Source organism: Polypterus senegalus, chromosome 3 (assembly GCF_016835505.1).
Source record: "Polypterus senegalus isolate Bchr_013 chromosome 3, ASM1683550v1, whole genome shotgun sequence".
Taxonomy (NCBI): domain Eukaryota; kingdom Metazoa; phylum Chordata; class Cladistia; order Polypteriformes; family Polypteridae; genus Polypterus; species Polypterus senegalus.
In genome coordinates, this window is record NC_053156.1 from 250,756,432 (window position 1) to 250,900,610 (window position 144,179).

Here is a 144,179-nt window from a genome sequence, read left to right on the forward strand (position 1 = left end):
TCAGAAAAATAAAATGGAATTTGTGAACTAAAAAAAAAAACAAACAGATTTCATATATCCCTGCATCAGATATGATTCTGCCCAGTGATGCTCTGATGAATCAACAGCTGAATCATATCACCGCGAATGTTTGGTGGATTTTTTATTTATTTATTTTTTATCATCTGCTTTTTTACAGCAAACATTTCAGTTTTACAGATATGTATTTGCAGTGCTTCTTCACACAAGGTAATACAGTAATCCCTCCTCGATCGCGGGGGTTGCGCTCCAGAACCCCCCGCGATAGATGAAAATCCGCGAAGTAGAAATCATATGTTTGTATGGTTATTTTTATATATTTTAAGCCCTTATAAAGTCTCCCACACTGTTAACATTATTAGAGCCCTCTAGACATGAAATAACACCCTTTAGTCAAAAGTTTAAACTGTGCTCCATGACAAGACAGAGATGGCAGTTCTTTCTCACAATTAAAAGAATGCAAACATATCTTCTCTTCAAAGGAGCGCCGTCAGGAGCAGAGAATGTCAGAGAGAGAGAGCGAGATAAAAGAAAACAATCAAAAAATCAATACATGCTTTTAAGTATGCCGAAGCACCGCGATAAAGCGGCATTTTGTAGAGGAGCCTCCGTATCCTCTTGGAAAACAGCCCCTCTGCTCACACCCCCTCCGTCAGGCAGAGAGAGTGAGAGAGATAGAGAGAAGCAAACAATCAAGCACCGCACGGGATGCATATCTTATAGCATTGAGGAGTTTCAGTTAATATATAATACATGCTCTGAATGGGTAGCTTCTAAGCCATCCGCCAATAGCGTCCCTTGTATGAAATCAACTGGGCAAACAAACTGAGGAAGCAGGTACCATAAATGAAAAGACACATTGTCCGCAGAAATCTGCGAACCAGCGAAAAATCCATGACATATATTTAGATATGCTTACATTTAAAATCCGCGATGGAGTGAAGCCGCGAAAGTCGAATCGCGATATAGTGAGGGATTACTGTACACAATTCTGCCTCATCGTTCTGTATCTGCTCATGAGGTCAATTGATACTTTATGATGTCAAATCCTCAACATCAAGGTGCTTTGATAGTCAGCAACTGAATTTATAACCATTTATTACCAAAGAAAACAGGTACTGATACAAACTTACCTGGGGCAGACTCTGCAACAGCCCTTTTTGTTTGTGAGATTTCATCGGTGATTGTGACTTTTTCTTGACAAAGAGTATTAGGAAAAACATACAAGAGTTTCAGAGATGTAAAGGGTACAAAAAACATTGCAAGATATCTGAATTTCAGCATATTGACTGATGAGCCAGCATATTGATTGTGTCATTAAGTGAAGTCTTCCATGAAGGCAAAATGAGTGCGAAACATCCAAATGTTTCACACAAGCCAGCCTAGGATCTTCATTACCCTGCCCAGATGAGGCATACCTTAACCCTGCCTCTCCTCAAAGGCTACTTGCTGGCATCAGCTGGAGCAGGCTCCAAAAATAAGAAGTCAAAATGTTCATAATATTAACAAATGTCCCACAAGAGAAGGGGGTACAGTAAATATTTGGCTTATATTAAAAAGGGTAAATAAGGAATTTTAATAAATGAAACATGTATTAATACAAACTGCAAAATACAGGGAAATAAGTAAAAACAATCCACAGAAAACAAGTCCAATCCACAAACCAGAAGAATAAACCAATTACAGAGGACAAAAAAATAAAATAAAAAAGTAGCAAATCCAAATACTGTAGCAAATAATTCATACAAACTCTAACATAAGTCTTCTCAGCTCACTTAAATAGCTAGAGGGAGGGCTAAAGAGTGGTGGTGTCAGGGCAGCCCCACCTCCTGGTACATGAATAAAAAATAATAAACAAAATTGACAGAAATAGCATACAATTATGATAAATAATTATACAAAGAGAATAAAAATAACAATAAAACATAAGATATACATGAATTTGCACTGATACACAACTGATTGATTTAATAAACATATTCGGGAAAATGTTGGTGTTGTTGTCTATTTTGCAGCAATTCAATTCCAAAGGTACTGGGGGGAAAAAAAGTAGAATCGGAACTCCTGTGTAACAAAGCATCTAGTTGGCATTACTGACAACTTTATCACAGAATATTTCATGTGTTATACTTTGAACTACATTTATAAGATTAATATTATTGTATCTATATGTTTTTGTTCAATTCTTTGCTTTCTTCATTGGTATCTATGGCACCCCTTAACAAAGGATGAAGACCAATGACAGATTAAATCTCACTGCGTGTGTAACTGTCACAAATATGTTCTTAAATGCAAAAACTGAAATGGCAAATCAAGCCGTCTTTGCTGTGTACAGTTTTCTTACTAATGACAAAAGCTGGCAATTGAGTTACACAGCAGGTGTAGTCACTGCTGCTATCTGGGTCAAAGTTAATTTCTCACCATGTGGAGCCAGGGGGTTATGGGTGATGTGCTGACTCCAGCGCAATGCTATTAATAGCTACCAACTAGTTATTTTGTAATGAATATTTTTCACATCTTTGCATTCTGCTCCTCAAAGTGAATTGTTTGCTATTCTCTGCATTCTATAAACATGATACCCACTGTGGAAATCCTTGAAATGATTCCACACTACTCCTTGTTAAATATTTCAATTCATATTTTCTTTGTTCAAATAAAATAGACACATAAAATATGATTTTGATTACCTTTCTTTGTTTAAATAGACATCCATCCATCCATTATCCAACCCGTTATATCCTAACTACAGGGTCAGGGGGGTCTGCTGGAGCCAATCCCAGCCAACACAGGGCGCACAGAAGGAAACAAACCCCGGGCAGGGCGCCAGCCCACCGCAGTAAATAGGACATTATTTTTCTTTTCCAGAACATAACTGATTTAGAGTAGCAGAGGCCAGAAGAGTTCCTTCTTTAAAGGCAAAACAAGTGCATACACAGTAACAGCTACTTGATCATTCACCAAAATCTTTATAACAATGCCAAAGTCAAAGCTGTAAAGAAATAAAAGTCAAATCATAATCTCTTCCTAAATTAGTTTGTCAGTCTTACTGTAGTTGTGATGAGTAAATATCTGGGAACAGCCGTAAGACATTTGTAATGTACAGAGGCGAAATCCTGAGCTGCAAAGGCTACTCCCACAGGGCTTCTTCCTAAAACAGCCCCCCAATAACTCCTGTCTATGAAATTTAAATTGCTGCCTGCTGGAATTTCAGGAAGACAACAAAAAGAAATGAACAAAAGACTTGATGCTGAGAAAAAAATAAAAATCTAAAATTACTGTTATCAATTCAGGAGCTCAGAAGAACAAGGAAATTGAAACTTAATTCATTTGTACATTGTAATCAGCACTGTGCCAGAGGAGACAGACGGACACACACACAGACTAGCGCAGCTACTTGGCTCTGCATTTGAGAAATATTGTATTTCTGTCTGCCACAATATCTTTCTGTCATTTTGACTATTACATATGTACCTATAAGGCATAACAACAGCAAGTAGAGTTGAAATAAGCATTGTGGCCTGTGTACACGTCATGTGTTTAAATGCCAAAGCTATATTCTGGCATGGCATGTTTGAATTTCCAATTAATGTAATGTTAACTTACTTTAGTTACTCATTTAGATGTAAAATCAGAAGATGGATGCTGTGCAGCCTTGTCTGTGCTTTACTGCTTCTGTCAGGCAGATTTGTTGATTTAGATGTTTTGAGTACTGAAATCTGCATCTCCTGTGGCTCTTTGTTATCAGCTCTCCTAATGTGCGAGTGTGGCACATCATTTACTTCAAATGCATATTTTGTTGTTCATATTTTCCTGAATATACTGTATAGTACCTGCCAATTCTTTTAATCTCCATTAACTCCTACAATATTGTTGCTGACACTTTAATACAAGTGGCTGTTATGAATACCTTGGACGCATGTTACCCACTGAATTTGAAATTCTGTTAGCATATATTGAGGACACAAAAGTATTAATTGCAGTAAGTAATAAAAAATATTCAATACTATATACTGTATTTTCAAAAATCTATATATATAATTCACTAAGGCAAGACAACCATGAAAAGCACGCCGGAAGGGGCGTGGATTCACTAAGCCGCCGACCTATGGCGCACACAGGAAGGAGCCACGCCCACCAACTCCAAGACCATTGGATACGATGACAACTCGCAGGGCCACGGCCACCAACTCGGACGCGACAACACAGAAAAAATGGCGTCATTTATGTTCGTCTGTCGTAGAGGCCACATGCAGTGCAGGTCAGGTTAATGTCATGTACCTCCGAGCTACGTTGACTGTTCATAGAGGCATGTTTCTTGCGGAGGTGAATCGCCATATGCAGCGTGTGAAACGGTTTGCGAGGGGTATCCCATGGGATCCTTAAAACAATCCTTTAAAACTAAAGTTAAAGCACAATGAAGGAATCAGTCTTTAAAAACCAATAAGCCCTGTGCCTCTGTTTCATTACCATCTCACCTGCTTCACCAATGCAGGCCCTGCAACAGTCGAGATGCTCTGTCAGCAGCTGACCTTCTCTGTGCCTGACCGGTTCACACAGAGGCAGCGCAAGAGAAAGCGCCAGAGACAGACAGAGGCACACACACAGGCAGCTGGTGGGCGGCTCTCCGTGAGTTTCTCTTGCGAGCGGACACATGACCAGGCGGTGTGTATGCTTCGAGTACGAGGCTGGACGCAGCTTGTGACCGGGCACATGAGCAGGCAGTGTGTATGCTTCGAGTGCGAGGGTGGACGCGACAGGACCATCTAGGAAAAATCATGTCGCAGATGTGATTCGCTGTATGCAGTGTGTAAAAGTTTGTTTGTCGCAGATGTGAATCGCTGTATGCGGCGTGTAGAACAGTTTGCGAGGGGTGTCCCTGTGTCTTTCCAGAAGTGTTCAACCATCAATAAATAATTATGCGGCGTTTGCTGCGGGTTCACTATTGTGTTGTATTTTGCTCTCTCCAGAGTTCCATCTTTTCATTCACTTACTGTTGTATTCTCACACTAACCTGTTTTAGACAACCGTGTCTTTCCAGAAGTGTTTACCATTCAATAAATAATTATGCATGAGATTGAGTGTGTGTCTAGGCGTAGGTAAGCCATTGAACCCCATTCGTGCTGCAAACCGTGGAATTACCACTAAGTGCAACTCATACGCTCCCACTGTTTTCGTCCCTACCCTTTGTACACACCCCCCTCCCACATGTTGACTGTTAACAGAGGCATGTTTCTTGGAGGTGAATCGCCATATGCAGCGTGTAAAACTGTTTGCGAGGGTTATCCCATGGGATCATTAAAACATTCCTTTACAACTGAGGTTAAAACACAATGAAGTGAGCAGTCTTTAAAAAACGAGTTTTCGTTTACGACACATGACCGCGTGCAGCACAGCAAAGTGTTGTTCTACATACAGCAATTCGCATCCGTGACAAACATGCGTCTTCTTAGATGCTCCTGCACTTTGTACACACCCCTCTCCCACCTCGCTACGCCGCACGGACAATTGTGTGTTGGTTTGTTCCGTGCATTGTTACAATGTTGCTTTTCTTGCTGATTTATTACATTACCGATTTTGCAAATGTTAAATTTTCTCCCTGTGCTTAAAAATCATTAAAAAACCGGCCTGATTATGCGGCGTATGGTACGCCACGGGTTGGCTAGTATACAATACTAGGCCATGGCCTTCCCTACCCTATCTACAAAAGACCCTAGGCCACCTAACCCCAAACCCAAATGGCAGGCTTCTGGCTTCATAGGCCCAAAAAGGACATCAGAGTTCAAAAGCACAAAATATCATTAATATTATAAATAATTACAAAAAATAAACAAAACTGACACACAAAAGAAGAGGAATTGTGAAAGCTTTTTGGAGACCATTCCTACATGAAATGTTTAAAAATGCTGGTATTTGTTAGAAACAAATGAAAAACAAAAATGGATAAAAGCACATAGAAAGAGGCAATAAGGATTTGTCAAATGGCAAAAGCCAAAACAAAATAACAGAAGAAAAGAAAAAAAAATACAGTAATGCATTTTTCTAAAACATCAGTCGAAACACTGAAGGATTTGCTCCCAGCTTCAAAATACATAAAGTAGGCCTAGAGCAGTCCTTCAGTCAAGACATCAGTGTCGCCCCACCTCAAGGTATACAGGAGAGCATGTAATACACAGACAGTAAAAAATGAACAAGCAGAACAAAGGCTTCAAAAATACATAAACATAATAAACACATGAAAACAATACTTTACAATGAACAAACTAAACACAGAAATCGAAATTAAAGATAAGCCAATCAGGTTTTACACTTTTTCCTCTGAACTAAATCATGTCAGCAGAGGTGGCATGGCACGGCCTTGGCAATACACAAGAAACTCAGCCATTTTCTAGGTCTGGTGTTGCCTACAGCACTAGTATTTTAGCAGAATTTTGCTTCAACTAGTTAAACCAGTAACAAAAGTAAAACTGTGGGGTATTATTCTTTAATGGTAAAATATTTTGTCCTCCTTCTCTACTTATTGTAAGGTGGATGTTTCAGGGATAACATCAGGGTACAAAGAAAAATAAATTGATTTAGAATTGAACTACTTTATAAAATACAGTAACCTTCATTTAATAGCTTACTGATCCAGTTATACCAATGAAAAGCAAAACTATCATGCAGTTATTAACTCATATAATCAATTGCATCATATTAAGGTGACTTTAGAATCTCTATCACATTCATTTAAATAAAAATGTTTAAAGAATAGGGTCACACAGTAGTTTTGTGCCTCAGTGGTAACTGTTAAGAATGTTTTATTGTGTTATGTTTGAATAGTAATTAGGTACAGATTCAGATATGTTCATTAAATTTCTCTTTGCCTTATAATCTATATATCCACCCATCCATCCTGCTATATCCTAACTACAGAGTCACGGGGATCTGCTGGAGCCAATCCCAGCCAACACAGGGCACAAGGCAGGAAATAAACCGCGGGCAGGGCGCCAGCCCACCGCAGTGCACACACACTCACACACCAAGGACAATTTAGAATCACCAACGCACCTAACCTGCATGTCTTTGGACTGTGAGAGGAAACCCACGCAAACACGGGGAGAACATGCAAACTCCACGCAGGGAGGACCTGGGAAGCGAACCCGGGTCTCTTAACTGCAAGGCAGCAGCGCTACCCACCGTGCCACCCCTATTTTTTAATATGATATACTTTATTAATATCGTAAGCTGTCTTCTTGCATGACCTTTTTTTGGAGGTCAGAGTGGAAGATCAGCCATTGTACAGTGCCCCTGGAGCAGTTTTCAGGTTAAGGGCCTGTTCAAGGGCCTATCAGGGTGCTTAAACTGGCAAGCTTCCAATTGTCAGCGCAGATCCTTAGTCTCAAAGCCACCACTCCACCTTATTCTGATATTATCCTGAAAATTCTAGTATTAACAAAAGCTTCTAGTTTAGGAGGAGAGCCTGACTGCTCCCTTCCAAAATGTAAAGTTTTATTTTTAAACTGTCTTTTTTGGTGTCTTTTCACTTGGCTTACTGTCCTGCAGGCTTACGTGTTAGCTACTGTACTTACAGTATATCATTATTCTTAGAGATCTGAATCTAAATTCCTGTGTGACTTCCATTATTGCTTTAAAAAGCCTAACTAGGCAAACATAGCTGCATACAATTTATTTCTTGATATCACCAGTGACATGCACAGATCATTTGGTGAGCAGTGACTCAAAAACAGAGGGGGGAGAAACGTTCCAAGACAGGATTTGTTACATTTAAAACTGGACAAAAATTAGTGCCCAATCATTGGACATTTCTGGATAATTTTAGGGCCTTTATAATATTGGGGTGATTAATACAATATTAGAAATTACCCCAGGGGCCCCGACACCTCAGAGCTTTTTAACTACCTCGGCAACCTCAGCCCCTGATATGGACTGGCCCCCCCCGGAGTCTTCCAGCTCTGCTTCCTCTAAGGAAGACATGCTGGTGGGATTGAGAAGATGTATTCCTTCCACTGGTCAATAACGTCTGCAGTTGAAGCCAGCAGGGCCCCATCTCCGCTGTACACAGTGTTGGTGGAGCACCGATATCCCCTCCTGAGGCGCTTGACGGTTTGCCACGAGTTTTTGCCTCTGCAACAGCCGATGCCACCACACGCTTGGCCCGCCGGTACCCCTCACCTGCCTCTCGAGTCCCACTGGTCAACCAGACCCGATAGGACTCTTTCTTCAACTTGATGGCCTCTCGAACCTTAAGTTCATGGATTCCCGCCACATGAGGCACCGACAACCTTGCAGCCACAGCTCCATTCTGCTGCTTCGACAATGGAGGTTCGGAACATGGCCCATTCAGACTCGATGTCCTTCACCTTCCTCGGAATGAGGTTGAAGTTCTGCCGGAGGTGGCAGTTAAAGATCTTTCTGACCAGTTCCTCTGCCAGATGTTCCCAGCAGACCCTCTTTATAAGTTTGGGTCTGCCTGGTCTGTCCGGCCAGGTGGCGATCAGTTGACAGCTCAGCCACTTTCTTCACCCGAGACATAAGGTCACAGATCCGATGACACGATTACAAAGTCGATCATCGATCCTGGCACCAAGTGCACTTATGGACACCCTTATGCTCGAACATGGTGTTTGTTATGGACAATACATGGCCAGCACAGAAGTCCAATAACTGAAAACCACTCAAGTTTAGATCGGGTAGGCCATTCCTCACAATCACGCCTCTCCAGGTTTCACTGTTGTTGCCGACATGAGTGTTTAAGTCTCCCAGCAGGACAATAGAGTCCCCAGGAACTGCGCCTCGCAGTGTTTCTTCCAGGGAGTCCAAGAAGGCTGGGTACTCTGAACTGTCATTCAGCGCATAAGTGCAAACAACAGCCAGAGTCCTTCCTCCAACTCAAAAGCGCAGGGAAGCAACCCTGTCGTCCAACGGGGAGAACCCCAACATGCAGGCCTCAAGCCGGGGGGCCATAAGCAAGTCTACCCCTGCCCGATGCCTTTCACCCACAGCAACTCCAGAGTGGAACAAAGTCCAGCCTCTCTCAAGCGGAATGGTTCCAGAGCCCAGACCATGCATAGAGGTGAGCCCGACTATATCTAGCCGGTACCTCTCAACCTATCGCACCAGTTTGGGCTCCTTCCTCGCCAGAGAGGTAACATTTCATGTCCCAAAAGCCAGTTTCAGCAACTGAGGGTTGGAACGCCAGAGTTCCCGCCTTCGGCCACTACCCATATCACATTGCACCCAACCCCTATGGTCTGTCTTGCAGGTGGTGGGCCCACAAGAGAGTGGAACCATGTTGCTCCTTTGGGCTGAGCCCAGCTGGGCCCCGTGGTCAAAGGTCCAGCCACCAGGGCCTGGCTCGAAGGTGGGGCTCCAGGTACCCTTTCCTGGGCAAGAGAAACGATGATCCTTGATTTAAATCCATGTGGGGTCTCAGGATCTTAGTTAGTCTGGATCTTCACCTCAGACCTATTTGCATTGGGAAGCCCTACCAGGAGCATGTAGCTCCCAACAACATAGCTCTTAGGATCACTAGACCACGCAAGCCCTTTTGCCACGGCAAGGCCTTGATCCAAGAAGGGCACCGCAACATTTACCCTTTCAAAGTAAAAGGAGCGCTAAACCACAGTCACGCCGACCTGGCATTAGGAGACGAGCGCCTCTCTCGTGGTGTCGCGAGAAGTGAACTTCATTGCTTGAGTTTAAACGGGATAGCTGGCCATCTTACAATGTAGCATGTTTTCTTTGAAAAATTAATACAATTATATTTTCCACCTTTCTGTTTTTTTTAGTTTCTCCACTTTTACCGAGGATTTAAGGGAATACTTTCACTCACGTTCGTGGAAGCTGATAGGCTTCAATTACTGTGCACTGTTGAATTACTTATTTTGGTAAGTCTCTAGTAGAGTGGGTGCAAACCGTAACTAGCCAACCAAAAAGCCGTTGGTATAAGCAAAGTGAATATTTGCAGTGTGCAGAGACATTATAAGTCATGACGTCATACAAAAACAGCACAACCTTGGGGGGATTTATACAATATTAGCAATTACCATATGCCGTTTTTTATTTCCATATTGTATAGAAAACGGGGGCGGCACACTGGAGCAGTTGGTAGCGCTGCTGCCTCGCAGTTAGGAGACCTGGGTTTGCTTCACAGGTCCTTCCTGCATGGAGTTTGCTTGTTCTCCCCGTGTCTACGTGGGTTTCCTCCGGGTACTCCAGAGTATTGGCGATTCTAAATTGTCTCTAGTGTGTGCTTGGTGTTTGGTGTGTGTGTGCGTGTAAGCTGGCGCCCTGCCTGGGGTTTGTTTCCTGCCTAGCACCCTGTGTTGGCTGGGATTGGCTCCAGCAGACCCCCATAACCCTGTAGTTAGGATATTGCGGGTTGGATAATGGATGGATGGATGGATGGATGGATGGATGGATGGATGGATGGATAGTAAACAGTAACCTATGCTCATCGTTGCTTTCCCTCCATTCCACAGAATGAATAGGGGGATTGTTATTGTGCTTAACCTGTGCTGCCACTGTAACTTTTAAGAAAAACCCAGACCATGTAATCAAATAAACATATACATGTTTAATAATGTATACAAGGAATTTTCTAATTAAATACAACAGCAGCACATGTCTGCCAAATGAATCTTAAGTGTCAAAAAAACTATATCATATTCCTGATAAGAAGGAAATGTCAAATTCAAGCTTGAGAGCAGAACATTAAACAGGACTCGTCCTTGCTCAAATCAACAATTTGCAATTTTTCTGTTTGTACTTTTTCAGTTTCTCACAACATCATTTATTGGACTGTACTTCTTTAAAGTCCTTGATGACAGATTTTGGTGACTTCCAAGTGTAGCAGTTAATATTTAATGACCTCTTTTGCTATCAGCACATGACCGACTGACATTAAGGCTTATGCACTATGCAAGATGTGACGTCAAGGCACATGTCACAATCGCAATCCCCAAGTTAATTTGGTTATACACAGACAAGTTATTACATTTTAGAGATTCGCAGAGTTGATACGTTTTTGTTAAGCTGTACGAAACAATAAATTTATGTAAGAAACTGTAGTTCAAGAATTATGCTACAAGAAATACATGATTGTGATGAAAAAACATAGACTCAGGAGACAGAAACACAGAAATATAGAAAGATACAGAAAAATGTAGATCTAGGTGTAGAATCATAGGGGTGGTAACACTGTGCTTAACTCCCAACAGGAGAAAATAAACATGTGCCATTGAGGGGAAATGGGCAGGGGCTTGAGCCACTGCAGCCACCCTTTTGAGCACATCTGTGCATATCGCAGCTCAAATTCCTAAGTACTATAGGGTTAAAAGACCTATTTTTTAACAGAAATGTCAATGTCCATTCTAGCATTAGGAATCAGTCTGAAGATCCAAGTGTTCTCATTCATTTAATTAATAACTGTCCCCCAACCCCTTCTGTTCAGTGTGACAGTAATGACACTACTGGACAAACTTTTTAAAGCATTACCATAAACTAATCAATAGATGATCCACTGTGGCAACCCCTAACGGGAGCAGCCAAAAGAAGAAGAAGAAGAAGACCATAAACTAATCAATGTATTGCCTGATCTTTGATTGATGTTTCCTTCTTTCTTTGTAGTTTGATATTTACCTGTTTTTATTAAAATGTCTTGTGAGGATAACATGACCCTAAAATGTGATTGTCAGGTACATTTCCAGAGATGAGCTTCTTAGTGGCACTTGTGGATGCCACTGCTGCCACGTGTCTTGAGTACACTAGGTCAGCTAAGCTATGGCCCCACTAAATAATCTGATCTGCTCCCCCCACTAATATAAACCTGCACTGGGATCTTGGTTACTGCTAAAAGTAGTAACATGGCATGATTTCAGAAACTATACACCTCTTAATCAAAGCATATGCTTAATGAATGTCTGTTCCAATGTTCTGTGACATTTATAGGCTATGAGTTCTCAACCATTTTCTTCACGTAACGTCTCTAGGAATTGAAATGTTTTAAAGTACCACCATTTATTTGGCCTTAAATAGTTAAGTACTTAACTCGTAATACGTGCAAAGTAAGAACACTAAAATTAGTTTCATTTTTCTCTTTGGTTGCAGGAGTTGAAAACTAAGGATTGTTACGCTGGCGATACAATGTGTAGAAAGTAGCAACAAGGAAGCTGAACACACCATAGTTTTCAGTCCTTCACAAAGCACTGCAATGAATAAATTCTGACAGGATTTATCTTGGCTTCATTTTTTATTATACAAAATCTGCAATTTTAGCAGGGGTGTGCAGACTTTTTATACCCACTGTGGATGTTCTCTCTCTACTTCACAAAGATATATGCATTTTAGTTTAATTGTTGACTCTCAACTTCCCTAGGTTCAGTGAGTTTGTGACTCTATATGCAAGATTTATTTGTACTTGGGGCTCAGTGCTGCTAAGATAGGCTTCATCTTTCTGGAATACTGTATTTGATATGATAGGCTCATTAAATGCATGGATGAATAAACTCTGGTAACTAGAAGCTTGTCTTGACTGCAGCAGCCACAAGGCAGAGACCAACCCTGACTGCGACAGTAGGTGCACAGCTTCACTCAAGGCCAAATTAAACTCTCCAATCAATGTACCCTCAATACTTTTTTCTTATAATAAGCTGTACAAAAGGAAAGAAGATTTTAGCCTTTAGTATAGTTTATTTTAGTATAGTAACATTTAGTATAGTTTGGTATAGTTTACTTAAAAAAAGCTGCATAAAAAGCAAAGGTTTCGAAGTTTAAGGTGCAATTGCATCCACATTTCTATAAAAACATCCATCCATCGTCCAACCTGCTGAATCCGAACACAGGATCACGGGGGTCTGCTGGAGCCAATCCCAGCCAACACAGGGCACAAGGCAGGAACCAATCCTGGGCAGTGTGCCAACCCACCGCAGGACACACACGCAAACACACCCACCACACACTAGGGCCAATTTAGAATCGCCAATCCACCTAACCTGCATGTCTTTGGACTGTGGGAGATAACCCACGCAGACACAGGGAGAACATGCAAACTCCACGCAGGGAGGACCCGGGAAACAAACCCGGGTCTCCTAACTGAAGCAGCAGCGCTACCACTGCGCCACTGTGCCGCCCTCTATAAAAACAACTATTTCTAAAAAAAAAAGTACCCAAGCAATGCGAATTTTTTAGATATTTTTTAAATGATGTGTTTTACAAGATCTCAAAGGCCAAGACAGGATTTTCAACATAGACAAAGGGTGCTCCAGTTCAGTCCTGGATGACCGTACTGAGTGCAGGTTTTTGCCCCTAGCCAATTTGTTAATTTGAAGCTAATATTTGCTACTGAAGCATTTATTGTTCAAGCAACATTTTTGTGCTTCATTTTGGTTAACTTGCTTGTTAAGATTCTTTACCTGTAATTGCTTCTTTTAGTTATTCACTATTTTCAGTTGCTTCTTGTTTTCTTAACCTACTGTTAATCAGAAAATTGAATGTGAAAGATTAATCCACCAGTATAATGTACCATGTATCTTGTTCCCATCTACAGTACACATCATGAAGTATAAGGTTTTATAAAACATTTGGAAAGAAACAGAAGATAATATGTGAAGGGCTGGGTATTACTAATCTGGTTTGGGTCCCAGATCATGTGACTTATATCCTTGTTAAAATCTAGAGTGTAAGGATAACCTGACACAGCAGAATGAAAACTTTAACAAGCCCTAAAACTAAATAAATTCTGTTATCAGCAGAGGATTGGCTCCTAATTAGATAGATAGATAGATAGATAGATACTTTATTAATCCCAAGGGGAAATTCACATACTCCAGCAGCAGCATACTGATAAAAAACAATATATTAATTAAAGAGTGATATAAACGCAGGTATAACAGACAATAACTTTGTATAAAGTTAAAGTTTACCCCCCCGGTGGAATTGAAGAGTTGAATAGTCTAGGGGAGGAACAATCTCCTCAGTATGTCAGTGGAGGAGGACAGTGACAGCAGTCTGTCGCTGAAGCTGCTCCTCTGTCTGGAGATGATACTGTTCAGTGGATGCTGTGGATTTTCCATGATTGACAGGAGCCTACTCAGCGCCCGTTACTCTGCCATGGATGGTAAACTGTCCAGCCTCATTCCTACAATAGAGCCTGCCTTCCGCACCAGTTTGTCCAGGCGTGAGACGTCCTTCTTCTTTATGCTGTCTCCCCAGCACACCACCGCATAGAAGAGGGCGCTCGCCACAACCATCTGATAGAACATCTGCAGCATCTTTTTGCAGATGTTGAAGGACGCCAGCCTTCTAAGGAAGTATAGTCGGCTCTGTCCGAGCATCAGTATTGGCAGTCCAGTCCAATTTGTCATCCAGCTGCACTCCCAGGTATTTATAGGTCTGCACCCTCTACACACAGTCACCTCTGATGATCACAGGGTCCATGAGGGGCCTGGTCCTCCTAAAATCCACCACCAGCTCCTTGGTTTTGCTGGTGTTCAGGTATAAGTGGTTTGAGTCGCACCATTTAACAAAGTCCTTGATTAGGTTTCTATACTCCTGCTCCTGCCCACTCCTGATGCAGCCCACAATAGCAGTGTCGTCAGCGAACTTTTGCATATGGCAGGACTCCAAGTTGTATTGGAAGTCCGTTGTATATAGGCTAAACAGGACCAGAGAAAGTACAGTCCTGTGTTGCTGACCACAATGTCAGACCTGAAGTTCCTGAGACACACATACTGAGGTCTGTCTGTAAGATAGTCCACGATCCATGCCACCAGGTATGAATCTACTCCAATCTCTATCAGCTTGTCCCTAAGGAGCAGAGGTTGGATGGTGTTGAAGGCACTAGAGAAGTCCAGAAACATAATTCTTACAGCACCACTGCCTCTGTCCAAGTGGGACAGGGATCGGTGTAGCATATATATGATGGCATCCTCCGCTCCCACCTTTTCCTGGTATGCGAATTGCAGAGGATTGAGCAGACCTGCAGCGTTGCAGACCTGTGGCCGCAGGTGGTGAAGCAGCAGCTCCATGGTCTTCATCACATGTGACGTCAGAGCGACAGCCCAGAAGTCATTCAGCTCACTAGGACGTGATACCTTTGGGACTGGGGTGTTGCAAGATGTTTTCCAAAGTCTCGGGACTGATCCCCTGTTCCAGGCTCAGGTTGAAGATGCGCTGTAGAGGACTCCCCAGCTCCAGCACACAGGCCTTCAGCAGTAGTGGCGATACTCCATCTGGACCCACTGCTTTGCTGGCATGAAGTCTCCTCAGCTCTCTCCTTACCTGCGCTGCTGTAATTATGGGTGGGGGGAAACTCTCTCCTATGCTGGTATCAGCAATTAACACATGAGTTAGAAGAAAAACCTGTAGTCAATTCAACCCAACAGGACCAAACATAGGAAACATTGCTTTACAGCTGTAATTTTAATAGACATACGTGAATCTTTTATTTACTGTATATCTGTAAAACAAGAAGTAATAATACAAGTATACAGCAACATTCTGAAACCTGCTTAATTCCATTCAGAGATGCAGAGGTCCTCTGCTTATTCCAGCAGTACTGGACACAAGTCAGGGAACAGCTCCCAACAGTGTGCCAGGCTACAACTGGGCCCATTTACATACAAGCCCTTGTTTACACAAACACAAAGCCAATTTAGGGTTGCTATTTAACCTAACATGCATGTTTTTTGGAATGTGGGGCATGAGGCAGGAGCATAATCTGCTGCACCATCCTAATATAAAGGCAATAGTAGTACAAATAAAAATCAAAAAATTATTTTTCTTATTTCCATTTGCCATCGATTCCCATGGTAAATTGATAAAAGATACAAATGTTTCATGGCAAAATAACATAACAGCCATTTCTTCCATAATAGAAGCCAACACTGGGACTGAATACCAATCCAGCACAAGCCACATTCACAGTTATACCCATTTTTACTTGCTTCACACTGAACACATAAACTAAGTTGAATGTCTCAATCTGAGCTTAGATCCCTGGATGTGTGAGACAGTGTATTGCTCTGCCACCTGTCATCTTTGAAATACTATGTATAAAATGTTTTTTTTTTTTATTTCTGTAGAAGTTGATTTTAAACATTTGCTGATATTATTTACTCAGTGCTGTGCCCTTTAATATGTAGCTTGTGACTCCAGTTAGATGCCTCAGAAGTCAGCAGGAAGAAATGAAGTAAAGATTCTTGCTAGTCTCATGTTTCTACTTGGATCGTCCTTCCAAGAACAGTGTGCATAAAATTAGTAAGGAAAACAGGGGCATCCATTAAGGACTATATGCAGCTAGGCTGCAGTCTGTCTACTACCTGAAAATTGTTGATTAAACGGTCATGCTTTTGGGAATCTAAAGCATGTCAAAAAAAGATATGGAATCATGATATCGGAGGAACAGCTTAAGGCATTTGAAAATGAGGAAAACATTGCGGAGACAACCTGGTCTTGGGTAAATGAAGTGCATTTTTCTTTCTTCATACAATAGTTGCAGTATATATTTGAATTTGCATCTGGTATGAACCATACATTTGTGAATGGAACAAATCTTAAGATGGCTGCTATTAGCATTGAACATTTCAAAAGAAAGCATCTTTACATGGATAAACGAAAGTACGAAGCAAGCAGTCTGAAAAAGGCAGTTCTGATCATGAGAGAACTGGATTTGGCAGTAATGTGTGATATAAACATTAAGGTCTGATAGGTTAGTAAGAGATTGTATCAGTAGTAGGTTTTTATAAGATTTACATCGTACAGTTAAATGGCTTTGTTGCATTTTAGCAAAAGATGTGGCTTACGTACATCTCAGTATTAATTAGCTGTTGACACCATTTCATCCATATTGCTATTGCCTAGAGTACTGGATGTGTTTCCTTTTTGAGTTAAGTTGTTGCTTTATTGCTAAATCTTCAACCTAAAACCTGAAGAATAAATCAAGAGAGTGTTTTTTTCATATTGTTTGTGAGTTTCCATTAGTAGTGTTAATCCTGCAACCTTATTTTCTAATTTGATTCATCTTGAATGACTTAGTATCTCGGCGACACAGTGGCGTAATGGGTAGCGCTGCTGCCTCGCAGTTAGGTGACCCGGGTTCACTTTCCGGTCCTCCCTGCATGAAGTCTGCATGTTCTCCCTGTGTCTGCGTGGGTTTCCTCCCACAGTCCAAAGACATGCAGGTTAGGTGGATTGGTGATTTTAAACTGGCCCTAGTGTGTGCCCTGCGGTGGGCTGGCACCCTGCCCAGGGTTTGTTCCTGCCTGGCGCCCTGTGCTGGCTGGGATTGGCTCCAGCAGACCCCTGTAGTTCGGATATAGTGGGTTGGATGGATGGACTTACTGTCTCAACACCTATTGCCATCGTATCTGCTCCAAATTAGCATTCACATCATCCAACTTGTGTACACGTCACGTTATTTCTTATAGCTTGGTCATGTATGCAAAACTCCTATATTTAATATTTCAGATTTATAATGTATTCTTGTTTTCTTTATAGACTGCTTTGTGATGGTGCCCATTATAATTGGCACTATATAAGATACAAATTGACTGACAAATTCCCAATTCTGTTTGGGAAGTTTTATGGTAGAAAGGTACCAACTTTCTTGTCCTTTTTCTGAAAGTTCTATTATAATCTGTTTATAGAATAGTAGGTAAGTGTTCCTGAAAACCTATAAAGCAACATTTATTTGATATCAATTTGAACATGAAATGTAATGCAATATTAATCTGCAAACTTGTATGAGTTTCATTTCAATATTATTTCAGTATTTGTAAATAAAACAGCATTTTCAAACTCACTAAATCCAGTTAAGAGTCACATAGGGCTGGAAGCTATTTTTTCAGCACCAGGAGAAAGGCAGGAACCAACTGTGGATGGGGATCCAGTCCATTAAAAACTCTCTTCATGTAAACACTCACTCTTGGCTACTTTAGAATTGGGAATTAACAAAGCACATATCATGGAGACAATGTCCGGGCACATGATTCAAAACGGTAATGCTGGATTTGTGAATTTGTGGATTCCTGGAATGACAGAATATACAATCCACCTTTCAAAAAGAAGCACTAACAAGATGAATTCTAATTTTCCCATAATCAAAATCCAATAGGAACTCAGTTCAAGTCATTTTCATACACAAATTTTCACTCAATTGTTGGAATGACTTGTGTAGGTAATTATAATGAAAAGGTGGCACACATTTATTTTGTGGCAACTGTAAACTTTAATGGTTGTCAAGTCAGATTAGATTTAACAAATGTTCTACATCTGACTAAGAATATCAAACTTTGGCATGCCGGTAGTGTAGTGAAACAGGCTATCATTCTTTGACATGAACAATCCAGTTTACAGGAGGGCCAGGAACCTGTCAAGCAGCACTGGACATAAAGCACATATCACACTTGAACTGGGCACCAGTCCATTGCATTGACCACTCAAACACACACTCACTCTCACACACACGACCAACTCAGAATCACCCGTTAACCTAAGCAAAACATCTTGGTACAATATCTGAGTAAGTCAGAAGATGGGTAGAAAACAAAAGGATGAATATATGAATGAGAATCTTCTTTTTATACAGCAGAAATGTTTAATTTCAGATTGGATATTTATATGTTCATAATAATCACTCATTTTAATCATGCACGCTCCTTTGTCTGTGTGAAAAACTGCACTGAACCATTCAAACCCACCAAGAGATATTTTCCTCACCTAGTGTATAAATGATATTTTCCTGTTTAATCAGGCTTAATTATTTGGATTTCATCCTTGCTTTTATTAAGGTATTATACTACCAGTATTTGTGTTCATGTAATAAACAATTAGGTTATTCTAAGGAGCAAAGTGATATATATACTGTACAAAGCCAAGTTTTATCTTTTTTTAAAATATACATTAATGGCAACTGCAGTATTTTTAGTTTGAAATAAAAGGCACAAATGAATGGAAACAATTATAAAAGAATGTATACAACAACCATGTGCTCAGTTTAAGTGTATTAGGAGAAAGGCATCATGGATATTGAAGAAAATGTTGTGTTTACCAATATCCTAAATTTTAATGCATAAGGAGTAACAGCAAGTGATTATAACAGAGCACATGATGTTACATACTGTAACTTGTCTTTCACAAAGCTTTGCATAAGATAATTTTCAGGGTGGTTAACCAAAAATCAAAAGGAGATGGGGATTTAGGCAGCCATATGCAGATAGGTGCAGTGGCTTTAATACAAAGATAAAAGTTATTAGATGAAGCACTCCTTCAGCAATCCAGGAGAAGAGTTGAGGGGTTTCTGCAGTATTCAGTGCTGGGATCAGTTTTCATTTTTCAAAACTATAATCAATTTCAGAAGACACAAATCTAGGTGGATTTTCAGATATTTTGTAGTATTTGAGCAAATAAGCTAAATGCAAAAATGAATAATACCAAAAAAAAAGTTTTATACACAGAGTAAAACATTACATACTGTATGCTATAATTACTTAATGGAGAGACTAGCACTAGAAAAAGCATTAGTATAGTTAGACCAGGTTGTCTTTGAGGTGGGTTCAAACCCCAAGTTATCATGTCGCGGACCCCACCATCTCACACTGTTAAGTGTACCAGAACCTGTATTGATTTTTGTAAATTTATCAGACCACAAGCACAATTTATTAACAATGGGCTTGAATGTAGTGCTAGTTTGTAAAAGATGCAAAAAACAAGATGGAAAGCATTAATTTATTGTGAGGAATCAACATAATCATTGTAAAACAGACAGAGGTCTGAATCAATCGTAAACCGTAATAAAAATTAAATCCAAAAATGTGTGTCCAGAGTCTAACCAACGTTATTATCAAACTGTATATGATTTACTGTTTTTATTTTTGTTTGGTTTAGCACTGAGCTAATGCAGGTGTTTACTTTGTTGATTCAGATTTCACATGTTAGCTTGGCTTGTGTACATCGCCATCATTTTATAAAGTCAACAACATGGCAGTGTTTGCGAACATATTGCCAATAAAGGTGATGTTCACTGAAAAAAACATTAAACAAAGTAGCAATGGCATTATGACAATAATGATAAAAATGAATAACTACAAAAATAAAAGTAGCAATAGTGAAATCTTAGGTGCTCAAGTAATCTCATCCTCCTCAACCACCAGACACTGATTACGGTTAAGAAAATATTGAGTTACATAACATGGTATGTCAGCTAATAGTAAAGTAAGGTTATATTAAAGCTGTGAGGCCATATGTGGAATGCTGCATGCAGCTATTGAGCTCCATATAAGAGAAATGATATAACATTGATAGAAAAAGAGCAGAGAATAAGTGTTAGACAAATTCCTAGGCGTTATGATACAAACGCAGAAGAAAATATTGAAGGAGTTAAATCTCTTCATTTTAAGTGAAGAGTAGTAAGGTGGATGCCAGCAGATTGTTTAACATTACTTCTTTAGCTAGAACATACATAAATGGATAAATGCTGGTTAAGAGTAAATTTCTCTTAAACTTAACATATTTCTTTACACAGAGAACAAGAGATACAGTTACATGAGAAAATGAGTAATAATGTAGTGTGAAAGTGTACTTTGTTTCTCACACATTTAAGAAATTAAGAGCACCTTAACTAATAAAAAGCAACTTTATCCATTAAGGTATACTTTTCAACCTTTCACAGACAGGAAAATAAACCCATACAGCTTATACTCTATGTATAGGGTTGAGGGAATACTAGGTTTGTAAAAGAAAACTATTTACAAAATGGATTTAGAGTTGTCAGACTGCAACTACTGTGTGTGCATCCTGTTCCTGAAATACTGCACGGAGATGAGCATTTGTACAGCTATATAAATAGAATAAATGTGTTTGTACAGCAACTTTTGTAAAGTAAACCTTCAGATATTAATAACTACCATAGGGCTGCATAGTGGTACAGAAGTTCACTCTGTAACCTCACAGCTTTAAAGTCCTGGATTGCAATCCTGGCCTGAAGTTTGCACATTCTCACTGTATTTGCGTCACTTTACCTTGATACATTTCTTCCCCGTACTAAAGACATGAATTTTGGTTTAATTAACAACTATAAATTGGCTCCATGTGAGTGTGTCCTGCCATGGACTGGAACCCAGTTCAGCAATGGTTGCTGCCTTATGCCCAGTGCTACTGAGATGGGGGCCACAAGTTCCCCAGACTCCAAGCTGGGTTAGTAAGTTACAAAATGAAATGATAGCCACCGTAATATGTCATTAGATACAGTATTTCCATTTACATATGAAGTAAGATTGATCGATTAGACCTAAATTAGGTATTATCAAGTAATTTTAAGTAGAGTACAAAGAAAACCAAACCTCACGATCATTCTTACAATTACTTGAATATCATTGAATTATTTGTGGGCAGTAAAGGTGGTGCAGTGAGTAGCTTGGCTAGTGTACGGTAAGTAACGTGTTTCTGGAGTTTATATAATCTCCCAGTGCCCACATTTGATGTTCTTCTTAAGACTGTTAAGGACACATTAGTAAAGTGATAATGCTCTGAAAAGAACAGAGTGAGAAAGATGTCAGGCCTTGCGTAGAATTCACACTAAAATATGGTGTATGGACAAAACTAGAAATGTGCGTACTCACAAAAATTGCAATAAATAACACTGTGTATAAGCAAAGTTCTACCCAGTTTCCCATTTATAAATCCCAATCAGCATGAATTTTAACGCACATATATTTGCCTACGGCTCCACCCTAACTCCTCCCAGGATTTCACCTATTGAATATGCAAATCAATGTAAATAGCCCCTTCCATTCAATGTTTTGTTAAAAGAGAATGGCAAAAGCATGTGTAAAAAATAATTTTAGCATATGTAAAATGGAGGTCCTGCTCTGTGAAGTGGAGGCAACAAAAAACATATTACTTGGTGGATTGAGAAGTGGTAGAAGTAACAAAAGGCACAACAAATGGAAAATGGAGTGGAACAGCGTGGTGGAGACGTTCAAAAGTTCAAGTTCAGAAACTCACACTGTGCCCGGAATAAAAAAAAGAAGTGGTCAGTGTGACGATGTGGGTTCTGGCTCCACACTCCCATCTGATTTTTGGAAGCACTTGAACCCAACACCGTCGATAACGTAACCGAGTGAGCTAGTCAGTGAAGGCAATAAACATCTAAGCAAGGGGATGGTTGAAAGTGCAACAGTGCTTTTATTTAAAACTGTCCATCAAAACAGGTGTTCACATAAATAAAGTGCAGTTCATTCAAAAAGAGTCAATAAATAAATAATCCAATAAAACATGTGGAGGTTAAAAATATAGAAAAAAACAATCCTTTAAAACGAGAGGTAAAATGTTTAAGGAAGCAGTCTTTAAAAACAACAACAACAAACCCAGTGCCTTCTTTTAAAACTAGCGTCCCTCTTGCTTCACCCATCAGGGCCACGCAACAAGGGAGACGCTCACTCTGCAGCCGACCTTCTCTATGCCTCTGCTACTGCCAGTCGCCTTCCCGATCCTTGGCTCCGGTCGGCTCCCACCTGACAGTGACTTGGGAATCCCATAATGGCCAAGGCGCTCACATTCGGGACACTGCGTCCCAAGTCCCGACTCCCGCTACCGACTGCGGAGAGTCCTGCACCTTCCCGGTCACTCCCGCCCTGCAACAAACTTCTGCGGGCGTGACCACAACCACTTCTCCCAGGTGTTGGCCAAACACCCAGGCAGCCTTCGATTATTTATTTAAAAATGGCCTTTACTCAGTGAGCTGTGGACCCGCTATACCACAGTCAGATATCAAAGTTAACATGAAAAAGCGAATTGTAACTCACCGTCTCAGTGTCAACACCAATAGAGCAGGTGGCCGAATTCCGTGGCTCACACCATTTGACCAGCGAGCTGGAGAGACATTTACAAATCTCAACACAACATTAATGAGACACATTTTCAAATCACAGATAATTTTCACATTAATAGAGTGAAAATGCTTTCAATTTACATAAGCAAATTCCTTCTCTGAAGGTGCCTTTATAGCAATGTTCATGCATTCGATCACTCCGATTACATTTGGAAAACCGGACATTGCTGCAAATTGTGCTTTAACATTTGCCTGTTCAACCACACTATAAGGAAATCTTGTATATCTCAATAGCAAGCGGATAATACCATCCCATACAGCTGACATGGCATGAATAAATGATTACTAAAAAATACCCAATCGGTCAGCCAGGTCATGTTGAAAAGCTTCTGTGGCTAAAAACCCGAGCAGGTAGAGCAGTTCAGAGCAGTTCAGCACACAGCTCCAAGAGGATCGCTCTTGGAAATCTAAATAGACTTAGAAGCCTGTCATTATCATGGGACAAGAAATCGTTGTGATATCTAAATACACACACTCTTCTAATTCTTCCATTTGCAATGCCTTCTAACAATGCTAAAGTCATGGTAGTTAGAATAGTTTGACAATTGCATGCACCATTATATTGTTACAAATTAATTATAAGTGCAGACTTTAGTCCTACTAAACCCTCTAGTTAACACAAGTGATTTCAGAAAATCAGTGCATGGGCATTTTTTTTTTCAAAAATATACTTTCAAGAAAAAAAAAAACTACTTTTTTCTTTACATACTCTTGTTTATTGCCTGAACCAAAATTAGACATTAACACACAAGGGCCTGCTGTGAGCTGCGTGCCTCAAAGGGCATGGCAAGGAAATATGAGGAGCAATGGCAAATGGTTTCTCTTGTAATCATGCAACTAAACTAGGTCACCAGATGGATTCTGTCAGTGTCAGTTAGAAAAGTGAAGCTTTCTTGTTCTGCTCAGCCAACCCACTACTGGCAAAGAACTCCTGATCTATCTCTGATTGTATTTTGTCCAATTTATTCACTAAAATCAATACAGAAGTTTTTAGATATATAGGTCTAATTTTAACCTGCTAGTATACTGTGTGGATTATTCTGTTTGCCCTGTCATTGTCTATATGGGGTTCTTTGTTCTGTTTTTCTCCAAACTTTCTAAAAATATACAAGTTAAATTTACTTGCAGTTTTATTTTTTGAATGAGTGTTGGATATTCTCTATGAAGGACTTGCATCCCCTTTATGGCTGGTTTCTGCCTTGCTCCCTAAAACACTATCTCCTCCCTGCTATGTAATGGAAAAAGCAATTGGATAGGTAACGTGTCTGGATCTTCATTAATTGCATATTTATTCAAACCAAGCCATGTCTCATATACAGGATGTGCCTTGTCGATCACAAGTGTTTAGGGAACATCTACAGGGCTACATTAAGATAAGCAATACTTCTCAGAGAGAGGGGTGCTGTCGGTAAAATCTTCTTTTTCATCTTTAGTTCAGAGGCCTGCTGGCCTGATGATGAGTGACCTGATTACCACTTCCACTTAACTGCAGGTGAGAAAGGAGAAATTGTTATCAAAAGCGATCCTTCTCTGCTCTAGGTGTTATTGCTTATCTTAGTGCAATGTGAAGATGTCCCCTAATTGCTCGTGCTTGAGAGTCTTCCACATATTTTGTAGAACATACCATCAAGTTAACAAGACATTTACAGATGAGATATTTGTTACAACTGTTTACATATTTTTGTTTAACAACCATAGTCCATTTCAGACGGCAGCCTTGTGGTATGAAGTTCAACGTCTTAGTCATTGCCTCATATTGTTTAATATGACCAGTGAAAAATATTTCAAATTATAGAGGGTGTAGAGATATCAAACCAATAAAGTTCTCATTTATGCCATCCATCCATCCATTATCCAACCCGCTATATCCCAACTACAGGGTCACGGGAGTCTGCTGGAGCCAATACCAGCCAACACAGGGCACAAGGCAGGAAACAAACCCCGGGCAGGGCGCCAGCCCACTGCAGGGCCACTTATGCCATCACTTAGATTTTGCCCTCTTGGCAAAGTGTGAGTGTCTTACGTATATAAAATGAACGTCTTGAGTATTTAGCTTCAACACTTTAGCTTCAAAAATTACTTTGCATGCATGAATAGTATATGTCTCTAAAAATGCATATAGAATGACATTACTATAACTTTTAATTCAAATTAATTCAAATATTTAGCTCTGACAACTGAGATCTGTAATTGTGCTATTATTTTTATGGAACATATTTTAGAAAATATTTCTTAAACCCAAAAACATTGACATTCAAGTTTTCTAAAAAGTTGGTTTGATAATGGATGGCTGGATATATTGTAGAGATCATTTGTATCCTGAAAAGGGCTCACAGAGGGGAGAGGGAAGTAGAATGTAAGAGTGGCATAACCCTAATGTACTCTGAATTTAAGAGTGGCATAACCCTAATGTACTCTGAATTTAAGAGTGGCATAACCCTAACCCTAAAGAAATAAATAATATATCTCATCAAAGGCTGATCCCCATCCTGTGCTCCCCACAGCTTCCTGCAACCTGGTATGAGAATAGAGGGTTCAGAAACTGGATCAATATAGAGAACTTTTAGTCAAAAGACAGTGCCTTTCACTTAGATCACCATTTTAATGTGAAAACATGTTTCAAAATTGGATAAATTGCACTTTTTCAATGCTACATTTTTTTTTAAATTTTAAATTAAAGCTGTTGGCTTACAGCCCAAGCATGTCAGTCACTGCATATTCACATATATAGGCAATTCATGTTTCTCCTTGAGGGCAAGGCTGGAAAAATCATAACTGAATATTTTGCTAAGCAGGCATTAGATGGCTGTGGTGAGCTGGCGCCCTGCCCGGGGTTTGTTTCCTGCCTTGCGCCCCGTGCTGCCTGGGATTGGCTCCAGCAGACCCCCGTGACCCTGTGTTATGATATAGCGGGCTGGATAATGGATGGATGGATGGATGGGTATTCGATAGTGGCTTTGACATTACCATTATTTTATTCTTCCACCAGAAGTATTTGACTGTTAACTTCATATTTTAACAGCTTGAGCCAGACATTTTTTTTAACAGTTACTGTATTTCACTTTACTTGGCTGTGCATAATGAAGTGTAAAATTCTTTTACCAGTGTTCAGTTTTATTTACAAGCTTGCAGCTAGAGCTGGACCATTGCCTTGCAATGTAGCATCAAATGTTCATGCTGTTTACCGTATTTTTAAATCCAGCTTTGTTGGTTGAATAGACTTTTTGGCACATAGAATACCACAAGCCAGAAGAAGCCATGTGCATGGCAGGCCAAGATTACAAGCTCTAATGCATATTCTTTTCTCACTCACATCCTCCTTCCCCATGGAATTATTTTTCCTCAAAGCTGAACAGCCTTTACAGTGCAAAGAGCTTCCTTTTACATGTTGCAGAAAACATTACTGAGATTCACAAGATGTGTAAGAGAGAAAGAGAAAAATAGAGAGACAGAGAAAAAGGGAGTGCGTTGAATTTAAAAAGCTACCTGCTTCGGCAAAGACGGCCCTTTATTTTTAACTTTTTGCATTTAAAACCAAGCCATATTAAAAATTACCACAAAGCTGCAAGCTTGTCGCTTTTTGAGCTCACTGACACGTATAATGTTGCTATGTCTCTTCCCTTCTTTTTTGAGTTGTGTAGTAATATTACAGTATTGCCAGTGAGCATTTTACAATAAATACATTTGCAATTCATATAATACCATTTGTTGGGTTGTGTGGTGCAATTGTAAAATCCAACTGGAAACTCCTTGGTTTGGGACATCTTTCTGTTTGCGCTTTGAATGCAGCTCTTTACCTCTCGCTTTTATTCTGTGGTGATAACAGATTTAACTGTGTTTAGGTAGGAACGTTTTATAAATGGCAAAAGATAAAAATATATATAACAATACAATAGTCTGCCTGTGCACTAAAAAACATTATTTGATTCCTGTAACGGACCATCTGTTCAGTTTATTTTCTCTACCAGCATTTTCCATTTTATGGAAGGACAGTCTGTCTTAGCATGGCATTATATAGACAGAAACCTGCCGTATGTCAGACATGTACTACTTTGAAACACTCACAGACATGAGATGCTATTTGTTTTTAAAATTTAGGATTGTTAAAGGGGTGGCATGGTGGTGCAGTGGGTAGTGCTGCCTCGCAGTTAGGAGACCCAGGTTCGCTTCCCGGGTCCTCCCTGCGTGGAGTTTGCATGTTCTCCCCGTGTCTGTGTGGGTTTCCTCCCACAGTCCAAAGACATGCAGGTTAGGTGCATTGGCGATCCTAAATTGTCCCTAGTGTGTGTTTGTTTCCTGCCTTGTGCCCTGTGTTGGCTGGGATTGGCTCCAGCAGACCCCCTGTACTTAGGCTATAGCGAGTTGGATGATGGATGGATGGATTGTTAAAAGCTTTTGGAAAAGGTTGGGATGTTTAATGCTCAACAGTATTAATGTTGCACAGCAACAGACCCTGATAGTAGGGCCCAGGACAAACCGCAGGAAAAAGTAGTCAGTGGGATGATCCTCTGGCAAAATCTACCAGTGTGCTAGAGAGGACATTCTTGAACTTACTAGTTTACTTAATGTGGGTGCAATCAATAGCAATATGGGTGCAGGGAAAATATCCAAAAAAATCAAAACCAGGAACTTAGAGCTAAGAGGGAGTAAAACTACAGTATTTTTCAAAAATATACTAAAACTACACTATATTTCGGAAGGCCACTATAATTTATAATGAATCAAACATTACAGACACTTCAAATAACCAGTTCTAGGCACCAAAGCAATTATTTTTCAATAGGAGCCCCTGTTATACACCTTGAGAAGCGTGCATGGCATTCACTTTTTGAGCAGTGCAGTTCAAAGAGTATACAGAGGATGTGGTTGGTGTCTGCTAGAAAGTCTGTGCATAGTATTTGCCTAACACATCACAGAGGAGTTAGAAAATGAAACTATTGACAAAGGATTATCCTTACACTGTTAAACTTTGCAGAGATTTCCCTTTATGCAGATTGTTATTTAGCATGCATATATTCACTAAACATTTCAGCCTCAAATATTCCATGTATAGCTAGTTGGTAAAGTCAGCTGTCCATCAGTTACTTTGAGCTCTTCCAATCCATGCCTAGAGCTGTCAGTCCATTGCAGGGTGCACAGTCACTCACATTGTATAACTTATTGCTATTTCCTGTTTTTTCTTTCTTTTTAACTCATAGCCTTACTTTCCCACAGACCCACTCTAAGAAGGAAATGCATAAATACAAGACATAATGTGAGCCAGAAAGTGAACTCAGAGTGTAAGCAGTGTAAAAACCATTTGTTTAAAACATAAGTCAATTTTCTAATAAAGAGCTATAGTGTCCACTATGTGAAAGGAAATGAGCCACCATCTCTTTGAGACACTGCAGCTCCTTTTAGCAAACTTTCCAGATACCCACATCGTAGGTTGAGGCCTAATCTGCATGTCAGCATTTGGCCACTGTCCAGACGTATTTCATTTTCAGTTTTTGGATTTGTTCTTTTTCAGAAAGTTAGGAACCTTCCATCTCACTGAATTTAATATCCGTTACAATGGGAAGCTTGAAACTTTGTGTCATCCATAACTACTGCATAATTGTGGAGCCTTACTATTTTATAATTTTGCACTTCTAATAATTCAAACATACCATTAATGTAATCTGTCAGAAAACCTCACTGTGCTACAGCATTGAATTTCTTCAAACACTGAAAAATCAGCAAAAATGTATTAAAAAGTTGTTTAGTTCTGCCAGGTTAAATTTTGTGAAAGTGAGAAAAATATATTTTAAATACTGCAATGTATTCTAAGCACCAGTACATTTTTATAAAGTTCAGTTTTGCTGACAGATTTACCCGATCCTTGCATCAGGACTCAGAAAGTAGGAACTGTTCTCAGCAGACTTTAGTTGTACACATAATTTAGATGAAATTAACATTCACTTCAGGAATCAAATCACGAAGGATAAAACAATCACTTGGTTATTCATGCACTTTATAAAATAGAGACTAGTCTCTATACCGTTTTGCCTTTATTTTATTTAAATTCCAACCACTTTCATAATTAGTAACAGTTGCTGCCAGTGGAACATGCATGCAGGGTGCTCCAGAAGTAATAATGCAATTTTCACTATGCTATAATTTATTAAGTTTATTACTCCAAGCCTGTATCCAACAGAATGCAGGACAAGTGGAACATTACATGGAAAATCAGTGAATTAACTCAATATAAGTCAATTTTAATTTATTACAAGATATTTTGAACAATTCTTTTGTCTTTAAATGTTTTCCTGCATTGCATTAAAAGTTGCATAATTAGATCTGGACCACCCTATACTTTGCCCTAATTTCAGTTCACTTGCTTTTTAAGAGTCGTAAACATTACTTAATTTACAAAAGAAAAAGTCTGAGAAATATTGATCTTCACTCCTCAAAACATTTGACTGTGCTCACACAAAGAAGAAAATTTGGAGATGTCTCATGTAACAGAATGAGAGCACTTTAGAGGCCATGGTTTTAAATAATGCGCTTCATTAACAGCAGGAATTGGCTTCCAGTTAAGAAATTATGGCTAAGTTGAGTGGCCCTTCAGAAACAGAGTTTGAAAGCCCCGAGCTATCTGGTCACTCATTGGATTACTTTCAAATCTTATTATTGTTTTGTGCAGCAGGTTAAGGAAAGAGAAAACAATTAAGGGGTCTGGCACTTAAAATGCAAGCCATTTAAAATAAAGGCAAAATATATCCATTCTGTTAGCAGAAGCAATCGGTTATTAAATAAAAAAAAGTGGTTTGTTAATGAAAACCTGCAGTCACAGCAGCCCTCCAAGAGTCTGACAAACCTGATTTGCAGTTTGAATGGCTGATAATGTGCCCCTTATCAGTGGCCTAGAATATCTTTCTTTCAGTATCTTTAGCTGCGGTTGTAATTAATTAGTTTGATTAATGAAAATGAGTGTTATTAGTATGTTACTTATACAAGTGTTTCAAGAGTTGTGTTACTGTTTTGTATTTCTAAAATTAAGTAAGTGCTTGGATATTCTCTTATTAGCAGAGAAGAGTAAGAAAAAAATACAATTTAAGTGAATTCAATAGTGAAAACATTTGAAAAGCAAATCGAAAGAAACATCATCAGCACCTTATTGCAAACCCATTTTTAATTGTGCCTAATACCATACAGCCAATACCAAATAACTCTGGACTTAGGACAGAAGTCAATGAATAGCATCTGCCAACAGATCTCACATACAATCAGTTGATATGTGACTACCAAATACAACTTTTGAATTCACAAGATTGCTAAAAATTTGAATCATTTATATATACTCAGCAAAAAAAGAAACGTCCCTTTTTCAGGACTGTGTATTTCAACAATAATGTTTTAAAAATCCAAATAACTTTACAGATCTTCATTGTAAAGGGTTTAAACAATGTTTTCCATGCATGTTCAATTAACCATAATCAATTAATTAACATGCACCTGTGGAATGGTCGTTAAGACCTTAACAGTTTACAGAAAGTAGGCATTTAAGGTCACAGTTCTAAAAACGCAGGACACTAAAGAGACTTGTCTACCAAATGTGAAAAACACCCAAAGAAAGATGCCCAGGGTCCCTGCTCATCTGCGTGAACGTGCATTAGGCATGCTGTAGGGAGGCATGAGGACTGCTGATGTGGCTAGGGCAATAAATTGCCATGTCCGCACTGTGAGACGCCTAAGACAGCGCTACAGGGAGACAGGAAGGACAGCTGATCATCCTCGCAGTGGAAGAGCCCGGATCTCAATCCCATTGAGCACGTCTGGGACCTGTTGGATCGCAGGGTAAGGGCTAGGGCCATTCCCCCCAGAAATGTCCAGGAACTTGCAGGTGCCTTGGTGGAAGAGTGTGGTAACATCTCACAGCAAGAACTGACAAATCTGGTCCAGTCCACGAGGAGGAGATGCACTGCAGTACTTCAAGCAGCTGGTGGCCACACCAGATACTGACTGGTACTTTTGATTTTGAGCCTCCCTTCATTCAGGGACACATTGTGAAACATTTTTAGTTTATGTCTTATGGTGTTGACTCTTTTAGTGTTCATACAAATATTTACACATTAAGTTTACTGAAAGTAAAAACAGTTGAAAGTCAGGGGACGTTTCTTTTTTTGCTGAGTATATAAAAGCAGAAGAAGAAAGTGTGTAGCATAACAAGGAATTAATCAATTTAATACAATTCCGTAATATACTGTAGTTGTACATGTTATACTTTACGTAGACAGATAAATGGGTTTTCCTCAGTTTATGAAATAGATGAATTTAGAAACAGAAGTCCCTCATGTTCACTTTTAAAATGATGACCATAACATCCATCTATCCATCCATTCATCACGCTAATTAATGTCAGGGTTACAAGGCAGCTGGAGTCTATCCCAGGAATCACTGGGCATAAAGCTAGAGCAATGCTTGGACAGGGCAACAGTCCATCACAGGGTGAGCACACACACTCACTCTATCAGTGTCAGTTTATTGCTTATGTATCGAGTGTCAGTCATCTCCCTGTTCTTCACTAAAGCAATCAGTGGAGAAAAGCTGTAAATCAGAGAGAGATTTCATAAGCAATAAACTTGGCTGTTATGTCCTATATAAAGTGAACCTATCACATCTCCTTGATGTCTGAGTTGATGGTACTAATGGTGTTGAAAAGGCAGTATTGATTTAGCAGTGTAATAATGTAGCTTTTAAAATGAAAAGATAAAATTGGAATTTTCAGAAGATAATTAATATCTGCATTAATAGAATGATAGATTGATATAAAAACATTATTGATAGATCGATAGATAGATAGATTCCAGGCTTTATTCACAGTGCATACTCCATCCTGTTTTATGCCTTATGAAAAAATTGTTTAAGAGTATTGAATAAATATGCATCATTGTGGGAAAATGTATACATAAATAGAAACTATGCCATACATATAAGGTCCTTCAAGCTAGTATTTATTTACTAAGGTCCTATGTAAAATGCTTCAATGTTTTATATGCTTATGATCTAAACCTGAGTGATACCACAGAATCATTCACTTACTAACATTTTTTAAGTTTAGTTTTAACTGATCTAACTGCTAATAAAGAAGCTTATCAGATGGCAGTTGACAATTTAACAGCTTCAAAACTCATAGTCTACAGAATGTTCCTTGGCATATGTAAAGCGTGTTTTGCCTGAGATGTTTTGTGCTTTCCTAAAATAACAATAAGAACACGTGAAGTACATTTTTGCAGTGGCTTGTTATTCATATAGGGGCCCAGCACAAGGGTTGGTTGACATGTGACTCAAATACTGTTGTCTTTTTGCACACTTTTAATTGGCTAAAAGAGCCCATCCCACTCAACTCCCCTTCTCAGTCTAAAGTTCAGGCATATGCCACTTGCTTTTCCATAAGAAATGCTCAGTTTAAGATGTTAGCAGTGGTTTTAAATACAATCTTGTTAATAATCACAATGCAGAAAATTCTCTTTACTAATGTTGTTACACTGACACATAAAATTGCTCATGGCTTGTACTAAATAATTTGAACAAAGGAGCAATCAATATTTGAAAATAAATGCATTTTCTGTTTTTTATTACTGTGTATTTTACAGAATTACACATAAAATGCAAATAATGTAGAGAATGGTGGCATTTAGGCACCTGGGCTAAATTCCCAACCTGTGTGAAATTTGTACAATGTGTACATGTGTTTTCACCTAGGTGCCCTAAACAGATTAAAAAAATGTTAAGTTGATTAACAGCAATAAATTAGCCCAGAGTGAGTGGCTATGATTATGTGTGTAAATGTACTTTTCAATGGACTGACATCCAGTTCAGGACTGGTGCCTGTCATCCTCTTGCTACATCTGGAACACTTAACAAAAACAATTTTAATAAATCACATGAAAGAAGGTAGAAATAATATCAAGAAAAAAAGTGATATTTTAAAGGAGAAGAAACACAATTAGAACATTAGAACAATCTAGACGAGAACAGGCCATTCAGCCCAACAAAGCTCGCCAGTCCTATCCACTTGTTTCCTCCAAGAAAACATCAAGTCGAGTGTCACTGTTTTCCAATTTCTTATAATAGAAAAAAAGTCATTTAATATGAACTGTGTCCATCCATTATAAAACCCACATAATACAGTCCTGTCATTGAAATTGGAGGCCATTCCAGCAGCATTTTTCAAAAGGCCACAACCAAATCTGGGTGGGGTATGTGAGGAAACTGGAGGATGATGGGGAGCTGGATTAAAATCTGACATCAGAGGGCACATTTGAGGAAATAACCCTGAACAGCATGCCAGTCCATTGTAGAAAACAAATGCATTTTTCAGAAAACAATGCATAAGCATGATTCATATAAAATCTTCAGTGCCATGTACAGAAATGTGTACCAGTATCTTGAGGACTTGTAGTATATACAGCTCATATCCAGTGAAGGAATGCACTCCTAAAAATCTCCATTTTGCCCAGAGGGGACTGGGCGGTCTCATGGCCTGGAATCCCTGCAGATTTTATTTTTTTCTCCGGCCGTCTGGAGTTTTTTTTTTGTTTTTTCTGTCCCCCCTGGCCATTGGACCTTACTCTTATTCTATGTTAATTAATGTTGACTTGTTTTATTTTCTTACTGTGTCTCTTATTTTTCTGTTCTTCATTATGTAAAGCACTTTGAGCTATATTCTTTTGTATGAAAATGTACTATATAAATAAATGGTGATGTTGTTGTTGCTATTTTCTAAAGCTAAACACAGAGTCAAATACGGCAACCCATCTGGTTTCTGAACCTTTTCAGACTCATGGGAATCTGGAACCATGACAAATCAAAATAACATTTATAGATATCTCAAAATATAGCTTAAAATGAAATAAAGATATCTTATAATACATTTGTTTCAGGATATTTTGAATTCATTTCCAGATACTTCCAATATATTTCATGTTATCTTAAAATTTCTTCCTGATCCCTTTAACAATGGAAACTACTTGAAATGTACTGTGTTTATGGCAATCTCGAAACCTCTGGTGCATTTTCAGATATTTTAAACACATTTAAATGACTGTATTTGAAAATGCAATTCAAGATATCTCAAAATAAGTTCTGTAAAATTTCTTTTCAGTAATAATTCTTGTAATTTTAACATATCTTGAAATGTATTTGACATGTATTGAATTACATGGAAAAATAATTTAAGATATTTCAAAATGCATTTAAGGTATCTAAAAATGCACAGGAAGATATTTTAAGATATCTGGATGTTATTACAAGATACCCTAAAATTCATTTCAAATATCTTTATGTTGACATAATCTGAAATATCTAAAAAAAAACACTTTTATTTTAAATTCCTGATATTTTAAAATGTGTTTCTGCAATCAGAGGAGTAATAGCTAAAGTGCATAAAGCTCAACGCTCAGTCATGAGTTAGAGTTATAAACCCTCATGCTTCAAATGTCACAAGTATTATATGTCAGCTAATGTCTTGTGTACTGAGCTCTATGGCATCATCAAAAAACAAAAATTACAGTGCATAAATGCAACCAACTTTGGTTTTGTTATTATGCAAGGAAAATGTCATAATACTGTCTACATGATATGGGCTTGCAACAAAAACCTATGAAATCAAGATTGGCAGGTTAAGGTTCTAGTAAATAGATCATATGCTAGTGTGAAAAACATTTTAGAATAGAATACAGGTAATGATTAAATAATAATAAACTATAACTATGTTATGAAAATGTACTATATAAATAAATGTTGCTGTTGTTGTAAACAAATGTATAAAGGAATGTTGCAGAGCAGATAGATCACTACAGCATCGGGTGGCAGAGCGGACTGAGCAAATGGATAGTTTTATTACTACAGCAGAGAGGGGTTCAGCAACTTGGGCATCACCTAATGCTGTTCCTTAAGGATAAGGGGGCCATTGTGTAGAATTTGCAAGTTCTTGCATTTTGGGTCTTCTTCTGTTTCTGGGTTTGCTTTGGAGTTTCTGTCAACATTCTGTCTTACAACAGCTAATGCCCATATAGCCCATGGCTTTTTTAGACTCAGACTTAGATAAAGCAGGAATGTACATTATCTTAGAGGTAAATAATGACAAATGACAAAACTTTACATATATGTATGTTAATCTTCATGGGACACATACCTTTGCCCTTTGCTGATTGTTGAGCATCTGCCATTCAAAATAGTTTAGTGTCATCAGGAAAGAGTTAGTTTTTCATTTAGATCAATTTTACATAATAAAATAACAGCTCCAACACAGATCTTTGAAGGACAACACTTTTGACATGAGTCAACTTGAAAAAAAAGTCCACATCACAATTGTTTCCTTTCAATATGTGAGACAATTTTGCACCCACCCAATTACACACTGCACTTTGAACTCACACTTCTTTAATTTAACCATTAGCCTTTTAATGTGTGGTGCCATATTTATTGCATTTTGAAAATCAAATTTTCATTTAAAATTTTCATCATCTATATGCTACACCGATCCCTCTCCCACCGGACAGAGGCAGTGGTGCTGTAAGAATTATGTTTTTGGGCTTCTCTAGCGCCTTCAACACCATCCAACCTCTGCTCCTTAGAGACAAGCTGACTGAGATGGGAGTAGACTCACACCTGGTGGCATGGATTGTGGACTATCTTACAGACAGACCTCAATATGTGCGTCTTGGGAACTGCAGGTCTGACATTGTGTTCAGCAGCACAGGGGCGCCACAGGGGACTGTACTTTCTCCGGTCCTGTTTAATCTATATACATCAGACTTCCAATATGACTCGGAGTCCTGCCACGTGCAAAAGTTCACTGATGACACTGCTATTGTGGGCTGCATCAGGTGTGGGCAGGAGGAGGAGTACAGAAAGTTAATCAAAGACTTTGTTAAATGGTGCGACTCAAACCACTTAAATCTTAACACCAGCAAAACCAAGGAGCTGGTGGTGGATTTTAGGAGGCCTAGGCCCCTCATGGACCCTGTGATCATCAGAGGTGACTGTGTGCAGAGGGTGCAGACCTATAAATATCTGGGAGTGCAGCTGGATAACAAATTGGACTGGACTGCCAATACTGATGCTCTATGTAAGTAAGGTCAGAGCAGACTATACTTTCTGAGAAGGTTGGCATCCTTCAACATCTGCAGTAAGATGCTGCAGATGTTCTACCAGACGGTTGTGGCGAGTGCCCTCTTCTACGCGGTGGTGTGCTGGGGTGGCAGCATAAAGATGAAAGACGCCTCACGCCTGGACAAACTTGTTAAGAAGGCAGGCTCTATTGTAGGAGTAAAGTTGGACAGTTTAACATCTGTGGCAGAGCAACGGGCATTAAGCAAACTCCTGTCAATCATGAATAATCCACTGCATCCACTGAACAGTGTCATCTCCAGGCAGAGGAGCAGCTTCAGCGAGAGACTACTGTCACTGTACTGCTCCACTGACAGACTGAGGAGATCATTCCTCCCCCACACTATGCGACTCTTCAATTCCACCCGGGGGAGTAAATGTTACCATTACTCAAAGTTATTGTCTGCTTTTTTTTTTTTCATTTTTATTACTATTTAATTTAATATTGTTTCTTTGTATCAGTATACTGCTGCTGGATTATGTGAATTTCCCCTTGGGATTAATAAAGTATCTATCTATCTATCTATCTATCTATCTATCTATCTATCTATCTATCTATCTATCTATCTATCTATCTAATATTATGAACACTACTCTAACCAAATAGTTTTTGTCATTTCCTCATAGAATTATATCATGTTGGTGATATAATATCTCCCTGTGTAAATCCATTCTTAATGTATCTAAAAACACTTATATTTAACATATATAATATTGCTCATTAAGTTGACTGGTCTATAATTAGTATAATTTGTGCAGTACCACCATGTTTTGTCCCAAGAAAGGAGAAAGGGTGCTGTTGAAGCCAACTTACCTCTTAAACATTAGTAAACTAAAGAAAAGCCTGCAAAAGTTTAATACACCTCAGCCCTGGTAACAAGGAGATGTTCATTAGCTAGATGTATGATGCTTGTTGACCCAGGGAGTCTGGAAGCTACAAGGCTGACTACCCATCTCGAAACCAGGCCACCAACATTTGAACATGGAATATGATGACAATGTATGAAACAGAAAAAAACCTGCAAAAATAACAACAGAGATGAAAAAACTATAATGTTAGGATCACTTAGACCATTCTGGACAGAAAAGACTAATCTCAGGAGAGGATACTGCTGTACACAGGGCTTGAGAAGAGGAAATGATTCATACACCCAAGGAAAGCAGTTGTATTAATATGTTGTATAAATAACACTTTGTATAATAATACATAATTACAGTTAAAGGTATAGCCAAATATTTAAATGAAGTGAAAAAAAAATCTCATGTTGGAAATCTAAATATGTTTTATATTGAGTCCATACTCACTGAGAACTTTAGATCTAACGATTTTAGCTAATCCAGACTATTTGAAACTAGCTCTGTATTTTGCAAAACTAACATTGTCAGTTATAATATATTCTTTATAGTATGTTTTAAGAATACTATGTAAGCCTCTGTACTGTACAGTATATACAGGTACATACATACAGTACCTTCTCAGACTTGCTTAATCCAACTCAGGGTGGCTGGGAGAGCCAAAGCAAACGTCTCCAACACTAGGTATAAGACACACTCTTAATTCTCATGACCCTGACCAGGATAAAGTCAGTATAGTTGATGAACATATTTTGTGAGTATTGGTAGGTGTTTGAGTGTTTGACTAGCATTCAAACTCAGTCCTTGAAGCTATGAAATAGCTATCCATTACACATGTCTGCCAATTAATGCATAATATCCATCCACCTATGCATTCATTCATATTCAGGGTAAAGAAGAGAGAAGAGCTGGAGCTCATCCAAGCAGCAATGGATATATTATTTGAACCAAACCTGAACAGTGAGTTGTTACAATATTTTTTGTGCTCCTTGAGAACATATTTGAGTGTGATTGTAAATGGTTGCAAAACTCCATCAAGATACATTTTATGGTTTTGTCATCTTGGTTTCTGACATGCTAGCTAGAGATATGAAAACCTTTCTGCCACAGTGGTTTGCACAACTTGCAGCATGTTTACAAAATCTCTTTGAAGTTATTACAAGAAGAAATTTTAAAGACAGTGTAACAAAACTGAACCTGCAATGACTTTAAAGTTTAAATAGGTAGAAGGTTAAATAGAAATGTAACCATATTATTACATATTTTGGCTTGTTTATGCTAATTATGTTATCAAAACATCCAAATGGAAGGCAATAGAGCATGTTATCATTTTAGACTGACACCTTTATCCAAGGCCGCTTACAATTTTTGGGAGACTCAATTGGTTAAATGTTCTTTTTGCTTTTTCTTTCTAATGGGAGTACAGACAGGTGTAGTGACTTGCTCATGGTCATACAGTGTCAGCAGCAGGATTTGAACACATAAATTCATGGTTTGAAGCCTTAAAGTCTTAACCACTACACCACACTACCTTCATACTTTGTATAAGGAAACATGGGGCAGCGCTTTCTGCATAGCGTCCATAAATCCCAGGCAATAACAATGGCTTTGCTTTTTGAAAGTTCAGAATTTACATTATGAGTGTAGGGAAAGTGAAATGAATGAGTGCTTACCTACCACCAGTCTGTGTTGTGTCCTTGTTTCCAAGCTCATCTTGGTACATCACTATCACCAGTCCCAGGTTCAAGTAGCATGTCAGCTGCAGCCAACTCAGACTGTCACACAGCCAACACCTGTACAAAAAAATTTTAAATGTATCACAGTAGCTAAACATTGAAAATATCACCAAAATAAGACACAATTAATCAATTTACAACACAATGATTTACCCAACATGGATTTACACTGTTGTATTCTGGTAGTTCAATGGTCAGTTCTGCTTCCTTGCAGCAGTGGAAGACTACATTTGAATCCTCGTCCTAGTCACTGTTGCTTTGTGAATTTCTGAAGATATCTTCGATCATCCCAAAGATGTACTGTACAGTATACTAAGCTGATTGGAAGCTGTATGTTGTGCTGTTGTTAGAGTTGTATATGAGTGCTCTATAATGGTGCAGCTCAACAGCATGGGAAAATTGCCCAAGTTCATAGTGCAGACAAGGAAAAAGAAAAATAGTATGTGATCCTTAAAAGACCCTAACAGTAAAGCTTGGGTTACTTTTGAAAGAGGTGTTGAGGCCATCAAGAAGTACCCTGGGGTGTGTGTGTGGATCCCAGTGCCTCAAGGTCCTAACTCTCTGTTGTGATTAAAGATCCCTGAGCATTTTTCAAAAAGAGTAGGGTTTATCCTGATGTCCTCGCCAACTTGCCCACCAAGCCCTCATCCATTTTGGCCCCTTAATCATTCCCTGTCTCTAACTGGCTATCTCTCTCACCCCTTCACCACCTTACAGCTAATTTGTGGTGAACACAATGGCACTGTTATTTCTACAGTCACGTTCTCCAGGTGAATTCTGCACATTGGTGGTAGTTAAAGTGGCTCCCTACTCTTAGAATTAGAATTAGAATTAGAACAATCTAGACGAGAACAGGCCATTCAGCCCAACAAAGCTCGCCAGTCCTATCCACTTGCTTCCTCCAAGAAAACATCAAGTCGAGTTTTGAAAGTCCCTAACGTCTTACTGTCTACCACACTACTTGGTAACTTATTCCAAGTGTCTATCGTTCTTTGTGTAAAGAAAAACTTCCTAATGTTTGTGCGAAATTTACCCTTAACAAGTTTCCAACTGTGTCCCCGTGTTCTTGATGAGCTCATTTTAAAATACAAGTCTCGATCCACTGTACTAATTCCCTTCATAATTTTAAACACTTCAATCATGTCACCTCTTAATCTTCTTTTGCTTAAACTGTAAAGGCCCAGCTCTTTTAATCTTTCCTCATAATTCAACCCCTGTAGACCTGGAATCAGCCTAGTCGCTCTTCTCTGGACCTTTTCTAGTGCTGCTATGTCCTTTTTGTAGCCTGGAGACCAAAACTGCACACAGTACTCAAGATGAGGCCTCACCAGTGCATTATAAAGGTTGAGCATAACCTCCTTGGACTTGTACTCCACAGATCGTGCTATATAACCTAACATTCTGTTAGCCTTCTTAATGGCTTCTGAACACTGTTTGGAAGTTGATAGCTTGGAGTCCACTATGACTCCTAAATCCTTCTCATAAGGTGTACTCTCGATTTTTCGACCGCCCATTGTGTATTCAAACCTAATATTTTTACTTCCTATGTGTAATACTTTACATTTACTGACATTAAATTTCATCTGCCACAAATCTGCCCAAGCCTGTATGCTATCCAAGTCCTTCTGTAATGATATAACGGATTCCAAATTATCTGCTAATCCACCTATCTTGGTATCATCTGCAAACTTAACCAGCTTGTTACTTATATTCCTATCTAAATCATTTATATATATTAAAAATAGCAGCGCCCTAGCACTGACCCCTGTGGAACACCACTCTTAACATCGCCAGTTCTGATGAGGTTCCTCGCACCATCACCCTCTGCTTCCTGTGTCTGAGCCAATTCTGCACCCATCTAAAAACATCACCCTGAATTCCCACTTCTTTTAACTTGATGCCCAACCTCTCATGTGGCACCTTATCAAATGCTTTCTGAAAGTCCAGATAAATAATATCATAAGCTCCACTTTGATCGTATCCTTTTGTTGCCTCCTCATAGAATTCCAACATGTTAGTAAAACACGACCTCCCCCTCTGAACCCATGCTGACTGTTCAGAATAACTCCTGTCCTTGTCATGTGTTGCTCAATCTTATCCTTAATAATTCCTTCCATTAATTTTCCTGTGATGCTTGTTAAGCTTACTGGCCTATAGTTGCTTGGATCTGCCCTGTCACCCTTTTTATATAATGGGATGATATTTGCCATTTTCCAGTCCTTTGGAATCTCTCCAGTGCACAGTGACTTCCTAAAAATGTGTCAAGGGTTTATATATGTACTCACTAGCCTCCTTAAGAACACGAGGATAAATATTATCTGGGCCTGGTGATTTGTTTGATTTCATCTTATTTAATCTGAGCAGCACTTCTCCCTCTACAATTTCCAAATCCCTCAGTACCTCCTTAGTAGTTGTTTACCTCTGGCAGGTTATCCACTTGCTCACTTGTAAACACCTCAGAAAAATGTAAGTTTAGGGCATCTGCTATTTCATTGTCTGTATCTTTTAATTCCCCTTTACTATTCCTGATGAACTTGACCTCCTCCTTAACTGTTCTTTTACTACTAAAATACTGAAAGAATCTCTTGGGGTCTTCTTTCGCCTTATCTGCTATATTCCTCTCCAACTGTCTTTTAGCCTCTCTGATATCCTTCTTAATGGTTGCCCTCATTTTCTCATACGCTACGGTTCTCTTTGCAGTCATTAGTCTTATATGCCTTATACAGCAGTTTTTCCTTTGCAACTTCTTTTTAAATCTTTATTAATCCATCGTGGAGTTTTTTTTAGTTTCCTATTACTTCCAAATTTAGGTATGTATCTGTCCTGCATTACATGTAAAACATTTTTAAACCTGTTCCACTGCTCCTCGACTGTCTCCACATTTAAAAGCTTATCCCAGTCTATCCTACTTAGACTTTGTCGCATCTGCTCAAAATTAGCCCTACTAAAGTTCAACTTAACAATTTTAGTCTTTGCATCTGTACTCTTACAAAATACTGAGAATTGTATTACATTATGGTCACTTGACCCTAGTGGTTCAATCACCTCTACACCCTCAATTCTATCCTGATTATTACAGAATACTAAATCCAGATAGGCTTCACCCCTTGTTGGTGCTTTAACATGCTGTGTTAAAAACAGTCGCGATTACTTCTAAAACTCCTGCTCTTGTGCTCCTCCATCTGTAAGGTTATCCCAGTTAATATTTGGATAATTAAAGTCCCCATGACTATAATATCCCCTGTAAACTTGCCTTTTGATATTACTAAAAGATGTGTGTTGAAATTACTGTCTGAATTGGGTGGTCTATAACACACTCCTAAAATGAGACCTTTTTCCCTAATATTTTCCAGGCGAAGCCACATGTCCTCACTAAGATGGGGCTCATCATCCAACTGAAGATGACTTACATTTAATTCCTGTTTGGCATAAACAGCAACCCCACCTCCTTTTCTGTTCTGTCTATCCTTCCTAAAAAATGTGTATCCCTCTATGTTACACTCATCCCCATCTTTGTTATTTAGCCAGGTTTCCGTTATTGCTATAATATCATAATTGTGCTCTGCTACATACAACTCCAACTCACTTACCTTATTTTTGATACTTCTAGCATTAAGGCAAGCTATTTTTAATGTGTTAATCCTTCTATCTTTACGTGTTTGCTTAAAATTTACATTACTATGCATTTTTATTTCTACACCATTGTTTGTTCTTCCATGTATAGATCTAAATCTGGCCTGTCCTAAACTCCCTGCCCCCCCATTCCCTAGTTTAAACAATCCTCGACTAGCCTACACATACGCCTCCCCAATACATTGGTGCCCCTCCGGTTCAGATGTAACCCGTCACGGCGGAACAGGTCCCATCTGTTCCAAAAGGAGTCCCAATGCCCCATAAACCTATACCCTTCTACCCTGCACCAAGATTTGAGCCACGCGTTAAGCCTTCTAATCTCCTCAATCTTACCTGGACTGGCGCGTGGCACAGGCAGAACTGGAGAAGACTACCTTGTCAGTTCTGCTCCTCAGCTTGGTACCTAACTCTTTGAATTTGGATCGCAGAACTGACAGACTACCCTTATGTATGTCATTTGTTCCAACGTGGACAATGACAACTGGATCCACCCCCGCTCTGGCCAAGAGCCTATCCACCCTTCCAGGGAGGTCTCCCACCTGTGCTCCCGGAAGGCAACACACCGTCTGAGACTCTCTCTCTGGAGCACACCTGCGCTTCAATCCCCCTAATGATTGAGTCCCCAACTATCACTACCTCTCTCTTTTTGGGAACTGGTTTTGAGGTGGCCCGTTGGGGCTCCTCAACCCTGCCTACCACCTCAGAATTATCAGAGTCACCGTCCAGCTCCGCCAGGACATGATAACGGTTAGACACTTCTAATTCTGGGGTTGATGCCCCCGGACATCTTGATGTAAAACACTTTGAGAAAAGAGAAAAGTGCCATCCATCCATTATCCAACCCACCATATCCTAACTACAGGGTCACGGGGGTCTGCTGGAACCAGTCCCAGCCAACACAGGGTGCAAGGCAGGAAACAACCCTAGGCAGGGTGCCACCCCACCGCAGGGCACACACACACACACACACCAAGGACAATTTAGAATCATCAATGCACCTAACCTGCATGTCTTTGGACTGTGGGAGGACACTGGAGTACCCGGAGGAAACCCACACAGACACGGGGAGAACATGCAAACTCCACACAGGGAGGACCCGGGAAGCAAACCCGGGTCTCCTAACTGCGAGGCAGCAGTGCTACCCACTGCACCACAGTGCCACCTGAGAAAAGTGCCATATAAATGTAATTGATTTATTATTATTATTTACTATTCTACAAGGACATTTTTCACTTAGCTCTCTTCTATAAGGATGGTACTGAGTGCTTACTTAAGTAAAGCCAGGTTCTAAATATCACACAGAAGTTCCACACAATTGGAAAATTAAGGTGTCATTTTAAAATAAGAATCACACTCAGGAGCAATGTGTTCTGGTCACATAACATTCCATTGCCCATCTATATCAATCATGAACAAATTCTGGTTGTAGACAGTAACAAGTCTAATATGACCTCTATATTTTTCTCATATGATGTTTTTTCAAATATCCCACCCCGATTTTATAATCATATCTAATATTTTTACTTCCTAACTGTAATACTTTTTATTTATGTTAAGCTTCATCCCCTGAATACCTGTAGAATTTTTCATCAGACATAAATCTGAATTCTGTCCAGGTCCATTAAAGGTATCTGCCATTCAATTTAGTTTACTGTCATCAGCAAATCTGTTAGTTACTTTTTTATTGTGATCAAATTTATATATTGAAAGAGAAGTTCCACCCCGATCCTTGAGGGACTACACCTTTAACACCACTAAACTTAAAAAAGGTTCCTCACACCACTGCTGTTTCTTTGAGTCAATACTGCACTTATCTAAATGCTGACCTTGATCTCACCCTTATTTAATTTGATCATGTGGTACCTTATTAAATGCTTTCTGAAAAGCACAGTTAATAATCTTACGTACAGTACACTACTCTGAGCAAATGTTTTTTGCTGTTTCCTCACAGAATTCTAACATGTTAGGTAAACAAGCTCTCCCCATCCAAACTATTTTAGTTGCTTCTTAATACACTTCTGCCTGACATACCTAGAATATTGCTCAATCTTATCTTTGATGCTTGTGATTACTTCCATTACCTTTTATAAAATATATGTTGAGTTAATTGGCTTATAGTGATTTTAGTACCATCATGGCTAGCTGAGCATGAGGTTGGCTACTTCACCTCAAAAAAAATAGTAGGCTACAGAAATGCTTGCAATAGTTTAACAAACCCCAGCCCTGATAAGGTCTTCATTAATATAATGTCTGAAGCTTTGTGGTAAAAGCTGGAAGTCTCCGGAAGCTACATAGATGACTACCCTTTTTGCAGTCAGGTCCATCAGCATTATAATATGGAATCTGACGACAATGTATGAAAATGAAAAAACTGCACAAACAGCAGGGAAGATGAAATACGTGCTGTGCTTTTAATCAGTAAGACCAGTGCCCTAAGAAAAATCTAATCTCGGGAGAGAGATGCTGCTGCATTTAGGGCATTAGGATGAAAATGCCCCACCACCCAGGTGTTCGAAACGATGTTCTCTGAAACAGCACAAAGAGCACTCATTTGATGGAAAACACATTGGCTAAAAATCACCTAGCATCCTTCTGCATTAAGATCAAGAAGATAACTGCACATGTTATTCAGTGATATACAGCAACAAATGACAACCAAGAGGACACCAGTGACCAGTTCTACAATAGACAACAGGCTGTCTGAGATACCTGCACAGAGAAAGATATTACTATCCTGGTGGTCAACTATAACACCAAGACTGGAAGTGATAGCATTGAGTATGAAGAAGTAATGGGAAAGCATGAACTTCTCACATGAATGAAAATATAGAAAGATTTGCAGACATGTGTTTCCTACATAGCCTGGTCGTTGGCAGTGGTGTGTTTTCCCACAAGACCACTTGCCAGAGAACCAGACAGATCACATGGATTAGTAAGATGCTCTAAAGATCCCTACAACCTTTTCAACACTGCACTTTCTGCTTATCATCTGCAGAACAGTTGACAAAATAAAATTCTTATTTACAGCATATATCTTCTTTAACAACTAAGACAAGGCAATGTACTCTGTGGACGGGAAGATGCCTTGGAAACGTCTATGACATTAATGTATGGTAATCAAACTTGTTAGCATTATCAGAAACTCAGATCAGAGACTACCCTGCAGTGTCATCCATGAAGAGTAACCCATGACGCATTTGAAGAAAAGACTGGAGTCAGGCAAGGATGCTTAGTGTCTCCTTTTCTGTTCCATGCATATGTTCAACTTGATTATAACGTTCTGCAGCACAGAAGAGAAATGGATTTCAGTGGGCACTTTGGACATAACTTGAAAATCTGGATATTGCAGCTGATATAGCACTACAGTCCAACACACACCTGCAGTTGTAGGAGAAGATAAACCACATGGTAGACATCTCTGCTCAAACTAGACTCTGCATCAACAGAAGGTAAACTAAAATCTTTAAAATCAATACCAGTAAAACTTCACTTACCTTGGCAGGATCATCATCCTACAGGAAGGCACAGATGCAAATATAAGGACCAGAACTGTCAACGTGTGAAATGCATTCTATACCTTTAGGAATGTGACATTAAAAAACAATGTCCAGACCTTTAACACTAATGTAAAATTAGTCCTACTTTTTGGAGCACAAATATGGAGAATAATGGATATGACCCTCGAGAAAATATAGCCATGTATTGGCCAGATATGTTAGTCCAAAACCATCAGCAACAACGGCGATGGAAAAACAAGCCAAATGTCTGCAGATGCTAAAATTATGGAAAGGCATTGTAGATGGATTGGCTACACTCTCCTCAAGCCCAAACACTACCATTGAGGCCTTGATATGGAATCCACAAAGAAAAAAGGAGGATGGCCAAGTAAAAACTGGTGTAGTGACTTTGAGGCAGATACCAGAAATATGATTCACCTGGAGTTAACAAAAAATAAAAGTTCAGGACTATTGTAGATTCCTGGAGATCTGTTGTTGGTGGCCTATGCTCCAGAAAGTGTATTATTTATATATATATAATATATGTGTGTGTGTGTGTAGTGTAGCACTTAGTAGTGTTAGCTTGTCCATCTTTCTCTAATTTTTTTTTTATTATCCTCATTTTATTAGTAACTTACCAAGTGTTTGTATAAAGTTTTCACATTCATTTAGCTTGGTGATGCTTCACATTACAAATCACAGTGGTTTCCATATGTATAGCAACATGAACAAATCAAATATTGACCCAACAGGTTCACTTAGTCTTCATGGTCTATTGCTAAGATTTAACTTGCAGTGCATTGTTTAATAAACACTCAGTGGCACTTAATTAGGTACATCTGCTTGCCAGCACATACAGCCTTCTCCTGCACACAGTCATTCACTTGGCTGCAACTCAGCACATAAAGAATGTAGACATGGTGAAGAGATTTAACTGTTCCTTGGTTATATATTAGAACAGTCTGGATGTGAGAGACATCAGAGTAGAATGGCCAGACTCGTCTGAGCTACAATAAAGGCCACAAATATTTAAATAAGAACTGGAAGACATACAAAACAGCAGAAGGCCAATGGGGTCCTATTCCTGTCAGCTAGGAATGCAAAAATGAATCTACTGGTAGGTACATGATCACCAAAGCTGGGTAACCAAAAATTTGAAAAATTTTGCCCCATTTGACAAATCTAAATTTCTCTAGTGACATGCAGAAGGTAGGCCACAATTATAAGTAACAAGCATTAATCTATGGATTTATCCTGGGTTATGTCAGTGGTACATGCTGGTGGTGGTCAGGGGCGACTTAACACATGGGCACGCTGGGCAGTTGCCCGGGGGCCTCATGAGCATAGGGGCCCCATGCTAATCTATGTATGTTGTGACTTGCTGAGTGGTTGTGTAGTTAGGGGCCCCAATGTACTGCTTTGCCTGGGAGCCTAATGCTGTGGTGCTACAATAATGGTGTGGGTAATGTTTTAATGGCACATTTAACTTTTAAGAGCAAATAAGCAGCATTGAAGTACCACTGTTGCTGACATTGTATGCCCCTTCATAGCCATGACCTATGCTTTTCCAAGGGGATATGTCCAGTGGAATAATTAGCATGCATCATTTCAAGCTGGTGTTATGAACATGACAGTGATTTCATTTTACTCTGGTGGCATGCCAGTACCAAGTTCTCAGTCCTATAGAGCAATTTGAGAATGATGTTGTCTGCATAAATTCATGATGCATCATGGTGATACTGAGTAATAATTGACAAAAACCTTTAAGGAGTGCATCCAGAAAACTGCTGAATTCATGCTTTGACTAATTCAGGATGTTTTGGAGACAAGTGGGAATCCTAACTGGTCCCAAATTAGGGTATCGAATAAATTGGCCACTGAGCAGCCTCAAAAAATAATAAATTGAAAGAATTTACTCATGGGAAGGAGAAGCCATGCTCTCATCATCAAAAATCCAACCTGGTATTTATGTGTAAAATCAGCTGTAACTAACTGGCCCAAGGGGAACATAAAGCTTTACAGCAAGGATGCAGCCTTTCATTGGTTGATTATATTCTGTGTTTTGTGAAACAATGTTTCACGTCCTAATAATTCGAAAACTTTTCTTGACCACGGTGTATTAAAAAAATCAATATAAAAACACGTAATACAATTTTAACAGTCTTTTTTACAGCTTCCCAAATAGCTTATTTTTAAATTCCCACTGGTGGGTTTCACAGACGTTGGACAAAGAAGTACTGTTTTTAAGTTATGACATATATTTCACATTGCAGCGGTTAGCATAAAGGAAGTGCATTTCATTACCACGATGCCTACACTGCTGTGGCGAAAGTGATGAGGACAGAAGAGGGAAGGCGTCAGCATTAAATTACTCTGCAGACTTCTTATGACAGGCAATGGAGAAAGGTGATTGGCTAATAGGATCACCTCAGCGCTCCACCACCCTTTGCGTGTTAAAATGTGCAGACGATTGCACTCACCGTCTGCCTGCATAAACGTAAGAAGTCTTTTTGGCCCTCTGCGCATAATATTCTGTGAAGTCAGAGTGACAAAAGAATTGAAACGATGTATTTCTGATGCAGCCTCTTAAAGAGGAATAAGACAGTAGACATGAATATCCTCGCAATGCCCCCTCCCTAGAGGACTCTCATTTGTTCTTTGTGTAAGGATTTTTGTTTAGTTTTGAACTTCAGTTCAAAAGTTATAATTCAAACCTCTTTCGAAAATCCGTTACAGACAGGATTGTGAAATAAAACAGTCAAGTACAAGTCTCCAAGTACATGTAAGTCTTTAGACGCTGGTTTCTATTTTGTTTTCCTCCTATTGGCTACCTGGCTCCGCTTAAGACGAAGCCTGTTATTCAATTGGTTAGGGTAAACAAGAGGCGGGACTAGACGGGCACTTGAATAGCTCTGAGGAAAACATCAGCATACGGTTGACTTCAGCTAATAGACATCGAAACTCTGGCCTTTTTAACGATTGAATTGTGCTTCGGACCCTAAATGACTAGAGAGGTGCATTTCTATTCAGATGTGAAGAGCCTCCCTTTTGCCAGTGAACAAAACCACTAGTCATGTCTGGCTGGTGAGTTCTGTCACCGTGCTAGCTTTAACAGCTATTCTGCTTATGAGAAGTCTGCGCGTGTTGGTGGCACGTCCTGAAAGCCCCTTTGAGGTCAGTGATCTCCTCACCTGGGCGGAGGTGCTGGAGCTCATACTTTGCATTTAAGCACTTGTCAAGGTGAGTAAATGTCGTAAGATTGTCTATTATTAAAATACAGTAAACCAACATTAGTTTGTGTTACAGACAAAATCAAAGCGAAACAAAAGACGCGCATTTGAAGTATAATTGCATATATTCGGTTGAATAATTTCAGGGTTGCTGGCTCCAGTTCCTCTTACATAAAAAAACAGACGACAAACCTACAACTAATGTTTATATAATTTCTGTGAAACCAATTAATAATGTTTGTATCATGTATAATGACTAGTCTGTTGTTGAAATGTTGTTTTTTGTAGTGTCCATCTCCAAAACATTTTGAAGACTTTGATTATTAGCTAAACATTACATTTGACGTCCATATTTATCGTTTAAACCTTAAACGTGATATTTATTAATACATTGTACGTTATACTAAAAACATTAACTTAATTCATAATGCATTATAATGAGTGAATACAATATTTTCTGATAGCATTCTCAGTGTTCAACATTGGATTTACATTCTAATGTGTTTTATTTTTATTTTAAGCATGTATACATAATAAAATTCATGTAATTTATCACTCTTGAGTCAATTACTTTTAAAGGTGAGCAACATTAGCACTGGTATCTGTTTTTTATCGTAATGTACAGTAGGTATACTCAATGAAACAAATATATCAATGTTGTCTTAATATAATATCTGTAATGAGAATTTGACATTAGCTTAGTTTTGTACTTATTTTTATAGTGACTGAAAACAGGAAGAATATATACCGTATATATATATATATATATATATATATATATATATATATATATATATATAATATTAATATATATCCATCTATCCATCCATTATCCAACCGGCTATATCCTAACTACAGGGTCATGGGGGGTCTGCTGGAGCCAATCCCAGCCAACACAGGGCGCAAGGCAGGAAACAAACCCCGGGCAGGGTGCCAGCCAACCGCAGTCTATATATATCTATATACACCAAAAAAAAAAAAAATAATAATATATATATATATATATATATATAAATACACAAATAATGGCAAAACACATGTTGTGTACCCTTTGCACTATGGGGCAGGTACTATGTAACACACACACACACACACATATATACTGTATATAGTTGTGTGTAGTATACAGTGTATATAAATTTACTTCAGTCACTGCCCATGTATTGTCAATCAATTGAAATTGCTATCTTCAGCCCTCTGCTGAATCCACTTTACGTAGTTTACTTTAATATTTCATGGTAGTGCTTTGAGAGGTCAGCCTGTGTCAGTCACTAAAAAGGTGTCCAGATATTACTCTGACATTTTAAAAATGTCCTCCACCAAGGTAAATGATGTTCCCTGAACTTTTAAAATTATGTTTTATCCCCAGTTATCTTCCACCTGAGCCATTGTAGATTCTAAAATGCTGGAACAGAAATCCTTCGTTTTTTTATTTTCTGGCAAACAAGGCAGTTTGTTTTTATAGGTTTATTCTCTGTTTATAAATTAGTTCCCAAAGGCATGCACTTCTTTCTAGAAATCAAGAATATAAAGCGGTTAAGATCAGAGGCAATGGCACATTTGCTGACAGGTAGTGTTAGTATATTAATTACAATGTACTGTAGCATTGTCTCATTATGCACACCTATTGTTGTGCACTGTGCAAATTGTCTCTAATGGTACTGTTAATTTCAAGTACTATATATCTGTCAGTAAATCTAATTCTGTCCTAAGGTTTAAACTGCAAACACACTTTCCTTTACATTATAAAAGCTTACATTTTTCCCTTTCTGATTGTATTTTGGCCTTTCAGCCAATTGTCATGGAAGATAGTAAACCCTGTACTTGAGTTTTAGAAAAAACATTAAATAAACCTAATTTTCTCTTTCACTCTGTGGTTAAGTAAAGTATCACATAACTTAGCTTCATATGTTTTAATTTGACAATGTATCTTTGTCAGGTAATATCTAGCTTGGCCTATAAATATATTTATCTCATAACCTATTGTTACTTTTATTGACATTTTAAATGTTATTTCTTAGGTTGTTTGTGCTAAAGTGCATATTGCAAATAAATTGAGATGTAAATATCACTAGAGTAGCACAATGGGTAGAGCTGATGCCTCACATATGTGTCATCCATGCTTTCCCACATCTGCATGGGCTTTTCTCTGAAAACTACATATTTCATCCTACATCTCAAAGACATGTGTATGTTACTGATTTGCAGTTCTGAACTGGCCCTGTGTGGCTGTGAGCACAAGTGTGCCTTGTGGTAGAGTGGGCTCTTGTCCAGGGTTGGTGCCTTATGTCTTTTGATGCTAATCATTGACTCTGTCCTCCACAACCCCTAAAAGGAGGTATGAAATTAGATATGATTTAGACTAGATACATCATTTGTACTTGTACATTATATGATTGACAATGCTTAGATTATTTATGTAAAGCTATGCTTGCTTTAGAAATAATTTAGGGGATAAGAAGAGTGTTCACGTGTGATATATAATCTTCGGCTCAATTAAAACAGCAAAGGGGGTTAAAGAAATGTTTACTAGTTTTGTAAGTAGTAAATAAAAAAATGAACAATTTGAAAATGAAGAAATCATTAATATTATATAATTTCTGAACATTTCTTCATTGGCATTTATTAAAATTGTTACATGAGTTTTTTATTGCATTTTTGTTTTGTAATATACATACATACTTCAAACAACCCTGAATTGGATTATGTGGGTTTTTATTTAGTTATGTTGCTTTCATTTACAAAATGCCATTTAGGTGTTTCCAGCTGCATTATGTTTTTAAATTTAATTACATTTTTGTTTTTACTTAAAAAATAAACCAAGATATGTTAGCTATAGCTATTTCTAGCAGATTGGCATGAAGCCATATTTATGTGTTAACAGAAGCAAGAGTTTTAGCTGGGGCCAAGAAAGGGACTCATTGCAAGGATTGCCTGCATTGCTTGGCTAGAAATGGAGTTCTGTTCTTGGCAATCATTTTAGAATAGCCTAAGGAAATAGTCCAAGTACTCCATGCATAAAATATATTTGTCTTTTCTTTCAGAACGTAATACTGAAGGCAGTACTGGTTGTTATGTTACAAATAAAAACTGGTTCATCCAGTAAAATGAAATAGTTCAGATGTAAAATGCTATACACACTGCCTTGTTGAAAACACCTTGTACAGCAGTCATTATAATTTACAGTTTTTTAAAGAAATATACAGTATGTCTCCCTTTAGGTATGTAATAAATAATATTGTGTAATCACATGTTAAATCATTACAGCAAAGGCATTTTGTTTATTTAATTCTTCAAATATATGAAAGTCCCCAATAGTTGTATTAGTTTAGCTTTGTTAGAAAATATTCACATGATTTGATTTAACAAATTAGCTTTAGGAGGCTAAATTAAATGTAAAAACTTACATAACAAAACATGAAGTACAGTATTATCAGAAATTACATACCTAGGATAAATACAAGTATTTACATAGCCAGGTGGACCTTTTCTAAGTGAACTTAATTTCTGTCTTTTTAAGTAGGTAAGGAGTATTAGTATATATAATACACTAGACATGGTACAAATCTGTAGAAGTAAAAATGCAAACTAACTGTGAAAGTAATTATCTAATGTGGCCAGTACACACTTACAGTAATACGTAAAGAAATATTGGGAAGGTGGATACAATTGAAATAGACATCATACACTCACCCGCTCTGTCCATACATCTCCAGTTGGAATGTGAGAAGCAAATAAATGCCAGATCTTTTGTTTTATTAACAAAGAGAACTGTAGTAAGTTGATGGTCATACAAGTGTCAGATGAAAGTGAGTGAATGTAATTGTGAAACCACAGTACTATTTACTAAAGTCCCTCAATTAATGGTAGGGAAAGAAAAATGCACCATTGTTATTTAGGAATAAAGCAAGTTGTAATTATTTTTGCTGGTAAAATCTTTTATCCTTAAAATATAAGTGTGAGGGTTTACTTTGTGTTAGTTCTAAGCAATGAATGTAATAAGCATAATTTGAACATTGATTTTTACAAAAAAAAATCTCTAATAAGAAAAAAATTCCTAAATATGTCTTCTTTTTTTTTTAATGTAGTCTCAAACCATGAATTACGTGGGGCAGCTTGCAGGACAGATGTTTGTCCAGGTGAAAGAGCTATACAAAGGACTTAATCCAGCAACATTGTCAGGATGCATTGATGTGATTGTTGTGAGGCAGCCTGATGGTAGCTTCCAGTGTTCTCCATTCCATGTTCGCTTTGGGAAAATGGGAGTGCTGAGATCAAGAGAAAAAGTGGTAAGAATAATTAAGTATGTATATAAATGGTACCCAAAATAATAATAATAATAGCAATTCTTTACATTTATACATTTATATATAGCGCTTTTCTCACTATTCAAAGTGCTTTGCAAACTCCACATGTAAAGGACCTGAGACGCAAACCCATGTTCTCCTTGCTGCGAGGCAGCAGCGCTACCACTGTGCACACTGTATGTTTATATAAATAATAAAAGTTAAAAAAAGGACAATTGCATATTTTGAGGTTCCTGCTGGCCAAAATTTTGCAAAATTATAACCTCACTAAACTGTATAATTAACTGTGGCTTTGCCCTTGAAATAACATTATTAATTATTTTTGATCAGATAAATTACACAGCATAATCAGCTTCTGGTTATAGAGGAATAGGGAAAATGCCCCAGACATATAAAAAATCTTCTGTGAGGTTCTTAAGGGTTACATTTGTTAAGTCAAAGTACATTTTTTACTATCATATTATACATTTGCCAAAGGAAATTATATTCATAAGTGATACATTTTGTATAAATTTAAAAATGTGCTTGAAGTTTAAAATGGATTCCAAAGGGCAGGAGTTCAAATGTAAAACAAAAGCTGTAAAACTTGCAGAATACGTACACTTGGAAATGCCTTCCTTGTTTTTGATGTGTGTTTATAGCAATAAAAAAATATTGAAAATAATAATTTTATCATAGATTGGCACTATTGTTTCTTAGGTAAGTATACTCTCTATTTACTTGTCTGTCAAAAGCAACTGCTGTGGGTGTAGTTTTCATGTAAATAGGGAAGTAAAAAAGCATGTGTCAAGCTGCTTATTGTGACATTGCCTTTCACATTAAAAATGTGTGTATCCAGGCATTGTATTTTTTAAAATGTTTTTAAAAATGCTTTTCTTTAGTACACATTGTCCAAAGGTACATTAATGGATACCATGATTGTGAAAAAAAAAAACTTGAAACAGCTTGAACAATACTGAATTTATCCTTTCAGGGGTCAGATGTACAGCCCAGTGGATGGGTGAAGCATATGACAGACTATTAAATAAGAGTGCCAGAGTTATCAGGGAGGAGTATATGTAATAGTTTACTACTGTACTAGGCATTACTCTAAATAATTTGCAAAAACTGACAAGAAAAATAATTACTCTATTACAGCCTGCTAATTAGAAGTAATATGAATATTCCCGTAAAAAGTATTAAATATCAACAGAAATTTTCACCAGTATTATTTCCTTCTAAGACCTATTTAAGTACTTTGAAATGTTCAGTGCCACACAATCACAGAGTTGCATTCCATCAAACAAACTCTTAGTTACAGTACAGTATGTTCTCTGGCTATACAGCCCTGCTAGAAGATGCATAGTGCCAGTCACTGTTGGCTTTATTTCAGGTCCTTGTATCAGAATTGTGCCTTCACTGATGACACATAACTAATTTTTTCATAGGATGTGTTTGCTTTATAAATAACACCCTCAATTTTCTAAAAAAAGGTACATAATTTAGATTAATATATCTGAAAGGGATATATGCCAAAAATTCTCAATTTTACATTACATTTTTTGCATTTGTTACCGTTTTTAAATCGAATATTTTATAGTAGCTTGAATCATCACAATAAATACTTTATATTTATATCAGTTCAGTTTCCAATTTCCTCTGGATTAGTGGCTAGAAATGAGTAATTAAAATTTATTATGTGCAGTACATACTGAGATTTGATTCTTTTTTTACCATATGTGTTTCTCCGTCTTTGATTAGGTGGATATTGAAATAAATGGAGAGCCCATTAACTTGCATATGAAACTTGGGCAAAATGGGGAAGCCTTCTTTGTTCAAGAGACAGAAGATGATAAGGTAGGCTAGTACCATACTCGTATTTACTTTGAAGAGTTTTTCGGTTTTGTGATGTTAGGTTTTCAACTCTACTAAATTATTACTGGCAAATTTATTAAATATGAACAAATTATCAATATTTATTCAACCATTTCCCAACTCTGCCATTTCAAATAAATGGTCCTGGAGAGTGAGAGCTTATTTTGGCAGAATTAGGCTGAAACTATTCATCAACCTGCAGTCTGTATATCTTGAGGGATTTTGCATCCAAATTTACATAAAGTGAATTTAAAGAGCTAATTAACCTAACAGGCATGACTTTATGTTGTGTTAAGGAACCAAAGATAAACAAAAATGCGTGCAGGAGGAAATTGTTGAAGACAATGGTTGCACTTTGAATAGAAACTAGGTCCCTGGACCTGTGAGGAAGCAGTGCTATGCTGTGTCATTGCAGTGCAATACACTTTTAAAACACAGATTTTTTTGTGTAGAAGCTGACATGCTAAAGTTAATCTATAATTCAGTTTTTTTCTGTTTCTCTTTTGTTAATGTGATATTGAATAATTAATTTAAGAAATAATTTTATTGCTATTATTTGCAATTTATATGTGTGTTCACAGTTATTGAATGTCCATTTTTTCCTCCTGTTTTCCTCCCCATTTCTGACAGTTTTGGCTTCTTTATTTTTGTAAAGAATTAATACTTGCAGACAGCAGAAGATGTTATAGGATATGTATTTTCTTAGTGTTGCAGAACAAATGTCTTCAGTAATTTAGCAATAGTTCATTGGAATAATTGAAATGACTATGGCCTGAGAAACAGGATAAGAATTGCATTTGACCTTGACCGAAATATGCTGTGCATTTCAATAAGAAAATTGAGCTAAATAAACAAGCCAAATAGGACACAAGGAGGCACGTACACCACTGCTCTTGATGTGCAACTTAATTTTTCCTGAGATGAACAAGGCTTCAAGTTACATGTACTTTTTTAAAGGCTGCAAATTGCGTCAGGCTAGAGCTTAACATTCAGCAAAAGAACTGATTGTGAATGCCACTTATATTGAGCTGCATTATCCTGGTATTTGACTGTAATTAACACCATTGTCTACCCCCAAATGAGAGAGTTATATTTATTGCAGAGAGAAGGAATGTTATTTGAACTTTTTTGAATTTTAAATTGGTAAATGCTAAATATTACTATGTGGAAATTATGGATCTAGATTTGGAACGTTAGAACAATCTTTGACTTTTTTTAAATTTAATATTCAATGATTTGTCCAATTTGGTATTTGCTTCAGATTGTTACTTGCGTCACATGCTTATACATGTAAAGCAGCATAAAAAATATCTAAATTTTCCTTGATTCTTAATTTTACTTCAAGGAGTCTAAATACATTTAATTGCCTGCAATTACAATGATCATTTTACATATCAATTTAAGCAATTCAGTGCGGGACATTTAAAAATAACTCACACCAGCCATAAAGAAATCAACTGACTGTGTTGGGCAGTCTTGTGTATGTGAAACTAACATGCAGGTTTGAGGCTGTAAGATTATAATTATCCACCAAACCATTGGTCTGTATCATGTACGTACTAATTTGTGCTAGACTGAACTTCTATATTATTTGATGGCTTTGTGTTTAGTTACCTGTAAACTACTTTTTTTTAGGATGTTATTGATTTTATTAAAATCAAATAACATTCCATACAAGCAGTTCAAGTTTAACAAAACTAGGTTCGAAACAAATCAACCCCCACCCATGAGAAAGAGAGCTAGACCAGCAGAGTAAAACTTTAAACTAGTAAAAATAAGTAAAAAGATAAATTAATTAATGAATAAAAATAAATAGAATAAAAAAAGAATTTGTATCCTCAATTTAAATGCTTATTCTAAAATGTTATTGATTAGATCCTGCCAGGTTTTGAAAAAGTTTTGTATAGATCTTCTAAGTGAGAATTAGATTTTTTTTAAATTTCAAATAGTATATAACATCAGTTACCCACTGACTTAAAAGAGGTGAGTTAGGATTCTTCTAGTTGAGCGAGATAAGTCTACTTGCCAATAGTGTAGTAAAGGCAATCACAGTTTGTTTGTCCTTCTCCCATCTGGAAGTACACAAAACACAGCTGTTAATGGAATAGGAGGGATTGTGATACCAAGGCTGTCTGAAAGGCATTTAAAGATTTTGGTCCAAAATTATGTTAATTTGGAGCACGCCCAAAGCATATGGCCCAATGAGGCTGGAACTTGATTGCAATGTTCGCAGGTTGGATCTTGCCCTGGAAACATTTTGGACAATTTTAAACAAGACAGATGTGCTCAATATATAATTTTAAGTTGAATAATTGTATGCTTTGTGCATATGGAGCTAGAGTGAATTCTGTGCATTGCTACCTTACACTCCTTTTCTGAAATGTTGAATGAGAGATCTTTTTTCCACTATACTCTGGGATCTTTCAAAGGGAGGGACTGTAAAATGTTTTTATATATTACGGAGATGCTGTCTGAGTCCTCAAGACTGATCAATATTTTTTCCGGCATAGAGGTAGGTGGGAGGTGAGGAAAATTGGGCAGGTTTTATTTAACAAAGTTTCTAATTTGAAGGTAGTGAAAGAAATATGCTGCTGGAAAAATAAATTTGGAGTGTAATTGTTCGTAGGATGCAAAGACGTTTTCTATGTACAGATCTCTGTGATTTAATCCCAAATGTTTTCCTGACATTAAAAACAGTGTACGTTTTAGAGGGTGGGAAAAGGTGGTTCTCTTGCAGAGGTGCCACAGATAAAAGCTTCTCTATCTTAAAATACTTCCTACATTGGTTCCATATTCTCAGTGTTTGAAGCACAGTTGGGTTGTTAGTATATTTGGGTACAAAGCAAAAAATATAAAGAAGTACTACAGGATTTTATTTCTATTGTGGACCAAGCCTGTGTATGTTCATCTATTTGTGTCAATATCCATGTTTTTATAGCTTGTATATTCGCCGCCCAGTAATAAAATTGAAAGTTAGATAGAGCCATGCCACCTTCTGCCTTAGTTCATTGTAGGGTTGCCCTTATGATAGGTGGATGTTTTGAACTCCATATTAATGAGATTTGGTTGAATCTAATTTCTTTTAAATATCTGTATATTGGAATGTTTTGAAATAGAAAAAGAAGCTTAGGAAAGATATTAATCTTGACAATGTTAATTCTTCGAGCTAAAGTGAGATGAAGGGTAGACCATCTATGCAAGTCTGGCTTAATTTTTTTTCATACAAAAGGCAAACTTTTGTTGATAAAGAGCTTTATGTTTACTTGTGATGTTTACCTCTAGGTATTTAAACTGATCTGGGATGATAAAAGGTAAGGTGTCCAATCTAATATTTTGTAATTGAGAATTCGCTGGAATGAGCACACTTTTATTCAAATTAATTCTGAGAACAGAAATATTTTGAAATTCTGTAAGTGGTATTAGGACTGTAGGCACAGTATTTTGTGGATCTGATATATACAGTACCATATCATCTGCATATAGAGAAATTTTCTGTTCATGCCCTTTTCTGATAATCCCCTCATAAGCATTTCAACAGTGAACTGCCAGTGGCTCAATGGCGATTGCAAAAAACAGTGATTACAAGGGGCATCCTTGTCTAGTACCACATTCTAGTTTGAAGTAATCTGAATTAATGTTGTTAATACAAACTGAACCTTCTGGATTGGTATTTTGGTAGTTTGATCCATGCACAAATGTTCGGGCCAAATCCAAATTTCTCTAAGGTAATGAACAGGTAGTTCCATTCAATCTTATCAAATGCTTTTTCTGCATCCAACGATAATAACTCCAGGGTGTTTGACTTTGCTGGTGAATATATTACATCAAACAGGCATCGAAGATTGGAAGCTAAGTGTCTGCCTTTAATAAATCCAGTTTGGTCTTGTCATATTATATTAAGGAAGTACTTTCTCAATCCTAAACTACTTTTTCTAATCAACAGAATTCAATGCATTCTACACACAGACAGGTGCTGTGAGGCAGCATTGTCGCCCACTGTGTCACAGTTCAGCTTTTGAGGAGCAACATTTAAAATTAAATTCTTGTTGCTGTCTGTGAATCCTTTTTCCATGCATGTGTTCAGAATTTCTAAACAAATTAAGACGTTGAGACAAGAGTTTTTGTCTAATAAGAAAAGACCATTTAAATATCTTCATGACTAGGCATAAGAAATTATTGAAGCAAGGTCTGGCTTAATTGTTTGCATTCAGGTAAAGAGAAGAGCATCTAAAGTGAAAGGTTTTCTATGGTGTGTAACAAATGTAAAAATAAAAAAATATCTCTGATATATCTTGTATGCATAGTGATCAGATTATAGTTGGAGTTGGTCAGAAAAGGGTAGTGACGATATTTAAAACAAATCTAAATACAAATACATTTTCTAATCATAAACAGCAGAAAGCAATCAAGTAAGCAGAAAAAAAAGAGAGGAATTGAACTGGGCAGTGGCAGTTGACAGGTAAGCCGTTCGAAGGAGGCTAGAATTGAGAGTGATAAAGCTTCAGAACGCGAATGGTGTGGTGACTATGACATGAATGAAAAAGTGTTACCATTCTCTTTCACAAGTCATGTCACATCATTGGGGTCATGCAAAACGCTAATGTTTTCTATGGCAGTGTAGCAGGTCATCTTCGTTTAACATTTTCATATTGGGTCATTACAAGTAGCCTGTTTCCATTTTAACGCCAGAGTGGTAGGTGCTGTGTTCTGCGCTGACCTGATAAACACAGGGGACTAGCAAACTCCAAAGCATACACAAAAAAGTGATGATTGTGTTTAGAAACCTCTTCTTCTGCTCTCCATCCAAACACTGCAGATACATATGTCAAGTAAATGTGATTTGGCTTAATTGTATATGGTTACATTAGATATGATAACCATGTAATTACAGATGTAAATTATAAAGAAGGAGTGGTACACAAAAGACTGACATTTTGATTTTGATTGAATATAATTACAGGAAGTGACTTAAGAAAACTCTCAGTAAAAGTGAATTATTGTTCTATAGTATTTGTATTTTCATCTATCTAATAATATAAAATAATGTTATAATGACCATGTTTAGCACTGTTGCAGTTAGCAATTCACATTTTAGTAACATATTTTGACTTATAGTACTGATTACACCGTCATAGTTCACAACTCACATGCAGACCAGAACAGAATGCTCCTTATTGCAAGGACCTTGAAGAATCTGGCCAAACCAAAGAACGCTAGTGTGGTTTTGGAGCCCTTTCCCAAAGAAACAATTGAAGAAGTAAAGATTGTGACACAGTTTGACAGTAGGTAGGTATACTGCAATGTCCCTGCAGTGACCATATCTTCACAAGTTGTTTACATCCCTGCAATCTGCTCTTGTCACACCATAAACATGATTTTATAGAGAGGATTGGATGAGAGGTTATGGTGAAACACAAGCAGTACCACAGTACCAACAGCAACAAAACAACCCTAAGAAGAACAAAACAAATATTCTTTTTCATGTGGTTAGCCAAAGTCAAAATATGAAATGCTAGGTCTTTTGTTCCTTTTTTTTAATTGAACTGATCTCTCCATGATTTATAGCACTCTTCTAATGTCTTTAAAACACATGGAGCAGAGGGGCAGAAAAAGTCCAGAATGTAGTATAAGGATTTTTCAAATAATTAGTTCTTTAAGGGACAACTGAAAGCAATTAAGAAGAGAATTGGCGTGAAAGGCCAGTAGAAAAGGAAAATGCTTGGTTAATGGCCCTAAGGTCACCTGGGTTGATTCTGACACTTGGATCTCAAACAGAGGCCTGCCATACCTCATGTACACCCATACTTTCTGATAAATACATATACTGCTCAGTTTAAATGTTCTCCATTTATTAAGATCACGGCAAGGAAAAGGAAATTATTTGGAAAGGGTTTAAGTTGTTCAGTTTTTAGGTGGCAGAAGAGAAGAGGTGGGAGATGAAAAAGGAGAAATAGAAAAAAGAGAGTTAAGTTTGTATAATTTGTTAAAATCTCAATTAATTGTTCTCTTGTGATTCCCCATTGTGTTCTGTTGAGTCTGATTTGAAAATTATCAGAAGAATCTGTATTAACTTTCAGGAAGTATAATATATAAGTAAAAAATGAGAATTACACACAGGTGGTGGTGTTATTTGAATCTAGTATGCATGTATGTATGTAAATAATTTCAATGTGGCTGTTGAAATATTATTTTATTTTTAATTTATCTGTGTCATACTGTGAGAGGTGAAGCAAAATTACACCTTTTATTGGCTGACTGAACAGAATACAATATGCAAGCCTTCCAGGAAGCTCAGGCCACTTCTTCGGGAAAGTTGTACTGTAATCTGTTCAGTTAGCCAATAAAAGGTGTCATGTTGTTTTACTTCTCATTGCATCCATAATGGATAAAATGGGACCAAAACCTACTACTGCTTTATGCTAAATATGCATCTATATTTGCTATACAGGGTGGTCCAGAACTAATTATGCAGATCCAGATCGTCTGGATGACTTTGATTTATGCAGGACAATTCCAGTTCGGCGCAAAGACAATTCTTCATGTCGTCAGTTTGCACACTTCTCGATGGTCCGGGATTTTTTGAGTGATTTTCTATGTAATAAACTTAATAAGTTATAGTGTAATGAAAATTGCATAATTAGATCTGGACCACCCTATATGTACCTGTGTGGTTTGTAGTATTAAAGTGTTAATACATTTTATCACCATATTATTAAGCAAAAAGTATTTCTATAGTATAGAAAGTTGTCATTTAAAAGAAGTGAATCCCACAGATATTGTGAATAAAAAAATCCCTCAAATCAGATTTTAATCTATACTTAATGGCTTTATATGGTAAACAATGAAACATTCATTTTGGTGGGAAGAAAATTTCAGTATTTTAGGCAGGAATAAAAATACTAAATTGTTATTTGGTCTGTACCAAGTATTTATGACTGGCCCCTGTACTTGTCCTATGTATGAGTCCCAGCCACACCTCCACAGAGAATATACTGTACAGTAGATTTTGGAAGAGGAATAACAGCACTCAGAGGCTAGGCATTTGTCAGTCTCTGGATTTTAATACCATCATTTATATGAGGTACTGTATCATTATCAAAAACTGTAGGATGTACTTCATATTTTTTAGATGTAATTTTTTTTAAGAAGTACCAGATTAAAAAGTTAACATCTATGAAGTCTCAAACTAAAATTGTTGGCGTCAATGGATCATGATTGATAGGTCATTGTGACACTTTTCTGAAAACTTATAGTGTTAGATAAAAGTTGTATTATTATAATATGCAGATAATGCAATCATTAAGTTATTTTTAGTGTATTGCATTTAATCAGTATTTTTATTCACTGTATGAATAGTAGCTAACAGCTCCTCCCCTCTTGAGTTATATTCTAAATATTTGAAGTTAAGTGACTGCTTTCCTTACTTGTTTGTTTTCTTTTACTTTTGTGGTTACAAAAATCATTAAGCTTACCTGGTACCACTTGAAGCAGCAGAAGAATTTAGCTGCTTTTGCAAAGGCTCACTTAAGCCAGTAATGTGAATGTGTGTCATGAGTGACCATGCTGGCATTTAAATAACTTCATCTAGATACAGTATCTCAACGAAAATTGAACTTTTCTGACAATTTCTTTGAAGAATGAGTGTACTAAAATTTAATTTCACTCTGTCATTGATGATGTTTTGTTTCTAATCCTCCCAGAGTTCTCATTGTAAAGCCAGGAGTGTTAATTGATATAAGTAGTTGTGATATCAGATGCTACTATGATACACCAAAATGAGGAAATACCATGGTTTATTTTTTACCTTTTGTTATTAAAAATATTTTTTAAAAAGTCTGGAAATTTAAAAGCTATAGTCTGATGTCTTTGAATTAAGCGTCATCACTGTGGTCATACTATAAGTGCCATTCAATAAAATACCTTTTTTTCTAGATTTAACGATGAATAATTTTCATTCATCCACTATAGTTTGTTTATTTGGGTAATTAAAAATGTGGCTAAAGTAGTATCATTTGGTTCTCATGGCATGTACAGCTAAGTTCACGGCAAGGAAAAGGAAATTAACATACTGTAGTTATAATTGTAAGTGATATCTTCAAAAATAAATGTATTTAAGTTAGTGTTCTGGTGCATTACATGTTTAAAGTTGTGGATTTTGAAAACAAGCCACACCACTTTTTTTTTTTTTAAACTAAGGTTTTCAGATATTTTAGCAATATTTGTTGAATGTTTTACAGTCTGTTTTGCAAGGCTCTTTGCCTTTCCCCTGTTTTAATTTCTTTTTTTATCCACTGGCCCTTTTCTTCACCAGCTGTAGCCTGTCATTTATTTTCCATCTTGGCAGAGCGCAAATATTAAAAAGAATTTGATAAGTATGAGTTCAGTCAAAAGCAATGTCTTACAGCCCAACTAAATACTCAGACCTCTGTGCTAGAATGATATGGTCAGTAGAATTTAAAGTTACCTTATAATCCAAACGAACAAGATGGTAGCATTTTCTGCATTGTAGGATAGTAGTATATAATGTCCTTTACATGATATTACTGGTCCAGTATGTGACTGAACATCAGGCTGAAATTCCTAATTTATAAATGTGGTAAGAGCTGCGTTGTGAGATTAAAATATTCTCTAAAACTTGTGAAAGATGAAAAACATTTCAAATATATCTAAAATATTTTTCATTTGTATCTGAAAATCATTTCATCAACAAAAATCTGACAATGGTGATATTGAAAAATATTTTTATTGAGACTACCACTTTCCACATCTCTGTGAATATAATTTTACCACGAAAGATTATTTTACTTTTAAATTAATTTAATATCACCTACAACTTATTATCTAATTTATAATTAATGTCATACCAAACCTTGGAGACAAAATTGGATTAATGTATGCATTTGTTATTTCTATTTTGATTTAGTGTCTTGTGGTTTGTCCTAAATATATAAGAAATATGCTCAAGGTTTAATAGTTCTCAGGCCAATTCTAACCATATAATCTGTATGAAATTGTTGTATTCATGTAAGAGCATCCAAAGTTAGCAGTATGTTTAACACAGATTGAAATTTATAAAAATCAGGTATAACCTCATGTGATATAAAAGCAATAACTCCTACTGGGTTAACACACACTTCATACTGAATCACTTTATTAGTCCTGGATTGTCTGTTTTACAAATTTTTTCAATTTCATTTTTTGATATTGCGTACTTTGGCAATACCATACACAACTATATGCATAGAACATATAATTGAACTACGCAGTTTAAATCACTTTAATAAAAATAGCAAAAAACCTATATTTAAACAGATTATAGGAATGCAGGTTTTAGTTTACTGTATATTAATAATGGAATCTTGTCAAGCTCCTTGTCATTTCAAATTTCAGTTTTCAAGGCTGTATACTATTTAATTGGCATATGCTGTTTGACTACACTAGACTTCTGTTGCAGTTTGCTTTTTGATCATTAATGAAGTTCTGATATGTAAATAAGACATTTCTGATATGCAAATTTGTGTTAATATTGCTAAATCATTTGCAAATAAATAATATTTTTTAGTTGGAGCTGTTAGTTAGTGCCGAGGCCTCTCATTTAGACCAAATTAAAATACCTGTCTGGTTACTTTGTGTGGAGGGAATGCACTTTCTCTCCCTGTCGGTATGTTTTTCTCTGAGCACTCAGGTTTTTCTGCCTTTAGTATGATACTGTTGGGACAGTAGCCAGTGCCCTGAGCACTGAAATATAAATTAGACAGTTAAAGTAAATGGACAATAGAATTTACAGAATGTCCATTGATTAAAATAGAGTTGATTACTTGATTTTGCTTTTGAATGTATTGTCGTTTGCTCTAGAGTTGCTTTGAAATACAATATTAAAAAAATAATTGAAGAGATCATTGTTATCTAGTATAGTATAGTATAGTATAGTATAGTATAGTATAGTATAGTATAGTATAACTGCCTACCAATGGAATTTAGATTCAGTGTTCCTAAAGACCTTTATGTAGATTAAATGTGTAAAATTAATACTTAATACAGTTTATTGAATGGAATACAGAATTGCTCAAACAACAGTATTTTACGATGAGAAACTGGTTTACTGTCTTTTGGATTTAAATCAGTATGTTTATACCACTGTAATACTGCCATATTCCTGTTTTGTAAAATCACTCATTTTCTAACCGATTGAGTCCTGATTAGGGTTTCAAGGATCTGCTGGAGCCTATCCCAGATAAGATAGTGTGCAAGGCAGGAACAAACCTTGGACAGGGAGCCAGTTCATCACAAGACAAATACACAAACCCCCAGCCACCCCAACCACACACTAGGGCCAATTTAGTATCACCAATTCACTTAGCCTGCATGTCTTTGGACCCATGCAGACACAGAGAGGACATGCAAACTCCATGTGGGGAGGACCCGGGACATGAACCCTGGTCTACTTACTACGAGTCAGCAGTGCTACCACTGCACCACCATCTCTTCTGAGTTATACATTTAACCAGATTATTACCAAGGAGAGTGGTAGTGAATTACAGGTACCCAGGGATGCAAAAATATTTTAAAATGGCTAAAATGCTGACTTATAAATGACTTAAAATGCTAAACAATAACGTGAAAGTCATTAATGACAATAATAAACATTTGCTAACAGTTTAAGAAAATTTTAAGTGATTACCATTTTATTTTTTTTTCTTTCTGGCATATTCATGGTTTAATTATTTTCATTTTACTGGCATATATTTGTACAGAGTATCAAAAGAGTTTAATCTAATGTTTGTAAATAGTGCCCTCTGCAGGATTTACTTTGAATTGCCTTATGCTTTGTGATACTGCAGAAGGCCAGAAAAAGAAGAACCTGTATATTTCTTGTTTACATAGCTAAGAGGATTAATAAGCTATACATCCTGACAAATAATAATAATTGTCTATATGAAATTAAGTTTTTTTCTATTTTAACATCTTTTATTTATTCATGCTTTATTTTTATTGAAACACCACTTACCGAAAAGTAAAACTATTTCCAAATATGTTGAAATTTTTAATCACAACAGATTATTGCACATTTTAATTTGCTATGATTTATGACAGTTATGGCATGAAAACTTGGCCTAATGCCTAAGGAGATGAGCTTGAAGCTGCAAAAAAGCAGGTCAACATCCAGTATCTAGTAGTCACCTAAGCACATACACTGCTGTGTTCTAAATTATCAGAACATAAAATATTTTGGGTACTGTCCAAATAGAAATTCACAAGAAGTATAATACAGCGTATCTTATTGTAAACAGCAAAGCTAACAGCATTTGAAAACAAATGGGTGTAATTACAAAGTAACAAACTGTTCAGAGTAATATTTAATTTAACTATGTGATGACATGCATATGCCTCATATTTTTTTTGTTCTGTAATATTTTGACAGTGCCCTTCTTGAAGGGTCAAGGAATAACCCCAGTAGTAATTAAATGCAAATACCTATAATTAAGAAGTATTTTTTATCTGAGCAAAAACATTGTGTAGTAACTCCAGCTATAGTAAAAATCCATAGAAATGGTGCATTTGCAAATTCATCACCCCCTTCTATTCATTTTGTCTTTCTCATATGATAGGAGATTGTCCCTTCACACCTTGCTACCTCACCAATTATCACTGAAGGGGCTGCCTTAATGGAAGCTCAAATGATGAACATTTCTCTCAAACCCTCCAACTCCAGTGCTGCTTTTTACACTGCTAACTTAGGAATTGACTGCGGAGTAATCAGCAGTTCAGCTAAAAAGAGAAGAAAAAAGCGGCGCAAGTCAAAGATGGACACTTTGAAAAGAGAGGATAATGGAGAATACTCTGAAGGTGAAGACATGTTCCCTCTTGAAATGAGCTCTGATGACACAGAGCTAACAGATACCTTAAGGTTGGTTTTAGATTATCACTACATATATTTTGTGTACATATTAAATAACACCATATTTGAAACTAATATTTGGGATACAAAGTATTAATGCTTTATTCTGCACATTTTACGTACATGTTTACATTCAGTATTGTTTATAAGTTCAACTTTATTTTTGTGTTGTTCCAGGTCTTCTATACAAGGCACTGATAATGAAGTAAAAGCAAATAGAAATGTTGAATTTATTGGCAGGATGAGTAATAGTTATTGTGATGCAGAATTGTTACCATTTCAGAGGTAAGCTCAACAGAACATTCATTCATTGAATCAGATTTCTTATTTAAATAAACATTTGAAAAATGCTCTTTTTTGTATCTAAATATTTGCTGGGGAGGAAATATGTGTAGAATAAAACATTTTAAATGCCAATGAATATGTTTTTTTTCATTTAAAATCAGACTATATAAATTTTTTAACACAACTACTAAATATCCATTGTATTTTTCTTTTCTATATTCATCAACATTTTGATTCTTTCAAGCGTTCATTTTGAGTTTACAGGACAGTATTGTTGTATTAGATTAGCTTCCATGACTAAGTTAAAAAATCTAATCTGATATGCGTAGTTCATCCATATAAGGTTGTATGGATGTTAGTACACATGATAACACTATGAACTTTGAATTGATTTACAGTACTAGGTATTTTTACCTTTGTCATATTTTCACCAACCCTTGAAATTGTTGTTTCTTGTCTAAAGATATCTGTGGACTAAAGAAATGTGTTTTTTTCAGTCCACTTACTTTTTTTGAGTTGGATTTTACTTTTTACCATAGATAGATTCAGTTAATAGAGCACAAAATCACCATCCACATTGTTCAAAACTGTAAACCTATGTAAAGTTGTTCATATCCAAAATAACAAAGTGTTTTATTTTCAGTATTTATTATTTGTAAATATTCTTTTCATCTCCAGTTGATGCAATTTTGTGTCTAAAATTGTTTGAATGCTGTTGGTTTCCTCTAAAGGAACTTTCATGATGTTGTAGAAGGTGTGGTTTCACTATAATTTCGGTGTTTATATATTGTATGTAAACAAAGCAACATTGGATTATGAGTAGGTTAATTATTCTGTGCTAGGCAGAACCATTGTGTCTGAAGAAAGATTTGGATGCAAAAATAATACAATCACCACAACTGTATGAGGTCTGAAATATTTATACGAAGCTGCCCTTTACAACTCAACCCACATTGTAATTGACATTGTATTGCTTGAAACTATCAATGGTGAATAAAGAAAAACAAGGAGGATGTGCAGAGCTGTAGTAACTACAGGGGGATAAAATTGATGAGCCACAGCATGAAGTTATGGGAAAGGGTAGTGGAAGCTAGATTAAGAAGGGAGGTGATGATTAATGAGCAGCAGTATGGTTTCATGCCAGGAAAGAGCATCACAGATGCGATCTTTTCTCTGAGGATGTTGATGGAGAAGTATAGAGAAGCCCAGAAGGAGTTGCATTGCATCTTTCTGGACCTGGAGAAAGCATATGACAGGGTGCCTCGACAGGAGTTGGGGTATTGTACAAGGATGTTGGGAGTGGCAGAGAAGTACAGTATGTAAGAGTTGTACAGGATATGTATGAAGGAAGTGTAACAGTGGTGAGGTCTGTGATAGGAGTGGAGGAGGGATTACATCAGGGATTGGCTCTGAGCTCTTTCTTATTTGCAATGGTCATGGACAGGTTGACAAACGAGATTAGACAGGAGCCCTCATGGGTTATGATGTTTGCTGATTACATTGTGATCTGTAGCAAGAGTAGGAAGCAGGTTGAGGAGACCCTGGAGAGGTGGAGATATGCTCTAGAAAGCAGAAGAATGAAGGTCAGTAGGATCAAGACAGAATACATGTGTATAAATGAGAGGGAGGACAGTGGGATGGTGAAGATGCAGGGAGTAGAGCTGGCAAAGGTGGATGAGTTTAAATACTTGGGATCAACAGTACAGAGTAATGGGGATTGTGGAAGAGGGGTGAAAAAGAGAGTGCAGGCAGGGTGGAATGGGTGGAGAAGAGTGTCAGGAGTAATTTGTGACAGACAGGTACCAGCAAGAGTGAAAGGCAAGGTCTACAGGATGGCAATGAGACCAGCTGTGTTATATAGGTTGGAGATGGTGGCACTGACCAAAAAACAGGAGACAGTGCTGGCGGTGGCATAGTTAAAGATGCTAAGATTTGCATTGGGTGTGATGAGGATGGACAGGATTTGGAACAAGTACATTACAGGGTCAGGTCTAAGTCAGAGAGGCAAGATTACGTTGGTTTGGAAATGTGCAGAGGAGAGATGCTGGGTATATTGGGAAAAGGATGTTAAGGATAGAGCTGCCAGGCAAGAGGAAACAAGGAAGGCCTAAGAGAAAGTTTATGGATGTGGTGAGAGAGGTCACGCAGGTGATGGGTGTAACAGAGCAAGATGCAGAGGAGAGGAATGTAACGAAAAAGATCCGCTGTGGCAACCCGTGATGGGTGCAGCCGAAAGAACAAGAAGTTGATGCTGTTTTACTATAGGTGTGCTCAAGAACTAAAATGTAGTTAATCCACATAAAAATTAAGCACCTGTTTTGCAAACTGATTTTACTGGGTACTAAATGTTAGATGTTATGGGAAACATGTGGTAAGAATTAAAGAAACGTATACAGTATTTCGTTTTGTTTTGGTATGTATTTGACAGTCCTCTTACGGTAATTTCATATTAAGAATATTTTTTTTATTTTGAAAAAGATAAACAAACATAATGATAAACATTGATAAACCATGCATGCATTTCCTATTTGTTTGACATGTATGTGAATATGATTTATTGAATATGATTCATTCTAAGGCACTTCTAGATACACACCAACCCTAAATGCATTTCTTCATTGATTAAGCCATGATTTTGAGAATATTTGTTTTAGTTTAAATGTTCTAGCTTTGTGTAATTTTGACACCATCAAAGAAAGAAACCATTAATGCATAGGCTGCAAATCCATAAAAATGCACGTTCTTACATACACACACATATTTCACACACTCTGGGCCAAATTATAGCAGGCATGTTATGTAAAAACATTCTGTAATAGTATAGGAGTGAAAGATTTCCCCAGAGCAACCTATAATAGCACGAAAACACAGAACATTCAAATACAGTTCACGTCAGCAAGCTTCGGATCAGGTCTCAAGCACTTGAATATTACAGGAAGCAAAACTTTCCAAATTCATGAAGTAGTAATTTCTGCTTCCATGTCATCATAACTTCTGAAACAACACCATGTGTGCTTTCTGAGGGCTGCTAATAATTACTTCAAAACTACTAAGTAAATCTCCTCTTCCATGTGAGCCAAACATTAATATATATTTTTTAGTGTAATTTGTAGTGTTAAATATATTATTAACCATTATACCTTTTGTGGGTTTATAATGCTAAATTGTACTTTTAACAGTGTCCAATTATTTACAAGTATTGACTATCATTATAAATACCTTGGTAAATGTAAAACACCTGATGGTAGAGTGGAAACTTCTCTTGAACATATACATTTATAAAAACTACCTGTGTAATGTTGAAATATAAGTGAGGTAATCTTTTAAAGGCTCAGTTTTGACCAATACACTCTGGATTTCTGTTTTTGGAAAATGTTCAGAAATTAACTAGCAAATTCAAATTGAGCTGGAATTATTTTTTTTATTTTAATAAGAGCATGTAAGAGGTTATAAAAACCCTGGTAAGTAAGTGTTTGTGAAATACCTATACTGTACATAAAGTAAAATATCAAATAAAACAATTATTACCAAAAGCCTTATCTTTGATATTGAGAATGATTTATGAAAAAAAAAGAAATTACACAACATGTAGCACACTTGTAATTTATATTCTTACAGAATAACAAAATACGTGCACATCATCAATAGCATTTGTTATAGAGACTCATATTTGTTTAAGTAATAGCGAAAAAACCTTAACAGCAGACATTCTGTGCTCTGATTTATTATAAATTGGTTTATGTTTGGTTTTTTTTATTTTCTGCCGTTTTACAGTAAGTTGGCTAAGTCATATTATAATCATATAAAAAATACAGTAAATTGTATGGTTCTGTTTAATTAGTAGATGTTGCCTTTCAAGCAGCTAATCCTACAACAATAGATCATTTTTTTGTTCTTGAAGTATTTGTGTACATACAGTAACTCTTGTATTCTTATTTCTTCTCTTGACTGTCACTTAATCACACAATGAAGATTTGAAACCAAGTGTTTTAACATACAACTTTTGTGTTTTTTATGTGCTGTATTATAGCAGTAAGGACATAGATGGCAAAGGCACTTCCCATTTTATTTCGGTTCTTGGCAATGAAGGATTGTCTGTTTCTTGCCCACAAGAATCTTCATTCTTTAAGTCGTCAAACAGGTATACTATTTACATTATATGTGCAATGACCAACATCGAACCTAAAGTCATATTTTGTATTACAGGCTATCTACTAAATACTGGGTATCATGATATACTAAATATTTGGGTTTAGACATACAGTTCAATTTAGAAGTCAAAAATGTTTGTTGTTAAATGACTGTTTGTGCTAAGAAAGAACAAAATATATCGATTTAATAATTAATGAAAACATTTTTATTGTGAGCATAATGATCCTTTTCGTACTTTTCCATATTATAATTGGAAATCAGTCATTATTCAAGCCTCTATATCCTAACACAGGGTCACGGGGTGTCTGCTGGAACCACTCCCAGCCAGCACAGGTCGCAAAGCAGGAACAAGTCCCAGGGTAGGGCGCCAGAACACCGCAGATATTATAATTATTATTCTGATAATAAAGAATTGTATTAAAAGATGATTTTAAGAATACTGTGTTTTGACATTATCAATATGTTCATTTTAAATGCATTATATTTTTATTAAGAATAAATGAGTCATTGGTAGTGTAATCTGGAAATACTCTAACATGTGGCACATCTTTTAATTGTATTAATACCTGTCTTACTTTTTGAGCTTACAAGTGTCATCTAAATATCTGCTCTTATTATGTTTGTTACAACTCATTACTTTAGTGAGGTTTGTTTTACCACTATAATAAAATATTTATGTCACACTACATACCTTCTTTCACATATTTTGTTTTAGTACTTCTGGTTTTGAGACAAACAATTGTTATGCTTTTGCATTGTCTTTATGCCCAATATCTATATCATATAAAAACATTGTAACACCAGAGCTGTGCTGCATTTAGTTAGATAATGTCCCAGAATTACGTACTCTATGACTATTTTTAAACTTGCCTTGTAATGGCAATTGAGCTTGGGTATTTTTTTTATTTTTGATGTTTTTTAAAGATTGGATGTCTCATAATTTTTTTTCTAAATGCCCAAATGATTGAATAGAAGTCTGTACTGTTACATCATCTACATTTTCTTACATGTTTGTTTAAATTTGGATAATAACTTTGCCATTCAATATCTCTTCAAGAGTATGAACATAAGTAAAATATGTTTAACAAGGAAATGCTAACAGATTTGAATATAATGTTCTCGTTGTAAAGTTTTTTTAAAAATCTTTGCGTATATTTTTTTGTCTGTTTATATTTTCAGTTGTGGTGCATCCCGTCCCTCAACTCCAAAAAGTGACTCTGAGCTTGTTACTAAATCTGCAGAAAAACTAAATCAAGACATACCCAATATGCAGTGGGCCTGGGGGGAACTTCCACAAGAGGAAAAGGTAACTAATCTCACACTTTCATTTTCTGTTGGGAGTGATTGTTTCTTGCAAAATACATTTGGGTTTTGTTAATTTATGTAAGAATTTGACACGTACAGATTGTTACTATAGCTAAAAAAGCATGACTTTTTTGTAGTCATTAAATTCTTTTTTTACAATCAGTATCAATCTCTTTTTTTTGTTTTTGAAAATAAATCATTTCACAAAATTATGTGGTAGGTAATATTTACAGCCACTTTGGCAAAACTATACAAAACCGAGTCCCTTTGTAAGGCTTGTGACTTTCTGTGCCTAAAGATGTGATTTTTAGAAATAAAATATTCCAGGTCAATGTGCAGAAAAATGCAAAATCACCTCTTGTAGAGGAAAATCTTCTTGTGCAATTATGTTCAAAATCTACAATTTTATAAATTTTGCAACTGTGCGAAGTTACATTTGGATTGAGTGATTCATTTTATTTGACCTACCCCACATGCTAGTGTTCCAAAAAAATTAAACATAATAAGCGCATAGTGTTTGCAAAATACCCTTTACATATTATTACATGTTATTAAAAGATACACAATATACAAATTAAATACATAAATGAAAACTGCTACACATACATGCTGAAAAAGGTATACCCAGCAAGAATCAGGTGCTTTACCCATGATGGTCCCTTATGGAGCAACCAGTAGCTTTTCAAAATGGGGTGAGAGGAGCAAGAAAAAAAGAAACAATTGTCCCAGAACAGAACAGCTATTCCAAAAATCAAGAACACAAGGTAGGGCGTTCAACTAGTCTTTTCATATTCTGCAATACGTTATTACTGTAGCTATAAAGTCCTCTAATTAGCCAGCTCAATTGGGTTGCCTTTATTTGAGGAGTGTATTATTTAACATCTGCTAATATTTTGTTAGTTTAAATAAGAGCTTGCCACTATTGTGACTGTGAGTTGATAAAATTTGGTTGTGTGTCCCTCACAGTTCAGAAGAAACATTGAAATACTAGAATGAGGTATATTAAATTAGGCTGGCAATCACAATTGTCAGAAGTGTATGGAACTCAATTTGTACCAGAATGAGATACATGAAAAGGCAATTATGAAATACATAATTACATAAAAAGAGCATATATATATATATATATATATATATATATATATATATATATATATATATATATATATATATATATATATAAATAAACCATTACATTTTGAAAAATCACAACAGGGTATAAAAGAGATTGATTGATTGATTGATAGGTGACAAAAACAGCTTAATAGAGGCCTTTTTAATAAATAATAGGCACTTTTGAAATGTGTCCCTCTGAAAAGATCAACTATCAAATGCAAACAGCCATAACAATAAGGTAATTATTAAATAAAACCTGCAAAAGTCAAATGAAGAATTACATTATTTAAACTGAACAAAATGCAATTGTGGCATTTCTGATAGCTAGTATTAGTGTTTAGTATTATCAAATATTGCATTCTATTTTATAGTTACTGAATTTAACAAGATTTTATTAATGTAGTTCATTTGCAAACAAAACAATTTTGCTTTGAAATGAACACTAATTTAATACTGTTTTAAAAATTAGAATGAGAGACAAAGCTGTTCTATTAATAATAATGTCAGGTTTCAAAAATGGTATCTTGTATCTGTGTTTATTTCAACCTTTCAACAAGAAATTCTTAGGCCAGGGAGATATACAGTATAACATCTACTGAAAATAAACAAAATAGTAAGCTAATTAAAAAAATCCATCTTTTTGGAAAAATGACCCACCACACCTGGGAGGCTGGCTACTCCCCTGCATGCACAACATGATCTTGAAAATGTGGATAACGGCTCTAATGAATCAGAGAACTATAGGCCAGTGTATTATCGAGGGATGAGTGAGACTTACCAGGTTTGTTACTGGGTTGGTCTGCTCTCGTAACTTAAGATTAACACACACAAATACTGCATACACATAATGATCCTATTCACGCAACTACAATATGTATGAATGATGTCTAACTGCCAGTCACTCTGTAGTATTTCATATAGGACCTCCCCACCCCACACAAACAGCTTCTACAATATTCACAAATTTCTGTAATATTTGACATAGGATACCATCCATATACGCACATAAAAGTGATGCCAAAGTACTCCACATAAGTGGTCAGTATCACAAGCATAAACAAACATAATGTGTGTACCTGAGACACATGAAGACTTGTACATCTTTTGGTCATATGCAACATACCAACTAAAGATTTCTTACTTCTACCGCACTTGCTCTTCCTCTTTAGGTGGGGCCTCTCAACCATGATGAACCATTCAGCAATGAGCAAAAAGCAGTCTTCCCTGCACCAGAATGTATCTTATTACATCAATCACTGTAGATATAAAGACAGAATATACAAATATGAAAGCAACGTGGTATTTTTTAAAGTATAATAGTACCAACAAAAGAAAGTACAGTATAATAGAAAATAAAAATGATAACAAAGTTTGGATATATTTAGTCGTGGAAGACATTTACTGAAAATCAGCAATATCAAGCTATCAATTGAGCAATCAATGTGATCCAATGATCCAACATTCAGATGAGATGGTCACTCTTTCTCTCTTTATGATGTGTCTTGGTCTCTGACACCCCTTCATATGTCATTTCTCTCCATTCCTTCAGACAGGCCATTGTTTATGTTGAAATCCCAAGTGAGGCTCCACACCATCTGACATTAAACACATGTGATCGGCTAACTATCCTTGTGATTGATGACTCTGCTCAAAAGCTTTGATCTTTTGAGTATCCTTAATGCTTTCAGTTTCTTTTTAATATTACATTATAACCAAAAGTGTTAAATTACTGGTATAGTACAGGAATAATGTATAACAGGGGATGTTTTCAATGTAATTGGCCCCTGTAGTTAAATTGCCTTAAGGGTCCTGTAAATGTCTTTGTAAATTAGTTCCTTTATAGTTTATCCTGGTTCATTTGAGCAAAATAAAACTTAATTTAAAAAATTGGTAGTTTAAAAAAAATCCAGATTTTATTCTCCATCAGTTTCATACTTACAGAATAAAGCTTAATTATCATTAAATTACTCTTAGAAAAAAAGAAATACATGAAAGTTAACTCCTAACTGAAAAAAGTGAAGTTTAGAAACATGTCTTGGATGTTGAGCCTTCACCAGGGTTTGATTAGATATAGTATTATGATGCTTGCTTTCTTTTATGGATTGTTATGGTATTATATCAAAAAATGTACAATTTTGTACATTTCTTGATATAATAGGCATGTTGTGTTACTTGTTCAGGGTGACCCAGTAAGCCCAAGTCAGTGACAGAAATAGCAGCATTCTGGTTTAAAAGCTGGTCATTTCACTGCTTGAATGCTCCACCTATGAAAATCAGAAGTGCAAACTACAGATGTATTTATATTTCTGCAGTTTAACCTTTGTAAGGTTACATAATGGGCTGTAGTTTAAACAGTACATCTTTGCAGGGAATTGAACTGAAAGTCTTGCAGTGTATAATTTTATGATACCTTATTACCATGTCATTCCATTTTAGCCTCTTCGCATTAAGCTGTTGAATAATTACAAACATTAATTCAGTGTCTATATTTCTCTTGATGCATACTTCAACATAAAGTTACAAGATATTGAAATTTGAAGAAATTACATTTGCTTTTTTTTTTCTTCAGCCTTTAATTTTGCCAAAAGCTGAGCAATCCAGTGTGGTTAATATACCTGTTTCAGAAAATACACACTTCCGTGTTATTTCCAGCTGTTCAGCTTCTGAATATGTAAAGGGATCAACATCTTCCCCATCAGTTTTTGAAACAGTAGCATCAATGAGGGTGCCAGAGGTATACCCAGGAAGCACATTTCGGACTGATTTAGAGGTGCCTATGTCACCTGAGCTGCCAGAGGAGGTAGAGCAACTTCAATATGAAACTCAACCACGGCCAGGCAGTAAAATGGAGTCTCCTTCAAAGAAGAAAGGTACCAATTAAATATTCTCATATTATTGCATTTTGAGAAAGAAAAAAAAAATACTATGTTGAACTGCTCAACTTATGAAAAGAATACAATTCAGAGTGTGTGCAAAATATGCCATTCCATAATTAGCTTGAGATGCTAGAAAATTGCTAAAAGTAAATGTTTACAGACAGAGTTGTATGTTAATATGTTACAAATTGAAATGGGCCTATCTGACAATATTTGTGCTGTTGAAGCACAAGATAAACCACACCCCAAACTGTTGGAATTTTAAGTAGAAACCCTGTTTAATTGCAGGGGGTAAGAAAAATGTTTGCTATTGCAACTGCATTTTGAAATTTAATGCTTCTTATTGTGAGGGATTCTGTAATGAGGAGACCAAAAAACTGAAAACCCACTTCTGATCCATGTTGTTCTTTTACCCAGAAGGGGTGGGACTAGGGGTCAGGAGCATATGACATCAGTTGTTGCCTATCATATTCTCAGTCAGTCCAAAAATAAAACCCTGTTGTTTAAAAATAAAACCCTGTTGTTGTAACCCTACTGTTACCCTTTCCAAATCTGAGATTTTGGACCTTTTCCATAAAAGTGTGGCTTGCATTCTGCAGTTAAAGGGTAAGCAGGGAAGTAGTTTGAGTAACCTGAGGTCTTGTTCACAGGTAAAGTTAGAGGTGGTCATGAAACTAAACAAAACTGGCACAACATTATCTTAGGATGGCACTTAGGATTTAAATGTCAGCCCACATTCTTAAAGTCAGTTATGCTATGGTAAATGAAAGAGTGAGATTGTGAATACATGTGATCAAGGTGAGGTTCCTTGCTGGGCTTGCAGTCTGTGGTAATAATGTGTAGCTCAGCAATAACGGATGAATTTGGAGTAGAACTTTTTTGGATTAAGAAGAGCCAGTTTAGATGGTTTAAGCATATAGTTGGGTACCTCCAGGCCTTAGGAGTTTCACCAAACACAGTCCCCTGGGAGAAGATCTAGGAATAGATCCCAGATGCACTGGAGGGATTATATTTTCTTTCTGGTCTGAAAGTGTCTGGGAACTTTCCTGTAGAAGGTGAAGTTTATTCATTAAGGATAAAGTGGCCTGATGTTTGTCTAGAACAGCCTTGACCATCACCAGTAAAAGTAGAAGTGAAAATTGATTATTTTTTCGTCCATTAAGATGGAAGGATAAATTAAAAAATATATTTATTTTATTTTAGAACCACATGGGCAAGGTCACATTGTGATTGACTCAGATGAGTGTGTGAATATTTATTTTCTACCAAAACATTTAGTGTTTAATTTTTGGCCTGTTACACTGCCCTCCCACAGTCTGTGTAAAGTCTAGACATTCTTTAGATATAAATGGATATTTTCCTTGTGAACTTGAATGTCCTTCCTCATTCCAAACACTTCTGTGATAAATAGACAGTATCTCTAAACTGGCCCAGTTTGAGTGAGTGAGTGTAATCAAAGGTATGTGCTATGGTGGACTGAAGTCAGGGTTGTTTACTATTTTAGGCCCAGTGCTTCTTGGATGAGCTATGCATCCTTAGATCCTTGTTTTGAACTAAAATGAATGAAAGGATTGTTAATGTGACTTTATTTTCATTACATAGTATTGATTTGTTCCTTCAAATAAATGAAGTGGAAATTATCATTACTTAACCTTTTTACAAATATTATACTACAGTTAATGGAGGTCTGCAGTTTAAGGCAATTTCACAATCATAGTCCATTTGGTTTGTTCCAAATCCAAGATTATTTTATTACTTTGTTTCAATTTCCATTTAGTTGAGTTGTGCTTCATATTGTAAACTTTTAAGTTAACTAAACATATCAAACATCCCATGGGCTTGTTGTCTTATACTGTATATGCTTGCTCTGTTATGCATGTGCAGGAAACCTACACCTTTACCCAGGAAGTTCTTCATTTTGGTCTTACTGTCCTGCTTCCTTGTATGTTACACCTTCTGAAACAAGGGTTATAAGAGACCCTTGTACCAGAAATACTAAAGTAATAGTTTACATCCTCAATTTTTATAGAATGTTGGAAAATGCATATTTAGCCTTCTTATACTGGACATGCATTGCACTTGTAAAACCACTTAAATAATGTTTATTATAATTCTTTTAGATAAAAGAAGTCGTCATCTAGGAGCTGATGGAGTATACTTGGATGATATTACTGAAATGGAGCCTGAAGTTGCAGCATTGTATTTCCCAAAAAGGTTTGCATATTTTTGTAATACAGATGCTTTATATTATAACTGAGAGGAAAGGTACCGCCGCAATAAATTTTACCTTAATATATCAGTTTCTGAAATCCTTGTTGTTGTCAGTGAAAATCAGTTTAGCCATTGATCAGTTCAGAATGATTCCAAGAAATACCTAAAATACACAGGTGCATTGCTCACTAGCTCAACAGAGTGCAGCTGCAGGCTGCAATACCTATGTCGTCAGTCACGGAATGCCCAAACATCACGGAACGCCCACAACGTCAGTCACAGAAAGCCCACAACATTAATCTGCCCAAGCAATAACACCATCATTAAAATGTCCTTTTCAAGTATTTCCGAGCATTCAAGCTTCACTCGTTGTGAAAAAGAATTGACAGGCTTATTGTAAAGTAGTCTGACATTCAGTTTTGTTTTATTGCATTTTTGGAATTTTTAAACATTTCTTTTTTTTTGTTATTCATTTATTCTAGTGTTATTACAGAAACATCATTGTAGTACCATTTTGTTTTTTCTTATGGTGGCCACAGTTTTGTATGTTGTTTTGTGGGTGATATTATGTTTTGTTATTAATGACCCTGTTGCTAGTCACGTGGTTGTAGACCTTGTGATGCCATCTTACTGCCACTCTTTTAAGATGACACCATGAAGCAGTTTGTATCCTAATTTTGAATATCATTTGTAATCAAAATATTGTGGGACAGTCATTAATGGTAAAGAAACTCAAGTTATTATTTTTATTTTTAGTTAGGATTTCTGGATTTTCTTTTTTTTTTGTTATGATGTCATTTTTGCACTTTGGTTATTGGTTTCTCTTTGTGGGTATCCTCTCTAGTATTAGAACTTAGGCTTGTTTTTCACCTATAAATTTTCCGCTCCTTGTAAACAGTGACTGTTCTCTTTTGTTTAATTTTCCTGAATTGGAATTAATCTAGGGGTGGCACGGTGGTGCAGTGGTAGCGCTGCTGCCTCGCAGTAAGGAGACCTGGGTTCACTTCCCAGGTCCTCCCTGCGTGGAGTTTGCATGTTCTCCCCATGTCTGATCCTGTTTCCTCCCACAGTCCAGAGACATGCAGGTTGGGTGCATTGGCGATCCTAAATTGTCCCTAGTGTGTGTGTGTTAGGCACCCTGCCCAGGGTTTGTTTCTGCCTTGCGCCTTGTGTTGGCTGGGATTGGCTCCAGCAGATCCCCGTGACCCTGTGTTAGGATATAGCGGGTTGGACAATGACTGACTGACTGACTGGAATTAATCGCTGAATACCTCCTCCCACCCAGGTGTTGATTACACCTGAAAGAAAACACTGTCCCACTTCTTCTACTCAGTCACTGTATTTTGCAATCTGATGAGCTTAAAAGGGTATTATAATACCTATTCTCCTGAGATGGATCTGTGTCAGCCCCAATGTACTGTACTGTATTCACATGCTAAACATTGGTGATCTGTCCCTATTTCTATAAGAAGAGTCAGGCACTCAAGGTTCCTACCAGGTCACCTTCTCTGTTGTCTTCTTGGAGGAGAATGTATGTTTTATTCCTAGGTGGCTATTTTCTCTTTCCTGGATAAAATAATTGCTGTGGTTAAGTGCAACCAGTATACTTAACCAGCTTTGCCACCATGATGAGTAAATCTCTAAAATCTTATGACTTCCCTAAGTTCTGTTTCTATCCTTTGCTGCCTTTTCAATTCAAGATCTGTAAACTATTTCTTTTGTGACATCTGTGTTCCTTGCAAATAACAAAAGGCTGTATAACAGTTTTCTCCATTGTCATGTTAAACTTAGTTCTCACTCCCATTTGACAACTTTTACAAATGCATTGAATTTCTTTGTGCTTTATTAAAAAAGTAAATCAACTTTTGCTCAGTGGATTTTGTTAAAATAAAAATGACACATTTGTCAACTTAAATATTGCTGTTGTGTTTAATAGATGGATTCTAAATTTCCATTTTGTTGCTAGGGTTTAGTTTGAGCTTTTAAAATGTGTTGCCATACTACAGATGTTTTTTAATTTGTCATTAGTGTTTAACAATACATAACACCTTCCTGTCTTAGTTGCTAATATTGGTGTAACAGTCTTGTCTAGCCTTGAATTATAATGAGGCAGTTTAGTCCACAGTCTAATTTTTCACTCTTAAATATGAGGTTTGCTTGTTCAACCCTTGCCTTTAACTCCCCAGGTGATTCTAATCATGTTCTTCCACCTGTCTGGTCCCAAATATTAAGAAATACTTGTAAACTATTATACTGTATCAGTATATGTAAAGCACAGTGAGACATTGTTCATCATATAAAATAAAGGCCAGATGACTTCAGGAGCCCATTGTCTCTGTGCCTGCATAGTTTTTCTGTGTATACTCTGGTAAACCCATCCCCACACCATCCCCATATTATGTGTTATAAAGTGATACTAAACTGTTTTCATTTTGAGTTTGGGTTATATGCAGGAGTGGGCCTAGTGATGGAAAAGCATTCTATCCATAATTGGTTCCTACCATGTGCCTGATGCTCCTGGGACACATTTAAGTAAATTTTCATTATAAATATTACATTGAAATATACTGTTTTTAACTTATACTTCTTTAATTCTAGTGATGCAAATGTTCCTGGCAGAAATTATACTTATTCTGATTATGGTGTCAGGTCAGCAAACCAGTCTCCACAGTCTATTGGTAGTTCTGGAATGGATAGTGGTGTTGAAAGCTTCTCTGATCAAATAGCAGATTTGCCTTCAATTGCTGTTTCCCTCTGTGGAGGCCTGATTGAAAACAAAGAAATAACTAAAGGTAAAATATTACTTAAAATAGTTTTTTTACTGCTTCAGAATAGTATGATTATATATTAGAATGAAAAAGAGCAAGATTTTAAATTAAATTGTCACATACTGATTTATATTGATTATTATGCTATTGAAACAAATCTTGTTGTTGTTTATTTTAAGCATTGTAAGAATTTTACATTGTATCACTTACATACAGTACACACACCTTACTTTGCTAAATTTCAGATAAAATAACATTTTTAAAGTGTGTCTGAGCACCATGTTACAATGCAGCCTTACCACAATAATAAGTATAGTTCTATATGTATGTTTTTTTCTTACTCATGTTTATCTCAAAAATGAATTTTTCTCTTGATTATTTTTAACATTATTTTAACTGGAACACCTTTACTTTTTAATAACAAATACTAATATAATACATATACAGTAAATACTGACGTTCACACATATATGAAATTCTGTCTGAATTGTCTCCTGTCCTTGCATCCATATGTGTACCTGGCTACAATCCAAAGAAAAATAATGATTTATGTTTGTGTAGTTAATTAATTTTGGGTGCTGAAGACTGTGACTGTGGGTGTGAAACTGCTCTCTACCTGTTGGATCCCATTCAGAACAGTTGGCTGCCTGCTCAGTCAAAAACAGCTTTATAACATTATTCTGTATCTGTTGGCTGGGTGCCACTTCCTGGTGGACTCCTGATTGATGCTTTCAAAATGATTACAAGCTCAGACTACATTGCTGAGGCTACTAACTTTAGTGCAATCTGTTGTCAGTCCTATAAGTTAGACATGCACACTGACGCTCAGGTCTAAAATCTAAGTTTCTTTTCCTTGTACAACAAGTGTTACTAAAATAATATTTAAAAGAGAAAATGTATGAACCTTATTTAGCCACTCAAAAGTGATTAATATAATAATAACTCTGATCCAGTTGGAATTAAACAGGCAATTTGTCTGATTGTGCTTAGAAAAGTTCTATTTTACTCACTACAAAACTGCCAGATGCCTGTACATTTTTTAAATTGTGCAAATTATTTCTTAAAAGAAGCCAATTCAGTCTTAAATTAAAAGTGCATATAAAAGAGAGGAGTCAAATTCTTCAATATTTTCTCCAGCCTTAAGTCTGTATTTTTATTTCAAGTTATGATTATAGAGGGTTAGCTGTACTTTTTACTTTTCTTGTGCCTTCTTTCAAAGCGCACATGGAAGAAAGGTAGTTCTTTTATTTGAGACATCTTAAAAGTTAGTGCATACAAAGTTTATGTCTTAAGACAGTGTCCTTAACTTAATGTTTTGCAGAACGGTTTCAAGAAAAATTAGTAACATACCAAATCTTTTCTGAAAATCCAGCAATTATTGATGATCCAAATCTTGTGGTGAAAGTAGGAAGCAAGTAAGTGTGTCCAGTTGTTAATGTTTATGAACTTATTCTGTAACTAGCTTTGCTACCCATCTGAGGCCGGTTGAAATCTAAGTAATCAATGTAGACCTCAGTGTTAATGTTTACAGTGCACCAGTGCAATGCCCGTCTCTCTGTTATTTGTCATTTGGTATGGGATCTGTAAAAGCCATGTTAATGATTGTCATGTACTATCTTTTGGAATGACAAATGCAAAACATTCTATTACTAAAAATGTTTGTGATGCACAATCTTTTTGAATGATGGAGATATAGAAACCAGACAGACACACAGACAAAGGCACCAACACTTATCCTTTTGTTAAAGTAAATTGGTTCAAATGTATTTAATTCATTTGTGTAAATGCAAATTATAAGTATGTTTTACTTAATCTGAAACTTTTTTATTCTTAATTACTATTTATATAAAATATTCTATAATCTAATTTTATTTATATAGCAGGTTTGTTTTTTTGCTTTTTTTAACTATCCTTGTCTGCCAAATTCAGCTGCCTACCTAATCATCTCTACAGCCATGAGATTACTTCACATATGCCACCTGGAGCAGTGATACAATTTAGGTGTCATTTGTATGCATTTAAGGGCTCCTTGCTTAGTCATAACTCACTGTTTACAAACAATTTCCAAAATAGTGAGCCACCTTTCATTTTGGATTGTCCCTTTTATGTTATGTATCCATGCTAATTATATTATGTTCTCTATTTCTCTCTCTCGGTCTTAACTTTGACTGTCCAACTACCAAAATTTTGTAAACTTCATGGGGCACCTTTTGTTTTAGAGTAATTTATTTTAGAAAGTTTATCCCTGTCTGCAGTTCTCCAAATCTGTGTGAAAATCAAGATCCTTTAAGCAGTTTGAGAACTTTTTGAAAACATATTAGACAAAATCACACTTTCCTGCAAATGATATGCCAGTTAAATATGAATATAAATATATAATTTTATAATAGTTATAAAAATTGAATGCTACAATATTATAGCACGAATTAAATGGTAAGGGTGAAATGTTTTTTTCTATTCCCAATGGATATGTCTGTCAGGAACAGATATGCTTCACTCTGAGCATTCATTTTTTTGTTACTGAATTACCACAATATGTTCTTGGCAGTGTCTGCCTTTGTTTCCCTATCAATCAAATGGCTTTAGTAACTAGTATTTACTGTATTTATTCTTTGTATTTTGAAGTTATGTATGGAAAGTTGCCTACCTGATTTTTAAGCATTACTAAATCCAATTAATGCATCCAAAATAGGTACACTGTATACATTATATACTGTATTCACATATTTATCTTTATAGTGAATATTATGATTGTTAGATTTAAAATACTGTAATGTCCTTGCTAAAAAATCTCCACATAACATGATAACTTGCAGCTTATTATACATAACAGTAATTTCCCCTCCTTTGAGGTATTACAACTGGACAACAGCCGCTCCCTTAATGCTGTCAATGCAAGCATTCCAGAAGCCACTGCCAAAGGTAAGTAAATATAAATGATCTGAAATATATTGTGGTAGCAGTTATATAATTTAAAAAGACACTGCAAAAATGAATAAAATATATAATTTTGCTTCAAATGTATGCTTGCCAAGTTTTCTTTATTTTCTGTAAGGTTATATAAATATTAATCCAACTCTTGCTGAGAAACTGTCAGGAAATATCCTTAGTAGTAGGATTATCCATTATGGATGCAATGTGAAGTGAAGCAAAATGACAACTTTTATTAGCTAACTCAGAGGTCCTCAATCACAGCCCTGGAGGGTCACAGTGGCTGCAGGTTTTTGTTTTAAGCCGGTTACTTAATTATAAAGCAATTCTTGCCAATAATTTAATTTCATGGCTTGTTAGTGCTTTAACTCTGCTATGTCAAGTAATTCTCATATCCTAGATTTTCTTCCCCTTTCTAAGGATACCATCCAAATGATTTGAAGGCTAAAATGGACGAGTAATTCTCAGTCCTTCACTTTTTTCTCTTTAATTTCCTTCCAAGTATTTAATTAAACCCAATAGTGCATGATAAATACACAACAGTGTAAATGGTAACAAGCTAAATGGAGAACTGCTGGTCTCTTTTGTCATTTGCATGTTATTGCTGCTTAGGAGACAATTAAAAACCAAGAATACAGCTGTTTAAGACTAAAATAAGCAATAAGGGTTCAAAATCTTAACAAGCAAGACATCTAAAGTGAAGCAGAAGTGTTACTTGAGCAATAAGTGCTTCTTATTAAGCAACTGGGTTGGAGCAAAAACCTGCAGCCACTGCGGCCCTCCAGGACTGTGATTGAGGACCCCTGAGCTAACTGAACAAGTTACAATATGCAAGCTTTTGAGGCAGATCAGGCCCCTTCTTCAGGTCATGGTGTATAATGATTGGTCTCATAAAATACACTTACTGTAGTTCATTAAAATAATTGAATTGAATAATTGTATTTAAATTTTAAATTTGTTATCCAAGTATTATATTACAACTGTGAAAACAAATATACAAAGACTCATGCTTCAAAAAAAAAGTGATTTTTTTTTTACCCTAGCAAACATATGTTAAGGAATGATATTAGTATTTGTATAGCTACAAAAAGTGTAATTGATAAATGTTATGCTGAAGGGTATCAAATTATGGTATTACATAGTGGTTAGTGCTGTTACTTCAAGGGGCAGGGTTCATTGTGTTTGCTGAGGTTTTGTGTCTGTGGGAATCTTCCATAGGGTCTCTGGTTTCCGTCAACAATATAAAAGATGTCTGTTAGCCCGTGTATTTTGAATGCATGTTTATGATTACACTCTGCAGTGGACAGGCATCCCAACAAGGGATGATTCCTGATTCCCACTTAATGTTTCTAAGAGAGGCATTGGTTGCATAGAATTTCACATTTTACTAACGGCAGGGGGTTAGGAAAATGGATGAAGGGGTGGTGTAGTTAAATATAGTTACACTGATGAAAACATGGTAAATACAATTACTTTTGTTTTCGGCATAAATATAGATGTCAGCATTCTGCACTGAACAATATTTTACTTTTCTCTCTTTCAATCTATATTACTTAGAACAGATTTGTTAATTTGCTTTTTATATTTTTAAAACGATATATATGTAACAACTAATAAAATATTTTATTTTCTGCTTTTTGTTTTTGTTCTTATCGCTCTTCTTTTTCATTTTGTTTAAAATGCATTCTTAAGTATTCATGCTTTAGTTATGTCTTTTGTGCTTTTGACTTCATCACTTTTTGTTTTTCAAAGATCTTTGGCTCATCTCCAGTATGTTGATATTTTATTTATTAGTTTGAAAGTTATTTTGCATGCTTTTAGTTTTTTTGCCTTCTGGTAGTTATTTCTTTCATTTACCTCAGGCAACGGTTGAAAATATAATGAAGGAAAAAATGCCAAAGAAAGGAAGCCGATGGTGGTTTTCTTGGAGAGGGAGAAACAACAATGTTAAACAGGTATGTGTACAAATTGTAAAAAAAAAAAAGAACTGTGGCAACATAAGATGTTTGATATGTGTATAACGAAGGAAAGTAAATTATACGTAAAAGTTTTAATAAACAAGTGAGTTGAAAGTGAATTAAAATTGAGCAAAAATGTAAACATCCGCCAATTAAATGCCATGATAACAGTAATCATCATACACTGATAAAAGTATAACATTGATGTTGTTCATTCAACGTAAATTTTCTCTTTCAAGCAACTTAAGATTAGTCATTTAGTGTTGCAGCTTGAAATATTTGGTTTCAGATCTCAATCAAAGTAAAAAAAAATTGTTTGTACCAAATTAAGTTATGGTGGAGGGAATAAACGTAAAAATCCTATTTCATTTAACTTAATATTTTAGGTTGGTTCATGTGCTGTGTTTGAGGGGCCGTTTGTATATTCTTTCGGTCGAACTTTCCAATTTGATCGCTTTTCAAATGCCAAAAAAGAAGAACAACTTAAAAAATAGATTTACTTCAGTAAAAAAAACAAGTGAATTGCACCCAATCACTCTAAATGATTTGCCTCAACTTAAAAATTGTGGGATCAATAAGCTAAAAAGAATTATATTGGTTCAGATTGTAATTTGTTTTTCAGTGTAATTTACTTTAAAGAGAAATGTAATTTATACTATTGTTAACTTCTGACTTTGCTTATAGAATGCTGGACATGACAAATCTGATTAAATAAGAAGTTTACTTAATGGCGTTGACTGACATAAATAAAGAAAAGTAAATACTTGTGTCAGTTTTTCTTATAATTAAGACAGATATGTAGAGTTTTGCTTTAACTGAGATTTAAAAGGTTTTGTTTGTGTTGATCAATAGAAAAAAAACACTAAGTAAATAGATTAGCATTAAATTTTGTAGTGCAGAAAAATGAATAATAGCTTGGAAGGTTGAATATGTATTATAGTTGCTTATAAAATTTCTGTTGCTATAAAAATTGCAAGTATCCATTCTGTACATTTTGATTTTATCAGTACACTAATGTGTGCCAGATGGTCAAGTCACAGACTGTCTGTGGTCACTCTCAAGATTTGGAATTAGCTGCTTTATGGTTAAAAAATAGGAAATGAACAAAGGTTTCTTCATTAAAAGAAATTGATATGCCATAATAGCAGTCATATTAATCATTTACTGTATGTTAGTATTTCACATTAATTATTTCTTTGAATCATTTAAATGTATGCATTTTTTAATTAATCTAAATAAAGTTGAAAGTGTGAATATATAGGATATGCAGTTTGCTAAAACAAAAGGTTTAAATGAAGGTTTGCTGGGAAAGTAACTTAAATCTTGCATGAGATGTATGGTATGTATATATAGAAAGAAAGAAAAGTATTAGGACGTAATGTTCCCCCCTTATTGCGTGTTTTTATCTAATAAGGAATCCAGTTCAGAAAATATTGGAAATTTTATAGGACATTTGGGAAATGAACCACCTGGGACCTCTTCAAGCAGGTAGTACTCTTTATCTTGTTTACCATTTTGGATAAAGGTCTTGTTAAGTGAACCCATTTTCCATATCTGTGCTGCTCAAGAAAAACATAGCAATCCAGCAAAAAAAGAATTAAGCTTTATTTGTTTGGGTTCTGCTACATCAAGATAAGATAATAACAGGTTAAAATTTATGCACGTTATATTGTATGACGACTAATCCTTACATCCTCTTAACCTACATGAAAAACTGACATAAATGTACTTGTAACTTGTTTATAGTCTGCTGTGCTAGATTTGTCTAATTTTTGCGGTTGTTATTATGTTTTTCTGTCTTGGTAACTTGGTTACTATTTATTTTTTTAACATAAGCTCAAACATATGCTTTAGATTCATTTATGAGTTGAGGAAACAGCACATTTTTGAGACAACTTGGGGTAAGGCTGCTTTGCAATGCCGATTCTGTAAGTTTACATCAATTCTTCTCCAGTTTGTCATTCACTAGCACATTTCAAAACATTGAATACCTACGTTTATGAAAATATTCTATCAAGCTTCATATAGCCTTTTCATACTTTGCCTTCTTTAACATACATAATTCAGTTGCATATAAAGATATGTGACATACAATAATGTAGTTCTTGTTGAAAATAAATTTATAATACTAAAATGTGTAAACTTTAAGGTACCTTTATACAATCAGGAGGAAATTGGATGAATGAATGAATGAAAAAGTCATATATTTAAAAACATTTTAAAAAGTGTTTCTAAAACTTGGATAGATGGATATAACTTTAGTATGCAATTATAATTGAATTTAAAAATCTCCATCATTTATGTCCATCATTTTTCACTTTTACATTCACAGTATTTTTTGTCAATTAGTTAAAAAAATTATAAAAATAAATAAGAAAAAAAAGAAAACAAATTGTTCTGAAGAGGAGGGTAAGATCAGAAATAAAATAAAAAAGTTGTCCCTGTGGTGCAGCAGGGGTTGATTGATACATTTTCTGTACCAAGTTATGAAAGGGAAGGAGGAGAAATCGCGGTGTTTTATAATCTAGTGAACCACAGAGATAAAATGATGAGTGAAGCTTAGGCTGTAAAAGAGATATGTGACTTCAAGAGCTACCTTGAACAGAGTCTGCATGTTTCTATAAAATCAACCTCAATTAGGACATAGAAATAGCAGATTGAGACAAATGGAAGTAGTATTTGGAGGTTGGTTAGGGGTTAGATTTTAGAATGCTAAATAGGATTCAGGATAACAGTGGGCAGGTATTGCAACTTGGCACCCTTTTAGAGTTCATTAAGTGTTCAGTCATTTCAGAAAGTGTTACTGTGTCATCTGTTTAATTAATATGTTGCAATCCATGCAGGAAATCATCTGTATAGTTGAGAGCAGGATTTAGAGAATTAGAAAATTCAAGAAATTTGTCAGTTTCTATGGGATAAAAAGAAACATTCCTGTAGAGTTGCATGGTCCTATTCAGACAAATACTAGTGACCACAAGTATGAGAAGTAAACATGACACATCAAATAAGAAATAAAATTTTCTTTATTTCTACCATGTGATAGACACAGTTGCTACTGGCCTGCCACACATACACAGAATCTTCCATGCTGTGAAAGTTAACCTGCGTGTTTGTTTTAACTATTTTGTGAGTTATTTACAGAAAGTTATTTACAGAACTGTAAACTGTCCAACAGACTATAATTTAAGCACTAGTAGCACTATTTAGTTGGTAAAGTAACCTCAACTTTAATACAGAGCATTTATGATCCGAGATTAAAATGGAAATAAGTAGGTATTTGCTTTATCGAAGGCAAATCCAGGTAAAGTAAGAATAACACGATAACCTACAGCTAGGTCCTTTCAGTTTCTTCTTCTTTTCCATGTATTTCACGAAGATATTCTTGTATCCTATACTTTCTGTCGTAATAGTCCATTGAACAGTACTTCATACTCACTACATTTAGTTCTTCATTTATGTTTGTTTTTTGTTCTATATATACTGTTAAAGCCTGTAGGTGTCTTTTTGCAATTTATTTCACAGAGTTTACCTTTTTTATCACAGCTTATCACTTTCCACCTCAATTTTTTTCATCATTCAGTAATTCACTTCCTCATCTTTAAGTTGTTTTTGCCTACTTGAGCATTCCAACAATGTATCAATTTATCTTTCAACAATCGATTTGTCTAAACACAAACATCTTTAGTTTTCAACTAGAATTTCTTTAGTACTTTTCCAATTCAGTGTTAACATCTGTTAACATCTCAAAGACTTTCTTCACACAGTGTCAGTCACTGTATACACCTAGAGTACCTAGATTTTGAATTAGCTTGATTTCTATGTTAAAATTTTACTTTTTTACTGAACTAATATTTTGAGACAAACTATAAGGATCTTTTTATTGTTTTGCCTCTACACATTTAAATACCTAGGTGTGTGAATATATGAGGGCCGTTTAAAAATTTTCCGGATGTTCGTATTTTCCTTGGAAATGGTAATGGAGGAAGGAGTAGTAATTGAGCATTAAAAACTTGATACAACACTGGGAAAATTGCATCGCAAAGGAAGGTGACTATGTAGAAAAGTGATGAATTTGTTTTTGAAATTCTTAATAAATAGAGTTTAAAAAAGTGCAGAAACTTTTTGAACGTCCCTTGTAAATATTACATTCTTAAATCATTTTAGTATTCTAAGCCTGTCTTCTGAGAACAGCTTTATATAAGAATACATTAAATGCTACATTTAATCCTCTTTATGCCTCATGTTGATACACAGCCTTCTGTAGAGAATTTTAGAATTTTACCACAAACAAGTAGAATATAATGAGTGTGACTCCACTTAATTGCAAAGGTGAGAATGAAAATAAAACTGATTGTCATTATGAACAATTCTGCACATTCTCTCTCTGACACACTGAGGACTTTTATCAAATGAATTATTCAGAAAATGCTACTTAGGCTCCATTATACCAATAGCAATACACCTGCATCATGCCTCACTGTGACTGTGACTACCTGCTCAGATGCTTTCTTTCCTGTTAGTTTTTGATTTTTTTTGTTTTTTTTTTAAGTTTCTCGGTTTCTGTAAAAAGCCAGATTTTCCTCTAGGGAACAAATACAATTCTATCGTTATACAGTATATCTTAAGTTTTTTTTTTAATTACATGCTGCTTTAGCCCTGTTTTAAATCCACTTGCCATTAACATCATTGTCCTCTGCAAAGAAAATTTAAACCAGTTCTTAACATATTTTCCCATCAATTCTTGTATGCTACATATGGCCACTTACCCGTTGATTTCGTGTTATAGTTGTGCTAGTACAACATTACTGACTGTCTTATACATATTGTATATCTCTTTTTGGGTTGAATGCCCTTCTTGACTTTGAATGGGAGAATCTCAATCCTTGTATTATAGTTGTTTATAAATATAAAGTGTTTCAAATTCTAAGTACAATTTAATTTGCTCCAAAAAGCATTTTTGTATTTCTGCCTGCTGTAATTTGTTCTTCATGAATTCACTTTGAGACAATGTACAGGTGCAATTGAATGCATAATATGTACAATTTTGACAATGTGATGAAAAACATTCTGTTTTAAAATAATAATGTTCCGAATTTGTTTTGGTATGCTATTTCAAGTGATTGTAACCAGAAAGATTAACCAAGATGACTTTTTAATTGCATCATAATGTAACTGTTACTGTAAAGTCTGCAAGTATGTAATAGCCATATACTGTATAAGTAAATGTGTTTATTTTCTTTTTTACTTTTCTAGGTTGAAAGATGAATCATCATCGAGTGATGAAGACCCTAGGACTTCCAAAAAATCTAGCCCTCTTCAGCAAGAATCGCTTGCTTTTTCTCCCTCAGCTGTTTCATATAAAAAAACTCTCAGGCTCACTTCTGACCAGCTTGTAAGTATTAGTGAAATCCCAGCAGAACTTCACATCAGATAATCTACTCCAAAAGCCCATGGATGTTTTAATAAATAAAGTCCCAAAATGTTTGATAGATGCAACATTTTTGATATTACAAATTCCTAGCCACTGAGGAGAACAGATGATAAAGGAAATTGGATAAAAAGTAATTTTATATCTTATTTTTAAAACTGTTGTGCCAAGTTTTATGTTTTTATTTGACAGTAGCGTAACATGCATTGATTGAATATATTCACTTGCTCACTCTTTTTTAAATGAGATGTCACAATGTTGCATGAATATAGTGGTGATTTGCTTGTCACAGTAACTTACAATAACTTCTGTACCTTTAATAAATATGAATGACCAGGAAAAAGCAGATATATAGTACATGGATGAATTAATTGAAAGTAAGTAACAGATTTAGTGGCCCTTCATACGTACATGCGTCTTTTCTGAAGGCACAAATATGTATTTATCTGGACTTGTACATTAGCAAAATTGTAAGGCAATAGAGCAATTCTATTAAAATGTATGTTTCCTTAAAATTGCTTTTAGATTGAACTATACATTTTGCTTCATATGCTATGTATATTTAAATATAATTTATTTTACCTTTAGAGAAGTCTACATTTAAAGGATGGACCTAATGATGTGATTTTCAGTGTTACCACACAGTACCAGGGCACTTGTCGCTGTGTGGGTACTATATACCTTTGGAACTGGGATGACAAAATTGTGATTTCAGACATTGATGGAACCATTACAAGGTATAGAATTTTATTTGCATGTAAAATAAGTGACTTAATATGGGTTTGTTTCTCAGCATATTCCAGTTTTTTTCCACATTCCACTGTAATGTATGTATTTCCCCTTTGAAATGTATTGATTTTTTAAATCACATTCAAATGAATGATATAAAGGTCCTTCAATGGTATTATCAATGGTGCATTTCATGCATTGATATTTCATATCATCTGAACATGAAAAATCTTTCTTATATTCACTAAAATATATTATGAAGTGCTATGGTTTTCTAGTTCCATGGACTTGTACTGAAATTAATAATTTCCCATGCACAGGTATAAGGGTATACAATGATATATATGGTATATATATATATTTATCTCTGCAGATCTGACACACTAGGTCACATTCTTCCAACTCTTGGGAAGGACTGGACTCATCAAGGCATTGCTCGTCTTTATCACAAAGTTAGCCAGTAAGTGTACCTTTACTTAATTGAAATTGAAGGGAATGCCTTATTTAAGCTGTGCTTCTAGGTTAAGAAAGCGTATATGTATTATATTTTGAGAAATGTGCTACTAGAATGAGAGACTACATTTTTATTGAGTTTTTCATGCATAATAACTAGAGAGAGAAAAAAAAACAATCACTGTTTTCCCCACTGAATAGTGCAGGCTCAAAAACCTAATTTTTCATCATGCATTAAACCTAATACTTTGTTTTTTACTATAATATATATATAAATATAGTCATTTGGGAATGACTTTATGTTTTCCACCGCTGACTTTATATAATCAGGTTTTGGTGTTATATATTCAGAACACTGACTTTATATATTCCGAAAATCATCCTGTTTGGCACCCCATATATATATATATATATATATATATATATATATATATATATATATATATATATATACACATATATATATATATATATATACACATATATATATATATGTGTATATCTATACTAATAAAAGGCAAAGCCCTCACTGACTGACTCACTAACTCATCACTAATTCTCCAACTTCCCATGTAGGTCGACGATAAAGGTCGACAACGTCCGCCATGTTGAACTTTCTTATTTATGGCCCCATCTTCACGAAATTTGGTAGGCGGCTTCCCTGCGCTAACCGAAACCGATATACTTACTTATTTTGATGGTATGACGCCACTGTCGGCCGCCATATGGAACTTTCCAACGTCACCAATTTTCAAACTTCCCGTGTAGGTAGAAGGCTGACCCCATCTTCACGAAATTTGGTAGGCGGCTTCCCTGTGCTAACCAAAACCGATGTACATACTTATTTCGGTGGTATGACGCCACTGTCGGCTGCCATATTGAATTTTCCAAACGTCACTAATTCTCCAACTTCCCGTGTAGGTAAAAGGCTGAAATTTGGCAGGCCCATTCCTTACAGCTTACTTACAAAAGTTAAGCAGGTTTCATTTCGAAATTCTACGCATAACGGTCAACAACGTCCACCATATTGAACTTTCTTATTCATGGCCCCATCTTCATGAAATTTGGTAGGTGGCTTCCCTGCTCTAACCGAAACCAATGTGCATACTTATTTTGGTGGAATGACGCCACTGTCAGCCGCCATTTTGAACTTTACAACGTCACTAGTTCTCCAACTTCCCATGTAGGTAAAAGGCTGAAATTTGGTACTTATTTTGGTGGTATGATGCCACTGCCGGCCGCCATATTGAACTTTTAACGGAAACCGATGTATGTACTTATTTCGTTGGTATGACACCACTGTCGGCCGCCATATGGAACTTTCCAACGTCACTAATTCTCCAACTTCCCGTGTAGGTAGAAGGCTGAAATTTGGCAGGATCATTCCTTACAGCTTATTTACAAAAGTTAAGCAGGTTTCATTTCGAAATTCTATGCGTAATGGTCATAGCGGTCAACAACGTCCGCCATGTTGAACTTTCTTATTTATGGCCCCATCTTCTCGAAATTTGGTAGGCGGCTTCCTTGCACTAACCGAAACCAATGTACGTACTTATTTCGGTGGTATGATGCCACTGTTGGCCGCCATATTGAACTTTTCAACAGTCTTTGTTACTTATGGGCCCATCTTCAAGAAATTTTGTACACGGGTTCCCAACGCTAACTGAATCCTACTTACGTACATATATATATGTCCATAGCCTGCAGCTCGGCCACCGTGTGAGGTGGCGTTGGGTCCCCCATCCCAATTCCTCCCACGTTGTTGGCTGCCTGCCTATATAAGACCGTCCGTCACTCCAGTCTCGACATTCCCTTCCTTGCTTCGCCACGGGATTCACGTCTCCCTACTGATAACTACAGCCTTTTTGTTTAATCCACGGCTTCTCCGCTGTTTTATTGTTTGTTTATTACAATTATAGTTATTGTATAGGTATTTTAGACTTACTTTACATTTCTCAGGTACCCATTTCCTTTATCATTCCAACCCCCATTACCATGTCTATAAAGGTGATCACTATATATCAAAGAACTGTCACTTACCGAGTGGTTTCCATGCCCGGAGATGGCACGTACCTTTTCCATTCTCTTTGTTACATATTGCACGGCCATATCAGGCTCACTCTTGATATCCGGAGGAACATTGTGTCTTATGTATTGAATGACTGGGACAGGTTCAAGGTGTGGACTGATGACGGTACAGGAGATAATTATACTACACAGGAGCACTAGAAGAGTGAAATGGTTAAGCTCTTCTCCTATGGTTCTGCATGTGAGTTGATGGCTGCCGCTGAATTGTTCGGTTGTCGCTTTCAAGTGTACCGAAATGGCCAAATATTTTACACCTTTCGACAACCGCCAATGCCTCTTAAACATCTTAGATTCACAGGTGACGATTTCAGTAGTGGACATTTTGATGTTTATGAATGTTTAAACTCTCAAAAGCTGGATGTGATTTTATCGATGAAACCGGTTGTGTCCTTACAACGCTTGACAGATGCCAAATGTCACTTCAACACAACAAATCCTGCAAATACTGTCATAATTGAAACAAACCATGAAACTGAAACCGATTAAAGAGTAAGCTCAGCGCACAGCTTGGTCATGTTACAACCGGAGGGCCGAACTGACAACATGGTATACAAAGAGATCCTTAACAAATAATTATTGGCATATTTTCCCTCAGTTTAAAAAGGTTTAATTTTCTTCTCAATAAAAATTTTAATGCAGTACTTCGCCGCTGCAAAGCGCGGGTATTTTGCTAGTGTATATATATATATATATGTGTGTATATAGATATATATATATATATATATATATATATATATGAACCTTGGATGCCAGCATCATATATATATATATATATATATATATATATATATATATATATATATAGCCTCAGTATTTTTCAAAAACTAATTGTACTTGAAACTGCTTAAGTTACTATTACTTACTTACTGTTAAGTTCTTTTTGTCGGCAAGTTCCTACTTATATGTGTGTTTTGCTTGTTTTACTTTAAAAAGAAATGGCTACAAGTTCTTATACTGCTCAGCTAGGGCAATTGGCATGGCTGATATGACAAGAGGATATCTGCATTGGGTCAATGAAAGAGGAACCATGTTACCCCAAGGTCCTGTTCTTCTCAGTCCAAGCAGCCTGTTTTCTGCACTGCACAGGTATGGCATGTTTTATGCATAATTCTACCAATGTTAAAGGGTTTTAGGGAGTTTATGTTTGTTCCTAAATTACTGCATTTAAGCAAAAAAAATGTAACCAGAATCTGCCAAGTATAAATTGAAAAATTGTTTTTTTTAACTTCCTACTATCTTAGCTTATGAAGGGGAAATACAACAGTCCTTCTGTCATCCAATAATACATCTATTTCCGGATCTTTTGGAGCTGGATGATGCTCTAGTTTTTTATAGAGTACACTCACACACACAATTAGTCACTGACACAAAGTTGAAGTAACCTGTATTATTTATGGTGTATATGGAAAAACAGGGTAGGTAATTGCTGTTGTTTTAGATGTTCTAGTCTTTCTGAAACAGACATAGCATATATACAGTACATCTGGAGACAACCATGAATATAACAATGTATTAATCATGTGACACTGAACTCAAAACTGTAATTTTGGCTTTTTATTTTCTCTTTGTGTAGTGTCTATTGTTCAGTTTTGTTTTTGCTTTTTACCTGAAAACTTGGTGGTTTAAAGTGCACGGACTGGAGAAGTTGGGGAGAGGTGTTTTAGAAATAAACCCAGTAGGTGAAGCCTTTTTAGCAGCAGATTTCTCATTTGAGAATCATGCCTGGCCCCGTGATACTATAATTTTCCAAATAATTTATGTAGGAAGATGTTATAAAAATGTATCTATTTAAAATATTTTAGTTTAGCAATATTTTTTAGATATTTAGTTAAAACATTTTGTTCTTGCAAGATTATAACTTGATTCAACATCAGTAGTGTTTGTGGCAGAGGATTCTGTCACTAACTGTATATCAAAAAATAAAAGTATTAAAACATCACAATTTGATAGTGTATTAGTGGATGAATACATTAGGTGCAGTTAATGTTTATTGGTTTTGTTTTCATTGAACATTGAATGATTTTAGCTAACAGTTCTGTATTTTGTTTTGGCATATTTTTTAAAAATGAATACAAATCCCTTAATTGTTTGTTTTTAATGCATCAAAAAGAAATGTATATTTACATTTTGTTTTGTTTACAATAGCTTACCCAGGCTGTGTTGTTCAGTGTACTCCATTCCCATGGGTACTTTGTGTTATGCTTCAGAAGCACCAAAATGACATGGGCCTTGAAGGAAAGCACACAAAACCTTAAGGTATCTCCAAAAATACCCATTAGTGGAGGAAAACATGAAACAACAACAACAACAACATTTATTTATATAGCACATTTTCATACAAACAGTAGCTCAAAGTGCTTTAAATATTAAAGAATAGAAAAATGAAAGACACAATTATAAAACAAAATAAATCAACAATAATTAACATCGAATAAAAGTAAGGTTCAATGGCCAAGGGGGACAGAAAAAACAAAAAAACTCCAGACGGCTGGAGAAAAATAAAATCTGTAGGGATTCCAGACCATGAGACCGCCCAGTCCCCTCTGGGCTTTCTACCTAACATAAATGAAACAGTCCTCTTTGGATTTAGGATTCTCACAGAAGGGCTTGATGATGATGATGGTCACGTAGACTTCTGCCTTTTAATCCGTCCATCATTGTTGGAGCATCATGAAGCTTTGAGTAGGTGGTGGTGGCAGGCCACCACCACAACGAAAAAAAGAAACAGAAAAGAGAGTAGGGGTCAGTACGGATTTTAGAGCCACCATGAATAGTTATTTTGAGGAAATTGAACATATAGAGTATCAGGATTAAGTTAAATTACGATTAAAATGAAGTTATAAAAAGGCCATGTTAAAGTAATGTGTTTTCAGCAGTGTTTTAAAGTGCTCTACTGTATCAGCCTGGCGAATTCCTATTGGCAGGCTATTCCAGATTTTAGGTGCATAACAGCAGAAGGCCGCCTCACCACTTCTTTTAAGTTTTGTTCTTGGAATTCTAAGGAGACACTCATTTGAGGATCTGAGGTTACGATTTGGAATATAAGGTGTCAGACATTCCGATATATAAGATGGGGAGATTATTTAAGGCTTTATAAACCATAAGCAGAATTTTAAAGTCAATTCTGAATGACACAGGTAACCAGTGTAGTGACATTAAAACTGGAGAAATGTGTTTGGATTTTCTTTTCCTAGTTAGGATTCTAGCAGCTGCATTCTGCACTAGTTGCAACGATTTATATCTTTTTTTGGGTAGTCCTGAGAGGAGTGCGTTACAGTAATCTAGTCGACTGAAAACAAACGCGTGAACTAATTTCTCAGCATCTTTCAGTGATATAAGAGGTCTAACTTTACTTATGTTTCTTAAGTAAAAAATGCTGTCCTAATGATCTGATTAATATGTGATTTAAAATTCAGATTACAGTCAACAATCACCCCTAAGCTTTTTACCTCCGTCTTGACTTTTAATCCTAATGTATCCAGTTTATTTCTAATAGCCTCATTGTATCCATTATTGCTGATCACTAAGATTTCAGTTTCTCTTTATTTAACTTGAGAAAATTACTATTCATCCATTCTGAGATACAAGTCAGACATTCTGTTAGTGAATCAATAGAATCAGGGTCATCAGGTGCTATTGATAAGTACAGCTGTGTGTCATCAGCATAGCTGTGGTAGCTCACGTTGTGCCCTGAGATAATCTGACCTAACGGAAGCATGTAGATTGAGAATAACAGCGGACCCAGGATAGAGCCTTGTGGAACACCATATCGGATATCATGTGTCTTCGAGTTGTAATTCCCACAACTAACAAAAATTTTCTCCCTGTCAGGTAGGATTCAAACCAATTTAAGACTGCCAGAGAGGCCCACCCATTGACTAAGGCGATTTCTAAGAATGTTGTGATCAATGGTGTCAAATGCAGCACTCAGATCTAAGAGGATGAGAACAGATAAATCGCCTCTGTCTGCATTTACCCGCAAGTCATTTACTACTTTAACGAGTGCAGTTTCTGTGCTGTGATTTGTTCTAAAACCCGACTGAAATTTATCAAGAATAGCATGTTTATTTAGGTGGTCATTTAACTGCATAATGACTGCCTTCTCCAGAACTTTACTTAAGAAAGGCAGGTTAGAGATGGGTCTAAAATTTTCAAGAGCTGAGAGGTCGAGATTATGTTTCTTAAGTAGGGGTTTAACTACAGCAGTCTTAAGACAGTCTGGGAAGACCCCCGTATCTAGTGACGAATTTACTATGTCCAGAACATTATCAATTAGCACGCCTGATACTTCTTTGAAAAACCTTGTTGGTATCGGGTCAAGGACGCAGGTGGAGGGTTTTAATTGAGAGGTTATTTTCTTTAAATCAGGTAAATCTATCCTAGTGAAAGAGTTTAATTTGTTTATAACAGGATGCTGGGGTTTAGGAGGATCCTTAGTGTTGGAGGGATACACAGCTAGTGACAAGGGCAAACATAGTTTTTATAAATAAAAAGATTAATACTCCACATAAAAATGCTCTATACTAACAAAAAATTGTGTGGAGCACAAACGGCAAAAAGGAATTGCCTGAAAAAGCAAAGGAAATCCAAGGTGAACAAAGTCCCAATATGAAATCTAGAGAGTGGTCAAGAATAGAGCAAATGGTCAAAATATCCCAAAAAACAACAAAAAAACTGAAAATTTGAAAAGAAGCGCTCATCAAACTTCCAAGTGCATTTGAATAAAATGTAAGGTACTGTGGGATAACCTCTCCCTTTATAGGGCGAGGTTCAATACCTTGTAGTGATGGATAGGTGGCCCTGCTTCTTGGGGAACCACCTACAAAACAAAATAACCCTAACACAATACACATTGACATAAAGAAACAAAAAAATCAACACTGGCAACAAAGACTATGGACAAAGTAAACATAAAAACAGCATGTGTACCCCAGCTGGATGAGTTCTGGCTGAAACATAACCATGTATACAGAGGTAACTCATAAATGGTTTAAATTAATGGTTTTACCGGGGAAAATTTAATTTACAAAAAAAGGTGAAAATATTACTGACTTTGACTCTTTGTATTAAAAACATTTAATTATTATAGGTATTTGGATTAAATAAAATTGTTGTTAATTGTTATATGAATTATGGTAGACATTTGTTTATTGAGGTAGAGTAATTGTTTTGAAAAATTTGAAATTCCTGAGCAGTGGAAATAAATGTATACAAATAACTTCTTAGGAAGAGTAAGTGGGAGGTAATCTATCACTGTGGGAGGAATTATTATATTTAGATGTGGTACCTGTGTATATATTTGTTATATAAGTATTTTTTGATTTAGTGTGTGTATTTTGTGGAAGTACCAGTTAATAAATCTTTTTGTACCAATATGGTAGAGTGACAGAGCCATATTCTTATTCATGAACCCTCAAATCTTGAAGATTGTTCTCAACCTTAACAGTATACTACCATTAACCTGTCTTCCAGGGAATATGTCCATGACACTATTTCATAGTAAAAAACACAAAGGTTTGTAGAAGGTTCCAAAATGCTACAATACAAATTAAATAATTGTTATTTAAGCTGTACAGAATATCAAAAAACAAATGGAAAATGTATTACAGTAATTCAAGCTCTGAATTAACTGTCTTTTTCAGCAAAGGGGCATTAATTTGGTTGTCAATATCCAACAATTTGAAAAAAAAAAAACATACAGTACAATATACACTAAACCATGTGGGAAAATAAATAAAACTACAGTATCATTAATTTATTTGATTATTAGTTACAGTTCTTATTTAACTGCTTTTTACTATTAAACAGCTTAGGTAATGAGGGTACAAATGACCTCTTATATGAGATGGATTTAATTTGCGTTGCATTGCTTTTCAAACTGCAAAAATTCAGTTGATATAGCCATTTACTGTTTTACGCACATGAAAACACATAATTATTTATGCAAGAATCCCAAAACATTAGTTTTACCTAACTAAGTATATGTTCATATTAGTCATGGTAATTTGATTTGCAGTCTTAAATTTTGAAGATTTCCCATTCATTACATACACACTGTGACTTTGAGTGCATGTTCAGAATGTTTTCTTCTAATTTGGCTTGGGCTTTCAGCTAGCACTGTTTGTTAAGGTACTTTCTTTTAGAATGGGTTCAGATCATAAAGCAATCCGTATTATGACAGTAAAGAACTTCAGAACCATTCAGGTGGAGGAACAAAATGTTAAGAGAGGGGATAGTGTAAAGTGCTTTTGTATAGTAACATCAACTGCACTGCCCCATAACAGCTCTTTAAAACATAGATTAATTCTACAAGGTAAACAGATACAATGTATAAGGTTTCAGCAAATATGCTTTTGTCAAAAGCTGAAAAGCATTATGTCCTCAAAAAATATCTTATACTTGGAAGAAAGCAAAGTTTTTATATTACCAAATATTAAAAATATGGAAAATGAAAAGGAATTAACTTGCTTAGAGATCTTTATATAGACAACGTCTTTGCATCCTATGAAAAATTACATTCCAAATTTAACATTCCAGCTACACATTTCTTTCACTATCTTCAAATCAGGAACTTTGTTAAACAGAACCTTCCAGATTTTCCTCATCTTGCACCCTCAACCATGCTGGAAAAATTATTGCTCAATTTCAAGGAGTTAGACTCCATCTCTACAATATATAAAATCATTTTACAATCCCTCCCTTTCAAAGATCCAAGAGAACACTGGGAAAAAGATCTCTCAATTAATATATCAGAAAAGGAGTGGAAAGTAGCAATGCAGAGAATTCACTCGAGCTCCATATGCGCAAAGCATACAATTATACAACTCAAAATTATATATCGAGCACATCTGTCTCGACTAAAACTCTCCAAACTGTTTCCAGGACATGATCCAACCTGCGAACGTTGCAACCAAGTCCCAGCCTCAACAGGTCACATGTTCTGGGCCTGCACCAAATTAACATTATTCTGGACAAAAATTTTTAATTACCTCTCAGACAGCCTTGGACTCACAATCCCTCCTAACCCATTAACAGCTGTGTTTGGGGTTCTTCCAGAGGGGTTTAAAGTGGAGAAGGACAAACAAATTGTGATTGCATTCACTACACTGTTGGCACGCAGACTCATTCTGATAAATTGGAAGAATCCAAACTCTCCTCTTTTAAGTCAGTGGGAAACTGATGTGTTATATTATTTGAAATTGGAAAAATCAAATACTCAGTTAGAGGATCTGTACAGACCTTTTTCAAAACATGGCAGGATCTAATCAGTAATATTTTAAAATAAGTTCATAAAGCACAGAGAATTTTTTTTTTTTTTAAATTAGGTATGTTTACAAGCCTTAAATTTAACGTTATTTGGCTTGCTCTCTCTCTCAGGGGTGGGGATCGATCTGTTCTTAACTCAATTTTTCTTTTTGTAAAATCTTGATTGCTTTGTATGGATTGTAATAAAATTAATAAAAAAAAAAAAAAAATGGAAAATGAACATAATTTGGCAAACAGTTCAATAATTGAAAAGGAGTAACTCATCCTTGTTAAACTCTCAGCAGCCCTAAGGGTTTTGCGACAAAATTTAACAGTGTTCCATGGCATTCTCATTAGCTTCACACAAGTGCTGAAAATGGATTGGTCTGAAAGGCTGCTACAAAAGTGATCGGGGTAGAATATTGTAATTATCACTGTGTTCTGTGTGGAATGATGTAATCTTTATTAACTTACTGATCAGTCATTTTTTCTTTTTTTTTCTTTTTGTTGAATCCAGTGCACCAGGAGTAAATAAATAAATGTTTTATAGATTAGACCACTGTTAATTTTTTGGATAGTAGTAGAGTGTTTGACAGTACATTACAAATAAAGTGGTTAAGTGCAGTTCTTCAAATGCAGTATTTTAAATACAGTTTCCTCACAATAATATAGTTTCAGTTTGTTCCACTTATAAGAAAGTAAAGAAGGATGAGGAAAAAGTGGACTTGAAGACTAATTTAAAAAAATACAGATTTTGATTAGGAGCTATCATTTATTTAGGTAGTGTTGGTTAGCCCCTGACAATATCCAAAGCATTGCTTGACACTTTATGAATCCCTGATAAAAATGCTAATGGCAGTTTTTTAAATTAATTACTTTTTTCATGATGCCAAGTACACACTGAAACTTCTTAATATAGTTTGTATCAGTGGTAGTCAACAGCAGGTAAATTATATATGGTATAGTTGCATTCTGTATGGATGTATAATTTAAATTTACCACTTGAGTATGTTCTGACTTTTTGTATCTGCTTATTAATGATATGTATACATAATTTATTACAGATTATGTTTTATACATATTTTTCAGGGAGGTTATTGAAAAGAAGCCAGAGAAGTTCAAAATAGAATGTTTGAAGGACATAAGAACTTTATTCCATCCAAATACCGAGCCTTTTTATGCTGCTTTTGGGAATAGACCAACGGTAAGCAAAGCTTTTGGAATAGAACTCTCACTGTTTTATGGCCAAAAAAATTGTAGCCGAAGTGTGTTCGAACCAAGATATCGAACTGTTTACAAGTGTATTACAAGAGTTTTTCATATCTGATTAGAGTCAGTCTATAGAGATTATGTATGGATCCTCTTAGAAACTTTTAAAAATTGTATTGTATATCAAAATCTGCTCATTTCAGTTATGGGGTTGAAGCTTCTGTAGCCTCTCCTGATAGTATCTTGTGCATGACAAGAATCAACCTGCATTAATGCATGGAGCCGCACAGCTGTGTTCCTGTCTTTAAATTGTGTTATTTACCATTTGATCTGTCATTTCTGATGCCCATGTATGTATCAGCACACACATGTTACAGTTGTGTGTTAAAATCAACCATTAAGATTTAATTAAAGTGAATTACTGAAACATCATGTCCCTATCATCATTTTTTAATATTGAGCTAGGTGAGGCAGGGAACCTCATTTTTCATTCTGGAGTGAGGCAATAGATAGAAAAAATTATTGCAGTGCTATAAATTGCAATATTGTCTGCCATTTCTTTGCAATTCCTATATGCTAATTATTTTTGCTATGACACAATATATAAAAGTATACATCTGAGGAGTGTCTAAACTTTTTTGTAAATACTATAATTCTTTTGTTTCATCTGTGGAATTCTTGATCAGAAGTGTTACAGACAATTTAAGAAATACATACATGTATATACATACACACAGTACATATATATAACCAAAAATCAGAAAAAGTTGGGACAGGATGGAAAATGCAATGCCATCCCTTTTTACAACACTTAAAAGACATTTTGGCACTGAAGATACCAAACAATGAAGTGTTTCAGGTGTTATTTTGTCTCACTCTTCCTGCATACACATCTTAAGGTGTGCAACAGTACAGGGTCAACGTTGTTACATTTTTTATTTCAAAACTGCACACACTTCCTCTGTTTGGGACAAGTTAGAACTACAGGCGGGTCTGTCCAGTACCCGTACTTTTTGCCTTTGTAAAATGTGCAGAATGTGGTTTTGCATTGAATTGTCAAAAAATGCATGGGGATCCATAAAAAATGTCATTTTGAGAGCAGCATATGTTGCTCTAAAATCTCAGTGTACTTTTCTGCATTAATGCTGCCTTCACAGAAGCATAAATTACCTTTGCCAAGGGCACCGACACAACCTCATAACATGACAGACCCTGGCTTTTGGACTTGTTGCTGATAACAGTGTGGATGGTCCTTTTTGTCTTTGGTCAAGAGCACACAATGTCCATTTCTTCCATAAAAGATCTGGAGTACTGATTTATCGACCACAATACACATTTCCACTGTGTGATGGTCCATGCCAGATGCCTCCAAGTCAAGAGAAGTTGACACCGCTTCTGGACATGGTTAACATAAATCTTTTTTGCACAGTAAAAGTTTAAGTGGCATTTGTGTATGTAACTTTGCATTGCAGTGCTTGACAAAGGTTTGCCAAACTAATCACTTGCTCATGTGGTTATATCAGCCATCTGTGAGTGATGCTCCTTTATACAGTGCCATCTGAGGGATCAGAGATCTTGGGCATTCAGCTTAAGCTTGCACCCTTGCTTCTTTATGTAGTGAAATTCCTCCAGATTCCTTGAATCATTTAATGATATTATACACTGTAGGGGGAGAAATATGCAAATCCCTTTCAATCTTTCTTTGAGGAACACTGTTTTGAATCATCTCAATAATTTTCTCACACATTTGTTGACAAACTGGAGATCCTCTGCCCATCATTGCCTTTCATGGATATTGTTTTTGTACCCAATCATGATTACAGTCACCTGTTTACATCACCTGTTTAAAATCACATCATTATTTAATTATTTTACCTCATTACTGGTCCTAATTTGCCCTCCATCTAAACCTCTTTTGGAATGTGTTACAAGCCTGAAATACAGGAAGGGATGTTAACAAATCAAGTGAAACTGATCAGACAAAACATGAAATATCTTGTGTATATATAATAAAATAATTGTGTCTGCAATTAAATAAAAGTCAAAGTAAATTTAAGTTCACTGTGTTTTTTGTTTTATTTGCATTTTCCATACTATCCCAACTTTTTCTGATTCGGGGTTGTACAATATATATTATGATAATTTGTTTTAATGTACTGTATGTATCCATTCAAAAAATGCATTAGCCAACTTTGGGATATTAAAGTAATAGGTTTCAGTTATACAAAGGTATTTTATTTTTTGTGTGAGACATATGCTGTATAAAACTGACTATAGTTGAGTTTTAATTTGTAATGCCATATTATTGTGAAAGACCTCTAACATAATTAACTTGAAATTATGCGCTATATGGTTCTAAAATTCTCTAATACAATTAAATTGTTATATAATTCTTGTTCTACACATTATTCTTATGTAAAGCTTACATATTGTTTAGATTTTTACAAGTTTAATTTAAAATGATAAAAACAAAATAACTCTTTTTCCAAGTTTAAATTAGCCCACAGTAGCAATTTGTTGTTTTCTTCACAGTTAATCTTTGAATAATTTGAAGCAAAATGTCTTAAACATTTTTATTGCACTGTTAAATTGTACAATTATTGTTCTTGTATTACTGTTGTATATCACAAGTGTTTGAAAAGGGATTATCTTAATAATAAGCCTGCTTCAATTTTATTAGGATGTATACTCATATAAGGAGGTGGGAGTTCCTTTAAACCGAATTTTTACAGTTAATCCAAAAGGAGAGCTAATACAAGAGCATGCAAAAACCAATGTCTCATCGTAAGTAAAGGCTTACTTTTTCAGTTAAAAACTCTTATTTTTTAAAATGTTTATAGTGCAATAAGCTAATCATTCAAATTAGACATTCTGTTGAGCAAACACAACCATCCTGTATTTAGATTAAACTCTGTTTTTACTGTTGCCACACATTTCCTGATGACATTTTGTTAAAAGAGCCCTCTTCATAGACAACTGTGCATTCTATAGAATATTCCCTAAATCAGCAAAGTCACAATATAAAAAGCGTTACTTCTATAAATCTCACCATCTATTTTTAAAGCCACTTTTACCTGAGCAATATCCCAAAACATGGGTTGGGAAACCTATTCTGAGATCTGCTTAACCCAATTTAGGGTTGTACAGGTTCAGAGATTTCCCATAGGAGCACTGGATACATGGCAGGAAACAGCCCTGGATATAAAAGCATAGCCCTGGGTCACATCCTACTGGGCCACACATTACTTATCTTCTGTAGGAAGCATATAGAAGACATTTGATGCCCAAACCACCGTCACTGGCTTCCATCTACATAAACCAGTAATGACTTTGCTACAAGATCAACAGAAATTAATAAAGCTATTAAGACTACATCTGAAAACTATACAGAAAAAGTCGTCATGCTTCCAAACTAGGCTTGATCCATGCCTCAGCTGCACCTTGAGGCCATTTCTACACTATTTAACTTAATGGCACAAGTGCAAACCTAATTCTGGCTCCTCAAACAATTTAACTGAGCAGATCCAAGATCCAAAAAACTTCCCTTTGCAACTTCCGTTACAAAATACCAAAAGGAATGTGGCCATAACCTTGTCTGAAATGACTCTTTGAAAGTAACCCTGTTTCATAGTTAGTATGGGCTCAAAAATTGAGCAAAATATGAAAGCAGAGTACAGCAACGGACCATTTTTAGATATGAAAAACAGTATGAACTGAATAAATGCTTAATTTTGTGTTTTATAAACTTCCATAGCCTGACAATAAAGATGGCACTGTTTACGTTGTGCAAATTTGGTTTGATCTATTAAATACTGTTTACAAGAAAAAAAAAAGTTAGGACTTAGTCATTAAAGCATCAGGTTATGTAAGAAAACATTCCCAAAATAAGAGAAATACAAACTGTAATATAAACAGATAATAGATATATTTTTTGTGGTGCCTTTCTGCAGAGAGGCACTTGTATAGTTAAACTGAATTTTAGCACAGCCGGAGCACAAGGAAAATACAATATTTCAATAGTGTTGATTGCAAAATTCCTATTCAATTAAGAGTAAATGTAATGTAAAGGTGAAATTAAGACTACAGATTTACTTGCTTTCTTCCCACAACTGTTTGACTGAATGTCTGAGAGAAAACTAATTAAGTTATCTGTGTTTCAAATGTGAGTGAACATAAGTTGTAGTTCTTGTGATGAGTAAAATGATGCAACATTTATTTTCTCTTTATAAGGTATGTAAGGCTTGGTGAAGTTGTGGATCATGTGTTTCCGTTACTTAAGCGTGGAGATTCCTCGGATTTTCCCTGTTCAGATGTCTACAGTCAGTTCACATACTGGAGGGAACCTTTGCAACCAATGGACAATCCAGATGTTGACATCAAATCCAGCTGAATTTACTTGTTTGAATATTTACATTTGCAGCCACTTACCTCTATAGCACTTACTTAAATATGATTTTCTGTTTTTTTTGTGAATCACCATCTTTATGTGAGAGAGTGAGTGAGTAAGCTGTTTTTCCCCACCAATGTTGTACATCTTGGGGATATCGCCATCTTCTTCTGAGTGAGTGAGTTATTGTGCTTTTTCCCTCCTATGCTGTGCATCTTAGATGTGATATATTATTTTGATCTTAATGTGCTGGTTGTTTCACATTACACACATGAAAAATGAAAAGAGAATTCATTGCTGGTAGTATCTTTACCCGCCTGTAATAATACCACATTCAGGATTTACATTTTGTATAATAACTTTGGTTATAATTATAGGCACAAGGGAAAGAACTGCGGCCTTCAGGACATTGTCAGCTTTGTTTCCGGCAGGTGGAATCTTTTTTTCTGTAATCTTTTACTTTGAATGCCGCTGTTAACTTTACAAACTACTACAGCAGTTTAAAGGGAATTATTCCTAGAAGGGGTAAAAGGTTTCTGTTAGCAATATGATTTACTAGTAATGTGATCACTTTTGCAGCCGTATTTCTGTGTTATTAATGATGTAGTCTGTTAGTAATTGAAGCCAGATTACTTTATTGCTGCTTCTTATTACTTTATTGCTGCTTCTTATTACTTTATTGCTGCTTCTTATTTTTTTAACTTCAGGTCTTTAATTTTGAAAGGTAGGAGACATCTGCATGTTTTCCAAGCGTGTATGTGTCTTTTCTCTTTTTACTTTGGCTTCCTACCACAATATAAAACTGTTCAGTGTGATTATGGAAGTGTGCATATAAGTGTACTCCGGGATAGACCAGCATCGCATTCATGGTCACTTCCTGTAATCAGTAGTGCCAAGATAGGTGCCAGCTCCTTGAGACACCAGAATTGAGACAGTGAGGTCAGGAGTTATTACTGAATTAGTAGAGAAGCCAAGCATAGCATAAACTAAGCTAAGAAAATAATGCATTATGCTGGTGCTCATTTAAGTTTCACATATCCTAAGAAACTGGTTGCATTAATGGTTGCAAACTGAGCAGTGTGGCAGTAGTTTTGATGCTGCTGGAGGAGGAGATTGCACTTTCTCCCCTTTGTTACTTTGTGCCTTTTCTTCTCACATCCCACAGGTGAGCATGTTGGGTTTCCTAGTGAGATTTGTGATTGTGCAGTGTGGGTGTGGGTATGAGTGTGCCCTGAAAAGTATTGTCTCCATATTGCCAGTCAACTCCTGTCTTGTACCTTCTGCTGCTAAAAAAGGTTCATACTACACTCAACCATAAAATTAACTAATCAGAAAGTAGACTGATTGGAAGATGGATGAAGAATGGAACTCGACAGGCATTTTGATAAAGTTTTATGGATAATAATCTTACTTGTACAAGTTCGGTAGTATTAATCTATACAAATCATTCTCTGTGAATTCTTGCATTTTCTTTGTTATTGTAGCATATATGCAAATTTGTAAAAGAAAATTAGAAAAATAATATTGATTTAATGTTTCTTAAATCTTCACTATTTTGGATCATTCTTTTCATTATTGAGTTACAGGTGCACATTATATAAATCAAATTAAATGAAATAATATCAAATGCATAGCTACATACTGACCCCATAGGTTTTAAGAGATCCTTTTTAAAATTAAAATTTAAAAAGAAAGCCTATGTGGTCTTTAATCTTTGTTTTTGTTAGCATAGTCTGGTATGCACTATTTAGTTTGAAGTTTGTAGAAAATTTAAATGTTGCTGGTTTGCTTTTTAATGGAAATAATATTCTTCTTCTTTATAGCCAACACTATTGTCCATGAACGGATAACAAGCAATGAATGGTACTATTTACTTCTTTCATTTCATGAACAGATAACAAGCAAACAGTGAATGATACTTTTTACTTTTATCACTTCTTTATTGTACAGTGTTGCAAGCATAGTAATTCAGTGATATTTTGCTTTACTGTACAGAGAGTAAAATGCTTATTCTTTCAATGAAAGAGCTATTGTATAAACATGCCATTTTATTACCATCTAAATGGTAACTGACTTACAAATTTTGTAAGTAATGGTACGGCATACAGTATGTATATAACACTTAAATGTATATAGCTGTAAAAATGTATATTTTAATAAAGGCTATATTTTAAAATTTCATTTTATTATTCTTGTGTATGTGGTAATTGTGTAACATTTTTGTCACTTTATTCCTTATACACAAAATATATTTATATACATGACCAGTAGGTGGTGCCTCAGCCGCCCAAACCTCCGACACCACCACACAGGCACAGTCCCAGGTTCAAATAAATTATTTATTTAACAACTAGTTACTTCACAATGGGTTTCTGATAAGCACAATACCTCTTCTCTCTTTCTTTCCTCTCTTCCACACCTCCTGGAGAGCATCGTCTTTCTTTCTTTCTCTTGATTCCGACTTTCCCAGATGTGGCAAGGCGGTTCCGTTTATCTTGGACTCGTGAATACTTTCGGTGCCAGGCCATAACCAGATGAAAGTACTTCCTGGTCTATCAGAAGTCCCAAAATTCCCCTAAATAATCCTTTTGCCCTTCCTCCAAGCTGGCCTCACAGCCAGGTAAGAAATCAGAACCCATTCTGACCAGGATGCCGACACATACGTGCTGACCATCACATTGCCAAACTGAACCCTGTAGAGTGAGGTGGCCAATCCAGTGAGGGACTCTCTCCTCCATCAACAGGCAGTCATCACAGTCTGAAACAGCAAAACAACAGTCAGCAGAGGAACCATCCTGCCTGTTACAGTGTGTGGCTATTCCGTGTATCTTAGATGGACAATGTCTCCAACCATGTCCTATTTTATGATAGTTGAAACAATGAAAGTCCTCAATTACATGTTCTGTCCTGCCGATCCGGAAGCAGGAGGGAAAGCCTGGCTATGTCCTTTGCTTTGTAAATTCCGGCTGTCTTGTGGTATTCTGTGGGCTTATTGGAGTAGGAACCATAGGACCACAAGACCCTTAGTATTCTTTCTCTCGTTTGTTGGGAGAACACAACATGATTCCCCTATTCATTTTGTGGTACTGAAACAGTCTAGAATACCCAATTAATAAAAGGCAGTCCCCTGACTGTCTGTACGCCTAGCTGCTTGTTTTTAGATTTAACATCTACAGACTTTGTAGGAGTCCGAGTAATTTGGACACTGGCATTAATAGACTGATCCTTTTTAGGATCTGAACTCTCTTTGTCTTACCCAACTTGAACTCCTCAGTCTGAACTATTACTTCTCTGACTGATGGCCCAAATAAGGGAGATCAACCATCATACCTTTATCAAATGTCAGAACTGAGGCTACTCGGTTCCCCTGATATACAGTGCATCCGGAAAGTATTCACAGCGCATCACTTTTTTCACATTTTGTTCTATTACACCCTTATTCCAGAATGGATTAAATTTATTTTTTCCTCAGAACTCTACACACAACACCCCATAATGACAACATGAAAAATGTTTACTTAAGGTTTTTGCAGATTTATTAAAAATAAAAAAACTGAAAAATCACATGTACATAAGTATTCACAGCCTTTGCTCAATACTTTGTCAATGCACCTTTGGCAGCAATTACAGCCTCAACTCTTTTTGAATATGATGTCACAAGCTTGGCACACCTATCCTTGGCCAGTTTCACTCATTCCTCTTTGCAGCACCTCTCAAGCTCCATCAGGTTGGTTGGGAAGCGTCGGTGCACAGCCATTGTAAGATCTCTCCAGAGATGTTCAATCGGATTCAAGTCTGGGCTCTGGCTGGGCCACTCAAGGACATTCACAGAGTTGTCCTGAAGCCACTCTTTTGATATCTTGGCTGTGTGCTTAGGGTCGTTGTCCTGCTGAAAGATGAACCGTCACCCCAGTCTGAGGTCAAGAGCGCTCTGGAGCAGGTTTTCATCCAGGATGTCTCTGTACATTGCTGCAATCATCTTTCCCTTTATCCTGAGTAGTCTCCCAGTTCCTGCCGCTGATAAACATCCCCACAGCATGATGCTGCCACCACCATGCTTCACTGTAGGGATGGTATTGGCCTGGTGATGAGCGGTGCCTGGTTTCCTCCAAACGTGACGCCTGGCATTAACACCAAAGAGTTCAATCTTTGTCTCATCAGACCAGAGAATTTTGTTTCTCATGGTATGAGAGTCCTTCAGGTGCCTTTTGGCAAACTCCAGGCGGGCTGCCATGTGCCTTTTACTAAGGAGTGGCTTCCGTCTGGCCACTCTACCATACAGGCCTGATTGGTGGATTGCTGCAGAGATGGTTGTCCTTCTGGAAGGTTCTACTTTCTCCACAGAGGACTCTGCAACTCTGACAGAGTGACCATCGGGTTCTTGGTCACCTCCCTGACTAAGGCACTTCTCACCCGATCGCTCAGTTTAGATGGCCGGCCAGCTCTAGGAAGAGTCCTGGTGGTTTTGAACTTCTTCCACTTACGGGTGATGGAGGCCACTGTGCTCATTGGGACCTTCAAAGTAGCAGAAATTTTTCTGTAACCTTCCCCAGATTTGTGCCTCGAGACAATCCTGTCTCGGAGGTCTACAGACAATTCCTTTGACTTCATGCTTGGTTTGTGCTCTGACATGAACTGTCAACTGTGGGACCTTATATAGACATGTGTGTGCCTTTCCAGATCATGTGCCATCAATTGAATTTACCACAGGTGGACTCCAATTAAGCTGCAGAAACATCTCAAAGATGATCAGGGGAAACAGGATGCACCTGAGCTCAATTTGGAGCTTCATGGCAAAGGCTGTGAATACTTATGTACATGTGCTTTCTCAATTTTTTTATTTTTAATACATTTGCAAAAACATCAAGTAAACATTTTTCATGTTGTCACTATGGGGTGTTGTGTGTAGAATTCTGAGGAAAAAAATGAATTTAATCCATTTTGGAATAAGGCTGTAACATAACAAAATGTGGAAAAAGTGATGTGCTGTGAATACTTTCCGGATGCACTGTAAGTCTGGGATGCCTCCGTTTTGTGTTCCAGTTTCTATGCCCAGTCTGACCTCAGTAGTCTGTGTAATGGTGTATACTAGAAGTACAGCTAGGGGTACATGTTTAGCCATATCTGTTGAAACGTAGGCTATTGGATTCCATTCACATTTGTCTGGGACAATTGTGCACATTTCCAAAATTAACCATAGGAATCATCCCATTCCGTGATGACATAAGTATTTCTCAATTGCTTCCAACACAGTTTTAGCTGTAGTATCAACCCCCTTTAACATTGTCTCCAAATGTCTCAACACTGACAAAAGCGTCCATATCCGATGAAGCAGTTAGTTCAACTCATGCAGGTCAATTGACCGTTCGTTTTGTTTCACTGGTTTTCAGACAGTTCCCCCAATCCTTTCCATCCAGAGGCTGTGAGTCAAAAGTCCCAGACTTTTCTGGCGCATGCTCTGTCAGGCTCCCAGAGGCATTTTAAGAAGTGTAATCTGGGGAATCTTTATCTCAATCCATCTCTCCCTCCTTTTCTAATTTCCAGACTGGATCTAGACATAATTCCCATAAAATACACGTATCGCTAGCCCCAGCAGAATGATCACTCACTGGAAATGTTTCTTTCTGTTGTGTCTCAGTGAGGATTTGAGGACTCTGACAATCGCCATTATATTCTGTGTGCCTATTAGGGAGGGGACGCTGGTGCATGCATGTTGCTGCTGCTGCTCCTTATTAACACTTTTCATTAAAATTCATGTTAAATTTGCACTTCTTACACTTTCGCTTTTTTGTTGTATGTGTAGTTCATGGATGCATCCAACTCGAACTGTACTGATTGGGATTTTAATAGACTTTATGAACTTTGCCTTGACTGAGTTTGCATCCTTGGGGACAACAGAATCTTTCTTTTTTATGAACATTTCTTCACACCATGGAGATCTAGGAAGCGTGGATGGCCTGTCTTCCTGATTATGATGGATATGCGTGCTTAATGACTGAGAAATGATCTGATTTTACACCCATCCGGCTTGCGGCTCTGGGGTGATCACACCTTTAACACCTAGCATTATATGTATGTGGCTGTACATTGGAACCTCTGAATTCTGGTATCTTCATGTGCATCTTGTAATATCTCCTACTATGCTTCTTGTGCTGCTTTCTATTGCCTCTAATCTCTGCCACCCCATCCTCCCGTTTCACCTTCTCCACTGTGCTGTGCTGCTTCTCTGCTACTATCAGGTAAGTATTGCTCTGTACTATGCAAAAATACTCTCCAACTCCTTCATATTAAACAGTTTTTCCAGAGCAAATGGTCAGACTGGAATGTCCTAAAAGATAATGGTATTGTGCTGCACCTAAAATATTTACATCACAGTCTGGTTGCTGCCACTACGGGGCTGCAAATGAAAAGTTCAGGGATACGCGGTCCTGTTCATGTTTTTGGAAATAGGAGTGTCAGTGTACCAAATTTCCAATTTGTTAAAATAAACTCAGATCATGGATCTGTTCACAATGAAAACCTGTCGGCTACTATTGCCTTAACTCAAGATCTCCCAATGGCAAAGAGCTGGTGCTATCAGAATTAATTACAGACTCCAAACTTGACATGCTTTACCTTTAATAGAAACCTGGCAAAAAGAAAATGCCCATCTGTATCTAATGTTATATATACCTGCTGTTACTTTATGAGACTCTGTAAATCACCTTGAGCATGGGAAAGGTGCTATACAAATAACATTTATTAATCATTATTATTATTCTTCCCAGGGTTCCTTGGGTTTAGACACATGACTGCCATCTGCAAACAGGGATTCTATATGCTCTCGGCGAGACTGGCTCAACCACTCCTCGTCACCATCATTCCTGGGGAAATTGAGGGAGCCATAGCCTCCTTTAAGGCCTTTTTACATATGGCGGACCTTCTCAGAAGCAGTCAGGGCTGCCCAGGATAATGTGATGAGCTTAAGTGAGTTCTGGAAGAATTAAAACATCTATGATAGTTAGATAGTTAGATAATTGTGCCCACAATTTGTGCATGCTTTACAGGGGTTTACAGATGAAATTGCTGAAGCCAGGTAAGCTGTGGTTAATATTGATAATCACCTGCAGTTACTTCCATGCCAAAGAATTGACTAATGAAGACTGTATGGAACTAGAGCAGCGGAAGATAGCATTTGAGAAAGAAAACAAGGACCTAGAAATGTCACACTATTGCCAGAACTGTCCAATTAAGCAAACTAACGGCTGCAGAACATTGGTAATTTTGGACAAATGCAGCTACAAATCATATGTACGTGTTCCGACTTATGTTCGAATTTGACTTAGGGACACACACACACACACAAAAAACAGATCACGTTCTTAACCCAGGCACTGCCTGTAAAAGTCTAAACCAAGCAAACATTGTTAACTAAGATTCAGTCCTATCTTTCACCAAAGCCCGATCAGAAACCAAAAAGTGTAGTCGAGAAAACTAAAGTGAGAAGTCTGTTTTGCAGAAAATCATAAACAAAACCACACACAAGAATCTTTATCTGATCACGGATAACACCAGAGTGAACGGCACCGACATTTTATTACTGTTACATAATTCACAATGCTTGTAACATACTCATGGTGTGTAACCATGGTAACAGAAGTTCTAAAGAATGGCAATGCCATACACAAATCAAAATGCTATCAAAAGGGACTTGAAAATAAACAAATGCCTTAAAGTATTTAAAATAATTTTAAAGAGCAGAATCAGTTCATCTCAAAATTGCACCATAAGTAACAGTCTCACTTCTTGTTATACTTGTTGCCCTTAGAACTATGGGTTGGATCGTAGGTTGCTGCTAGTGGGCTGCAATTCACTGTTGCTAGTCAGTGGCGATTCTACAAGGAGGATACCTACACACCCCCACAGACTAAACGATTGTATTTTAGGAATCGGATCAGCTTTAGGTTTCCTTTTTAGGCAAACCCTTTTTTGACTATTTTGTGTGCTCCATATTTTCCCTCTTTTGTATTTATAATTTACATCCTTGAAAATCAAAGAACATTGTTTTGTTTTTTTGCTCTGAAGACCAGGGGGGTATTTTTCGTACATGGATTACTCGTTTAGCCAGATGTAATTGTTGATAATTTGGCCTGATCCTGGATCTGTCGGTTTTTCGAAACTCTTGCTGAATGTGTTGTCACAGCAACACATCCAAATCCTCAAACCTGCTCGGAGTAGGTTTGTTCTATCATTGTCGTGCAACCGGTGCGCCGTGGAATTTTCTAGGGGTGCTGCGAAAACATTTCTAAAATATTTAAAATTGCTAGTGTTTTTGAACTTTTGGTTGATTAAAAAGATAATGTTTAAAAAAATATATTTTATGTTGGAAAAACAGATAACGGAACACTTACGGAAATGAAGTCTAAGAAACGAGAGACGTCAAATGATCCACAAGGAAATGCGCGTCTGTCTTTCGAAAATTGATCCTTGCTTCTCATATGTGCTGAAAAACAATCTCAACATTCACATTAATTAAATTTAAGATTTATCCTTTGATTCCTTTATTAATAAAATGTCTTTCAAACTTGCAAAATTAACTGTTTTTATTGGTGACTGTCCATAGATTGTGTCGTCATGACTTTATTTATGGGCAGTCCCTCAGGTGCGGCGCGAAAGAAAATTTTTGGACTTGGTGTGCCACAACTCGAAAAAGGTTGCCTTTCACTGTTCTACGTAAACAAGGATTAGCTCACACACTTAATCAGTGTCCATGCATGGAATTCATTTAGTCATGGCTTTGCCGTTCATGAATGATCAACCAATTGATATCGGTGTACAAATTATAAGAAGAGAATTTCATATAGAGAGGGTTTTGCGCGATCGGCAAGATCCTTTATTGCTTTCGGAGGAAATTATTTTCGAAAGATACCGCTTTAGCCGAGGGAGAATATTGTACCTCAAAGATTTATTAGCACCTTATATTTGAAGTCAAACTTGGCGAAGTCGGGCTCTCACAACCACACAGACAGTATGCATTGCTTTGAGGTGTTTTGCAAGCGGCACTTTTTTATATGCCGTAGGCGATGCAGAAAATCTGTCGAAAAGTGCAGTTTGCCAGGCAATTCGTAAAGTCTGTTTGGCTCTGAAATATTTCCTTTGTGTTTTCATAGTATTTCCTGGACACCTGTGTGTGCAGACAATAAAAGAAGCGTTTCATGCCATTACAGGTACACAGGCAAAAACACCCACAGTTCCATAAACAATCTCACGATCAGCCTAACATTCTCATTACCCAGGATTTACAAATGTGATAGGGGTATATGGGACTGATCAGAGTGGAGTTTGATCAAACATTATTTGGAAAATGTACCTCTCCTCCTGATGAATAATCAGACACAGTGTCTTCATCAAATATTTGACCTTCGTCAATATCTCATTGGTCAGACACAAGTTCTAGGGATATGACATTCACTGCAACTGACCCAACAAAAAAAAAATACCCTCAGAAACGGGGCGATGGGCATTTTGCTGGAGAGCCAACTGTTCTGCAGGGGTTAGGTCTGGACCGCGTGGACCTCCACCTGTTTTTTGCTTGTCTTCCTTCTTATTATCTTTAAAATTGTTTTTTATATTAGACAGTTAGGTCCATAAATATTTGGACAGAGACAACTTTTTTCTAATTTTGGTTCTCTACATTACCACAATGAATTTTAAATGAAACAACTCAGATGCAGTTGAAGTGCAGACTTTCAGCTTTAATTCAGTGGGCTGAACAAAACGATTGCATAAAAATGTGAGGCAACTAAAGCATTTTCTTAACACAATCCCTTCATTTCAGGGGCTCAAAAGTAATTGAACAATTGATTCAAAGGCTATTTCATGGGTAGGTGTGAGCAAGTCCGTCGTTATGTCATTATTAGTTAAGCAGATAAAAGGCCTGGAGTTGATTTGAGGTGTGGTGCTTGCATGTGGAAGATTTTGCTGTGAACAGACAACATGCGGCCAAAGGGGCTCTCCATGAAGGTGAAAGAAGCCATCCTTAAGCTGTGAAAACAGAAAAAACCCTTCCGAGAAATTGTTACAATATTACGAGTAGCAAAATCTACAGTTTGGTACATCCTGAGAAAGAAAGCAAGCACTGGTGAACTCAGCAACGCAAAAAGACCTGGGGCCTCATGTATAACGCCGTGCGTAGAACTCGCACTATAACATGGCGTAAGCACAAAAGCCGAAATGTGCTACGCACAGAAAAATCCAGATGCAGGAATCTGTGCGTACTCCAACTTCCACGTTCTTCTGCTACATAAATCCCGATCAGCGTGAAAACTAACGCTCGTGCACGCGCTTCATGTAACGCCCCAACTCCACCCGGGGAAGCACGGGAGCACGGGGGAAAATATAAGAAAATATAAGAATTTCAGCGAATACCAAGTGGAGGCAAAGGAATAACATACTATTTGTTCAAATAAACCGTGGTATAATCAACAAAAGGAAGTTGATCGAGTGACATAGCGTGTTGGAGAAACTTGAAAGCTCACGTTCACAAAATCGCACAGTGCCGGAAATAAAAAAGAAGTCACATATCAAAGTTGCCGTGAAAAGGCGAGTTGTAGCCCACTGTCTGAGTGTCATATGAAAGCTTATTAGGGTACAGAGAAAAAAAGGCACACAGTGGGGAAAAAGCACGAAATGTCAACTTCAATCTCGACATCTCCACTTTAATCACGTAGTTTATTTTGTCATTAAAGTAGAACACCATAAACTTCATCTTAAAATCGTTTAATTAACCAGTTTCTCAAATCACATCGTAATTAAAGTAGCACGTTAAATGCTTTGTTTTGTATTTGATCTTCTATGTGCTCTATGTGTGTGAATCACTACTTGCTTCTTAAGCCGTCTCTCTTCCTCCAACTGGACACAGAATCCATTACATTTGTGATATTACAGCTCTCTGAATAATTAAAACACTGAGATGTATATGTGATATCATTTTTATGATGATAGGAGTTAAAGCACGTTATTAAACATGTGTTTCACTTCGATTAAATAATTTATTGCAGCAGTACTCAGGGGCAGCTCTAAGCTTGTGGTGGCACTGGGCAGAGGAAGAATCAGTGGCTCCTTCGCCCGTCAATGTCAGTAAGGCAGCTTATGCACGGTGGATGGCCACGTCCTTTGCAGACACTGCATAGACGCCTCGTGCTCATGACACAAGCATTTAACGTTTGCCGAAATTTGTCGCTGCGTTTTTAGCTGTGTTGTTATTTTCTCTTTCTGTTTTATATTCAACTAGCAGAATACCCGCGCTTCACAGCGGAGAAGTAGTGTGTTAAAGAAGGTACGAAAAAGAAAAGGAAAAATTTTTAAAATAACGTAACATGATTGTTAATGTAATTGTTTTGTCACTGTTATGAGTATCGCTGTGATATATATATATAGCAAAATACCAGCTTGCGATGTCATGTGTTAAAGAAGTTATGAAAAAGAAAAGGAAACATTTTAAATATAATGTAACATGATTGTCAAAGTAATTGTTTTGTGTATTTGGTGGCAGCGTCACAAAGTTATTTTCGTCTAGCTGCATCAGAAAATGTACCACGACGTCTGACACGCCTCCTTTTTACTGTTTTCTCACAGCTTGGATTGCTGCTGTCATATATATACACACACACACACATATATATATACACATACATATCTTCATATCTACATATCTATATACATATCTACATATACACATATATATATATACATACCTATCTACATCATATATACACACACATACATACATACACACACACAAATTATATATATATGTATGTATGTGTGTGTGTGTGTGTGTGTGTGTGTGTATATACAGTATATATATATATATATATATAATGTAGATAGGGGTGTGTGTGTGTATATATATATATATACACATACATACATATATATATACACATACATATACTTGTGTGTATGTTTGTATGTGTCTATATGTGTGTGTATAGCTTTGGTCACTGAGTGCAAGGGAAAAATAATAAAATATAGTGTATAAGTTATTAAACAGTAAAACATTAACGTTTCAAGAAGTACAGGTACATTGAGCACTACTGGAGTGGTTGTGGGTAAACTACATTTTAAAGACTGTGTAACACAACAGGTAAGTAACTAACAGCAGCTAAAATGTATATGGATCATCTCGGTAGTAGATCCCTTTTGAAAGGCGCTACACGACGGCTGTGGTATAAAAATTACATTTTCTATGTGAACGTTCAAATTTGTGCCTCTGGTAATGTGCCTTACCGGCATTTAAAGAAATTTAGTTTTGTGTCCTCTGCAGTGTTAAGAGAGAAAGGCTTTGGTTTGGCATAAAAGGAAAAAAGGTGTAAAGAAAGGAAAGTTGCCTTTTTCTTTTATATAGTATAGAGAGATGTGTTCGCTGACGTTATGATCGCCTTTTGGGGACAGTCGCGGTGGATCTTGTGTAGACTGGTGAGACGTCCCCGCCATTAATCGGCTGTGATGGCACTGTGAGTCCTTGTGACGATGTGGGTTCTGGCTCCACACTCCCCTTGATGTTGGAAGCACTTGAACCCAACACCGTCGATAATGAAACCGAGTGAGCCAGTCAATGGAGGCAAATTGAGCATCTGAGCAAGGGGATGGTTGAAAGTACAAAAGTGCTTTTATTAAAACAGTCAACAAAAACAGTGTTCCATAAATAGTGCAGTTCTTCAAATTCATTAAATAAATAATCCATAAAAAGAACGTGGAGTAAAACCAATAAATAGAAAAAACAATCCTTAAAACGAGAGGTTAAAATCTTTTTAGGAAGCAGTCTTAAAACCCAACAAACAAATCTGGTGCTCTTCTGTTAGCGTCTCACCTGCTTATCCCGTATGGGCCAAGCAGCAGGCAAGACGCTCTCTACAGCTGCCCTCCTCAAACACACGCAAGACTGGAGACCTCCCGATCCCTGGCTTCGGTTTGGCTCTCATCCCAGCCTCGAGACTTGGACTCCTTGGTCTCCAGGACGCTCACACCAAGGACTGCCACTCCAAGCCTCCCGACTTCCGCTGCCTTTCTGCGGCCTTCTGCGGCTCGTCGCTTTCACCTTGGTCACTCCCGCTACCTGCTCGCTCAGCGGGAGCGACATCTACACAAACACGTGGGTGTCGGCCTAACACCCAGCTTCCATGCAGCTGTCCACGGCTCATTCGCCGCGACGTCCGCCGCTCTTCGCGGCTCTCTCCCTCTCACCGACCTGCTTCGCTCCTGCTCCCGGTAACCTCCGTCCTCTCCTTTCCTTTCTCTCTCCGATCGTTTCTTTCTCTCCAATCGATTCTCTCTCCTTCTCCCCAACCGACTTGCGCTTCTTTTAAAAACGTGAGGGGCCATCACAGCTGCAGCATTAGCCACGGGAGCAATCACGAATGTGGGCAGCTCCTCACCTGTGCACACGGTGAGAAACGCCCACATCGGCGACTGCCCCGCTGCTCGCTAACAACGCCCCCTCACGAAGCCGCCTCGGGTGCGATGATTATTTATTTAAAATCAATGGCCTTTTCTCCACGAGCTGTGGACCCATAACACCACAGTCCTCCACTCGTGTGCGTGAATTCATAATCCGAGTTTAGGACCTCATAATCGTATACGTGCAAAAGAAAGTGTGAATCGCCTTAATATTATTTTGCCGTGGTGTAGAAAAGGGGTCCCGTGTTTGCACTTGTCTGGGCTATAGCGCAGGGGGAGGATGAAAAAAATTAAAAGTGCTCACTTTGACTTAAGGCAGAAGCGCAGTCAGCGTCTCAAAGGCCGGCACAGCTATGCACGCGCTGGCTGCTCGACTTTTGCTGGGCAGGAGACCCCTTTTGTACACACGTTCATGATATCAAAAGTCTCAGCTCTTTGGAGGTAATTCATATATTATATATATAGCAAAATACCCGTGCCTCGAAGCGGAGAAGTAGTGTGTTAAAGAAGTAATGAAAAAGAAAAGGAAACATTTTAATAATAACGTAACATGATTGACATTGTCATGAGTGTTGCTGTCATATATATGCCTGCCTAAATAAGTCACTCGCTTTGCTCTTACTTTATTTACCGTTCATTTAATCATGGCTAATGGCGGAAAAATTATAAAATGGAAGGAGGATGGCTTTACCAAAACAATTATTGATGGCGAACCGATTATTCATAAAGCTTGAATTGGTGATCTGTTTTTCTGTGTTAACCTCATATTTTTTCATATTTCTTCTCAAACTAAGGTGGTGCGAGGGTAAAATGAATCGGGATGCGCTGATCAGTGTAATCGGTGTACAGTACCAGGAAATCATGCATTGACAAAAGCTCCCTTTGCTTGTAATGCAAAGTGTGATTAAATGCATTATTTTTAACGTTATGGAGCACATGCATCGAAGCTTCTCAGCTGTGCTTGTGCTAAGAAAAGGAAAGATTTTAAAAATAACGTAACACGATTGTCAATGTAACCTTTTGTAAGTAGTGCCTGGAGGATTCAGTGTGGAGAAACTCTAGAGATAGCGTGTGTATTAACTTGTGGATTTTTCTGTGAGTATTTGGTGGCAGTCTGACGAAGTTGCTTCAGGAGACGGCGTTAGTTGCAGAGCTCAGCTCAGAGTGAAATGGGATGAATGGGCGGGGAGATGATGACGTGACTCCCCACCGCCTTAACTGTCAATCCCCCACAAACACAGTCTCTCGGAATTTGCATAAGCACACCCCTTCACCTACAATTTTAACTTAGTTACAAAGTGATCAAAACTCCCGTTTATATCCTGCGTCCTCTCATTAAACTTGTATCCCGCATTACCTGTGGGCATGTGAAACGCCAGCGTAGCCTGTCTATGAACTTAATTTAAAGTTTAGGTTTACACCGTGCTTTCTTTCCGAGGTAGCAGCACTCATGAATATGGTATTATATGTCACTCGCTTGCTTCTTATTGTTTCGCTGCCTTCTCAATTATATAATGCATGTTTTCTTAAGCGCTTTTTGGAGGTCTTCCTGGTTTTCTACGCACTGCGTCGACAGTCAGTTCACGTGATTACGTGGGAGGCGTGATGATGTCACACGAAACTCCGCCCCCCACGTCATTGCAGCTCAACTCCATTACAGTTAATGGAGAAAAATACCTTCCAGTTATGACCATTAGGCATAGAATTTTGAAATGAAACCTGCCCAACTTTTGTAAGTAAGCTGTAAGGAATGAGCCTGCCAAATTTCAGCCTTCTACCTACACGGGAAGTTGGAGAATTAGTGATGAGTCAGTGAGTGAGTGAGTGAGTCAGTGAGTGAGTGAGTGAGGGCTTTGCCTTTTATTAGTATAGATATATAGTGGCGTAGCCGCCACTGCAGACCTTGCTTTTCTTTCCCCAAGTAACCGATCGCCACACAATCAGTTCTGTAATAGAAGTTAAGCCATCTGTAAGCTTAGCGCTGATTCTTCAAAACGTTTAAGGAACATTGAAATATCTTCATAGTACATGTTTAATTATTCTATCCTTCACGGCACTCCCAGTGAAGAATATAGATTATTTAAATGAAGGTAAAGTTTTATCTGTATAATTTAATAAACATATTTTGCTGCATTTCACCTTAAAAATGATATTGTCATATGTAAATACGCACTTTATAAAGTGGCTCAGGTTGTGCGATATTATAACTATAGTGCAAGGTTACAGTGGGGTGATTGTACTTATAAGTATAAACAGTTCTACAAGGTGCAATTGATTGAGTGCATTTAAAGTTCTTGGGATGAAACTGTTTCTGAACCGCGAGGTCCGTACAGGAAAGGCTTTGAAACGTTTTGAAGTGGCTGAGACAGCGTGTCCTTGAAGCTGCATACCGATAATTCTCTTTCCGATCAGCTGCTGCTGTGATTCACACTCAGATACAGTGATAATAAATACTCCGAGTGGTGCAGTGAGAGTAATATGGAAAAAGATGATCCGCTGTGGCAACTTCTAATGGGAGCAGCTGAAAGAAGAAGAAGAAAGTGCAGTGAGAGTAACAACGCTAAAGCAGTTATGGTATTTGGAATACTATGGCTGTTCCCTGGACCATAATATTGTTACAAGTTAACTACAATCAGATGCGTTACAATAATAAACAATATGCGGTTAGTTTCAGTGTATTTATAAAGCCGCGTCAGGAAAATAAGGTGTAACCACACAGGAACAGTAGCATTGCTTTGACGCTGGGTGCCGCCAGTCTGCAAAACCGAGCGGAGAACTTGCGTACGACAAGGTATGAGGTACCGTGGAAAAGTGCGTGGCTTTACGCCAAGTGTAGGTTTTATACATCGCGATTTGAACATGGAAAAGTTCTTACGCAACATTTCTGTGCGTATGCACCGTTTATACATGAGGCCCATGGACATCCACGGAAGACAACAGTGGTGGATGACCGCAGAATCATTTCCATGGTGAAGAGAAACTCCTTCACAACAGCCAACCAAGTGAACAACACTCTGCAGGGGGTGGGCGTATCGATATCCAAGTCTACCATAAGAGAAGACTGCATGAAAGTAAATACAGAGCGTGAACTGCAAGGTGCAAGCCATTCATAAGCCTCAAGAATAGAAAGGCTAAATTGGACTTTGCTAAAGAACATCTTAAAAATCCAGCACAGTTCTGGAAAAACATTCAAGATCAACCTCTACCAGAATGATGGGAAGAAAAAAGTATGGAGAAGGCGTGGAACGGCTCATTATCCAAAGCATACCACATCATCTGTAAAACATGGTGGAAGTAGTGTGATGGCTTGGGTGTGCATGGCTGCCAGTGGCACTGGGACACTAGTGTTTATTGATGATGTGACACAGGACAGAAGCAGCCAAATGAATTCTGAGGTGTTCAGAGACATACTGTCTGCTCAAATCCAGCTAAATGCAGTCAAATTGATTGGGTGGAGTTTCATGATACAGATGGACAATGACCCGAAACATACAGCCAACGCAACCCAGGAGTTTATTAAAGCAAAGAAGTGGAAAATTATTGAATGACCAAGTCAGTCACCTGATCTTAACCTAATTGAGCATGAATTTCACTTGTTGAAGACTGAACTTCAGACAGAAAGATCCACAAACACAAGTCTACCATAAGTCTACCATAAGAGAAGACTGCATGAAAGTAAACACAGAGCGTGAACTGCAAGGTGCAAGCCATTCATAAGCCTCAAGAATAGAAAGGCTAAATTGGACTTTGCTAAAGAACATCTTAAAAATCCAGCACAGTTCTGGAAAAACATTCAAGATCAACCTCTACCAGAATGATGGGAAGAAAAAAGTATGGAGAAGGCGTGGAACAGCTCATTATCCAAAGCATACCACATCATCTGTAAAACATGGTGGAAGTAGTGTGATGGCTTGGGTGTGCATGGCTGCCAGTGGCACTGGGACACTAGTGTTTATTGATGATGTGACACAGGACAGAAGCAGCCAAATGAATTCTGAGGTGTTCAGAGACATACTGTCTGCTCAAATCCAGCTAAATGCAGTCAAATTGATTGGGTGGAGTTTCATGATACAGATGGACAATGACCCGAAACATACAGCCAACGCAACCCAGTAGTTTATTAAAGCAAAGAAGTGGAAAATTATTGAATGACCAAGTCAGTCACCTGATCTTAACCCAGTTGAGCATGAATTTCACTTGTTGAAGACTGAACTTCAGACAGAAAGATCCACAAACAAACAGCAACTGAAAGCTGCTGCAGTGAAGGCCTGGCAGAGCATTAAAAAGGAGGAAAACCAGCATCTGGTGATGTCCATGAGTTCAAGACTACAGGCTGTCATTGCCAGCAAAGGGTTTTCAACCAAGTATTAGAAATGAACATTTTATTTCCAGTTATTTAATTTGTCCAATTACTTTTGAGCCCCTGAAATGAAGGGATTGTGTTAAAAAAATGCTTTAGTTTCCTCACATTTTTATACAATCTTTTTGTTCAACCCACTGAATTAAAGCTGAAAGTCTGCACTTCAACTGCATCTGAGTTGTTTCATTTAAAATTCATTGTGGTAATGTAGAGAACCAAAATTAGAAAAAAGTTGTCTCTGTCCAAATATTTATGGACCTAACTGTATATGATTCTTTATGTCAACAATTCTTTAAAAAGTTATATATCAATATTTGTCAGTTTGAACTATATTCTTGTACTTCACTTTAACCTGTTCCCATGTTCTCCTTGTGCTCACGTTTGATCTGGAATTATGACATATTAAATAATAATTAATCTGACACATTGGGAATGAAATGCTGCATTCAGTAAGTACAATGCACGCTACTTTACTGCGTTTAATTTGTCGGACACTTTTTGCCAGCCATCTTTTCTGGTTTGGGCTGCTTTTGCAGTGTTACTCCTTGTGCATATTAAATCTTGAAATTCTTCATATCCTTCGAATAAAAGGTCCTGCTCCGCTTGTGTCATTTTGTTACAGCCTATCAAAGACTTGCTGATCATGTTTTCTAGACTCAATATATATGGGCTTTTCACTCAGCGCGGACGCACGCATTCATCTCGAATGATTAGATCCAGCTAGACTAATCTACTACACGACTGCGTTTAAAAAACTGACTTATCCCGGATGAACTTCACCGGCATTAGCTCATCCAAGATGAGGCATCTGATCTTGGATGATTTAAGCGACGTATGGAAAATACCCCCCAGGGGTTTATGGCAGTCCTTTCCAATAATAGTCAATTTTGTCATATGTTTGAACTTTAAAAGCCAGCGTCACATTTTGGGCCTGTGCAGGCTGAAAGGTTGTCTTTTCAATTTTGAGGTCTGACTACCTGGGGTGAGGCCTACTGTAGGTTTCCAGATCAGGAGAGTACTGAACTTGTGTAGGTCATTTTTTTAAGTCTGTACCCTTTTCACTCTGTTTTATGTGGTTATTTCATAATGCCATCCCTCAAACAATTCTTACAAATGTAAAAATATAAAATTGTAATATTGAAAGTACAAAGTCGCGCAGAATTCATATGCTTGATCACACTGTTTAAGTTACATAAACAATAATAGAGAGGTCTATGAATGTTTCTATGGCTTTTCCTTGAGGAATTACTTAATAAATATGTAAATCTAGCCAATTGAAAATAAATGTATGACTGGCAATAGAGCAGAGGAAAACAAAAACTGTAAGTAACTATTCCTGTAAAAAGTAAACCCCTCACATTGTTCTTTAGAATAAACAAAATCAGAGTTTGCCTGATGTAGGCCATTGTTCTACTCCTTCTCACCCAAGTGTCCTTTAATGGCATGTGTATGTTTTGTAGTGCTGTGTCTGAAACCTTTGGTTTTGGTTCCAGTTCGTTTTTTGTGATCTTAACTAATTGGGGTATCATTACAGACCATTGTTGCTCAGTTTAAATTCCATCTGAATTTGACTGCTACATATGTGACAAAATGACAACATCTTTTATTTTTGGCTTAATGTCCTCTTTCCAGCAGGTAAGGCAAAAAAAAAACAAAAAAACATGAACATGGCCAGTTTTTTCATGGTGCACTGGCACTGTTTTGTTAAAGGGGTAGCATTAAATGGTGGTGTACCGACATCTCAAGTTCTGAACCTGACCCTCCCACTATTCAGTACAACTTTGGCATCTCCCCACTCTTTGTCAAAACATAGGTATATGAGAGCAATCGAAGCTCCAAAGGATTCCCCCCTCTTTGCACTAAAAACTCTACTGTACATTGTGAAGGGGAGGAGGTAGCACTACTTAGCAGACCCCCTGAATGTATCTTTCAATACATCCTTCTTTGTAATCCTTCCTACTTTCAATGTCCTCCTTTGGCTACCCATGTATCTAGCAACCCTACACCTGCAACAATTTTGCATCATTATTCTAACATTTTCCCCACAACCCTGCTGAGGATAAGCAGGTTTGAAAATGGATCTATGCATTTTATCATTTCATTTGTTTTGACTTACGGTGTCAGGGACATTTTTGCTCTTCTAAAATTGCCTTTTTGTGTACACATTTACAGATGGCTATATTTCAGTAATTGACTATCGATATTCTTCTGTCACATGACATTGGTTGATGTGTGTTGTCAAGACAGAGCAACAGGCAAAATGAAAACAGTCACTCTGATGTTAAAATGCTTATTGGCGACAGTTATTCATTAAATTGACTGAATGCACAGACTTAAAATGAAGGCATTAGTTGATAAATACACATAGCTAATATGAAGAGAAAATAATGAACTTGCTTAATAAAATTTCCTGCATTATTTTTGTTCTGATGATATGCACTGATTTGGGTTTCACTTTTTAAATGTTTGATATTTTGAATGTTCTCATCAAGAGATTTAGCTGTAGCAGCAGGCAGAGTAAATACAGCATACACTGTGTTTATTTAAAATTAACTTAGACAGATTAGTCTGGTAGATAAATATAATTACAAATATAACATAATCAATTACACACTGTGGTTTTCTGTATCGAGCCGAATTCCATTAATGTTCACTCTAAAATATTACTTGTTTTATTTTTTATCTTTCATTGAGCATGTTACTGTAAAGTATTTAATTTATCATCCCAGTTGTAAAGTGAGAGACATATAACAGCTACTACAGCTAGTAACACATTTTCTTAATTTAATTTTCCCACCTCTTATCCAAGGCCGGGTTGCTTGGGCAATAGCCTTAACAATGAGGCCCCTACATCCCTTTCATAAGTGTACTTACCAACTGATTGTGGGGTATTCCAAGGTGTTCCTAGGTCATATGAGGGGTATAATAATCCCATCGAGCCCTGGGTCTTCCGCATGGTCTCCTCCCAACTGGTCAAACCTATAAAACCTCCACAGGGAGGCATCCATGAGGCGTTGATATCAGATGTCCAAACCACCTCAATTGGCTCCATTCAGTGAGGAGGGTCAGCAGCTCTACTCTGAGTCTGTCCCATAGTTTCCACCCTATCTCAAACGAAGAGCCCAGTCACCCTGTAGAGAAAGCTCATGTCAGCTGCTTGTACCTGTGATCTCATCCTTTCGGTAATTACACAAAGCTCATGACCATAGGTGAGGGTACGGGTGCAGATCGACTGGTAAATTGTGAGGTTTGTCTTCTTACTCAACTCCTTTTTCACCACTGTGGATGACTAAAGTGGATGTATAACTGCGCTTGCCACTCAAATTTGTCTGTTGAATTCAAAATTCCTTCCATTGACACGTTAGCTCATGGAGGATCAAACAAACTCTTACATTATCTACATATTGTAGCTATATAAAACGTACACTCTGTTCTAAATAAGCAAACACTTAATTGAATTAAACATTAACTTATTAGGATTAGTTCTTACAATGGCCCTGAAGTACAGTAGATGCCAGTTCCATCACCATTTATATGGGCTAAAGCTGCATTCTTCCACTTTTATTCAGCTCATTACATTACTTCCAGTGTTCTGCTGTTCCCTCACAGCTGCAGGGACCTGAAATCACCCTGATCATCATCGAGGTGGAGTTTGCACGCCTTCTGTCCAGTTTCTAGCCCCATCCAAAAGATGTTCTCCTTATGTCTGTTGGAAATTCCAGGTTAACTCTGTATGAGTAAATGTGCCCTTCGGTGGGCTGACATAGCCAGTTTTGGCTCCCCTGACACTGCCATTACAAAAACAATTGTTTAATTCATATTTGTTTACAATTTTAGTCACATTTTCATTTACAAAGATTACCAGTATAAGTTTAGTATGAATCCAATATATTGTAACATAAACACAAAGCACAAGGGTGAAACCAAGACAGAGAGATAAAAGCTTATATTCTGACAGTTTGCGGCTTTAAGACTTAATTTTCAAGAAGACCTTGCAATACTTCATCATAATGTAGCTGAGGTGAAGGATGAGCGGAAACAAAATATCAAGTCAGAGTCCTCTCCTCTAATTGACTTTGAGGCATTGATCACATTGACATAACATTTACATATCTCGAATAAGCAAAAATGCATTGATATCATTCAATTTCTGAAAACACTCTGGTCAACTGTCAGTGTTTGTAATTGTGCTCCAAAAGTGGAATTCTGACCTTTCATGGAAACAACTCCACACACCCAGATTTTCTAATTTCAAGATTTCTTAATTACACTCATGGGCAAATCATCCGTAAAGAGGCTAAAAAAGCAGCAATTTATCATTCAAGGTCAACAAATATTATTCTTTCTAGAATTTTTCAAGTGTAAGAGTGCAAGAATGCAACATTGTTCTGGTCTACAAAGTTGAGTTTCAGCCATTTTTTTCATATCTTGCTTGCCTCCACCTGTCTCAAGGCTCACTTATGATGATCCTGAGCTTGCCGAAAAATTTCCAGACTGTGGGGAATTTACAGTATTCCACGAAGACGAGGGACGACTTTTCAAATTATGACACTGAATTCTTTTTGTTTTTTCACTTCATCATATGACATTATTGAAGGCTTTCCAAATTTTCTTTTCCACCATAAATCATGTTTCCCTGGTCAGATTCCATTTATCTTTAAATCACTGCATTTAAATTCTGCTTTTCTTCCCATTGTTTGATGACACTTTAAGTATTTTTCATGCTAAAATGCATTAATACATTTATATGATTATATTATATTGATAAATTATAAAGTACACTTAAAATATGTATACTATTAACTAGCTATGCATACCAGCTAAGATTGGTTGTAATCAACGTAGACCTTACAGCATTAACTTTTGCAGTGCACCATGTAATGCACATGTCTCTGCTATATGCCATTTGGTTTGGGATTCATAAAAACTGTTAATGTTTGTGATGCACCATCTGTTAGAATGAAAAATTAAATGCATTTTATTACTAAGAATGTTTGTGATGCACACTCTTTTGGAATGACAGAGACATAGCAACTAGAGGAACACACAGACACTAATCCTTTATTAAGGTGGTTAATTAAAATTTGTAATAATATCCTTATGCTCTTTAACAGTTCTGAATTATATGTGTTATAAAGTTGTGGCTAATTCTACATTCATAAAAATGTTTTCATCATTTTAAACATCATTGTAAACGTCAAAATCTCCACTTACTGCAGGGACTGTTAGCCATAAGTCTGCGTCCCTATTACTTGCCCAGAGAGTTTGGACATGTGATTGTTGTTATTGTTTATATCCCTCCTCGGGTGGACGTGGAGATAGCGGGTGACATCATCCACTCCGCTGTTGCTAAATTACAAACACAGCACCTTGAGGCACTTGTGCTAATTGCTGGAGATTTTAACCATGTGATGTTGGATAAAACATTGCCTGCCTTCTCCCAGTATGTGGAGTGTAACACCCGGGGAAATAAGACTATTGACTTACTGAATGCAAACGTTAAAGACGCATACAGTGCCACCCCGCTGCCTGCACTTGGGAAAGCAGATCATAACCTGGTTCTGCTTCAGCCTCACTACAAACCAAGAGTGAGGGAGCTACCTACAACCACATGCTCATTCAGGAAGTGGTCCCCTGAGGCAGAGCAGGCTCTAAGAGACTGCTTTGGAACTACAGACTGGGATATCCTGCAGGGATCATATAGTGAGAACATTGAGGAGGTTGTTGACTGCACTACTGACTACATCAACTTCTGTATGGACATTGTAGTTCCAGTAAGAACAGTATGCTGCTATGATAACAACGAGCCATGGATTACAAGTGACATCAAGGGCCTTTTGAACCAGAAGAAAAGGGCTTTTAAAGTCGGTGATCAGCATGAGCTCAAGCACGTGCAGAAGGAACTCCAAGTCCAGCTCAGGGTGGCGAAGGAACAGTACAGAAGAAAGCTGGAGCAAAATTTGCAGAATAACAGCATGAAGGAAGTGTGGGATGGGATGAAGATCATCACTGGCTGCAGCTCGAAGTGGGGTGCCACCATTGAGAGAGACATGGAGAGAGCAAAACTGATGAACAACTTCATTAACAGGTTAACCCACTCTCACATCGGAGTACTGCACCCTCCACCCATCCTAATGCTGATACCAGCATAGGAGAGAGTTTTCCCCCACCCACAATTACAGCACCCAGGTAAGTAGAGAGCTGAGAAGACTTTGTGCCAGCAAAGTAGTGGGTCCAGATGGAGTATCACCAAGACTGGTGAAGGCCTGTGTGCTGGAGCTGAACCTGATCCTGGAACAGGGGAGAGTCCCGAGGCTTTGGAAAACATATTGCATCACCCCAGTCCCAAATGTATCATGTCCTAGTGAGCTGAATGACTTCCGGCCTGTCGCTCTGACGTCACATGTGATGAAGACCATGTAGTGGCTGCTGCTTCACCACCTGAGTCCACAGGTCCGCCACACCCTCGACCCTCTGCAGTTCGCATACCAGGAGAAGGTAGAAGCGGAGGATTCCATCATCTATATATTACACCGATCCCTCTCCCACTTGGACAAAGGCAGTGGTGCTGTAAGAATTATGTTTCTGGACTTCTCTAGCGCCTTTAACACCATCCAACCTCTGCTAATTAGGGACAAGATGACAGAGATGGAAGTAGATTCATACCTGGTGGCATGGATCGTGGACTATCTTACAGACAGACCTCAGTATGTGCGTCTCAGGAAATGCAGGTCTGACATCATGGTCAGCAACACAGGAGCACCGCAGGGGACTATACTTTCTCCAGTCCTGTTCAGCCTATATACATCGGACTTCCAATACAACTTGGAGCCCTGCCACGTGGAAAAGTTCGCTGACGAGACTGCTATTGTGGGCTACATCAGGAGTGGGCAGGAGGAGGAGTATAGGAACCTAATCAAGGACTTTGTTAAATGGTGCGACTCAAACCACTTACACCTGAACACCAGCAAAACCAAGGAGCTGGTGGTGGCTTTTAGGAGACCCAGGCCCCTCCCGGACCCTGTGATTATCAGAGGTGACTGTGTGTAGAGGGTGCAGACCTGTAAATATCTGGGAGTGTAGCTGGATGATAAATTGGACTGGACTGCCAATACTGATGCTCTGTGCAAGAGAGGACAGAGCCGACTATACTTCCTTAGAAGGCTGGCGTCCTTTAACATCTGCAATAAGATGCTGCAGATGTTCTGTCACACGGTTGTGGTGAGTGCCCTCTTCTACGTGGTGGTGTGCTGGGGAGGCAGCATAAAGAAAAAGGATGCCTCACGCCTGGACAAACTGGTGAGGAAGGCAGACTCTATTGTAGGCATGGAGCTGGACAGTTTGACATCCGTGGCAGAGTGACAGGCGCTAAGCAGGCTCATGTCAGTAATGGAAAATCCACTCCATCCACTGAACAGTATCATCTCCAGACAGAGGAGCAGCTTCAGTGACAGACTGAGGAGATCGTTCCTTCCCCACACTATGCGACTCTTCAATTCCACTGGTTTGGGTAAACGTTAACATTATACAAAATTAATTAACGCGAAAAACTGCACTTTACACTGTAACAGTTCACGTACTGTAAACGGTCAGTCCGAGTTTTTGACCAAAACCAATCTGGTTGTTGCTTTGTACTCCTGGTGTTTGTCAGATCTCATTCCCTGTAATTTAATCTTGTCCCCAAAATTGATACTGAAATGAAGAAATCCTGAAAAAATGTAAGAGAATTGGTAAGGAAAGAATTGCTGTAAGTTTTATAATAAAGGTTTTTTTTTTATTTTTTTTGACAGTTCCTGCAATTTTTGTGTCCCGTCTCATATAGTCCACTACTGCTCATGCTGGCTGCTGTTTGACACCACCTTGTGTCCACAAAATGTATATAAATCTTTTGAGTCCATCCCATCATAATACTTGCCATGTCTCATATGCAGGATGATTATCTTGAGGTCTTATAATAGATTTAAAGTTCTTGTATATTTGTGATGATATTTTCACCTATTAAATGCAATATTTGACCAAGAGATGGCAATAAAGCACTGAGCAGACTTAAATGTGTGCTTGTTGTAAAGAGATGTGCTTGTAAAGGAAAAGCAAAAGAAATCAAAGCAGCAATGGAGCCATTTATCACACCATGTTGATTTGAATTCATTATATTTTTACTGAAAAAATTATGATTTTATTGTATTACAATACATTACAGTTCTCTGGGAGATTTGAAATTTTCTTTTTGTATGACGATTTCTGTCTATTATATTGGATTGCTAACAAAATAGCAAGCAGAAAGAGAAATACTGACATCAACATCATTTGCATAAAATATGTTTAAATGTGTTTTATTTCCAAATAGGATCAGAAATTATCTTAGTCTAGGATGACATTTATATTACAGGCTAACAGATTTTTCCATCACAGGATAATTAAGGCAAAACAGAGAAACATAACCACAAAGTTACAAAAATAAAATAACCATACAATTTGAGCCACATGAAGTATAATAAACATTCATGTGGATCCGTGTTTAAGCTTTTTATTGCAACATATTTTAGTTCGCACCTTTCAAAAAATAGCATCATTCATACCTAAAAAAGGAAAGTTGTTTGCATTGACATTAAGGCTTGCAAAAATAGGACATTTTAAAAATAAAAATATAGACATCATCAGCCACAAAATTGCATGTATGTACTTTCGTTGTTTGTGCATAACTGAACCAAAAAATAGTAAACCACACCCTCAGAAAAATATTACTCACGTCATAGAATCACCTACAACTGCCTTCAATTCAAACAGTTTATTTTAGAAAATGTATTTTCTTTATTTTCTTTACCTGTTAATGGTTTGGTTAATTATGGTAGAATTGAAACTAAGAATTAATTAGCTCTAATTTAAGCTTCTTGAAGCAAGTCTTCTATTTAAATGTTTATTTATTTTTTTGTTTATTCCAAATGTAGACCTAAACAATGAAAAATCTGCAAGCCCACCATGCGATACATGCAAACTATGCTCATTTAAGCACCTGTTTCCCACAACCTGCCTTGGTGACTAACCAACATTTTTTGACTTACTCTTTAAACTCAGTCATTCTTTCCTTGTAATATGCAGACAACACACCGATCCACAATGGGAGGAGACAAGACAAGCAAAATACCTGACGCAGAGTCTTGTCTGTCTATAAAGTATCTGAAAAAACATCTCTTTTAGTGGCTGCGAAAGGAATATCTCTGTTGTGGTATCTCCTTTCACCTTAACAGACAGTCTACAAATACACAATACTTCTGTTTTGGCAGCAAATTGACAAAAACAGATTTAATGGCATAACTGAGAGAGACACCTAAGCCAGAAAAGGGGCAAAACCAAGAGATCAAAAAATATTGGGTGAAACGTGAGACAAAATCAAAGTCTTTAACAGAAGGACAAACAAAAAAAAAGATCTAGTAAAGGTTTGTGTTGGGTTTTGAATCTGCAGTTTGGTGAGGGGAGTGAACATTCAGCCGACCTTTAAACCTGTCATGTTGATTACCTCTGAGGTCACAAAATATAAAACACTGTCCTAACGATGGGTTCACAAAATGGTGGCTGTTATTATAAATCTAAATAGCAGCCAAAGTGATACAAAGAGTTATACAACTCGCTAGGGTATTGGTTAATCAAAACAAATAAACTTCTCTAACTCCAAAAACACCCAAAATTAGTGCAAATCAACTATGGCAGTAAAATTAAGAACAGAAAAAAAATTAGCAAAATTAGTGTCCTAACAACATCCAGGTATAACCGTAATATCATTTTTAGGTATTGACAGGCTCACCATATGCATAAGAATAAAAGCCAAATTTCTGGGTCAAGTACACAGAATCTCATGTTTCAAACTTATCTGGGACACTGTGAGATTGATGCAATTGCACAAACCATGCGTAAGTGACTCAGGCAACGACAAATACAGTAAAGGATAAGTCAATAACTAGCTCATCAATGAGTTTTCAAAAACAACTAAAGACCTCTCCCAAGATTAAATACAAATGCCTGGAAATTCCAAAAAAATGTGTGTAATGTCAACACGTTTTTCTAGTTTATGTCAATTTTCTTTTTTTGAAAGTTTCATTTTAGAGCTTAATTTTCATGTATGAGGTTTAATTTTATTTTCTTACTTGAGAATTTTAATTTTTTTGTTTAAATTCTAAAACCTTTGCCTCACCATTTTAAAAGCTACTACAGATCTGTAATGGTTACTATAGAATCTTGCCTGCTTGCTAGGGTCCAGCTTCCTGATAGAAGCTGATAAATTGCAGGGCAGAGGCATAAGCTCCTTTGTCCAGCATTCTGGTTTGGACTCTTGCTGTTTCATTTTGACTTTGTTTTGGCATTTTGGCTCTGGTTGTATTGTAGAATTTTGGTGAGCGAATCTTTGTAATGATTTCCTGACAACTATTACAGTTAAGCCCTCCAGTTTAGAAAAATAATTTATGTGATCTAAATAGCTTACTTTTGGTTTTCCATTTTACTTTTTGTTCTCAAAAGAGAAGTATTATTTCTGAAGAAAACATAGTGCCAGTAATCTATCCAGGGTGATTGGTTTGGGAAAACGATGGATAGTGGACATCCAAGCTTCAGATCTTTCAGGCCATTCTTTGTTTTTATAACTAGCATACCACCTCTAAACTAAGCATGATTCTCTTCATCCAGGGACAGTATGGCTGCAATAAAAGAAAACTTTCTTGGAAGAATATCAACTGAATACTGTACTGTTTCATTGTTTAAGACTTCTATCTCATCATGCTTTTCTCACATTGACCTACATAACTATAACTAAGTGCCTGCCAAAATTAACAAGCTCCTACTGCATAACACAGTGACACAACTAGAATGCTGCTAAGTACAAAGACTACTACAAAATTAGTTAAGAAATGTACCTAATTCTAAGGAAGCAAAAAATAGAAGTAAATAAAACAGGAATTAGTTGTCTCATGAAAAAGATCACAAGAGCTGCATATCTTCACAAGAGCTTTCAGTTGAGTTCTCTGAACTCTAAACCTCATATAGATTCTTGGCAGTTATGCTACTCTATATGCTTCCGAAAACCTCCCTTGGGGCTAGATACTAGTTTTCCTGTTTATCAATATTTATTCAGAGTAAAAAAAAATGTGTGTATTCTTTATTTCTGGGTAATGTCAGTCTTACTATCCTTACCTTTACTACTAGTAATGTCTTGTGTTGAAATGAGTTGGGTTTGATGAGTAAATGAGTAAGTTTTTTATGTAGGCACACACTAAGGTTACCTGATGATTGCCAGACGGCAGCAGCGAAGCAATCAGGAGACAAGAGATGAGCGTGAAGTAGAATAAAATGGAGCGGAATTAGTGCAGAGAGAAACAGTTTGTTTGTATTAAGAGTGGAGAATGAGCAATTGCTGGTTAGAAGAGATAATGGAGGAAAATGAGTTGGGCAGAATTGATCATGTGGAGAGCAGAATGGAGGGTTGAGTGAGGGCTCTGTGAGGTGCATATGCTGTTCTCTGAGCAGCATATGAATTTCCATCCATCCATCCATCCATCCATTCCCCTTGGGATTAATAAAGTATCTATCTATCTATCTATCTATCTGGAAGCTGGTTGATGAAGGTGGATTCGGATGCAGCAGCAGCAGCCGGAGACAGGCAAGATACCCTGGAAACGTGGTGTTCGGAAGAAGAGGCAGTTTGGGTCAGAAGTGACCGACAGAGGTGAAAGACCAGGATATGGAGGGCTGCATCAGGGTGAACTCCCATTTACTGACGAGGATGCTGAAAGGATAAAGAAAGCGCAAATTGGTTTTCCTTCTCCATTTTGGATTTTAACATATTGATTGGTTTCCTATTACTGTTTTAAAGACCCTAAGAAACAATTTCTTAAACTATGAGTCATGACCCAAAATGGGTTGCAGTTTTCCACCTTTTGGGTTTTGCAGGGTTGTGACTAACTGCCACGATGGATTGACACGGGCAGTTTAAGCAATTGACATAGCTCCGCTATGACTGTCAGCAATGGTTCTCCAAAATAGAGTTTTGGCAGCAATTCTCCAAGGGTGACTTTATCTAACAGTCTCCATGGACAAGGTCTCAAAGTCACTATGAAGGGCAAAAATTGAGTCGAGAGAAAAAAAAGTTTAGGTACTTCCTGAAGACACTGACAAACTTTATGGAGTCAAGTTATTAAACTATGGATTTATTTTTGAATATGCACTGTTTGCACTTTTATGAACACTTTAATTCTGTATGTTTGTAGTAATAATCTTGTTTTTTCACAAAAACGTGTCTTGTTTGCTACTTTGCCCGGTCCATCCTCAGTTCATGACTATCAAAGCTCCAGATAAAGGAAGGTAACCTTGGCTGCAGGTCAAGGACATCACATGCCTTTGCAGTTTTTATCTGGTCTCGCACAGGTACAAAATGGTGGAGAACAATCTATTACACATGCCTTTTATGCATAAATGAAATCTAGCCCAAGCATTCTGCATGATGTATTATAATTTGAGGTTGTTCTTGCACATATATGTATGGACAATATTTTGAACTTGGCACTAATCACTAGGCTCTGTCAAAACAAGTAAAGCCAAAAATTTTCCCAGGGGATCAGTAACTCCAAAAAGTCACAGAGGCTATAGACATTTTCTTTGCCGCTGTAATGCCCTATAATTTTATCAATGAACCCAGGCTTTCTTGAGTTTCCAAACGAGCAGCACTTCCCTCCGGTTGAAAAATTAATGATTCACAATAAAATTAACAATTTGCATGAAACAGCATTTGAATTGAGCAATGTTGGTCAAAGCCCATTTGCAGCCCTAGGCCGATTGACGAACATTACCCCCCATTGTCCATAGCAGGTAGTCGGTATTATTACATTTTTGATGACCTGTTTTTGCCCTTTGGTGTCCCTTTGACACTTCAATAGCACAAAAGGCACCATGTTATGCATACTGTATACCACAGATTATAAGAAGCGCACGCATTTTTATTTTCATAGCTCGTGATGAGGCCTCCACTGTATCTTCAGAGCTCAATGACCTTATCCCTCAGTGTCTGGAGTGCGTGTCTTCAGAAACACAAACAGCATCCATTTTTGTAACATCACAGATATTATTATCACACTTCTACAACTCATGCACGCCAATCATAAATGCCCCTCAGATGACGGTGCCCTACGTAGCTGCCTTTGTTTCCTAATGGATTAACCAGCTCATGCACTGACAAAGGTAAGAGCTGTCAAGTTATTCAGTAATTTAACATCATTTTTTGCACTTTTTTATCATTTATTTTCTTGTTCTTGTGTTTACTAGTAGTATGTCATTATTTTCAGGGGTCCAAGATGGATTAAAAATGTCAGTGTAGACACCAGCCACATGATTGTAAGATGAAGTCCCTTCCGGACCAGATGCTTTGTGGTGTTGACATGTTTTAAATTCCTTCTGACATGATCCAAAGAGACAGATTAGGATGAATCATGCAGTGATACAGGCACCCACACAGGAGGCAATTTGTTAATACAATCACAATGGGCAAAGAGGGCATTAATGCTCATCCAAGAAGGAAAATGTGGAGGAAATCAGATTAGGCTTTAGTTTTTAATCTGTTAGCCTCTGCAAAACATGTGCATTGTGACTACTGGCATTTTCAATTTACAAAAACCCTGTATTAATGTGTACTAACTTTAATTGAGAATGGTTTCATATATATCCAGATCTGATAAGGAATCTGTACACATGTGCCAGTCTATAGAACCCAATCCTGTAATTATTATCTCACCTTATCGATGAAGGACTGGGCCACTCTTAGTGTAGCATAACAATGGTCAAGAGAAGAAGCACCCTTTTGGTGCATATGGCACATGGTTGGGAGCCCTGTCAGCTACTTCTTGAATGAATACAGCCACATAAATTCCATGGTGAACTGATAAGTCCAACTAAAACAGAGATTCTAAAACTCGGATTCAGAGCGTTTTTTTTTTTCTTCTGTAAAATATACAGTATACCCAAAGTTTGCTAACACATTCATGTATAGTTCTTGTAGATCACAATTCAAGTTTTCTTAGAGATTCAATATAAATAAGAAAGTGAGGTATTAGAGGTAATGGTACCCAGTGATAATGAAGGCTGAGATGGGTAAGAGACCTCACAAACGTATGACCCTCTAACACTTGTTAGGCTATCTGCATGCCAGTAACAGATGTGCCACTTATTTGGAATATGCAGACCTGAAGAGTACACATTGAAGCAAAGGTAAAATCAATGTTGGCATCACACTTCACTTCACCAGGAAACAGGCTGGCATTTGAAAATATGGTAGCAGCTGTACTTAAAATGGCACTCCAGCCCATTCCGTCTTTTGGTTTATTAGAATTCCAAGGTTAGAGCACTTTGCTGATTCATAAAACACCTAACCAAATCCCACTGTGTCAACACTAAGTCCAAACAAGGACAAGTTGATGGCCATCAAAGAATTAACAAAAGATGTAGGGAAATCAGGGGCTCCAAATGACTCAGCATAAAATGCCCCATAGAGATTACTGTGAAATTGTGCCCCTAAAATGTCAAAGATCTGCCGTTTCAATTAAGAAGTAATGTTTGGCTTTGCCTGAAAGTAAATCACTATTGAGATTTAAAGATTTGAGGTGTTTGTCAGAGAGTATTCGAGAATGATATAGGAGTTTCAGGGAGAGAAAATGGGAGATGAGTAATGTGGCTACGTAACAATTTGTTACACTGGGCTTTGAGCAAGAAGTTAAGCAGAGTAAGGGACAAAGACCAACAGCAGTCAAGCCACGTTAGTCAAAGAGTCATTGTTTTATCTGGAGATTCTTTAATACTTTTTATACTGCTCTCATATTTTTTCAAAAGTGTTCCATTTTGAATTACATTACCAAAACTACCCAAAACCTGTTATTTTCCAAACTCCAATTTTCCAAATTTGCACAATTCGCAATTTGCACCTGCATTTGAAATCCCCTCATTGGCCTAACAAATGACAAATTAACAAATATATGAACATACTCATTTCTGAAACCTCATTTAGGAGAAGAATTCTTCCAGCTTTCTAAAGTCAGCATTTCAAAAAAGACACATTTCATTTATGATTGTCTGAAGTAACAAAGGAAAACGTGCAGGCAAACAAGCAGAAAAAGAGAAGCAGAGTAGCATCACTGAGAAGGCATTATGTAGCCTGACAGTTTATACATTCAACCATAAAGAGGAAGTCCTACTTCAATATCACTTCAGTACAGTTGAAGGAGACTAAATAGTTAAATGTCCCCTTCCCTTGCTAATACTTAACACTTCAACCTCTGCCATTAAGGTGACTGCTTGTTTAGAGGTAGCAACAAAGAGTCAAATGGCAGTCCATTTAGCCAGATGTATCACTAAGGATCTCACACTTTTGTAGTTTCCTCTGCATCAACCCTGCCTCTCTTCTCCACTCTCAGCTGTGAAGACTGTGATATCATCTTCCTTCTTAATGCATACTATAAGGGATTTTATGAAAGCTATTATTGTGTTTTTACACATTCATTTTCTTTTCCCGCTTTCTCCTAGTGATTGTTACTGGGATCTGATGCCTATCTCACTAGCAGTGGGCGCATGGCAGCACCTAATTCTGGGCACAATGCCAGTCTATTTCTGACAATAATTGTAGTGAACATAATGGCGTGACTCCATTGAGACAAAAATCATTTTGATTCAGGCATTTGCTCAATGGTTAAGATATCAATTGTAAAGAAAATAGCTGGAAATACAAAAAGATTTGGGGCTCCACAAGTGAGAAGTCAGGATTGTCCGTTCGCATGAGGAATCAGAGAGCAAGTTAGTTCCTGGTGTCACTTTGATATCCTTATCCAGTGCCCCATAAGACACACACCTGACACAGTCATAACTGTTCAAATCTGCAGATAAGGCAGATGGTCATGATGGGATTGAGAAAATCAGTCCACAAGGCAGCTAAGGGTATGATTATGGAATAGTAGACCACCATCTCTCTGTTTATTTTTAGAGGTTCCAGAAATCGAAACATAATTGAGAGCCTAGCCTAATTCAAATACCAGTAAATCCATCTTATCTAATAACATAATACTTATTAGAAAATTACAAAAATCCAGACAAGAACAGGCCATTCAACTCAACAAAGCTCGCCAGTCCAATCCACTTAAATCCCCCAAAATAACATCAAGTCAAGTTTTGAAGGTCCCTAAAGTCCTACTGCCTACCACACTATTTGGTACAGTATCGTATTCAAGGTGTCTAAAACCCCCCTCTTCTGAACCCATGCTGACTGATCAGTAAAACTTCTATTCTTGCCATGTGTTGTTCAATCTTATCCTTAATAATTCCTTCCATTAATTTACCTGTGATGCACGCTAAGCTTACTCTCCTGTAATTACTTGGATCTTCCCAATCAACCTTTTTATATAACAAAATACTATTTACCATTTTCCAGTCCTTCAGAACCCCCCCCAGTGTGCAGTGACTTCCTAAAATATGCATCAAGTGTTTATATATGTACTCACTAACCTCCTTAAGCACTCAAGGATAAATATGACCTGATCGTGGGGATCTGTTTAGTTTGAACCTATTTCACACAAGAAGTACTTCTCCCTGTACAATTACCAAATTACTCAGTGTCTCCTTAGTAGTCCCTGTTACCACTAGTAGGTTATCTACTTCGTCACATGTAAAGACATAAGAAAAATGCAACTTTAGAGCATCTTGTATTTGATGGTCTGTATTTTTTAATTCCCCTCTACTATTCCTGAGAAACTTCACTTCCTCTTTGACTGTTTTTTACTATTAAAATACTGAAAGAATCTCATTGGGTCATCTTTCGCCTTACCTACTATATGTTACTCTCTGTCTTTTAGGCTTCCTAATCTTCTTCTTAATGTTTGCCCTCATGTCCTCATATGCCCTGCGATTCACATTGGAGTTATTAATCTTATACACCTTATCCAGCTGTTTCTTCCATTGCAACTTCTTTTTTATCTCCTTACTCACCCACTGCAGAGATTTTTTTCGTTTCTTAATAATTCCAAATTTAGGTATGTACTTGTCCAGAATTATATGTAAAACATTCTAAATCTGTTCCACTGCTCCTCGACTGTCTCCACACATAAAAATGTATCCTAGTCCATTCTCCTTAGACTTTGGCACATGTGTTCAAAATTGGCCTAACAAAGTTAAACTTAACAGTTATAGCCTCTGCATCCACACTCTCCCAAAACTCTGAGAATTGTATTAATTTATGTTCACTTGACCCTAGTAGTTCAATCACCTCTGCACCCTCAATTCTCTCCTGATTATTACAAAATACTAAATCTAGAGAGTCTTCACCCAGTGTTGATGTTTAACATACTGTGCTTTAAAAACAGTCACTTATTACTTCTAATAACTCCTGCTCTTGTGCTCCACTATTTGCAAGGTTATACCAGTTAATATTTGGATAGTTAAAGTGTCCCTGGACTGCAACATTCCCCTGTAAACTTGCCTTTTTAATATTATTTAAAAGATGCAAATTGAAATTACTGTCTGCATTGGGTGGTCTATAACACACTCCTAAAATAAGTCCGCTTCCCCTAATGCGCTCCAGACAAAGCCACATGTCCTCACTAAGATGGGGCTCCTCGTCCTATTAAAGAAGACTAGCATTTACATTTTGTTTTACATAAATGGCAACCCCCTCCTTTTCTGTTCTGTTTATCCTTCATAATTAATGTGTACCCATCTATGTTATACCTACCCCCACTGTTTTGGTTTCTGTTTTTGTTATAATTGTACTTCACTACATGCAACTCCAACTCACATCTTTAATTTTTAATATGTCTAACATTTAAAGCAGGATATTTTAAACGTGTTACTTATTTTACTTTTGCAATTAAACTTTGGTTTAGAATTTCCGTTACATTGCATATTTGTTTTTACACTGCTTTTCGTTCCTTTCTTGTACAATTCTAAACCTTAGTCGGTCCGAAACTCCCTGCCCCCCATTCCCTAGTTAAAATAGTCTTAGACTCACCAACTCATATGTCCCTCCAACATGTTGGTGCCCCTCCAGTTCATATTTAAAGGTTCAAAATAAGCTGAAATCACTACAAAGCACACATCGAATGAGACTTATGTGTTTATACAATCACAGCTAAGTTCCCAAAATTCCTTGGGTCTGACTTTTATTTTTTTG

At 36.9% G+C, this 144,179-nt stretch overlaps 1 protein-coding gene across 2 annotated transcripts; it reads left to right on the plus strand.

The window, feature by feature from the left end:
* Positions 1-16,247: 16,247 nt before the first annotated feature.
* lpin1a (lipin 1a) lies at positions 16,248-110,187 on the plus strand. Of its 2 annotated transcripts, none has more exons than XM_039748924.1 (21): positions 16,248-16,474; positions 53,083-53,283; positions 55,042-55,137; positions 66,765-67,063; positions 67,232-67,339; positions 71,370-71,480; positions 72,671-72,797; positions 76,482-76,782; positions 78,909-79,002; positions 81,598-81,791; positions 83,089-83,182; positions 84,620-84,689; positions 86,561-86,653; positions 88,071-88,144; positions 91,910-92,048; positions 92,673-92,821; positions 93,187-93,273; positions 96,288-96,440; positions 103,689-103,803; positions 106,489-106,592; positions 108,039-110,187. In XM_039748924.1, exons 1-21 carry the CDS (start codon positions 16,406-16,408, stop codon positions 108,196-108,198), a joined length of 2,838 nt encoding a protein of 945 aa, XP_039604858.1. In that variant the 5' UTR covers positions 16,248-16,405; the 3' UTR covers positions 108,199-110,187. The 2 variants fall into 2 exon arrangements, with proteins under 2 accessions (XP_039604858.1, XP_039604859.1); XM_039748925.1 differs by lacking the exon at positions 16,248-16,474 and adding an exon at positions 48,655-49,004.
* Positions 110,188-144,179: the final 33,992 nt, after the last annotated feature.

Excerpts from the sequence above, each read along its gene's own strand:
- lpin1a (XM_039748924.1), top strand. The coding sequence starts at position 16,406 with ATGATATCGGAGGAACAGCTTAAGGCATTTGAAAATGAGGAAAACATT. Across the intron at positions 81,792-83,088 it reads AAACAAAGAAATAACTAAAG|AACGGTTTCAAGAAAAATTA; the intron begins GTAAAATATTAC and ends AATGTTTTGCAG. Across the intron at positions 83,183-84,619 it reads GTGGTGAAAGTAGGAAGCAA|GTATTACAACTGGACAACAG; the intron begins GTAAGTGTGTCC and ends CCCTCCTTTGAG.